General features: G+C 43.3%; 2 long non-coding RNA genes across 2 annotated transcripts; both read left to right on the forward strand.

Moving 5' to 3' along the window:
- The first annotated feature begins 69,630 nt into the window (after positions 1-69,630).
- On the forward strand, positions 69,631-113,771 carry LOC117975974 (uncharacterized). The gene is made up of 3 exons (XR_004666441.3): positions 69,631-69,865; positions 107,090-109,861; positions 111,252-113,771. It is a non-coding gene; the product is annotated as an uncharacterized LOC117975974 (long non-coding RNA).
- Positions 69,872-107,081, forward strand: LOC134729132 (uncharacterized). The gene is made up of 3 exons (XR_010110053.1): positions 69,872-70,097; positions 106,629-106,703; positions 106,882-107,081. It is a non-coding gene; the product is annotated as an uncharacterized LOC134729132 (long non-coding RNA).
- Positions 113,772-126,584: the final 12,813 nt, after the last annotated feature.

The following is a 126,584-nucleotide window of genomic DNA, read 5'->3' on the forward strand; positions in this document are numbered from 1 at the left end:
TTGCATTGGCCAGAGCTAGATCACATGGCCACTTCTCTTTTGAGACAGGGTCTCCCTCTGTCACCCAGGCTGGAGTACGTGGCACAATCTCAGCTCACTCCAACCTCTGCCTCCCGAGTTCAAGCAATTCTCCTGCCTCAGCCTCCTGACTAGTTGGGATTACAGGCGTGTGCCACCAAATCCAGCTAATTTTTTTTTTTTTTTTTGGTAGAGACAGGGTTTCACCATGTTGCTCAGGCTGGTCTGAAACTCCTGACCTCAAATGCTCTGCCCACCTTGGCCTCCCAAAGCATTGGAATTACAGGCGTGAGCCACGATGCCCAGCCCACACGGACACTTCTTTTTTTTTTTTTTTTTTTGAGATGGACTCTTGCTCTGGTGCCCAGGCTGGAGTGCAGTGGTGCGATCTCGGCTCACTGCAAGCTCCGCCTCCCAGGTTCATGCCATTCTCCTACCTCAGCCTCCCGAGTAGCTGGGACTACAGGTGCCTGCCACCATGCCTGGCTAATTTTTTGTATTTTTAGTAGAGACGGGGTTTCACTGTGTTAGTCAGGATGGTCTCGAACTCCTGACCTCGTGATCCAGCTGCCTCGGCCTCCCAAAGTGCTGGGATTACAGGTGTGAGCCACCGCACCAGGCCAACCACTTCTAACTACAAGGGAAGCTGAGATACTAATGTCCAGGAAAGGGAAAGGGATTGCTGCGATGGGACCAGAACCCTCATGATGTGGCCCCTGGAGCTGGACACATGTGCTTCCTCCCTTCTTGGTAGCACTCATCACAGCTGCAATCAGGTCTTTATGTGGACCTGTGGTTGTTCGGTGTTTGTCTCCCATGGACTAGGAGCCCCTTGAGGGCAGGACCTGCTTGTACATTCTCCTCTATGTCCCTAGTCCTGGATCTGGCACACAGAAGGTACTCAGATCACAGATTAACTGAATAAATGAACAAGTGAATGATCTAAAGAAGTCTCCTTCTTGGCCAGGTGCAGTGGCTCACCCTGTAATCCCAGAACTTTGGGAGGCCAAGGTGGGCAGATCACTTGAGGTCAGGAGTTGGAAACCAGCCTGGCCAACATGGTGAAACCTCACCTCTACTAAAAATACAAAAATTAGCTGGGCATGGTGGCGGGCACCTGTAATCCCAGCTACTCAAGGGGCTGAGGCACAAGAATCACTTGAACCCGGGAGGTGGGGGTTGCAGCGAGCTGAGATTGTGCCACTGCACTCCAGCCTGGGCAACAGAGTAAAACTGTGTCTCAGAAAAATAAAGAAGTCCTCTTCTCTTTTGGGCTGACAGATGAAATCTGAAGTCTCTTTGAGCTCCAACATCCTACAGCTGGTTGGCCAGGCTAAAACCACTCTTTATGGAGTGTCTACCATGCACACTAATAAATGTATGTGCTGGGTGCAGTGGCTCATGCCTGTAGTCTCGGAATGATGGCTTGAGGCCAGGAGTTTAAGACCAGCCTGGGCAACATAGCAAGACCCCATTTCTACAAAACAATTTAAAAACTAGCTGGGAGCCAGGTGCGGTGGCTCACACCTATAATCCCAGCACTTCAGGAGGCCGTGGCAAGCAGATCATCTGAGGTCAGCCATTCAAGACCAGCCCGGCTGACATGGTGAAACCCCATCTCTGTTAAAAATACAAAAATTAGCTGAGCGTGGTGGTAGGCACCTGTCGTCCCAGCTACTTGGGAGGCTGAGGCAGGAGAATCGCTTGAATCTGGGATGCAGAGGTTGCAGTGAGCCAGGACTGCGCCATTGCACTCTAGCCTGGACGACAAGAACAAAACTCCATCTCAAAAAAAAAAAAAAAAAAGATTTTTCTTATATGTAGAAAAAATCCAAATCACCTTTCCACAGCCTGCTTTCAGCTAATGACTGAGCACAAATTTTTACAGACACAGACTCAATCCCCATTATTTGTGGATTCTGTATTTGCAAGTTCACCTACTTATTAGAATGTATTTGTAACCTCAAAAATCAATACTCGAGGTGCTTTCAAGGTCATTCACAGACATGTGCAAGTGGCAAAAAATTTCCAGGATCTGAGGGGCATGTTCCCAGCTGAGGTTTCAGAAGATCTCACACTGCCTTCCGATCTCAGCTCTCACGTCGCAAACAAGTATCCTTTTCATGGTCGGCTTAGTGCCAAATTTTTCCTATTTTTGTGCTTTCTGCAGTCGTGTCAATGTTTAGAATGACCCCCATGTGCAGTGAGAGCAAGGCAGGAGTGACTACGTTACAGAGAAAACACATGTGTTAGAGAGGGTTTGTTCAGGCATGCGTTAGTGCTGTTGCCTATGGACACGTATGTGTTTAATTATTTTTCTTTTCTTTTCTTTTCTTTTTTTTTTTTGAGATGGAGTCTCGCTCTGTCGCCCAGGCTGGAGTGCAGTGGCGCGATCTCGGCTCACTGCAAGCTCCATTTCCCGGGTTCACACCATTCTCCTGCCTCAGCCTCCCTGAGTAGCTGGGACTACAGGAGCCTGCCACCATGCCCGGCTAATTTTTTGTATTTTTAGTAGAGACGGGGTTTCACTGTGTTAGTCAGGATGGTCTCGATCTCCTGACCTTGTGATCTGCCCACCTTGGCCTCCCAAAGTGCTGGGATTACAGGCGTGAGCCACTGCGCCTTGCCTATTTTTCTTTTTGACAGAGTCTCACTCTGTCGCCAGGCTGGAATGCAGCAGCACAATCTCGGCTCACTGCAACCTCCGCCTCCCGGGTTCAAGCGATTATCATGCCTCTGCCTCCCAAGTAGCTGGGATTACAGGCATGCGCCACCACTCCCAGCTAATTTTTGTATTTTTAGTAGAGATGAGGTTTCACTGTGTTGGCCAGGCTGGTCTCAAACTCCTGAGCTCAAGCCATCTGCCCACCTCAGCCTCCCAAAATACTAGGATTACAGGCATGAGCCACTGCACCCAGCCAACATGTTCGATGTTAATGAATCACTTATATATTAAATAAAGTGTCTACAGAGAAACACATAAAACCAGGTTAGGTATTGATTGGTTGATGAAAATGTGACCAGAGGCTTGTAAGAACTTAACCTGTATTTCTCCCTAGAAGCAATGGCTCCAGATCTGCTAATTCAGTGTTTGCAGGGAGTTTACCACTAATAAGCATCCACTATGTGTAATGCATGTCATCTACCATTCCCATTACTCAGGTGAGAAACAGGCTTGGAAGACTTCCATGGCTTTCCAAGGTCACAAGGCTAGCTGTCCTCTGACACAGGACTTGAGCCCGAATCTGAGAATGATAGTTCCACAGCTCCTGCCCCAGAGTCCTGGCATCCGGAAGCACTGGTGGTGGGGTTGCTGCTTAACAGCTCTGCCGGGCTGCCTGCCCCACTCTCCAAACACCTGCGCGGCTGTAAGGAGCCTCGTCCGTCCCCTGACCTGGCCACTGAACAGGTGCAGGCAGAAGGCAGGGACATGGGTAGAGGGGCAGGCAGGCATGAGATAAGACCACCTTATCCAAGACCATCTGCTAGAGATACAGGGGCAGAAAAGAGCCCAGCAGGTTTCCGGCCACCCTGTTGCTGATTACAGAGGGTGAGCCATCGTCAAGGGAGGCACAGAGAGGCTGGGTCTGAACCCTACCCTGCACCTGCAAGCTGTGACCTCAAGCAAGTCCCTGGATGCCCCAGTCTCTGTTAACTTATCTGTGAGACTGGTGCTAACTCCAACTCTTTTTTTTTTTTTTTTTTTTTGAGATGGAGTCTCACTCTGTCGCCCAGGGTGGAGTGCAGTGGCGCAATCTTGGCTCACTGCAACCTCTGCCTCTGGGATTCAAGTGATTCTCCTGCCTCAGCCTCCCGAGTAGCTGGGATTACAGGTGCCCGCCACCATGCCCAGCTAATTTTTGTATTTTTAGTAGTGACAGGGTTTCACCATGTTGGCCAGGATGGTCTTGATCTCTTGACCTCGTGATCCACCCGCCTTGGCCTCCCAAAGTGCTGGGATTACAGGCGTGAGCCACTGCGCCCAGCCTAACTCCACCTCTTAGAAGAGCCGAGAGGCACACCTGAGACAGTTCATCTTGAATTTTGGTGGTTGAGCAGGCACAGGGATTTACCTGAGCCCATGAGCAACCTCTGTGAGAGACGTGAGCCTCATCGCCCCCATCCATTTCACAGATCAGGAAGCCGGGGCTCAGCACTGGTGCCCACAATGAGCCAGGCCCTCACCACTGCCCTGCACCTTCCTCCTGGACTGTCATGTGAGCACAGGGTGGGGGTGAGACAGTGCAGTACCCAGACCCCTGGAGGACAAGGAGGAAGACCAGAGGGGGCCCTGGTCTCTGTCACAACCCCCCCTCTATTGCCAGTTTCTCACTAAAGTGAAGATACACAGGACTAGGCACAGCCTTGGGTCTGTTCATTCTGCAGATTCTACAAATGTTCATCCATCACCCGCTATGGACCAAGCACTAGGTTGAACCAAGTGACACACAGATGCTGGTGCCCAAAAGGTCACAGTACAACATGACTCAGAAAGAGCCACATGTGGGGGCTTGTGAGGCCAAATGTGAACACGTCTTCAAGGAACACAGAGCACTGTCGCCGTTTCACCTGCAGAACCAGCACAGTCCGAAGGGCCATCGGGGTCCCAAAGTCACACAGTAGAGGGCAAATTAGGGGAACCCGGGTGTGGAGGAAGGCATCTTCTAGAAGAGGGGTCAGCAAATTATAGCCCACAGGCCAAATCTAGCTGCTCTTTGATTTTTTTTTTTTTTTTTTTTTTTTTTTTTTTTGTTGAGACAGAGTCTCCCTCTATCACCCAGGCTGGAATGCAGTGGCGCAATCTCCACTCACTGCAAGCTCCGCCTCCTGGGTTCACGCCATTCTTCTGCCTCAGCCTCCCAAGTAGCTGGGACTACAGGCACCCACCACCATGCCTGGCTAATTTTTTGTATTTTTAGTAGAGATGGGGTTTCACTGTGTTAGCCAGGATGGTCTTGATTTCCTGATCTCGTGATCCACCCACCTCGGCCTCCCAAAGTGCTGGGATTACAGGCGTGAGCCACCGCGGCTGGCCTGATTTTGTAAATAAAGTTTTATTGGCACACAGCCATACCCCCTCATTTACGTATTGCATATGGCTGCCTTCCAGCTACAACTGCAGCCTTAAGAGTTGTCATGGCCCACGAGGCTTAAAATATTTACTATGTGGCCCTTTATGGAGAAAGTGTGCCCACACCTGTTCTGGAAGGTCAGTTGCATGAGGTTAGAACTTCGTCAGTTTCATGGTCTGCCATCTCCCGAGCACCCGTCACAGTGCACAGTCCAGAGCAGATGCTTATAAAGTGATGGGAGGCTGCTTGTGTCACATTCTAATTCTGTGACCATGAGCTAGTTAAGTACTTATTGGAAAATGCATCTTCCGATCAAGTAGGAAGGCGTCCAGCCCCACCTCCAGCCCTTGACAACACAATGGAGAATAAGGAGGTGCAGCCCTGGACCCCCTTCTGGTCTCCTGGCCCGCGGGTAGCTCATCTCCTACCCTGCCCTTGGTGTCCTGGGGCTGCCCTGCAAGCCTAGCCAGGCCTGTGAATCATCAGGACTGACTCACTGTCTAAAAATACATATTGTCTCATGTTGGCGGGTGCTGCTTTGATCACTGTTTGCACTCAATCTAGTTTTTTCTGCTTGACTTTGAGGTCTTCAGGGGCAAGGTCTGGGTTTTCGCCACTCTGAGTCCCCAGGGCCAGGTTCCTGCTGCAGCCTGGAGCCAGAAAGGAATCTGGGAGGAAGAGGTTGTGTGTTGGGGCCAGCAGACTAGGGGACAGATTCTGCCCTGCCACTCATTTGCTGTGCAACCCTCAGCAAAGCACCCAACCTCTCTGAGCCCTAGCTTCCCCATCTGTGAAGTGGGGATCACAAGGCCCATCCTGCAAGGTGGTTTCCAGGGTGAAAGTAGAAAAGGAGGCCTGTTCCTACAGCCTGTGTATCTTGGGAGGCACTGCTCATCATCTGTGATCCTTTTCTACCTGATTACAGGAAAGGGGAGTGATCTGCTCACTGACCCCTGGCTGGGCTTTTCTCTGCCAGTGAAATCATCTGAAATTGTCCAAGGAAATCAGGAACCTGAGCCGACGCCGAGTCACCGAGCTTGGTGCCAAGCACTGGGGGAACTCCGGTTACAGAAAAAAGTGGAATCCACAGGCCCCAGGCTGAACATGGAACTAATTTGGGAGGCAATGAGAAGGAGCAGAACATAAGGTGGAGCCTGGGAGGCAGGTCTGCCCCGAGCCAGGATGCCGTCCAAGTGGGGTATCTGGGGCCCCTTGAAATTTTCGAGGTCCTGCTTCTGAAGTGGGGAGCCCAGGACATGATGGAGACCCACTTCGGGATCTCTGAGTCTGGCTGTGCAGAGACTCAGGGCATGGGCCTGGGGTCGGAGCAACTGCAATCACATCCTGACTTGCCCCCTCGATGCTGTGTGACCCGGGGCCTGTCACTTCACTTCTCTGAGCCTCAGCTGCCGCATCTGTGAATGTACGATCTAGGGATCCCTCGCTCAGAGGGCTGCTTCAAAGAAGGCTCAGTACCATGCCAGGCACGTAAGCCACTCTCAGGAAATCAGACATGTCGAGACATGACATGGGGGTGGGGGGCAGCATTGGAGGAGCAAAGACCAGTAACATCTCCCTCATTCATCTGTTCGTTCAGCAGACACTTACAGAACATGCAACCTACGACAGACTGGGGAACACAGGAGGGAACAAGACAGACCTAGCCCCACCCAAAAGGAAACAAATAGTGTGTACCTAATTGCAATCATCCTATGAAGGATAAGAACAGGGTGCTTGGATAAAAAAAATAACTGGGGTGGGCCAGGCGTGGTGGCTCATGCCTGTAATCCCAGCACTTTGGGAGGCCGAGGTGGGCCGATCACCTGAGGTCAGGAGTTTGAGACCAGCCTGGCCAACATGGCAAAACCCCATCTCTACTAAAAGATACAAAAATTAGCCAGGCATGGTGGTGGGCACCTGTAGTCTCAGCTACTGGGGAGGCCAAGGTGGGAGGATCGCTTGAACCCGGGAGGTGGAGGTTGCAGTGAGCTGAGACCGTGCCACTGCACTCCAGCCTGGGCGACAGAGTGAGACTCTGTCTCAAAAAAAAAAAAAAAGAAAAGAAAAGAAAGAAAAAGTAAAAGTAAAGAGACAATGCACCCAAAATTTTGACGGATGGTAGGATAGAGGGATGGATGTGCGATCACTCAAATTTAGTAAAATGTTAGTGAGTTGATGTTGCTGTTTCAAAATTTTCATAATAAAATGTTGGGGGAAAGTAACAAAACCAAGAAGAAAAAGAGGTAGATACAAATTCTTTAATGGCTCTCTTTTCCTACAGAACAGTGTCCAGGTGCTTAGCTGGGCAGCCACCCCACAAATCCTTGCCTCACGCCCCAAACTCACTCTAAGTGTGTAGCCCTGGGCGCACCCTCAAACCTCTCTGAGGCTGCAGTCCTGGTTTCGTAGGAAGTGAGAGGCCCTCCTCCAGGAGAGGCGAGGCTGAGATGCACACAGCTGTTTTCAGAGCAGCAAGGCCACTTCAGCAACACCCAGAACTTAGGGAGGACCTGGTCAACCAGTCTTACTGGGGCCTGGGAGACTCCGCACTGACACAAACTCCCTTCCTGTTTGCACTGGGGACGTTCAGTCCCTTGGATGATCCATTCACTGGTCCAATAGATATTTTCTGTGTGCCAGGCCCTGCACGGGGCACTGCAGTGTGAAGTCTCTCAGGTTCTTCCCTTTAAAGAACACCCCCAAGACACAGACAGATCCAATCCAGTGAGACACACACTCCGAGGGAGCCGATTCCAGCACCACAGCACAAATCGTGCAAATTCCAGCCTGGATAGACGCCAAGCCGCACGGCCAGGCCTCAGACTGACTCCCGCCTCAGTCCGGAACCTCAGCACAGGAAGGACCCTCGTGTTGGGATGTCCAGGCCCTGCCCCAGCCCTGTGGCCCCTGCCCCTCCTCAATGAACTAACTTGAGCTCCTCGCCCTCTGGGGACAGAAGCCCCCCAGTGAGTCTGCTGCAGTCACAACAAAAGGTAATGGGGGCCAGGCGTGGTGGTTCACGCCTGTAATCCCAGCACTTAGAGGTTGAGGTGGGCATATCACTTGAGGTCAGGAGTTTGAGACCAGCCTAGCCAACATGGTGAAACCCCATCTCTACTAAAAGTACAAAAATTAGCCGGCAGCGGTGGCATGCACCTGTAATCCCAGCTACTCAGAGGCAGGAGAATCACCTGGACCCGGGAGGCGGAGGTTGCAGTGAACCGAGATCACACCACTGCACTCCAGCCTGGGTGAGAGAGGGAGACTCCGTCTCTAAAAAAAGCAATGGGGTTGTGGTGTCCACTTGGGAAGAGCTGGGGAGGCAAAGGGAATAGGAGTGATCTACTCCCCTGCCAGCCAGGCTGAGGCTGTGATCCAGCACAGAGGACCGGAGTCAGGACAGCTTAGAGGGGCCCACCCAGTTTAGAGATCACGTTCTCCAATTCGGCCAGAATTATACATACGTCCTCCTCAAGCGAGGCATGGGCCCAGAAATTATGCTTAGGGTCTCCTTCCAGCTTCACGACAGCCTCAGGAGGTAGATGCTATCATGACCCCCACTTTGTAGGCGGGGAAACTAAAGTTCAGAGAAGTCTCATAACTTGCCCAAGGTCACACAGAGCCAGCCATGGCCACTGCCTCTACTTAAACAAGAGCAACAACAATCATGACAGCTGGAGTCACTTTACATGCATTATCTCATTTGACCAGAAGTAGGAAAACTTCTTGTCTCCATTTTACAGAGCAGAAAACTCAAGTTCAGAGGGACTCAATAACTTGCCTGAAACAACTGAATGGGAAGATGGCAGAGCCAGCCTACAACAAACAGGATAACAATAAGAATGGCAGCTATATTCATTCTGTATTGCTGCTCCAACAAGCTTCCACGAACTTAGTGACTTAAAATAAGATACATTTATTCTCTTACCGTTCTGGAGGTCCGACGTCTAAAATCAAGGTGTCAGCAGAGCTTGTTTCCTCCAGGGCGTTCTGAGGGAGAATCTGAGTCCTTATCTTTTCCCGATTCTACAGGCCCGCCGCAAAGCAGGTGCCTCCACCTTCAAAGTATGCATTCCACCCTCTGCTTCCAGCCTCACATCTCACATTTCTTCTTGCCCTGCCCACCATCTCTTATAAGGACCATTGTGGCCAGGTGTGGTGACTCATGCCTGTAATCCCAGCACTTTGAGAGGCCAAGGCCACCTGAGGTCAGGAGTTCGAGACCAGCCTGGGCAACATGGGGAAACCCCCATCTCTACTAAAAATACAAAAAGTAGCTGGGCATGGTGGTGCACACCTGTAATTCCAGCTACTCAGGAGGCTGAGGCAGGAGAATCGCTTGAACCCAGAAGGCAGAGGTTGCAGTGAGCCGAGATCGAGCCTGCACTCCAGTCTGGGCAACAGAGTGAGACGCTATCTCAAAAAAAAAAAAAAAAAAGACCCTTGTGATTGCATCATTGGGCCCCTCGGGGATAATCCAGGTGAATTCCTTCATCTCAGGAGACTTAATTTGATCACACCTGCAAAGCCCCTTTTACAATGTAAATTAGCACTTTCACAGGTTCTGGGGATTAGGATATGGACCTCTTTGGGGGACCATGAGTCCATCCACCACATTAGCTAATATTCATGGAGCTCTTGCTAAGTGTCAGGCCCTGTGCTGAGCATTCTGCATCATTTTAGACCTGCACATCTCATACTTTTTAAAATGTTTTATTTACATAAATTTATGGGGTACAAATACAATTTCATTACATGCATAGATTGTGTAATAGTCAGGTCAGGGCTTTTAGGATCTCCATCATCCCGATAACATACATTGTACCCATTCAGTGATTTCTTTTAGTTGTTGTTGCTTGCTGCTGTGTTTTTTTGAGACAGAGTCTGGCTCTGTCACCAGGCTGGAGTGCAGGCTCAATCTCGGCTGACTGCAACCTCCACCTCCCGGGTTCAAGCTATTCTGCCTCAGCCTCCTGCGTAGTTGGGATTACAGGTGCCCGCCACCACGCCCGGCTAATTTTTGTACTTTTAGTAGAGACGGGGTTTTGCCATGTTGGCCAGGCTGGTCTCGAACTCCTGACCTCAGGTGATCCACCTGCCTCAGCCTCCCGAAGTGCTGGGATTACAGGCGTGGGCCACCGTGCCCAGCCTATTTTTGTTTTTTTAAACAGGTTCTCATTTTGTCACCTAGGATGAAGTACAGTGGTGCAATCATGGCTCACTGCAGTCTCTATCTCCCAGGCTCAAACGATCCTCCCATCTCAGCTTCCTGAGTAGCAGGGACTACAGGTGCGTGCCACCATGCCCAGCTAATATTTTGCATTTTTTGTAGAGATGGGGTCTTGCCATGTTGCCCAGGCTGGTCTTGAACTACTGGGCTCAAGTGATCCTCCTGCTTTGGCCTCCCAAAGTGCTAAGATTACAGGTGTGAGCCACCTCACCTGGCAGCCATTAAACTATTTCTCATGGTTCACAGTGGTGGATGAACTGCCAGAATTTACATTCACTCTCCTGAATCTCCATTGTTTATTATTCCACTCTCTGTGGAGCCATGTGTATGCATTTTTTAGCACCCACTTGGGAGTGAGAACATGCAATATTTGTCTTTCTGTATCTGGCTTATTTCACTTAAGATAATGACCTCCAGTTCCGTGCATGTTGCTACAAAAACATCTCACACTTTAATGTACACACAGATCACCTGGGGGTCTTGCTAAAATACAGATTCTGGTTCAGTAGGTCTGGATTTCTAACAAATGTCCAGGTGATACTGAGCTATTGGTCCAGAGACCACTCTTTTTTATTTTATTTTAATTTTATTATTTTTGAGACAGTGTTTCACTCTTGTTGCCCAGGCTGGAGTGCAGTGGCGCGATCTCGGCTTACTGCAACCTCCACCTCCCGGGTTCAAGCGATTCTCCTGCCTCAGCCTCCCAAGTAGCTGGGATTACAGGTGCCCATAACCATGACGGCTAATTTTTGTATTTTTAGTAGAGACAGGGTTTCCCCATGTTGGCCAGGGCGGTCTTGAACTCCTGACGTCAGGTGATCCACCCACCTTGGCCTCCCAAAGTGCTGGGATTACAGGCGTGAGCCACCGCGCCCAACCCCCAATTTTTTTTTTCATAAAATAAAAATCAAAATGCAAAAATCATTGTTAGTTTAACGTCCATGCAAAAATAGACGGTCAACCAGATCTGGCCTGTGAGCCACAGGATGCAGACCCTTGTTCTACAATGCCAGTTCCAGGAGGGCATGTCTGCCTGTCTGTCTGATGATGTTTCCTGAAGTATCACTTGCGTCTAAAACAGTGCCTGGCATCTAGTAGCTGCTCAAAAAATATTTGCTGAATGAAAGCGCAATTCCTCTTGTTTAATTCTTACAACTGCTTTACCAAGGGGTTACATATATGAATATTGTGTTACAGAGGAAGAAATGATGAGAGTAATGGGAAAACAGGCATAGAGATGGCATGTTGCAGCCTGTGCAGCCGGTCTCCTAGAGGAAGCAAAAGCACTGTGATCCTCCTCAGCAGTTCGAGAACCTCCTCCCCAACAGATCCCCCGGTCCCCAGGCGGCTCGAGGCTTCCCGACCCTGAAGCTGGAGACCCCACCCCCAGGCAGTCCGAGGCCCCGCCCCTGAAGCATGAGGCCCCGCCCCCAAACAACCTGAGGCCCCACCCCCAGGCGGCTGGGGCCCCGCCCCTGCAGCCCGAGGCCTCGTCCCCAGTGGGCTCGAGTCCTCGCTGGACCAAGCGCCACAGAACTGGGTGCGTCCCCAGCACAGCAGGTCCGGGACCCCTCACGCCATCCACATCTCGGGCCAGGCCTCGCGGCGCTCTCAGTGGCAATAAAAAGCAGCAATACATTCCTACGTTTGTTGGAAGCAGCAAACAGCCCCGCCCAGCCAGCTTGGGCAACCAGGCCTCACTCCACAGGGCGGGGCGCAGGTCAGGGGACACTGGCGAGGATGTTTCCAAAGCCCCGCAGGTCAGGGCCTGGCACGCAGATCCCCTTCAGGGGCCAGTCTGGTAACATAGACATGTGAAACGGGTGGAGTTGAAACCACAGGCGCCAAATGGCCGCTACTGCCACAGGCAGTGACACCTGTCCAGTTTCGGGGCTTTTTAAAGCCCTCTGTGGCGGAGACAAGGCATCAGAGAGACCCACGTGGCTGAAAGCTTGTTGGTTTCACAGAGGGCGCCTCCCACTTCATGGGCTTTGCTCATGCCGTCCCTTCGGCCTGGGATGTTCTTCTTGCAAAACCATTCTTAGTTCCTAATCCCTGCAAAAACACTCGGCCAACGAGATCTGGGCCGTGAGCTGCATGTGCAGACCCCTGTCGGCCCCATTAGCTAACTCTTTCTCTGACTTCAAGTCTCAGAGAATTCTTCCCCAACACAGGCACCCTGCACCTCCCTTGTCCCAGGGCAATTTCACATTTGTTTGCTTACTTGATCAGTGTCTGTCTACCCTTGTATTCCTTTCCCAGGGCTACAGTAACCAATTATCATAAAGCTTAAAACCACAGAATGTATTGTCTCACAGTTGTGGGGAACAGAAGTCCAAAACCAAGGTGTTGGCAGGGTTGGCTCCTTCTGGAGGTTCGTGGGGAGAATCGGATCCATGCCCGTCTCCTGGTTGATGGTGGCTCCTTGGCTGGTGGCAGCATCACTGCAATCTCTGCCTTTCTCATCACACAGCGCTCTCCCTGTATGCATCCGTGTGCCAGGGTCCCTCTTCGTATAAGAACCCCAGTCGTACCACATATGGGGCCCATCCTAAAACAGTATGACTTCATCTTATCTTGACAACATCTGCAAAGACTCCATTTCCAAATAAGGTCATATTTGCAGGTTCCAGGTGGATGTGAATTTTGGGAGGACACTGTGTAACCCAGGAGAGCCCCTGTGTGTGGGGGGTCCGCTTACACTGTGCCTGGAAGGTAGGGGCCCCCATTGCTGAAACCCTTCACTCGCTTGCCACCAGTCCCCTGGCCTGATCTCTGCTGGGGTGAGAGGGTGACTGTGAACAAGACGGGGAGGAGAAATGGTCCAGGAGTGCACTGACCAGGGCAGGAGCTGGTGGTGAGGGCACAGTGGGTACTCGATGTCTCAGTCTGTGTGGCTTCCTTTCCTCCACTGCTTGATGGCAGGGCCCGGAGTTTCTTCTGAAGCTTTGCTCCTCCCCACCTCCTGGTTCACGGGGTTTGGGTAGAGATGATGCCATTCCTAGGTCTGGAGATGGCCGTGTGTCCCAGGCCTGGCCAATCAAACAATGCTTCTACCTGACACAGTGACCAGTTCAGGACTGGACAGATGACCCAGTCATTGCCAACGGAGTCTCGTTCTGTTGCCCAGGCAGGAGTGCAGTGGTTTGATCTCGGCTCACTGCAACTTCTGCCTGCCAGGTTCAAGTGATTCTTCTGCCTCAGCCTTGCAAGTAGCTGGCATTACAGGCATGTGCCACCACGCCCAGCTAATTTTCATGGTTTTTTTTTTTTTTTTTTTTTTTAGTAGAGACAGGGTTTCACTGTGTTGGCCAGGCTGGTCTCGAACTCCTGACCTCGAGTGATCCACCCACCTCAGCCACCCAAACTGCTAGGATTACAAGTGTGAGCCACCAAGGCCAGCCTCAACTTGGGCTTCTGATGGAACTTATCCTTAAGTAGCTGAGCCCTTGGCTATATGCCTCTTGTCCTGGGCAGCCACCTTGCCACTATGAGGAGGGAACCAATGCTCGAATGTAACCCCTGCAGAGAAAACTGAAACCAACAGCCAGGAGAGGGACTCCCGATGCCACATGTGGGTGCCTTGATCCAGCCGTTCCTGAAGCCACACCTATGCTTACACTTTTTGGTTACATGGCCCAGTGAGTACCCTTTTTGCTTAAGCCAGTTTGAGTTGGTTTTCCGTCGGAGATAACAGAGTGAAGTGATATGTAATGTGAAAGCCACATTGGATCCCAGGACTGTTACGCAAACTGAGGTTTGGTGTGGCTGGGCCACTTTCATTGAGGTCACAGCTCTGACTTGGCAGCAGGCACTGAACTACACAAAGCAGGGTTCCTGTTTAATAGGAGATAAGGAACAATTACAGTGTCAAGAGGTGAGGCCAATTTGAGCATTTCAGTCCCCAAGCATACCCAGGAGGGCTAGACTCAAGAAGAGAAACTTCGGCATGGCTCTAGATGCCGGAGAGAAGGGTTTGGGGTGAGGTGGGGAGATGGAAGTGGATGTGCTGATTTGGGTACCGTCCCCAAGCCTGAGAAGGAGCCCGGGACTTGGCAGAGTCCCAAGAAAAGACAGGGGGTGTGAGGGCCCTTGGTACTAAGAACGGAGCCAGGTAAGGTGGCTCATGCCTGTAATCCCAGCACTTTGGGAGGCTGAGGCAGAAGAATCTCTTGAGGCCAGGAGTTTGAGACCAGCCTGGGCAACATAGCAAGACTCTGTCTTTACAGAAAATTAAAAATTTAAAAATTTAAAAATTAGCCAGGTGTGATGGTGCACACTTGTAGTCCCAGCTACTCAGGAGGCTGAGGTGGGAGGATTGCTTGTGCCCACAAGTTTGAGGTTGCAGTGAGCTATGAGATTGAACCACTGCACTCTGGCCTGAGCAACACAGCCAGACTCTGTCTCTATAAAAAAAAAAAAAAATGCTAAGAATAAGGCTCTTTCTGGCTGCTAGGAAGGGCCCCGGTCCCTAAGCTTGGCTCATGAGCAATGGAGCTGCCACCTTTGAGGGCTCCTGGAGCTTGGAGTCAGGGCACAGAGCAGGCCCAGTGTGAATTTGAGCCTGGAGGGCCTTTCCACACATACCTGACCCAGTATGCTCCTGAGACCTTCTCCCAGCTCTGGGGAGCAACGGCAGGGAGCCCTGGTATTAAATAATTGTGGCTAGGTCCAAGCATGGTGGCTCATGCCTGTAATCCTAGCACTTTGGGAGGCTGAGGCAGGTGGATCGCTTGAGGCCAGGAGTTCAAGACCAGCCTGGACAACGTGATGAAACTCCATCTCTACTAAAAATACACAAATTAGATGTGGTGGTGCACAGCTGTAATCCCAGCTACTCGGGAGGCTGAGACAGGAGAATTGCTTGAACCCAGGAGGCAGAGGTTGCAGTGAGCCGAGATCACGCCACTGCACTCCAGCCTGGACGCCAGAACAAGACTCCATCTCAAAAATAAATAAATAAGTAAATAAAATAAATGATTGTGGTTCACAACACATTCCATTTAATTTAGAAAAAAATAATGTACTATGGCTTAAAAAAAAAAACAGAGTCTTGTTCTGTTGCTCAGGCTGGAGTGCAGTAGTGTAATCATAGCTCACCACAGCCTTGAACTTCTAGGCTCAAGCAATCTTCCTGCCTCAGCCTCCCAAGTAGCTGGGACTATATGTGCACACCAACACACACTGCCATTTTTTTTTTGGTAGAGATGGGGTCTTGCTGTGTTGCCCAGGCTGGTCAGGGGCTCCTCAAGCAACCCTCCTGCCTTGGCCTTCCAAAGTACTGGTATTATAGACATGAGCCACTGCGCCTGACTAGATTGTAATGTTTTCACAACCCATGTTTGTGGAGTGAAACTTATGTGTGTGATTAATGCTCAGGGATTCCACCAGGAAGGCTGGGGGCCACTCCGCTGACAGCCTCTGGAAACCCCACCCCTAGACTGTCCTCAGCTATTCAAGTGCATCTCTTAACCCCTGCAAAGCACTTAGAGCAATGCCTTGTGTGTAGTAAGGTGGCATAAGAGCCTGCTCTTACTGTTGCTGTTTTCATTCCATCTAGCACTTTACAAGCTTCAGGCAAGAAGTCCTAGATTCATGAAACACCAGCATGTCCTCCTGGGAAGAAAAGGCTCTTGGAGAGCCGAGCTTATGACAGAAAAGAGACATCAACAAATTCTTCTCCTAATATTGCTTGATTGATTGATTGATTGAGACAGGGTCTCACTCTGTTGCCCAGGCTGGAGTGCAGTGGTAAGATCACAGCTCCCTGTAGCCTCAACTTTTCAGGCTCAAGCAATCCTCCTGCTTCAGCCTCCTGAGTAGCTGGAAACACAGACACCTACCACAATGCCTGGCTAATTTTAAAATGTCTTGTAGAGATGAGGTCTCAACATGTTGCCCAGGCTGGTCTCAAACTCCTGAGTTCAAGCAGTCTGCCCATCTTAGCCTTCCAAAGCGCTGGCACTACAGGTGTGAGCCGCGGCACCTGGCCTCCTTCTAATGTTTAAAGAGAAAAATATAAAGACGCATCGGTGAGTCCCAGGACGCTTCCCATCACTAACCGCTCTCTCCTTGGGCCACTGACTTGCTGTCCAAACAGTGCACCACGGTCATGATTCATGCGCTTTAGCCATATCCAATGGCTACCCAGCTCCTCCTGCAGTCTCGAAGCTGAGGCCTTCCCTTAGGAAGGGAAGGGACCCCTCTTTAGGGGTCCAGATTTTCCCTCCAGCTTCATAGCAAATCCCATTAACTACCCACAAATGAGAGCAAGCCCACCCTCCCCTCCCACCTGGATTCCCCCATCCAGCGTGAGACACCTGTCCACCCAAGTCCCTGCTAGCTTCCGGTTGAGATTGACTCTCCCATTCAGAAAGCGCAAGAGAAGAGGATATTGATGTCTCCCTGCAAACACATGATCGCCATGGAGACGGAGATGGGCATGCCTGGAGAGCAATGGGGCTGGAGACCCGGCTGAGGGAGGGGAAGCCATCCCGAAATGAATCCTGGAGTGGGTTGGGACCCTGTGTGGATACACTGTGACTGATTGCTTGTGCGCATTCAGCTTCAGCTCCAGGGTTACAAGGCCACCAGATGAGGTCTGGAAAGGTGAGTGCTGGGTCGTTGCCATGGGTCACAATACCCAAATAGTAATGTTTCCTGTGGTGGACACTACCTGAAAGGACCCTGATGTTAGTAAACAGGCCATTCACTATGTCTTCTGAGCATATCAAATTCCTAATAGAGAATATAATGGCAGAGTACCATGTTAAGAAAAGCAATCACAGGCCAGGTGCGGTGGCTCACACCTGTAATCCCCACCCTTTGGGAGGCCGAGGTGGGAGAAGCGCTTGAGGCCAGAAGTTTGAGACCAGCCTGGGCAACATAGCAAGACCCCCATCTCTACAAAAATTTAAAAATTAGCTAGGTGTGATGGTGTGCACCTGTGGTCCCAGCTACTTGGGAGGCTGAGGCAGGAGGATAGCTTGAGTCCAGAAGGTTGAAGCTGCAGTAAGCCATGATCGCGCCATGGCACTCTATCCTGGGTGACAGAGCAGGACACTATCTCAAAAAAAAAGAAAAAGAAAAACATCTAAGTACCAGTTCCGTAACTCTATTGCTAAGCTCAATGGTTATTAAATGCTTATCACAAAGATGCAAGCTGGACACATATCCAGCTCCTGGCTGCTTCAAAACTACTCCAGCTTTTTTTTTTTTTTTTTTTTTTTTTGAGACGGAGTCATGCTCTGTCGCCCAGACTGGAGTGCAGTGGCACGATCTCGGCTCACCGCAACCTCTGCCTCCTGGGTTCAAGCAATTCTCCTGCCTCAACCTCCCGAATAGCTGGGATTACAGGTGTGCGCCACCACACCTGGCTAATTTTTTTTTGTTTGTAATTTTAGTAGAGACAGGGTTTTGCCACATTGGCCAGGCTGGTCTCAAACTCCTGACCTCAAATGATCCACCTGCCTTGGCCTCCCAAAGTGCTGGGATTACAGGTGTTAGCCACTGTGCCTGGTCCTGCTCTTTATCCGAATAAAAAGATTCATGGCCTCCTTCACACTCTTCCACATCCAAAGCACCCCCCACACACTCACAGATGAACTCACATACACACGCACACACACGGTGTTGTCTACTCAGTGTGTTCTCCCAAAAAGAGAGGTGTTCAAACTCCGTGTGCCTCATTTTGCTGTGACAACTTTCTTTTACTTTTTATTTTTTTATTTGGATGCAGGGTCTCATTCTGTGGTCCAGGCTGGAATTCAGTGGAGTGATCTCAGATCACTGCAACCTCGAACCCCTGGGCTCAACTAATCTTCCCACCTGGGCCTCCCAAGTAGCTGGAACTACAGGCACATGCCCACGTGCCTGGCTAATTTTTAAAATTTTTAGTAAAGATGAGGTCTTGCCATGTTGCCCAGGCTGGTCTCAAACTCCTAGGCTCAAACGATCACCCCACCTCAGCCTCCCAAAGTGCTGGGATTACAGGCATGAGCAACCATGCCCGCCCTGTAGTGACAATTTTCTAAACTCAATGCTCAGTCCTCCACAGCCCTCCAGTTCTTGCTGAACTTTTTTTTTTTAATAGAGACAGGATCTCCCTGTGTTGCCCAGGTTGAAGTACAGTGGCCATTCACAAGCACAATCACCATGCTCTACAGCCTCGAACTACTGGCCTCAAGTGATCCTCCTGCCTCAGCCTCCCGAGCAACTGGGATTACAGGTGTGCGCCACCATGCCTGGCTACACTGGACTTTTTAAGTTAGGTACTCACAGGGACATTAGCAATGAATCAACTTCACAAAGCTTCCTCATGGGTAGAGTTCCTCTGCATTTTACAGTTAGGACCCAGGTCAACTTCTGCAACTTCATGCTAAAAATTTATCAATGTCAATTTTTTAAATGTGCAAAAATATGTTAACAGCATTAAACAAGAAGATAGGACAGCACCTACGCATCCCTTTTCCCCATACGCACTGATTTTAATGAAATTGCTGCTGTTTATGAAATACACATGACTGGTAAATTTTTTTTTTTTTGAGACAGCGTCTTGCTCTGTTGCCCAGGCTGGAGTGCAGTGGCACCATCTCAGTTTACTGTAACCTCCATCTCCCGGGTTCAAGTCATCTTCCCCTCTCAGCCTCCCGAGTAGATGAGATTACAGGCATGCACCACCACACCCGGCTAATGTTTGGTAGAGACAGGGTTTCTCCACGTTGGCCAGGCTGGTCTCGAACTTCTGACCTCAGGTGATCCACCCGCCTTGGCCTCCCAAAGTGCTGGGATTACAGGTGTGAGCCACTGCACCCGGCCACTGGTAAAGATTTTAAATATTGCAGTTGAGCCTTCTGTGAATGTTTTTGTTTTGTTTTGTTTTCTTTTTCTTTTCTTTTCTTTTCTTTTTTTTTTGAGACAGAGTCTCTCTCTGTTGCCCAGGCTGAAGTGCAATGGCATGATCTCAGCTCACTGCAACCTCCGCCTCCCGGGTTCAAGTGATTCTCCTGCCTCAGCTTCCTGAGTAGCTGGGATTACAGGCGCCTGCCACCATGCCCGGCTAATTTTTGTAGTTTTAGTAGAGATGGGGTTTCACCATGCTGGCCAGGCTGGTCTCGAACTCCCGACCTCAGGCAATCCACCCACCTTGGCCTCTCAAAGTGTTGGGATGACAGGAGTGAGCCACTGTGCCCGGCCGCCTTCTGTGAATATTTTATTAAGTTCCCATATATCCCAGTTCACTAGCGGAAATAAGCAGCAGGGAGACTGGCACATTATATCTCCCATTATTAGATTAATACTTTAAAAAAATCTTAGGACTTTCATTAATTATTTTTTCTGCCCAAAACATTCATTTTCACTGAAAGGCTTTGGTCTCAATCTATTCTGAAAAACTGGGGTTTCTTTGTATGTGAACTGATTCAGGAGTTCGCATTCTTCCAGGGTGACATAAATCCTGCACCCTTGGGGAAGGGCAATAATATAGATTGCATTCTTGCCTTCGGTAGGTGGACACATTATCCTGGGACCCCAGGGAGCACTTTCTAGACTTTTCTCCCAGTTATATCCACGAGGGACAGGCTCGTGACTGCAAGGACTTCAGCTCCCTGCCAAGCCAAAGACACAAGAGCAGGGGCCCCCTAAAGCCTAAAGGGAAACCAGAAGGTTTCCCTTTATGACGCTCATTCACTCAAAAAGCACCGCATGTCCCATAAACCTGACCTCAACTCCTCTCAGGGAGAAAAAACTGGGTTGAACTAGTGCACATTTATTTTTTTCTATAGGAAACTTTATAGCTTTTTTTTTTTTTTTTTTTTTTTTGAGACGGGGTCTCGCTCTGCGGTCCAGGCTGGAGTGCAGTGGCCCAATCTCAGCTCACTGCAGCCTCTGCCTCCCAGGTTCAAGCCATTCTCCCACCTCAGCTGGGAGTAGCTGGGATTACAGGTGCGTGCCACCATGCCCGGCTAATTTTTTTGTATTTTCAGTAGACAGGGTTTCGCCATGTTGGCCAGGCTGGTCTTGAACTCCTAACCTCAAGCGATCCACCCGCCTCAGCCTCCCAAAGTGCTTGTATAGGAAACTTTGTAAAATGCTGCATACACCAGCCTCTGCCTGAGCATTAGCAGTTTGGAGAGAGGGAGGAACACAGAGCTACGTCATCTCTCCAGAGGGGCCAAGTCCCACCCCTGCTCGTTGCTTTGTGACTTTGTGCAAGTGTCTGGGTTCACAATGGTGAGTGGGGGAACTGAATTAGAAGGGCTCTAGCCCTTTTCCCTCTGAAATCTTACCATTCTGTGAACCCTCCTGCTGGGCTTGGGGATCTTTATTTTTGAAGAAGTAGTGACTGTAACGCCCGGTGCGGTGGCTCACGCCTGTAATCCCAGCACTTTGGGAGGCCGAGGTGGGCGGATCACGTGAGGTCAGGAGTTCGAGATCAGCCTGGCCAACATGGTGAAACCCCGTCTCTCCTACAAACCCGAAAATTAGCCAGGCATGGTGGCAGGCACCTGTAACCCCAGCTACTCAGGAGGCTGAGGCAGAAGAATCACTTGAACCCGGTTGTAGTGAGCCGAGATCGTGCCATTGCATTCTTGCCTGGGCAACAGAGCAAGACTCCTTCTCAAAAGAAAAAAAAAAGAGAAAGAAAAAAAGAAGAAAAAGAAGTAGTAATTGTACTAATTGGCTGGAGGGCATGGGGAATCTGAACTGTCAAAGGGGAGAAGTCAGGAAAACTGAATGTTAGACACAGCCCACCTTGTCTCCTAGAGGAGCTTGGCGAAAAGCTTGGGAAGCAGACACTAGATAGTGGCCCTTCACTAAAAACCACATCTCCGGCCAGGAGTGGTGGCTCACACCTGTAATCCCAGCACTTTGGGAGGCCGAGGCAGGCAAATCACCTGGGGTTGGGAGTTCGAGACCAGCCTGACCAAAATGGGGAAACCCCGTCTCTACTAAAAATACAATAATAATAATAATAATAATAATAATAAAATAATAATAATTAAAAAACCATGTCTCCTTAGTCACTTCCTGGGTGCTGGCAAACTGGATATGGGTACATTACAGATTTACCTCATTCCATCCTCACAACAGCCCTTTGGAGTAGGTATGAGTGGTGTTATTGGCCGGGTGCAGGTCTGTCCTGGCCGCGTGCAGTAAATCAGTCACTGTGACTATGACGTGGGTTTTGCAAAAGAGAAAGGATTTATTTGCAAGGCCACCAAGCAAGGTGGTAGAACAGCTCTCACATCCTGCTTCCTGAAGATAAGGCTTAGGGATATTTATGGGTTAGGGAAACACGGTGGTGTAAGGCATGGGGAAAGGTGATTGGCAGTAGGGAAAAATTAATTGATAGGTTTGTTCCACACAAGCGTAGTAGTCAGGGTTTGTGGCATTTCACAGGACATGTGTACAGAAAGTGGTGGCATTAGCATGATCTGAGGGTGGGATCTTTGGCCCTCTGACATCAAAAGTCCACTTCTTGGGCATTTGGGCAGGCCCATTGAAGAATTGGTGGTCCCAACCTGATTGAACTGGATGGGAGCTGGCCTAAGTTCCTGAAAAACAACGGAAGCAAACATTACCATAGTGACCTGTGAATGTGATCTCTAAAGAAGCTAGTGAAGGGTACATTTCAGCATTTAACGCCACGGTATTCAGCTACCACAGCCTTCAGCTATGACTGTCTTCAGCTTCATAGGAAAAGAAGAAAAAGGACAGGCATGGTGGCTCGTGCCTGTAATCCCAGTTTTTTGGGAGGCCAAGGTGGGAGGATCGCTTGAGCCCAGTTTAAGACCAGCCTGGGTAACATAGTGAGACCTTGTCTCTATTATAATAAAAAAAATTGACACAGCAGGCAAGGAAGGAAGGAGGAAGGGAAGGGAGGGAGGGAAGGGGGAAGGAAGGAAGGAAGGAAAGAAGGAAGGAGAAGGAAGGGAGGAAGGAAGGAGAAAGAGAGAAAGCAAGAGAAAGAAGATAAAGAAAAAAGGAGAAAAAAGAAAAATTAACAAAACAAGCAAGTGACCAAAGCAAGCGGGGCAGCCAGACCTGATCAAATTAACCCCTCAGTTTTGGTGACAGTGACTATTCATTGCTTCCCTGTCTCCAGCCTTCCCTTCCTTCTTAGTAACAGAATCCTAGAAATGTGTCTAGCTGGAAAACTATTGTATTAGTTAGCTATTGCTGTGTAACAAATGAGCACAACACTTAGCTCCTGAAATCGAAACAAAAAAGTTTGGCATCTCATGTTTTCAGTGAGTCCTCTGGCTCAGGTCTCTTGTGAGATCGCACTGAGATTTCTGCAAGGGCTGCCGTCATCTGAAGGTTAATCTGGGGAAGGATCTTCTTCCCAAGCTCACTCATGATAAGACTGTTGCACTAAGGGCCTCAGGTCCTTGCTAGCTGTTGACCAGAGGCATCAGTTTCTCTTTTTTTTCTTTTTCTTTTTTTTTTTTGAGACAGATTCCTTCTCTGTCACACCACGACACTGGCTAATTGTTGTATTTTTAGTAGAGACGGGGTTTCATCATGTTGGCCAGGCTGGTCTCAAACTCCTAACCTCAAGTGATCCACCCACCTCAGCCTCCCAAAGTGCTGGGATTACAGGCGTGAGTCACTTTGCCTGGCAGAGGCATCAGTTTCTTGCCATGTGGGCCTTTCCAGAGAGCACCTCCCTACCTGGTGACTGGTTTTCCTCAGAGCAAGACAGGATGCCCAAGACAGAACTGCCATCTCTTTGAAACCTAATCTCAGAAGGGACATCCCATCACTTTTACCATAGATGTTGATATGGTTTAGCTGTGTCCCCACCCAAATCTCAACTTGAATGATATCTCTCAGAATTCCCCCATGTTGTGGGAGGGACCTGGGGGGAGGTAACTGAATCATGGGGGCCGGTCTTTCCCGTGTTATTCTTGTGATAGTGAATAAGTCTCATGAGATCTGATGGGTTTATCAGGGGTTTCCGCTTTTGCGTCTTCCTCATTTTTCTCTTGGGGCCACCATGAAAGAAGCGCCTTTTGCCTCCCGCTGTGATTCTGAGGCCTCTCCAGCCATATGGAACTGTAAGTCCAATAAAATCCCTTTTTCTTCCCAGTCTCGGGTATGTCTTTATCAGCCGCATGAAAATAGACTAACGCAGATGTTATTGCAGCTAGACATGATTATGTGACTAAATTCTATTCTTCTAGCCATAGTCTATTGGTTAGAAGAAAGTTACTGGGTCCAGCCACACTCAAAGCAAGTGGGAATACAAATACAAATACAAATTTCCCCTCTTCCTCACAAGGGGGAAAATGCTGGAATAAAGGGATTAATGGGGACTTTTGGGGAGTGGAGAAGGGGCTTTTTTTTCCCTTGAGACAGAATCTCACTCTGTCACCCAGGCTAGCATGCAGTGGCGTGATCATAGCTTACTGTAGCCTTGAACTCCTGGACTCAAGTGATCCTCCCACCTCAGCCTCCCAAGTATCTGGGACTACAGGTATGCACCACCATGCTCAGCTAATTTTGAAATTTTTTGTAGTGACAGGGTCTCACTATGTTGCCCAGGCTTGTCTGGAACTCCTGGGCTCAAGTAATCCTCCTGCCTTGGCCTCCCAAAGTGTGAGCCACTGCACCCAGTGATATTGGAGGCATTTTTGAGGCTACCTACCACAGCTACCTTTCCCAGATGTTCTTGCAGATAGGCATGGCCAAATTTTTTTTTTATTTTTTTTTAGAGACAGGGTCTCACTCTGTCACTGAGGCTGGAGTGTAGTGGTGCAATCACAGCTCACTGCAGCCTCAACCTTCTGGGCTCAAGTGTTCCTTCCACCTCAGCCTCCCAAGTAGCTGGAATTACAGGCCTGTGCCACCACGCCCGGATAATTTTTATTTTTTTGTAGATAGTATGCCACTATGTTACCCAGGCTGGTCTTGAACTTGTGGCCTCAAGTGATCTGCCCACCCCATTTCAGCTACTGTATTCAGACCTCTGTTACTCTCAGTTGAACCTAATTGTAAATATTGCAGTATTACTGTCCCCCCTCCATTGTACAGAAGAAAGTCAAAGTTCCAGCCAGGTGTGGTGGCTTGTGCCTGTAATCCTAGCACTTTGAGAGGCTGAGGCGGGTGGATCATTTGAGATCAGGAGTTCGAGACCAGCCTGACCAACATGGCAAAACCCTGTTTCTACTAAAAATACAAAAATTAGCTGGGCATGGTGGTACACGCCTGTAGTCCCAGCTACTCTAGAGGCTGAGGCACGAGAACTGCTTGAATCTAGGAGGCAGAGGTTGCAATGAGCTGAGATTGCACCATTGCACTCCAGACTGGGCGACAGAGCAAGACTCCATCTCAAAAAAAAAAAAAAAAGGAAAAGAAAAGAAAGAAAAGAAAACCGAGGTTCCTAGGTACATAAGACTTACCCAAGGTCAGAAGCAAGTAAGTGGTTGAGGCTGAGCTTGACTTCCAATTAGTTTCACTACAAACCACGTCTTTCCTGCAATGCTTCTATTTTTTTTTTCTTTTTTGAGACGGCCTCTTCCAATGCTTCTAGAGAGAGATCCATGGGGGTGGTGGTGTCAACCAGAGCTCCTGCCTTATCTTTTAGACAATTTTCACTATGTGAAGTCAAACGGGAGACAGGAGTGCTATGTGACAGCAGCCTGGCAAAGCAGTCCCTTTGCTAAGGCAGGGAGGTTTTATGACTGGTTTTATTTATCAGGCTGCCTGCCTGTCCTGTGGGGACACTCAGCAAGGGAACACTGTGGACTGGGAAATTGTTGGTTTGGGAAATGTTCCCAATTTCAGCATAAGCGATAGGGAAGGCTGGACCTAAAGGGCAAAAAGTCGGAATAACAGCGTGTCTGGGAAGGATCTGGGCTGTGTCTGAACTGGGGCAGTGCTGTTGTAGACTGAAGACTTGGCAGGGCAAGGCCAGTAGCAATGCCCTTCTAGAGGAGGGACAGGGAGATTGAAAAGCCCCAACTCATGAGGCCATCTCCTTCTGGAGAAGATCTTAATCAGATCCCCACGGGAGGATGATGGAAGTTTCTTGTTGAGATGGGTCATCCCCTAACCACGGAACTCCAATTCAGTCCCTGGGACCTAACAGACAAGCTCACCTTCCACTGGGGGTGAAGCGATGCTTGTCACCTCAACTTCTCTGCAGCTTTTTTCCTGTTTAAAAACTTGCTTCTTTCATTCATTCACCCTAACCTACAGCAGTCCCTTGAGACAGGAAAATTAACCTAGTTAATGCACTCACCTGGATGAAAGAAGAACATCAGCTCATCAATTTGCTGTAAGTTAATGAATGCCTCTCAAAGATCCAAAAAGGCTTTTGCAGATTAAGCTGGATGTTTCTGTTTCACTCTTTGCACTGGTCTATGATGACTATGCACCAGCAGCCTCTTTTTTCACAGACTGCAGGGTCTTTTCTGTAGCCAAATATTCCCTGTAATCATTTGGGCTTTTATGGTGGCAGGTGTCAGAAATGTAACTCAAACTAGGGTAAGCAAAAGTGGGAGAAGATGTATGGATTTATGGAACAGGAAGGGATGGGGTGGATCTAGCACTGGGCACATATGGAGTCTTCCACAGCTGCTGTCCATATGCTCCCTCAAACTGGGTTGTCCTCCTTCCCTCCTCCTGCAAATGGGTTCCCAGTGTGGACTGGAAGATGGCGGCCAACAAGCCCAAATCCTGTTCTTCCAGCATAGTGGCTACAACAGGCAAGAGGATCTTCCCCATGATTGAGCCATCTGGGTCACGTGCTCATCCCAGGGCAAGGGAGCTCTCTGATCAACTGGCCTGGGTCCTGTGCCCACCTCCTACAGACGGGAGGGCGGGGTGCTGTGAATGGCAGGCTCCACCAGAATTCATTATTAGAGAAGATCAGCTCAAAGAAATGGGGTGCTTCCAGAAAACAGCAGCTCATTTCTACTTCAGTCCAACATTGCACAGAGGTGGATGAAGGTTTCTCTGTGCATGTTTGCAAAACCAAGTCCCCAGCAGTTGTAGAAGGATTTCCCAATGCAGAGCCACTCGTGAATCTGGTGTGGGAATCCTTCCCATCCTTCTTGCCCATCCTGTCTTCTGTCTTCCTGGCCCTCTCCCCTCACTTTCCTATCTGCTTCTCTTTTTTCCTTTCTTTTTTCTTTTCTTTTCCTTTCCTTTTCTTTTCATCTTTCTTTCCTTCCTTTTGTCATTCTTTCTTCCTTTCCTTCCTTCCTTCCTTTCTCCTTCCTTCCTTCTCTCTTTCTCCTTCTTTCCTTTCTTCCTTCCTTCCCTCTCTCTTTCTACTTTCTTCCTTTTTTTTTCTTTGTTTTGAGTCAGGATCTTGCTTTGTCACCCAGGCTGGAGCGCAGTGACACAATCATAGCTAGCTGCAGCCTCAACCTCCTGGGCTCAAGCAATTCTCCCTCCTCACCCTCCTGAGTAGCTGGGACCATAGGCACACATCACCCGGCTAATTCCTATCGGCTTTTCTGGGGATGAGGATCTTAACCGCTAGCTAATAAAGTTCCTGGGACAGACCCTGCTATTCTCCCTCCAGAACATACCCAGGGGTGAGCTTTCTCTGTCGCAGGAGTTGCCTCTCTGGTCCTTGCCTCAGCCCTCTGACAGCTCCCCTCGCTGCACTCTGAAGACAGAAGAGCTGCTAGTAAGCTGGGCTGCCAATTCCAGATAACATTTGACCTTTCAACCTGAGCAGGCTGAGTGGCGGCTGAGTGCAGAGCCACAGCTGGATGTTGACAGTTCTTCGCCACCAAGAGGGAAAGACAGAGAAACGCAGACCCATCTTCTGTGGGCGGAAGGGGCAGTCGGATCTGGTCAGTTTGAACCTCCCAGTGCAGGCTGGGGAGACACTGGATGGGTAAGCACTTTATGATTTTGTTTCCAAACTGCTTGGGCCATAAAATAAAACTCCTGCTTGTCAAGGAGTTCTAGGTTCACATCCATGACCCTGCACATCGTGTCTGTTCACAGCAACCTCAGCGTGGCCAGGAGTCTGGGACAGGAAAATGTGCTGGGGTTACCTGATGACCATCCAGAGGCCTCCAGGCTTGGCTCCACCATGACGGTAGGAAGTTGATCAATATCTTGATCAATATCTGTGGCTGGGTATTCCTGCTCTCTCCCTGCTGTGGAGGCCAGGGTGCTGCTCCTAAGACAGTAGAAGTTTGTGCCTTAGAAGAGGGGTGCCCAAGTCCAGGGCTGTGGACCAGTAAGCATTCCGTGGCCTGTTGGGAACCGGCCCCATAGCAGGAGGTGAGCGGCGGGTGAGTGAGCATTACTACCTGAGCCCCGCCTCCTGTCAGATCAGTGTGGCATTACATTCCCATAGGAGCACAAACCCTATTGTGGACTGCAGGTGCAACGGATGTAGGTTGGGCACCTCTTATGAGAATCTAACACCTGATGATCTGAGGTGGAACAGTTTCATCCTGAAACCATCCCCTCCCACACCCACCCCCACCATCCCAATCATGGAAAATTGTCTTCTACAAAACTGGTCCTTGGTGCCAAAAAGATGTGGACCGCTGGCTTAGAGAGAAGCCAAATGAGCCCTCCTAACATACAGAGGCCATTGTATTGTGTTCCAGAATTAGGATGGCCTCAGGAGTCCATCTTGTCCCATTTCTTTCTACCTTCATCCTTCCTTCCCTCCCTTCTTTCCTTCCTTACTTCCAAGCCAAGGTCTCGCTATGTTGCCCAGGCTGGTCTCCAACTCCTGCCCTGAAGCAATCCTCCCTCCTCACTCAGCCTCCCAAGTAGCTGGTACTACAGGCACATGCCACTGTGCTTGGCTTTTTTTTTTTTTTTTTTTTTTGAGACGGAGTCTCACTCTGTCACCCAGGCTGGAGTGCAATGGCATGATCTTGGCTTACTGAACCTCCTGGGTTCAAGCGATTTTCCTGCCTCAGCCTACTGAGTAGCTGGGGTTACAGGTGCCTGCCACCACGCCTGGCTAATTTTTGTATTTTTAGTAGAGACGGGGTTTCACCATGTTGGTCAGGCTGGTCTCAAATTCCTGACCTCGTAATCCACACGCCTCGGCTTCCCAAAGTGTTGGGATTACAGGTGTGAGCCACCGTGCCCAGCCATGCTTGGCTAATTTTTAAATTTTTAGTAGAGATGGGGGTCTTGCTATGTCACTCAGGCTGGTCTCAAACTCCTGGGCTCAAGCAATCTTCCCGTCTTGGCTTCCCAAAGTGCTGGGATTATAGGCGTGAGCCACTGCACCTGGCTTCATTGTCTTCTTTCATGATGGTGTCCCAAACCCCTGTTATGCTGTCAGCCTGGTAGTCTAAAGATGGGTCCCCAGACCCCCTTGGCCACCTTTCTTAGGGGTCCTGTCTGTGATGACCATCACAGTCAAGGCCATCATTTTCTGTCTAGCCACCCTCCCTTCTGCTGCACATGGTGCCCTATTTTCTTAGTCATCTCACTCATTTGGGGCCAAAGGACCTAGTGATGGGGAGTGGGCCCTCAATGCCGTGTGTCACCTCCTGGGTCTGTTTGTGTCCAGGTGCTTATTTGAAACCTTCCTTTGCCCTGTGTTTCCACTGGCCCATTTTTGAGTTAAGTCATGGATACATTCATAAGTTCTGGTTTTTTGTTTTCTTAAGAGATGGGGTTCTCACTCTGTCACTCAGGCTGGAGTACACTGACACAATCATAGCTCACTGCAGCCTCGACCTCCCAGGCTCAAGCAATCCTCCTGCCTCAGCCTCCCAAGTAGCTGAGACTACAGGCATGTGCCACCACACCCAGATAATTTTTGTATTTTTTGGATACAGACAGGGTCTCGCCATGTTGTCCAGGCTGCTCCCAAACTCCTGGCCTCAAGTGATCCTCCTGCCTCAGCCTCCCAAAGTGTTGGGACTACAGGTGTGAGCCACTCCACCTGGCCAAGAGTTTCTTTTTAAAAAAAATGTTTACCTTTTTTTCTCCCTGTTTTTGGTTCTGGAGTCCAGGGGCAAGCAGAAGAGAGGGGGCAGATCCTTCTAAGTCCCAGTGCAAGCTCTCTTCCCCATGGAGGGGAATTGCTCCCAGAATTGAGCTGCTTCTCAGCACATTGGCCTATTTTTGCAGGAGAGCTGGGGGCCCCGTGCCAAGGTTTCTTACCACAAATAGAACTCCTGGAAGGGCCCACTGGTTTCCTCTGGGCGTTCAGACACCTCTTCACATTTCCTTTGGCTTTCCTGCCGTATCCCCAAAAGGAAATATTTAGAGGCTCTTCTGTTGTATTGCCATTGCGGGTACTTTCTGAGGCTCTCCAGAGGGACTCCTCCTGGGTGGGCAGTAAGCCGAGCCTCATTCCTCAGCTCTGGCCCCTGGCACGCCTCTCCGACATGCCCAGGAAGCTGAGCCGGAGGCCCCTGGGGTAGCCAGAAGGCCCGTCTGAATTCCACATGGTGGGCTCATCCCCCTGAAACCCACATGGTGGGCTCATCCCCCTGAAACAGTAAAACAGACAAACCACCAGTGCCCACTGTCAGCATCCCTGTCCCTCAGACTCCTTGGGCTTTTAAGTGCCTCTGGACCCCACCTGTCATTCAGGACAGGATTTGGGAGTTGGGTGTGTGTCACCCTAAGAGCCATGGGCACAGTGATACACAACCAAGACCCCTACAATGGGACGTCTACAAGTCTCAGTGCTCACGGCACAATTCCTAAGAGTCAAATTACAACAGGTTGGGGAAAAAAGACAAGACCACCTCACCAGCTTGATGGGAACTGTCAACCAGGCAAGAGCCACATGTGCCCAAGACTGGCTTTGATGTGTCAGGGTCCAAGTTTAGAAGGGGCAGGGGAAAGCCGTGCCTCACAGCACTCAATACAGAGCTTCAGAAGATTCCAGAACACCAGCACATCCAATCATTTGCAGGCCTCCCACCTTATGTAAGTGTCTCAACTCTCTTTCTCTCTCTCAGCTTGTGTGGCCGTTAAAGCTCCGTCTCTGGCAGATGGACTGGGTTTGAGTTTCAGTTCTGCCACTTAATAGCTGTGGGACATTGGGTTGTTTCTAAACTGCTCTGAGGGCTGGGTGTGGCGGCTCACGTCTGTAATCCCAGCACTTTTGGAGGCTGAGGTGGGCAGATCACAAGGTCAGGAGTTTGAGACCAGCCTGGCTAACATTGTGAAACCTTGTCTCTACTAAAAATACAAAATTAAGCCAGGGGTGGTGGTGGACACCTGTAATCCCAGCTACTTGGGAGGCTGAGGCAAGATAATTGCTTGAACCCAGGAGGCAGAGATGGCAGTGAGCCAAGATCGCACCACTGCACTCCAGCCTGGGCAACAGAGCAAGACTCCGTCTTGGAAAAAAAATTTAAAAAAAAAAAAAACTGCTCTAAGCCTTCATTTCCCCTCCCGAGGGAACAACAGGGATATTAATAATAACGTGCCTAGGCCATCATAGGCCTCGGTATGAAGAACAACGGTTTGTGAGGGCTAGGCTCCTTAACATGAGGGACAGAGGGACATTTTCCATGTGGTCAAATCATCCAAACTAAAGACACTATTGAGTTAAGAGGCGCCAACTCATCATGTGAACGAGAGATGGAAGTGACGTTTCCCTTGGACTTGCTCCCAGCGGGCACACATTTGGTTATAAACAAGGGTGGTACATTTCCCCTTTCAGTTGAGGTAGCTTTCTGCAGACCAGCAGCTCCCAAACTTGCACAGGCACCAGAATCACCTGGAGGGCTTGTTTCCAGACAGCCGGGCCCTGGCCCTGGAGCTCCTGACTCAGTAGGACTGAAGTGGGGCCCAAGAATGCGCATTTCTAGCAAGGTCTCAGGTGAGGCTGATGCTGCTCCACTGGGGCCACATGCTGAGAACAAGGAGTTTCAAAGCCCAGCCAGCAGGTTCCATGTCTGTTTCTTCCTGGAGGTGAAACCCCTTGTCGCTGTGGGCCCCCATATCCCCCTTGTACTTGAAATGTTTAAGACCGGGCGCGGTGACTCACACCTGTCATCCCAGGTGTACCATAAACCCACCTATCTACCCACTACCTAGATTTGGTAATTATTATTTTCTGTATTTGTTTCATCTCACTCTGTGAGGTTAAAGATAAGTTAGACATTAGACATGTCACTCCTAAGCACAATTAACAAATTTCAGTATCATCTAATAGCCTGTCCACATTCTAATATTCTCAGTTGTCCCAATATATAAAAACATATTTCACCATGCACAGTGGCTCACACCTGTAATCTCAACACTTTGGGAGGCCAAGGTGGAAGGATCACTCAGGGCCAGGAGTTTAAGACCAGCCTGGGCAATATGGCGTGACCCTGTCTCTATGAAAATTTAAAAAATTAGGCCGGGTGCGGTGGCTCATACCTGTAATCCCAGCACTTTGGGAGGCCGAGGCGGGTGGATCACAAGGTCAGGAGTTCAAGACTAGCCTGGCCAAGATGGTGAAACCCCGTCTCTACTAAAAATAACAAAAAATTAGCAGGCATGGTGGTGGGCACCTGTAATCCTAGCCACTCGGAAGGCTCAGGCAGGAGAATGGTTTGAATCTGGGAGGCAGAGCTTGCAATGAGCCAAGATCGTGCCACTGCACTCCAGCCTGGGGGACAGAGGGAGAATCTGTCTCAAAAAAAAACAAAAATTAAAATTAAAAATAAAAATAAAAAATAAAAAATTAGCTGGGCATGGTGGCATGCACCTGTGGTCCCAGATATTTGGGAGGTTGAGAAGGGAGGATTGCTGGAGCCTGGGAGTTCGAGGCTGCAGTGAGCTATGATTGTGCCCCTGCACTGCAGCCTGGGTAACAGAGCGAGATCTCATCTCTTAAAAAAAAAAAAAAAAAAAAAAAAGGCCGGGCACAGTGGCTCACGCCTGTAATCCCAGTACTTCAGGAGGCTGAGGCGGGTGGATCACCTGAGGTCACAAGTTTGAGACTAGCCTGGCCAACATCCTGTCTCTACTAAAGATACAAAAATTAACTGGGTGTGGTGGCATGCGACTGTAATCCCAGCTACTAGGGAGGCTGAGGCAGGAGAATCGCTTGAGCCTGGGAGGCGGAGGTTGCAGTGAGCCAAGATTGCGCCATTGCACTCCAGCCTGGGTGACAAGAGCGAGAATCCATCTCAAAAAAAAGAAAAAAAAAGAAATGATTGGCTGGCTTGGGAGGTGGGTGTTTTAAATGCTGCATTGCAGGATCTGTAGTCCTCTGGCTGATGAGTAAATTGGAAAACAGTTTGGCCACATGTATCAAGAGCCTTTGAAATGTTTCTGCTTCCTGGTGCTGTAATCCCCCTTCCTGGAAGCTATCTCTTAAGAATAATCTAAGAGATGGACAAAGTGTGATGTCTGCCTGTGGCAGGCAGAAAGGGGAAGTTGCAGGTATGTGTGTAACTCTATTTCTAGAGCTACAGACAGAGAGAGTGGGAAGAGGGGGGATTCTGGCCCCATCCAGGTGCACTGACTCCAGAAGGATCCATGCTCTGCATAGATGAGCCGGGTTTATGAAGGGATCCCAGCCACCCTCAGTTGCTGGGCACCTCCACCTCCTTCTATCTTTATCTCCCTACCCTGTGATGTCCTTCATCTGGATGACGGTATCAAATCGTGGTTAGGCACATGGGCGTTGCAGTCAGACATCCTGGGGCTTGAATTCCAGCTCTGCCACTGACCCTGACCTCCAGTGCAGGTTACTGAACCCGCCTGAGCCTCAGTTTACCTTCAAATGGGGATAATCATGCCTAAACGTCAAGAGTACAAAACGCTTCCCATAGAGTGAGCTCCAATACACAGTTCCCTACTGCTATCAGAAAAAAACATACAGTGGCATAGAGAAGAAAACTCACTTTCAGAAAGCAAGGATGACACACCAGAGGGCAAGTCTGTTTTAAAATGGAAAGTTCTTGAGAGCAGGGGGTGTGTGTTTTCCAGGAGGCGGCTGTGGGTGCTTCCCAGTGTCAGTAAACAATGGCAGGAATCCGGGAAAATGCCTCGGTGAGCACTTACTACCTGTGGGTGCTTTCTGTTCTCCCCCTGGTTTAGTCCCATCTAGTCCCACAGCTGGGGAAACCGAGGCTGGGAGCTGGGACAGCATCCTCGGGCTCACACAGCTGGTGAGCAGCACAGCAAGCTCCGAGCTCAGATCTGAGCAATCACCCAGCCCAGATGCTGATCAGTGTGGCCCCGCTGCCTCTAATGCGTGGTTTCCTCAACACTGTTACTGATGAAAACTCTTTCAGGGTGCCACTAGCCAAAGTAGGAATGAGCAAATGGAAAAGGGAGACAATGAGGGTTCTGAGGCTCTGCGAGGTGGGTGCTCCCATCACACCACCCAATCAGGATGCGAAGCACTTGCTGATTCACACACACGCAGACAATGGGGAATTCTGAAGCCTTGTAAAAACAGCAGAAACACCCGACAGACCCTCCATTTTTTCCTAGTTAGCCCCAGCCTCCAAAACTAGGGCAAAAGCCTAAGCTTTGCTGAGTCACAATCATTTATCAAGGTAATTTGTAGGCACAGCACTCGAGATGCTATGCAATTTTTACCCCATTCAACAAATGCAGGACAACCTGCCGGGGAAGATTAGTCCTTCCTAAGTAACAAGAAGGACTCTAAATTCTCAGATTTTGGGTTATTAGGAATAAGAAGAGACTGCGCAAACTAGACCACAGTGCGCAGAGAGGAGATGTGTAAGGAGACTTAAGTTTCCTCCCTACCGACAGCCGCAACTAGGGAACCACATTCAATCTAACTGGGTGTTTTTGGCATTCGGGCTGTTGCCTGCCCACCAAGGCCTGCCAGGAACCAAGAATCCACCGCCCAGGCTTAGACACCTGCAAGGGCACTTGGGTGGAAGAATCCTGTCCCCCCACCCTTCCTCCTGCAGGAAGAGGACGGCAGCAAAAGGTGGGTAACTGGTTCTCTGGTTGTTATTGGAAATATGGGAAGACGTGTCCACGGAAAAGTTGCACGGGCCTGGCACAGGTGCCTAAGGCTTCGCTTTGCTCGAGTCCACGCTTGCACACACAGGCGAGGCTCCCTGGCTTCAAGTTTCTGATTTAGCATTTTCCTATGTTTTCAAGCTTAAAAAATATCACCGTGAGGGTTCACTCTTTTCTTATGAAACATACTTAAGTTCCCCACCTCACCCCTAAAACAGAAAAAAAAAAGGTGCTTCTTTGTTGTCCGTTTTTGACAAGAATCATCTGTCTAAACCTTTATTTTTGGAAAACTTTTTTTTTTTTTTTTTTTTTTTTGGTCACCTAGGCTGGAATGCAGTGGTACGATCTTGGCTCACTGCAACCTCCGCCTCCCGGGTTCAAGTGATTCTCCTGCCTCAGCCTCCCAAGTAGCTGGGATTACAGGCATGCGCCACCACGCCTGGCTAATTTTTGTGTTTTTAGTAGAGACGGGGATTTGCTATGTTGGCCAGGATGGTCTCGAACTCCTGACCTTAAGAGATCTGCCCGCCTCGGCCTCCCAAAGTGCTGAGATTACAGACATGAGCCAGTCTAAAAGATTTCCATTTAAAATGACCCTCAACTTGAACGTGTAGCATTTTCACCAGGCCCAGTCAGCATCAAGCTTTCTCAAGTTCAAGTTCACGGCACGACTAGAAAAAGCAGGCAGCTGAAGACAAACAGAACTGCTGTTTGCAGGGATCAGGCAACTTGGAAGAGAGGATGGCTCACAACCAGGGGAAACATGAACTGGCCTTCAGGTGTCCTATTTCCCCTCCTCGGCAAAAATCAGATGCATTGATTTACTCCATGAATCATTTTGGGGAAAAAGATTTCAGCTGAACTCATGAGATTTTTAAACAAGTAGTGAAAAAGATTGAACTATTTTTAATACTCACTGGTTTCCCAGGTCTGGAGAGGGTGGCTTTGCCTCACCTCAGCAGTAACCAAGTGTCATAGCATTTTCTTTTCAACGTCAAGAGGAGTGTTGCAAAATAGTCCAAGTGGGAACACACAGGAACCGTGAGACTCTCTCGGTGCTGCTGTTCAGTAATAATGATGCACGCTTTAAAAACACACACACTCGGCCAGGCATGGTGGCTCATGCCTGTAATCCCAGCACTTTGGGAGGCCAAGGCTGGTGGATCATGAGGTCAGGAGTTCGAGACCATCCTGGCCAATACAGCAAAACCCCGTCTTTACTAAAAAGGACAAAAATTAGCTGGGCATGGAGGCGGACACCTGTAATCCCAGCTCCTTGGGAGGTTGAGGCAGGAGAATTGCTTGAACTCGGGAAGTGGAGGTTGCAGTGAGCTGAGATCATGCCACTGCACTCCAGCCTAGGGAACAGAGCGAGACTGCATCTCAAAAAACAAAACAAAACAAAACAAAACAAAATTAGCTGGGTGTAGTGGCATGTGACTATAACTCCAGGACAATAACTGGAGTTATAGTCCAAGTAGCTGGACTATAACTCCAGCTACTTGGGAGGATGAAGTGGGAGGATCACTTGAGCCTGGGAGGCGGAGGCTGCAGTGAGCTGAGATTGTGCCACTACACTCCAGCCTGGGTGAACCACGGATGTAATGTTTCCACACATATAATGTATAACGATTACATAAGGGTAATTAGCATATCCATCACCTCATTCCATTCTATATGTAATTACAATATGACTCTGTCTCAAAATAAATAAATAAATAAAAAACTCACATTCACGAATGTAAACTAGTATAGCCACTATGGAGAACAGCATGGAGGCTCCTCAAAACACTACAAATAGCACATCATATGATCCAGGCCAGGCGTGATGGCTCACGCCTATAATCCCGCACTTCTGGAGGGAGGCTGAGGCGGGCAGATCACTTGAGCCCAGGAGTTCGAGACCAGCCTGAGCAACATGGTGAAACTCCATCTCTACAAAAACAAAGCACAAGAAACTAGCCAGGTGTGGTGGCATATGCCTGTGGCCCCAGCTACTCTGGAAGCTGAGGTTGGAAGGTTGCTTTAGCCTTGGAGGTCAAGGCTGCAGTGAACTTAGATCACGCCACTGCACTCCAGCCTGGGCAACAAAGCGAGACCCTGTCTCAAAAAACAAACAAACAAAAAATTACTATTACTATTGGCTAAGGGCAGTGGGTCACTCCTGCAATCCCAGCATTTTGGGAGGCTGAGGTGGGAGGATCACTTGAGCCCAGGAGTTCGAGACCAGCCTGGCCAACATGGCGAAACCCCATCTCTACTAAAAATTCAAAAAACTAGCTGGGCATGGTCATGCATGCCTGTAATCCCAGCTATTCGGGAGGCTGAGGCAGGAGAATTGCTTGAACCCGGGAGCTAGAGGTTGCAGTGAGCTAAGATTGGGGCGCTGCACGCCAGCCTGGGTGACAGAGCGAAACTCTGTCCAAAAAAAAGAAAAGAAACATTACTATGTACTCCATGAGCATGTACAATTATTATTTGTCAATGAAAATAAATAAAATGAAACACACACACCCCCTCAAGATCCATGCTTATAATTAGGTAAACAGAATTTTGACCAAAGCAGCACAACAATTAAACAAAAAGGTCTTCACCACAGATGGTTCTGGAATAACTAGACAACCATATGGAATGAGGGAATCTCAACTCTAGTGTCGTACCATCCATAAAAAGTTAATTCAAGATAGATCATAGATTTAAACATAAATGCTAAAACTAGAAAGCTCGAAGGAAACATGGATGAATATAACTTGGGGGTTTCTTAGGCAGGACATAGAAAAAGTCTATAAAACAGACTTCATCCTAATTAAAAACTTCTGCCCAGTAAAAGATACTGTTAAGAAAATAAGCAAGCCAGCTGGGCACAGTGGCTCAAGCCTGTAATCCCAGCACTTTGAGAGGCCGAGGTGGGTGGATCACGAGGTCAGGAGATCGAGACCATCCTGGCTAACACAGTGAAACCCTGTCTCTACTAAAGATACAAAAAATTAGCCAGGCGTGATGGCGGACGCCTGTAGTCCCAGCTACTCATGAGACTGAGGCAGAAGAATGGCGTGAACCCAGGAGGGAGAGCTTGCAGTGAGCCGAGATCGCGTCACTGCACTCCACCTTGGGGTGACAGTGTAAGACTCCGTCTCAAAAAAAAAAAGAAAAAGAAAATAAGCAAGCCATACATTGGGACTAAATATTTGCAAAACAACTATCTGACAAAGGACTGATGTCCAAAATATGTAATCAACTTACTGCTACAACTTTTTTTTTGGTTTGATTTTGAGAGAGTCTTGCTCTGGCTGGAGTGCAGTGGCGTGATCTCAGCTCACTGCCACCTCCGCCTCCCAGGTTCAAGTGATTTTCCTGCCTCAGCCTCCCAAGTAGCTGGGATTACAGGCGCAGGTGCCTGCCACCATGCCCAGCTAATTTTTGTATTTTTAGTAGAAACGGGGTTTCATCGTGTTGCCCAGGCTAGTCTCGAACTCCTGACCTCAAGTGATCCTCTCACCTCAGCCTCCCAAAGTGCTGGGATTACAGGCGTGACCCACCATGCCTGGCCAACTTCTACAACTTAATGAAGCGACCAACAATCTGATGAAATATGGGCAAGATAATTGAACAGCTAACTCACAAATGAAGATATACCTGTGGCCAGTAAGTACATCATTAGGAGTCATCAGATAAATGACAACAAAAACTGCAAAGAGATATACTATACGCCCATCAAAATGGCTCAATTAAAGTCTGACACCACCAAATGTTGCTAAGGAAGGGAGATACTAGAACTCTCATACATTGTTGGTGACAGCATAAATTACATGATCACTTTGGAAAAAGATCTGGCAGTTTCTAAATAGACCACCTATCCCATGACCCAACAGTTCCACTCCTTGGCATTTACTCCCCCAAATTGAAGATTTTGTTCTCAAAGACTTGTACAAGACTGTTCACAGCAGCTTTATTCATAATGGCCCCAAACTGGAAATAGCCTAGGTGTTCATCAGTTGAATAAATAAGCAGCGGTAGAGCCATACTCAGAAATAGAGAGGAAGGAACTACTGATACCTACAAAACATTGATGAATCTCAAAAACGTTATGTAGGCTGGGCACTGTGGCTCACACCTGTCATCCCAGCACTTTGGGAGGCTGATGTGGGAGGACTGCTCAAGGCCAGGAGTTCGAGGCTGCAGTGAGCTATGATCACGCCACTGCACTCCAGCCTGGGCAACAGAGTGAGACTGTCTCTAAACAAAAAAAAAAAAAGAAAGAAAGAAAGAAAGAAAAGATAAATTGAGGAATGAAAGGATATGTAATAAAGCAAATACAGTCACATGTCACTTAATGATGGGGATACTTTCTGAGAAATGTGTCATTAGGTGATTTAAAAAAATTTAATATTCCCAAACGTGGATAGAAGGAGTTTTATTTTATTATTTTTAGAGAGAGGATCTCACTCTGTCCCCAGGCTGGAGTGCAGTGGTGTGATCATAGCTCACTGCAGACTTGAACTCAGTCCTCCTGCATTGGCCTCCCAAAACACTGGGATCACAGGTGTGAGCCACCATGCCCAGCCTGCAATGTTACCATTGTATGAACATCATAGTGTCCTTACCCAAACCTAGATAGTATAGCCTATTGCTCCTGGGCTACAAACCTTTACAACATGTTACTGTATGGAATACTGTAGGCAACTGTAACCCAATGGTATTTGTGTATCTAAACATAGAAAAACTATAATAAAAATACAGTATAAAAAATAAAAATGATACATTTGTGTAGAGCACTTACCATGAATGGAGCTTGCAGGGCTGGAAGGTGTTCTGGTGAGTGATAGAGAGTGAATGTGAAGGCCTGGGACTCACGGTAACTCTGAATTTAGAAAAAATTTTCCTTTCAAGAAGAAAATGACCTTAGCTTACTGTAACTTCTTTACTTAATAAACTTCTAATTTTTTTTCAACTATTTGACCCCTTTGTAACAACACTTAGCTTAAAACACAGATACACTGGAGCTGATAGGAATTTCCCAGCTCTAAGATCATCTAATGGGACCTCCATTGTTGACGGCAAGGCATGACTGTATAACAAAATGGTAATGATGACCTAGGTGGTGTATGCTTGAAAATCTTCATAATAAAATCTCAAGGGGAAAACTGGAGAAATACACTGTTATGAAAATGGACAGAGCCACAGCGCTTGGTCTCCAGCCCAGCTCCAAAATCAAAGGACTACAGAACTATTTGCAGGGAAACACGGAAGTTCCCACTCTGACACCTGCCTCCAGATCTGGCTACCATATTCAAGAAGCCCCCAGACCATAGCCTTGTTGTCATAATATGCCCCTGGGCCTCGGTATCAAAAGGCCAGAAGTACCATCCTAGGATTTTATGCCCAAAAGATATGTCAAGAAAGCCCGGTGTATGTGTGTGGAGGAGGAAGTGGGTTAGCCCAGCTCACCTGTTTTGTTTTTGACAGGTCTTGCTCTGACACCCAGGCTGGAAGCACAGTGGTGCAATCACAGCTCACTGCAGCTTCAACCTCCTAGGCTCAAGCAATCCTCCTGCTTCAGCCTCCTGAGTAGCTGGGACAACAGACGAACACCACCACACCCGGCCAATTTTTAAATTTTCTGTAGAGACAGGGTTTCGTCATGTTGCCCAGGCTGGTCTTGAACTCCTGGCTCAAGGGATCCACCTGCCTCCACCTCCCAAAGTGGCAGGATTGCAGGCGTGAACCACAGCTCACTTGTTTTAAGTCATTTGATGCAGCAGAGAAAATAAAGTTCTGGGCATGTATGAAAGCTCCTCTGGGTGTTTAATTCTAAGCCACATTCCAGTGTCTATGTCTGCTCCCACTGATAGAAGCAAATGCAGTAAGGGTTACAGATCAAAACCATGATTTTTAAATATAACTACAATTTACTGTGTACTTGCGTGTCCTGGGCATTGTATGTAATTTCATTTAATCCTCACAACTACCCTGTGAAGTTGTTTATTTTCCTTTTATTTTTGAGACAGATTCTTGCTCTGTCGCCCAGGCTGGAGTGCAGCAGCACAATCTCAGCTCACTGCAACCTCCACCTCCCAGGTTCAAGCGATTCTCCTGTGGTCCCGAGTAGCTGGGACCACAGGCATGCGCCACCATGCCCGGCTAATTTTTGTATTTTTTGTAGAGATGGGACCTCCCTATGTCGCCCAGGCTGGTCTCGAACTCCTGGGTTCATGTGATCCTCCTGTCTTGGCCTCCTGATGTGTTGGGATTATAGACCTGAGACACTGTGCTGGGCCCCCTCTTTTTCTTTCAAAAAGAAGGGTCAGACTCTCCTCATTTCTCCCTGTGAGTGCTGCTGACTCGGCAGTCCGGCAGCCCTCTCTACACACTCCTGCATACACCCTCCTTTACTGTCTGTCTCCATCCCACCTTCACACTTTCCACTGAGCCGTGGGTGCTGACTACTCTAGGAGGGGTGGGCAGTCCTTCCAGCCAAGCCTGGGTTTCTAACTTTGTGGCTACAAAACTCCAGAAGTTAACATGCTTAAAAAAAGAGAAGTTGTTTTTTTTTTTTAACATGCTTAAAGAGAAGTTAACATGCTTAAAAAAAAAAAAAGAAATTTTTTTTCTTTCTTTTTCTTTTTTTTTAAAGAGACAGGGTCTCACTGTGTTGTCCATGCTGGTCTTGAACTTCTGGGCTCAAGTGATCCTCCCATCTCAGCTTACAGGTGTAACAGAGGCTCTTGATTGGGGAAATTGTCTTACAAATCGGAATCTGCATTAACACCCTGGGATTCCAGCGTGAGTGCTAAGGGTCCTCATTCCTCCCACCCTCCTACAAGGCCACTTACCACCAGGGCTCAGCTCTGCACTGAGGAGCTGACCCATCGTGGCAGGTACAGCAGTTAGGGGTAAAAAGAAAAAGAAAAAAATCCATGAACATCAGCCTTAGTGGCTTAGCAGATTTTTTAAGAGTGTGAAATTTATCTGTGTATTACTAGAGAGTGAAAACATCATTCACTTATTTAAAAAAAGAGAGGAGAAAACCAGAGTCCTATGAAAATGTCTTTAATTTTCATCTTTTGGAAATACATTTTTCATTTTTATTTCCACCATACAAAAATGTGAAATATCTAACAATGATCTATCTGAAGCGGGTGGAGTGAAGCGGCGCCATGAGTGTTTGTCGTTGCTGTGATCTGTTTCAACAGAGAATGGGCTGGGACGTGTAGATTTGCACGATTTCACACACACACACACACACACAAACACACGTACGCACACACGCTGCCGTACCCCGAGACCGCCATCCAAACAGACTCTGGAAAGTGAACACAGCGCCACGCATAAGAACAGAAGTTAACCTTTTTACTCGTACATCCCCCATCAGAAACTCACGTCTTAGGAGAAAGGAACTCTACATAAATATGCCCAAAGGCCAGGGCATACGGGAAGCCCCCTCATGGGTGGGCGTGAGTGGACACCTTCCTGATGGAAGGACAAGCGTGAGAGCGTCATGTTTTCAGGCAGCTATGGTGGGAAGCAGGGAGGCACAACCGATTTCTCCACTGGGAGACTAACCGAGGGCTGCAACCGCCTCAAAATCTCAGCGTGAGAAGATGCACAGGCAGGAGAGTACACCCCCAAATTCATGATCACGGCAGCCGGAACGTCAGCTCTTTTTGCAGATTTCACAGCCGACACTCCCCATCAGGCAGGTTCTTAAGCACACTGGGTCATGACAGGAAAGGCCTCACACGAGCAACATGGAGTTCACTGGTTAAGCACGTACACATTCATGACAGCCTACAACCCTGATGAGTGTCAACATCAACAGGCAGTTAGATTAAAAAGGGAAAAAAACACAGCCACAAAAATAAAACCTGTCTTTTTTCCCCCCAGGAGACAACTTGGTTTCCAACCCCTCCCATACCACATTTGATTAAGTTAAATACAGTATGGCTTCCAAATGTGCCACCCGGCTCTTGCTCACAGAGACAGCACCAGCGGTTTGCTGCCCTCAGGTCTTGGTTACCATGTGTCGGGAACTTCAAAGAGTGTGGCAGGGCTGTTCGTCGAGATGCTTCCTGGTGGGAAAGAATGAAACAATGTGAACAGCAGGACGGCACCTTGAGGAGAGCATGACATGACCAGCAGAGAGACAGAGGGCCTGTGATGGCTGCAGACGGGGCCAGCGTCTGGCTAAACAGCTGTACTGGAAAGAGTCCACAGACGGGTCTTGTCTAGGGAGGGCAGTGCCCAGCATGGGAAGGTGAAACCACAGAAACATCACGGGGGGGCGGAGGAAGCACCTCCCTGCCTCCAGCATCTATCTATTTATTTCACAGGAGTTAAACTGTAGCCATGCACAGTATTCCTCACTGAGCACCATGCTGGATTCTTTGCTGGCAATACAGTGGGCATTTAACTCACATAATCTTCATTAAAAGCGCACCAAGGTGGTTAACACTACCCCGTTTTACAGATGCAAGAACAGATTGCGAGAAGTGGGGTAATATGACCAGATGCACAGAGCTAGCAAGTGGCTGAGATGGGGTCTGAATCCTCCCACAGCACCAAGATCCCTGCCAAAGTCCCCGGAAACTGAGTTTCTCTGTGCTGTGCTGTGGCTCTGCCCAGGTGAGAAATCTCAGGTGGGCAGCTGTAGGGCAGAGGGAAGCCAACCAGTGGGGGTTCCAATATCTCAACAGGGGCAAAAGAAGGTTGCAGCTTTTTCCAGCTTCGGCGAAGCTGGCTGGGTTCCTCTTCTTGGATTGAAAAGGTCTCTTCAGTGACAAAGTTTCACCCCAGTGTCAGAAGCCCTTCATTTTTATTCATTCCACTTTCTACAATAGAAGCAGCCGCGGCCAGCAACTGAGCCGGGACTGGACTTCAATGAATGTGAGGGAAGTCAGGAAAGAGCATGTTCATAATGGAAAGTGTGGCCCGACCAGGCGTCAGCTGCACAAGTGGTGCCATGCATTAAGTCATAAAGTAGGGCTGGCGGGGAAGACTGGCAGTCTCTCTTCTAGCTGCTAACACCAAGATTTTAGAAAGGGAGAGAAGTCTTTGATGATACCTCCAATGGCAAATAACTTTTAAATATGGAGGGGGTGCAGTGTCTTACAAACTAGGGAATCATATCACTGAGTTCAGAGTGGTTATCATCAGTAACAGGGATGCCTAAAGATAACGAAGTCTAAACACAAGAAAAAAACACGAGAGAATTTCAGCTAACATGAGAATTTCCACTTCTGATCATTAACTGTGATAAGATCCAAGGAGTTAGGATGAGGAGACTGGGAAAGGGTAACCGGAATCTTTCTGCCCTGGGTCTCATCGCTCTGAACAGACACGTTCTGGGACTCCCAGTAAAGATGGTGAGACCACTCCGGAGTAGTGAAGATGGGCAGGAGATGATCCACTGAAAAGGACTCATGGGGTCCAGTGAAGTACTGCAAGGGGCCTGTGATAACCTGCAGCTAGCCTGGCCTTCCCAGTCACACACTGATACAATAAACACCTAACTGGATGAAAAGAAACATCCATTAAGGCCACTTTTATAATTCACATATGAAAGAAATATTGCAGTAGCCAATTAGCCATTCTAAAGGTAAAAGCTACAATGCCAAATGTGGGGAACTAAAGTAAATTAAATCCAGCTCAGAAGAAAAAGGAAGATAAATTGCTAAAAGCAACTGCACTGCAATACTTGTCATCTGCACCTGCCAATCTGCACCTGCCATTAGTTGGGGTGTGTGTGTGAGTGCACAGTGAGCCATCAGACACACAGGAAGTGGTTCCATGAAGAGCTAACAGGAAATAATGGCATAAGCAAAAAGTTCTGGAGTAAGGCAAGTCAAGTTGAACCATTTTACTAGCTGGATGACCTTGAACAGATCTCACTGCTTCGTCTAAGATGGACCTAATACTATTTTATGCTGTATAGGACTTCTGTGATACAGCAAAGTTGCTGGGTAAGTTTTCAATGAATGCTAGGTCTCTTCCCCTTATCAATAAGCTGACCCAACATGGAACATGGCTGTTCCCCAGGAAGCCAACAGTCTATAATCAAAAAGATGCTAGTTTTCACTGTCTACCTGTGCAGCTGCTGAGCGAGAATGATGTGTACAGAGGGGCCAGAATCGTAGAAGCCATCTACAGGAGACCCAGACCAGAGGGGAAATGAAGGCCACTAACAGTGTTCTTTCCAGCATCTTCCAGAAAAGGAGAGCTGTAGATCAACAAAGGGCCAATCTCAAAACTGGCGGATAAGAAGGTATGGTTTTTAAAAAGCAGCAGCTATGGTCAGCTTTCCACATAACTCATTTTCACAACCCTGTTTTACTGGAGTGTAAGGAATCATTTAGGAACAACTTTTCTTTTTAAACAGATACTTGGCTGTTTGTGGTGGCTCATGCCTGTAATCCCAGTACTTTAGGAGGCTGATGAGGGAAGGCTTGAGCCCAGGAGTTTGAGACCAGCCTGGGCAACACAGGGAGACCCTGCCTCTACAAAAAATTTAAAAATTTGCCAGGTGTGGTGGCACACACCTGTGGTCCCAGCTACCTAGGAGGCTGAGGCAGGAGGATCACTTGAGCCCAGGATATCAAGGCTGCAGTGAGCTGTGATAGTGCTACTGCATTCCAGCCTGGGTGGGTGACAGAGTGAAACTGTCTCAAAAAAAATAAAAAAAATAAAAAAGAGGGAGGGAGGGAAGGAAGGAGGGAGGGAAGGAAAGAAGAGAGGGAGGGAGGGAGGGAGATACTTAAGAACACCTGCTTCTTGCTACAGTGGACCTTAATCCATAGCTTGCATTATATACAAAGATTAACTTGAATTGTACATTTTAATTGTAAAACCTAAAACTGTAAAACTTCTGGAAGAAAACATAGAAGAAAATATTTGCAACTTAGAGTTATGCAAAGATTTTTTAGACATGACACCAAAGGCAAAATCCAAGGGGAAAAATCTGATAAACTGGACTTCATCAAAATTTAAAACTTCCACTCTTCAAAAGACACTGTTAAAATAATGAAAAGAGGCTGGCTGCAGTGGCTCACGCCTGTAATCCCAGCACTTTGGGAGGCTGAGGCCAGTGGATCATGAGGTCAGGTGTTCGAGACCAGCCTGGCCAACATGGTGAAACCCATCTCTACTAAAAAAGTACAAAAATAAGCTGGGCATGGTGGCAGGCACCTGTAATCCCAGCTACTCAGGAGGCTGAGGCAGGAGAATCGCTTGAACCCGGGAGGCGGAGGTTGCAGTGAGCCGAGATCGTGCCACTGCACTCCAGCCTGGGCGACAAAGCAAGACTCTGTCTCAAAAACAACAACAACAACAACAAACCACCACCACCAACAACAACAAAATGAAAAGAAAAACCAATCTAGAAGAATATATTTGTAAAATGCTTAAAAGGACTTATATCCAGAATCTATAAAGAACTCTCAAAATGCAGTCAGAAAATAAACAACCCTAGACAAAAGGGAAAAAATGAAAAGATATTTCGCCAAATAAGAAATCCGGATGGCAAAAAAACACAGGAAAAGATGCTTATTAGTCATTAGGGAAATAAAAACCAAAGCCACAATGAGATACCACTACATACCCATTAGAACTGCTGAACAAGCAAGCAAAAGAGGTGTGTATCAATATCAACTACTGGTGAAGGTGCAGAGTGAGCTGTAGCCTTGTATACTGCTGGGGGGAATCCAAAATGGTGATGCCACTTTGGAAAAGAGTCTATCAATTTCTTATGAAGTTAAATATACAGTTACCATATAACCCAGCAATCCCACTCCTGGATATTTACCCAAAGAAAATGAAAACTTAATTCATACAAAAACCTGTAAACAAATATTTATAGCAGCTTGATTCTTGATTGCCAAAAACTGGCAACAACCTAAATGTCCTTCCCCTGGGTGATGGATAAATAGTGATACCTGCATACAGTGGAATACCACTTAGCAGTAAAACGGAGTGAACTGAGGATACACGCACCACCACAAATCACAAATGCATCATGCTAAATGAAAGAAGTTAAATGGAAGGCTCAAAAGGCTAACTATCACATGATTCCAGGTATATGACATTCTGGAAAAGACAAAATCGCAGGGACAGAAAGAAGACCAATGGCTGCTGGGATCTGTGTGGGGGTTGGGGGAAGGATCAACTCCAAAGGGGCATGAGGGAAATTTCTGGAGTGATGGAGTTCTATATCTTGATCATAGTGGTGGTTATATGACTGTACACAGATGTCAAAACTTATCAAATTGCATACCTGAAAGTGATGACCTTCATTGGGTACAATTATATCTTATTGAAGTTGACCTGGCAAAAGATATTAAAAACAATGTTTTAAAAGAAAACCAACAAAATTTTAATATGAAATACTATGCTTATAGTTAAGATTATTTGGCCAAGAGTTTCTAAAGGGGGAAAAGGCAGGATACAGGCTGCATACAGGGTATGAGGTTGGCCGCAGAGCAAGAATGCTTGTTACCACAGCATCGAGTCGGGGGCTGGGGGGCTTAATTGTCTTCTATTTTTCTGCATTTTCCAAATTCTCATGCTGAGTATGTTATTTTTATTAACCGAAACAACAAAAAATTAAAAGATGGGGAACACAAAAGGTGAATATTTCTGCTTTTCTCCCCTTTACCTAACTGGAGTTGAAATGGAGAAACTTCAAGGGGTAAGGCATTGCTTTTTCCAGGTGAATCCCAAATGGAATCTAAGAAGCTGCACAGGATACTGGAAGCTTCCCATTGTATCCTTTTCCACAGAGTGGACATCTGTACACAGGAAGGTCCCTTGGGAAGCTGCACACAAGTTTCTAACTACGAAACGCTCAAGGGGGTACGCCCTGGGGCCAGTTTCCCACACTAAGAAGGTGAGCCCCCTCCCTGCAAGGCTGATGACATCCCGGAGTTGCCAGGAGGGACAGGGAGGGCACAAATGCGCACCGAGTGCTCTGCCTCTGCCTCACTGCACAGCAGCCCACACCTCCTCCGCCACGTTCACTGCAAACCACACTTGAACCTAGTAATTAAAAGGCTCCTTGGGAGGTCGCTGGGCTGCCTCAGCCTGGTCTCTCAGGTGACCGACAGCAGCAGCTGTAGATCTTGTTTCTGACTTTAAGGAGACCAGTAACAGCATGAGGAGACTGCTGCTCTAAGTAGGTTCTAAATTTTTATACTGTAACCCTCAGGGTTTCAGCTTGAAAAGTTCAGCAGGTTAGTCAAGACTCCAATAAAACTCCAGGTTCTTTGGCAAACACTTAAAAGGCCTAACGTGTTGTTTTAAATGTTAGGGGAAAAAAGACTTTGAACAATGTCTCTATTTACAGGACAAAAAATAACCAGGAGTAGTCAATGTATCTCCTTTGGGCATGCCTCTGTAAACACCGTCTAACCAAGGTGCTGACCTGCTGCTGGGGAGCAGCCAGCAGTATTTTCAGAATGGTCAGCCCGGGCAGCGTCACACCATCCATGCAGCCCTGAGATTCTCCAGAGAAGTGACGGGGTGGGCAGCATTTCTCCAGGCCCCAGGAACACATCAACAAGAACAAGTATGTGACAGAAATCCTTCAATTAAACATGACCTGGGGAAACAGCCACACTTCCTAAACACATTTTATTCCAGCATTAATGGCATGCAGAATAGTTTTCCTTTGCGTACCAACCGAGTATGTACCTAGAGCTGCTCGGATGGAAAGTGGCTGGCACTACCAATCAACACAGTCACATCAACAGAAAAGGAGGGGACTTACGCTGTACATTCACCTCCTGAAAATAGGATCGAAACAACCACACTTAAGAGAAAAATATTTGCTGAGTACATAGTGTATACATAAACTAGAAGCCCTGAAGGAGAGTGGTTACTTGGCTTTCCCTCCCTCCCTCCCTCCTCTCTCTTTCTTTATTTCTTGAGACGGAGTCTTGGAGTCTTGCTCTGTCACCCAGGCTGGAGTGCAGTGGCGCCATCTGGGCTCACTGCAACCCCAGCCTCCCGGGCTCAAGCGAGTCTCCTGCCTCAGCCTCCCAAGTAGCTGGGAGTACCACCATTCCCAGCTAATTTTTGTATTTTTAGTAGAGACAGGGTTTTGCCATGTTGGCCAAGCTGGTCTCGAACTCCTGACCCAAGGTGGTGGACTAACAGGCGTGAGCCACCATGCCCAGCCCGCTTGGATTTCTATCGAATGACTTTATCACATGAAAGTCTAGATTGGTAATTGTTTCTGATCTAGAACAGCTGCAAGAAACACTCAACTGTGTAATGAATCCTTCATTTCCTCTAAAGTCTGGATGAGTTTCCCATCCTCCCACATGTCAGTTAGATACTTTTAAGTCTGCAACTCTAAGCCTCAGTTTCCTCTGTACAACTGGGAAAGAGTATCTGCACCTTACTGCATGCTTAAAAGGTCTAGACAAGACAATAAAGGATGTTCCTAGCACGCTGTCTAATAGTATAAACCCAATAAATAGTCCTTTCTTCTACTATTTATGTCACTTTTTGTTATCTGGGATTGGGTCTAGTACTTAATTCTTAGTGTATCTTCGATATCAAAATGTATACAATGAGTTCACGTGCTTGGGTCAAGAAAAAAATTAAAAGAAAAAGAACAGATACAAAGAGATCACATTTTTATTTTTTCAGACGGAGTTTCGCTCTTGTAACCCAGGCTGGAGTGCAATGGCATGATCTCAGCTTACTGCAACCTCCACCTCCCTGGTTCAAGTGATTCTCCTGCCTCAGCCTCCCGAGTAGCTGGGATTACAGGTGTGCACCACCATGCCAGGCTAATTTTTGTATTTTTAGTAGAGACGGGGTTTTGCCATGTTGGCCAGGCTGGTCTTGGACTCTTGACCTCAGGTAATCTGCCCGCCTCGCCCTCCAGAAGTGCTGGGATTATAGGCGTGAGCCACTGTAGCCGGCGAGATTAAATTTTTAAAAATTTGTTTTGTGTGGTATTTGTTGAGCACCAGTTGTTCTGGGATTGCTACAACATAGGATATTCCAGCATCCTAATTTTTGCTACTTCCTCCTTGGAGAACAGAAAATACCCACAGGTAGTGCCCTGTCTTTTATATCTTTCATGCCCTCACTGCCAATGCTGGGCCCCCAAGCCCCCGAGGATCTGTTGAGTACCGGCTGAGATGCTTTTCTCAGTACCGGAGCTCAGACCCCATGCCTCAGCACTGTTTTGGGTTGGACAGACTTTGTCGCGCCGTGCCTAGCACTCTAACACAGTTCCCGCCACCACCCGAACCAGACCCTCGTGGCTCCTGGCACACTCTAAATACTTCTGAGAGTTTAATGCAGACCCTCAACAGGGCTTGACTTTGTACTCTCACTCATTATGGGACCTTATTAAAGTAAATGAGCAAGCCAAATTGGTTGATTCCACAGGTTCTGCACCTGATACCCTGACTTACATCATGCTGATACTAATAGGATTAAACACTGAAAACAAACCAGGTGGAAAGGATCCATTAAGTTTCCACCTGGCACCGTCAGGGGTCTTGCTCGATGAATGGTGCTTCAGAAGAAAGCTCGATTCACTCAAGTTCTCTGATTGAATTAAAAGTTGTCAAGATGTCTCTTCCTCTCTCTCTCTCTTTGTTTTTTTTTTTTTTTGGCAGCACTGACAAAGAAGTACAAAATCTACAATTTTCTTTTAGCTCAAATCTTGTGGCAGTGACAGCTTTACTGTCAATGGGAGGAAAAAACCCTTATTTTAATTACAGTATTATAAATTCAAAACCCTAAATAACTTATAGAAAGTTTTCACTTAAAACGATGAAAGCTAGAAAAGGAACGAATCTATTAATGCAGTCTATTATTAGTTATTTTAATTTTAATATTTTTCAGATTATGCTGATCTAGAGGGGAAAAACGAAAAGCTTGTCCCTGAAAAGTAATAAACTAAAAAATCCAGAAGAGACAGATATGAAGGACAGGAATACAAGTGGGGAAACCCCCCTGCCCCTCTAAATCCTGCTCGGTACGATCTCTAGAAATCATGCTGACATTCATTATTTTAACATTTGTGGAGCACATGAAACATGACAGTGGTAATAAAGGTATGAAATTTGAAGACTAAGGATGCTACAGATTAAAAACTTCTCCAATACTTTTTCTTTCTTTTTTTTCTTGAGACAAGGTCTTGCTGTGTCCCCCAGGTTGGAGTGCAGTGATGGAATCATAGCTCACTGCAGTCAAAACTCCAGGGCTCAAGCGATCCTCCCGATTCAGCCTCCTAAGTACCTGGGACTACAGGCCCGTGCAGCTAATATTTAAAAACAAATTTTTTTTTTTTGGTAGAGAAAAGGTTTCACTATATTGCCCAGGCTGGTCTTAAACTCCTGGGCTCAAGCCATCCTCCTGCTTCAGCTTCCCAGAGTGGTGGGACTATAGTTGTGAGCTACCATGCCTGGCCCCCTCCAACAGTTAATTCAGGGAAAGGAGAGGAGGCCCTGCTTTTTTTGATATGATATAGATGCAGGCAGAAATATCTAAATAGGGTTATAATCACCCCAAATCTTGTTTTCAACTATCATAAATTACCACAAAAATTTTGTTCCATGTGAAAAAAGATTACCTAAAGAATGAATAAGTAACTTGGAAATTTAAGAAAATGGACAGACACTCATTCACACACGTACGTAGAGGAGGTGCATTGCAGTAGAAGAATTTCTTTTCTAGATTAATGGTTGTAAATGTCCCCAATCAAATATTAGTTAATAAGGCAACATTGTCTTTGAAAAATAATTTGAGAAATGACAATAATTTTGTTTCTGCTACTAATTTTTACCTCTGATTGCTAAATGATCTAACAACTACCCCCTGTTCTCTTTGTGTTTGTTTTCTAGTGTAAATTTGGTAGACTTAATTATGGGTGATAATAGTAGCATTTTTGAGGGATGACAACCTTGTGCATTTCAATGCATAATTATGAAAGCACTCTTGACAAATGAATTGATCACCTACACAAAATAGGCATGGGCGTAAACGCAGGTCAATCAAATGGAAGATCAATCATGTTAAGCAATATTTTCCAATAGTTCTTTTGAGAAATATTCAGAGAAACAACAAGGAAAGTAAGTTTTAAATAATATTGGAGATGCTATATTTAAAAACATACTAAGTACATTTTTTGTTTGTTTTTAACTGCAAGATTTCTTAATGCAATCAACAGACCAATGTGCAATGAATTTCTTGGAGGCAACTGTATAGTTCACTGTTGAATGTATTTGGCAATGAGACATTTTTGCAGTTATCTTCTGGGACTAGGATAATGTGGGATGGACTCAGAAAATCTGAATTTAAGAGTATACAGCTCTGATGAACCACATTATTTATAACTTCTAGCTGGTTTAAGATCTGTCTTTCTAGGGAAAAAATGAATTTTAGATGACTTGTACACTACATGTAGAATGGCCCATTGTAAAAGTTTAAAAACCTTCCCTTATCCTCTTTTTCCCAAAAGCATATCTAATTCTTTTGCCTTGAGAATGAATAATGGTTTTTCATCACTTCAAACATGATTGAATAACCTACGAAGACCCAAATACAGTGGAAAAGACAGAAGAGAGTCCCAATTCATTGGTTATTGATTATAGCTCTGCTGATTCTGTGCCATCCCATCTTGGTCATTTTTATGGGTTCTAACATATTCCATCTGTTGAGCACCTATCTCTCTGCGTCTTTGAACTGATGAACTGGTACTGAACACGTGGACTCTAATTAGTTCTTTTACAGTTTCCTGGAGTATGCTCTTACCTGTTTATTTGAAATCTCATGGCCTCTTGACAGCTCTTTGCTATCTATGTTGTTACACATAATTCAAAGATAGAGAAAACACAGTGAACATTTAGATCAACTAACTCACACTACAAAAGAGGAAATACAACACATTACTTCTTATCTACTCCTGCCTATGTGACTTTGCAATGCAATAATGATGCTTTGAAACCTCACTGATTTCTACAGAGTCTCCAGACCTAAATTCTCCAAAGTGATACCTTCAAACTACTGCTTAGGACATGGCCTGTCCCTGGAGGAGAGTGAGGTGCCCCTCCAATCCCCACCACTCACATAGAAACGTTTATGGGAATAGGACTAAGCTAAAAATTTCATGAGGCAATAAACTATTTCTGAGCCATGCTAGCATTGTTTCACATCTCTGTATTCCAAGACTTAGCTTTGCAGCTGTTGCCTAACACAGAGAAAGCCCTCAGTATCTTTGTGTTAGAGGAATAATCATAAATATAGATAAATGAAAGCAACGACTAGAGTAAATTATATAATCAGAGCCAATTGTCAACAATACAAACTGTATACCTTGAAGGACATGGTCTAAAATTTATTTTTTTAAGGTAGAAAAAGGATTATCTTCTTTACTATATTTCCAAAAAGCATGATTAAACCCTCATCAATTTCTGTACCTGTGAATTGCTTTGGCGTTATACTTACACAGCATCAGATATTTTATACTCTGGATAATTAGTGGACAGTTTTGCAGCTTTGATTTGATATACCATCAGTATTCAAGTTACTTTAACCACTACCGAAATATTTTAAATCCACTGCCATTTAATCATAGTAATTATCCTGTCTGCAGAAGTTTCCAGTGACAGAGAACTACCCTGTGACTGACAACCAATGATGAATAGTTTTTTTTTTGGCACTTAAGTTTGGCTAACAAGTAAATGAGGATTCTTCACATTTCTTTGCTTTGCCTTGCCAAGTGTAAAAACTGTAAGTCCTCTAGCTGACATTTGACTTGGTGAAACTATAATTGTCTCATTGGTTGTGGCTCTGTTAGAGGAAAAAAAAATTATTATATATATATAATCAACTGTGAGCTCAGATGAATTTCTCAGCTATATTGCTTACTTTTGTTGGTCACAGAATTAACAGGAAAATTTATTTTTCTCTTTAATCTCCCTTAGAATATAATAATTGAATTCATTTCCCACCATAAAACTCTCATCTCCTGCTTTGCTTTTTTATAAAGAGAAACTTTAGCACAAAATACATATGGCCCAAAGACATGTTGAAACATATACTGAATATATCTACAAAATTTTAAATACATTGTTACGTTGGGGGAATCAGGCTAAACTAGCATTTAATATGTCACTATGATGGTATATTAGTTGCTGTTTTTTTCTTCAACATAAAGCATGCAATTTAGGATTATATGTTAATTGAAAAGTTAAAAAATGAATATTACTGTATATTAGAACCTGGTGTGTTTGTATGATTTAGTAGGTCATATGGGCATGCCAGGGTATAAACTAGGTGATATGTAAAGTGTCTTACAGCCATATAGGTACTTTTCAGGTCATGTAGAGGGAGCCCCGCAACACCTTCTGCAAAAAAGTTTCCCATATGTTCATTTAATTTGCATAGATTTCACTGTATGCCTGTCTGCCAAAAGGAAAGATAATGGGATAGGGATGATGTAAACGATGATGGTTAAAGCCCCAGTTAAAGTATTAACTGTGGTCCAATTTTAAGCGTGATCTAATAATCCCCTATGAGGTACCTACTATTATCTCCATAAACAAAATAAATCTAGGTGACTAAACAAGTAAACTCAAGTCACAAAACATATTTTTCCTTAAAGAGTAAAAAAAAAAAAAAATGCATGTTTCAATTAAATAACTATCTTTTTTTCTCGCTTCTATAATATGCTTCTCCCTGCACAGATCTCCCCCTTCACCCTACATAATGCTTGAAAGGTAACTCTTGGTTCAGTCAGTACTCAATCCTTTAAATGTTAATCCGACTGGGCCGGTGCACCTAAATAATTAATAAATGTCCTAAACCCCGTGAGTCTATCTAATTCCTTAAAAATTCCGCTGCAGGATTGCAGGTGTGAGCCAGCGCGCCCCGCCTAATTTATTAATCAGAGAGGAATAGATCGGCCTGGCATGGTGGCTCACGCTTGTGATCCAGGGACTTTGGATGGCAGAGCACTGGGGATCATTTGAGCCTAGGAGATCCAGACAGGCCTGGGCAACATGGTGAAACTCGGTCTCTCTCTCTCTCTTTTTTTTTTTTTTTTTTGAGGCGGAGTTTCACTCCAGGCTGGAGTGCAGTGGCGCGGTCTCCGCTCCCTGCGGCCTCCGCCTCTTGGGTTTGGGTGGTTCCCCTGCCTCAGCCTCCCGAGTGGCTGAGATTGCAGGTGGCAGGTGTGAGCCGCCATGCCCGGCTAATTTTCTTTTCTGTTTTTTTTCTTTCTTTCTTTCTTTTTTCTTTCTTTTTTTTTTTTTTTTTTTTGGTACACACAGGGTTTCTCCCTGTTGGTCAGGCTAGTCTCAAACTCAGGACCTCAGGTTATCCGCCCGCCTCGGCTTCCAGGGGTGCTGGGATTGCAGGCGTGAGCCAGTGCACAAGGCACAGTTGATTAATCAGAAAGGAATAGATCGGCCTGGTCTGGTGGTTCACGCTTGTGATCCCAGGAGATCGGACGGCCGAGCGCGGGGGATCGCTTGAGCCTAGGAGTTCGTTCCATACTTGCCTGGGCAACATGGTGAAACCCGATCACTTTTTGTTTGTTTTGAAGCGGAGATTGGCTCTTGTTGCCCAGGCTGGAGTGCAGTGGTGAGGTCTTGGCTCAACGGGCCTCCGCCTCCCGGGTTTGGGTGGTTCTCCTGCCACAGCCTCCCGAGTGGCTGGCATTGCACGCGTGAGCCACCATGCCCAGCTCATTTTGTTTTTCGTTTGTTTTGTTTTTGTTGTTGGAGATGGGGTTTCTCCATGTTCATAAGGCTGGTGTCAAACTCCCGAGCTCAGATTATCTGCCCGCCTCGGCGTCTGGAGGTGCTGGGATTGCAGGCCTGAGCCAGCGCGCAAGGCCCAATTTATTAATCACAAAGGAATAGCGAGGGGGATCGCTTGAGCCTAGGAGTTCCAGACAGGCCTGGGCAACATGGTGAAACCCGGTCTCGCTTTTTTGTTTTGTTTTTGTTTGTTTGTTTGTTTGAGGTGGAGTTTCGCTCTTGTTGCCCAGGCTGGAGTGCAGTGGCAGGATCTCGGCCCCCCGCAGCCTCGACCACCCGGGTTTGGGTGGTTCTTCTGCCTCAGCCTCCTGAGTGGCTGGGATTGCAGGCGTGAGCCACCAGGCCCGGCTACTTTTGTATTTTGTTTTTTTTTTTTGGTAGAGATGGGGTTTCTCCATGTTGGTCAGGCTGGCCTCAATCTGACCTCAGGTTATCCGCCCGCCTCGGCCTCCCTGGGTGTTAGGATCGCAGGCGTGAGCCACCGCGCCCGGCCGAATTTTTAATCAGACAGGAATAGATCGGCCTGGTGTCATGGCTCACGCTTGTGATCCCAGGACTTTGGACGGCTGAGCGCTGCGAATCGCTTGATCCTAGGAGATCCAAACCAGCCTGGGCAACAAGGTGAAACCTGTTTTTTTTGTTTTTTGTTTTTTGTTTTTAGGCAGAGTTTCCCTCTTGTTGCCCAGGCTGGAGTGCAGTGGCTCGGTCTCGGCTCGCCGGGCCTCCGCCTCCCAGGTTTGGGTGATTCTCCTGCTTCAGCCTCCTGAGTGGCTGGGATTGCAGGCGTGAGCCACCATGCCCGGCTACTTTATTTATTTATTTTGGTAGAGACGGGGTTTCTCCATGTTGGTCGGGCTGGTCTCCAGCTCCGGGCGGATCACAAGGTCAGGAGATCGAGGCCATCCTGGCTAACACGGTGGAACCCCATCTCTACTAAAAAAAAAAAAAAAAAAAAAAAATTAGCCAGGCGTGGTGGCGGGCGTCTGTAGTCCCAGCTACTCAGGAGGCTGAGGCAGGAGAATGGCGTGAACCCGGGAGGCGGAGCTTGCAGTGAGCCGAGATCGCGCCACTGCACTCCAGCCTGGGCGACAGAGCGAGATTCCGTCTCACGCCTGTAATCCCAGCACTTTGGGAGGCCGAGACAGGCGGATCACGAGGTCAGGAAACCGAGACCATCCTGGCTAACACGGTGAAACCCCGTCTCTACTAAAAATTAAAAAAAAAAAAAAAAATTAGCCGGGCGTGGTAGCGGGCGCCTGTAGTCCCAGCTACTCGGGAGGCGGAGGCAGGAGAATGGCGTGAACTCGGGAGGCGGAGCTTGCAGTGAGCCGAGATCGCGCCACTGCACTCCAGCCTGGGTGACAGAGCGAGACTCCGTCTCAAAAAAAAAAATAAAATAAAATAAAATAAAATAAAATAAAAAATAAAATAAAATAAAAAATAAAAAACACCTGACACTTCACAAGCACTCAAGAAGTGGTAGCCATTTATTTAAAAAAAGAAAACGAAAAAGATTTGGAATCAGTTATATAAGTTGAAGTCATTGTTTTTTAAGCAATATCTTTACATTTTAGGCACTATTAATCATTCATTTATCCTTTGAGTTCTCTCTCATCTTCCGCTTTTTGATGGTTACATTATTATTGTCACACGCAATTTATAGCATTGCATTCTGTTCTGTACCTGTTATTCTAAAATTGTTTTGCTTTAATTCCAAATTTAAACTCATTCTGAATTCACCCTTATCCTTTTATCATAACTTCTTTAATCCTTGGTAGAGATAAAGGTTTCTATTTCTTTCTTTGGCTGTCACTTAAAAAAATGACATTAGGGTACATTGCCTTCCTTTTTGGTTCCTATGGGTGATTTTTTTTTCTAGTTTCAATATTTTTGTTTTGATTATTTTTGTTTCAGTATTATAAAATTCTACTTGTCAGATGTCTTTGCTTGCAGATTACAGAAAATCGACTTAAGCCAAGTAAGGCATCTTACTTTCTTATGCAAAGGGAAACATTAAGGGGGCATTCTAGCTTCAGGGATGGCTGGATCCAGGAGAGTAAATGTCACTAGGACTGTGTCTCTCCATGTCTGGGCTCCATTGGTATTATTCTGAGGTACCTTCTATACTTGTGGTGACAATGATGTCTACCAGCATCACAGGTTTCCATTGTCATCACAGGCAGAGTAACAGACAACATGGGTTGCAGGACATATTTGGTCTCAGAATTAAAATCTTTTCATTGCATTTGAGAAATACAATGTTAGACATATAACTATGCAATTTTCTAGAATTGGCTATTAGTTATACATGGCCCTTTCCTCCCTATTGTGGTCCCATTTTGAATCTTTCAATCTTATTCCAATTCATTATTTCTCATCTAGTTGACATGGATGGGAAATTGATCAGCTGCAAACCATTTCCTTGGGAGAGAGAAAGATATGATTATTTTATAAAAATATGCCAAATTTTCTTGATGATCTAACATCATGCTTACCTGACAGAAGGGCAGGGGGAAAGAGCTGGTACTCACCTTGACACCTGTCTGTACCCGATGAGGGGCAGCCTGACTGTGGGTGAATATCGTGCCGAGGGCTGAAGTAGTTTTTATTTTAATCATTTACAAAGAAAAAGCTTCCCAAAGAAATCAGAGATGTTTCTCAGGTGCTAGGTCTACAGTCATGCTTCTGATCTGTTCAGCACCCATAAAAGGTGCCACAGGCTCCACTGCAAAGCAATGTGTAAGTTTTGGATTATGTGAGACCCTGAATGCAAATGGGGAACTCAGAGGATGGTGGAAAGCCAGTTCCATGTTGGCAGGAAAGTATTCTAGTGTTTTCCCCTCTAGATCTCCAACATGTTTATAGCACATAATAAGCACTAAATAGATATATATTAACTGATTTTGAGTAACCAGGTCATATGTAGAACAGTTAAACATAGACATAGAGGTAAAAGGAAAAAAATAAAAAGCCTGGGTGCGGAGGCTCATGCCTGTAATCCCAGCACTTTGGGAGGCCGAGGTGGGAGGATTGCTTGAGACCAAGAGTTTGAGACCAGCCTAGGTAACATAGTGAAAAAATTAGCCAGGTGTGGTAGCACATGCCTGTAGTCCCAGTTACTTGGGAAGCTGAGGTGTGAGGATCATTTGAGCCAAGGAAGTCAAGGCTGCAGTGAGCCGTGATCTTACCACTGTACTCCAGTCTGGGCAATAGAGCGAGACTTTGTCTCAAAAAAAAAAAAAACAAAACAAAAAGTAAAATTAAAAAATTTGACCTGACTAGCTAGCTACTTACTAAATTTAATCCTTGCACCCTGAAAAGACTTAGTACATGTTCCTTTATACCATTAACTGATATTCAATTAACTTGTAATAACTATCTTAATAATTCTACAGCAGCAATTTGAGTCTCCTTAAAAATTGTCAAGCATTTTCTTTTGTTAGTCTGTTCTGGGGTAATGAGTCACAAGTAGTAATTACTGGGTGGGAATTCATTTTTTTTCTTTTTTCTTTTTAAATACAATGTTAAGCATGTTGTATTAATATTAAATAATTCTAAAGAGTGTTTCAATAATTTGGAAGTTATTAATGATTGGTGGATGAAAAGATTTTATCCAGTTGTCCAAGCATATGGCAAAAGAAAACTGGCTTAAGTTGTTGAATTTCTGTTTTCATTTTCCATTGAATTACTGTTTAAAAATGGAACTGGAGAACATGTAATTACTCCAATGGAATGATTATGGGACATCAAAAAACTTGTTGCCCTAGGTGGTTAAGTGCATGACTAAGAGACAACAATGGGGTGGACAAGGTGAACCTTGTTCAGTAGTGATCTCAATTGCATTTTGGTTCTGTAAAGCGCAAATAGGTTAACTGAATACCAAAGAGTAGTGAACTGCCTATGATTTGCATCTTTATATGATGGTTAAGAATTCAAGAAATTGGAATATAGTATTTATAACACTCTATGACCATGACCACAATGTCCCATCAATTTCCTAGACTTCTGAGTGTAGGAAAACAGAAAAGGCCATATTCTCAACTTATGTAATTGATAACTACTAATTTTCTAACAATTTTCCAATGATTGCTTGCTATAAAAATGTAAAATGGAGCCAGAAGCTTTAGCATATATTATTCACACTGTAATTTTGGTTTATTTCCTTCTAGACTTTTTTCCATATTTTTTAGAGCAGTTGTAATCATGTTGTACATATAATCTACCCTTATTTTTTAAAACCTACTGTTATAAATGTTACTTATGTTTAAAATAGCAAAAAAAAAAAAAACTACCTTGAAGATATTGGTTATAAAGATGATATAATTTATTTTATAATTTCCATATGGCTGGCTATCTAGATTATCTATTTTTTATTTTTGCAATGAGACAGATATTGCTGTGCATTGATTTTTTGCACACATTTTTTTCCAGGATTTTGCCTGTTTTCTTAGAAGAACATTCTACAAGGAAAATTAATGGGTTGAAATTTATAAACCTATTCATAATGACTCTTGAAGCAAATATTATTCAGGATCTTTTTTTTTTTTTTTTTTTTTTTTGAGACAGTCTCACTCTGTTGCCCAGGCTGGAGTGCAGTGGCATGATCATGGCTAACGGCAACCTTTGCCTCCCTGGGCTCAGGTGATTCTCACACCTCAGTTTCCTGAGTAGCTGTGACTACAGGTGTGTACCACTATGCTTTGCTAATTTTTGCATTTTTAGTAGGGACAAAGTTTTGCCATGTTGCCCAGGCTGGTCTTGAACTCCTGGCCTTAAGAGATCTGCTTACTTCAGCCTCCCAAAGTGCTAGGATTAAAGGCATGAGCCACCGCACTTTGCCAGACCTATTTGTTTTCAAGTGACATTAACTAGCTTAAAAATAAAGGGAAAATTTATTAGAAGCAACCAATTATATCTTATGTAACAGGAGAAAGAGAAAGTGCATCTAGATGTCTAGAATCAGAGACTGAAGTCCACCAGAACTTTCTCTGACTCTAATTTCTTTACAAGGCTCAGCAGTCAGCCTCATTTCATTCATTTGCTGGCCGGAATTACTGCTCTAGAATTGAAGTAGTTTTTCCACACCTGGCGCCTCAGCTGGAATGTCTACAATGTCTGTGGGCTTGCCAGATCTCTCTCTCCATGTTTTCTCTCATCATTCTGTAGCCCAACTCAAGATTCTTTACATATTAGTTGTCTTCTAAAAGTGCAAAACATGGGAGATGCAAGATCTCTTAAGTCACACAACACCACTTCAACTCTGTTGCATTTGTCAAAGCAAGTCACAGGCTAGGCCAGATTCAAGGAGATGGGGAATGGGCTTCACCATCTGATGGGAGGAGTGGCATGGATGATGGTTACTTTTATGTGTCAACTTGACTGGACCACAAGGCGCCCAGATATTTGTCTCTGCATGATTCTGGGTATGTCTATGAGGGGTTTCTGGATGAGATTAACATTTGAATCGGTAGATCACGTAAAATGAGTTGTCCTCTCTAATTTGTGTGGAGCTCCTCCACTCAGTTGAAGGCCTGAACAGAACAAAGAAGCTGAGGTCAAGAGAGAACTCCTCCTGAACTGTGGGGTCAGGAAAGGCTGGGGTGCCATGGAAATTAGCTTCAAAGGTTTTTCAAAGTTTATTGCTTGGTGTAGGTAATAGGGTCGATTCTCTGTAGAAGGACTTTTTCTTCTCTATATTCCTTCAACATAGTACGTTTTCCCCTGGTCTGGAGCAGGATGCTTTCTTAGTTTATGATGCAATGACTTCACAGTGGATGTCTGCTTTATTTCTTTTTGAAATTCCATGAACTTTGAAATGAGTTCTTTTTACTTTGAGTTCTTCATATACATGTAAACAAAATGTTTTACTAAATCCAAACAACCAGAGCTTTAAATTTTGAATAACTGTGAGAAAATTGAGTACTTGAGATTCAAAGAAAAACACAGGCAAAGTCTCTGACATCATTCCCCATCCCAAAGCTAACTTTGATGGTAAGTCATTAAACCGAGATTCTCTCAGGACCTGGGGCAGAAAACTGCACTAGGATGTTTTTTGTTTGGTTCAGGTTGGGTAACATTGGCATGTGATAGAAGTTATCTTTTGAATTAGCTCAAGAATAAGAGGTTCACTTTTATGAGCAGGGAGTTTCAGTATGGTTTGTGTCATGAATAATCCTGCCTGACATGGACCATGACCCTTGAACATTCTGAAATGCAGGAAAATTCTAAGTCTTCATAAGATAAACAAGGAGCAGCATCTTGTTACTTTTTCTTTCCAATTTAAAGTATTATACTTCGGACTCTATGTTATACATAGAATTTTAAATGTGGGTTTATATTTAGACTTGAATATGGTAGAAAACAAGGCTTGATATGTTCTGCTTCATAATGACACATCTATATCTATCTATCTATCTCTCTCTATATATTTTGTAATACACTTTTTATTTTGGAAAAATCTGGGGTTTACAGAAAAGTTCTAAAGATAGCACAGACAGTCCCTGTATAATTCTCTTGCAGCTTTGCTTTCCCTTCATGTTATCAGTTCACATTACTGTGGTGTATTTGTCAAAACTGAGTAACCACCATTGGTGCGTTACTAGTAGCTAAACTCCAGCCTATATTTAAGTTTCACTAGTTTTTTCCTAATGTCTTTTTCTATCCCAGGATCCTAACCAGGATACCACGTTGCATTTAGTTGTCACATCTCCTTTGGTCTGTGACAGTTTCTCAGTCTTTTTTTTTTTTTTTTGAGCTGGAGTCTCACTCTGTCACCCAGGCTGGGGTGCAGTGTTGGAATCTTGGCTCACTGCAACCTCTGTCCCCCGGATTCAAGTGATTCTCCTGCTTCAGCCTCCTGAGTAGCTGGGATTATAGGCATGCACCACTACACCTGGTTAATTTTTGTAATTTTTTTCTGTTATTGTTTTTTAGTAGATACAGGGTTTCATGATTTTGGCTAGGCTGCTCTTGAACTCCTGACCTCAGGTGATCCACCTGCCTTGGCCTTCCAAAGTGCTGGGATTACAGGCGTGAGCCAGCACACCCAGCCTCTCAGTCTTTTCTTGTGTTTCATCATCTTGAAAGTTTTGAGAGTATTGGACAAGTGTGGTATAGACTATTCTTCAATTTTGGCTTGTCTGATGTTTTTCTTAGGATTAGATTCAGGTTACGGGTTTCGGGGTAGAGTAACACAGGGGCAAAACACCATTCTCATCACATCTTATCAGAGTTACATGACATACACGTGATTTATCACTAGCGATGTTGTCCTTGATCATTTGGGTAAGATCATGCTTACCAGCTGTGTACACTGTAAAGTTACTATGTTTCACTTTCTTTGAAGTGAGTCAGTATGTCCTGCCCACACTCAAGGGAGTGGGAGGGATGGAACTTTACCCCTTGCTTATTTGGAATGCAAAATAATATTTTGGTAATGTTTTCAATTTCAGTGGACCTGTATTTTTTGTGTTTGAAGACAGGAAATAAATAAAGTCCTGGTACAAGCTCTTCCTTTTTGTTTCTGTTCTGAGTAAAGAGCTTGTGTCCAATGCCTTGCTGACTCTCTTGAATATTTTGTCTAAAACACCCAACAATGTTGACCTATGCAGGATTATGATGGAGGTAAGTAGAAAGAGGTTTGCATATTATTTTGAATGTATTTTCATCTTCAGATGAAGTAAAGATGAATCCTGTACTAGTTTGTTCTCACACTGCTATAAAGAAATACCTGAGACTGGGTAATTCATAAAGAAAAGAGGTTTAATTGGATCATGGTTCTGCAGGCTGTATAGGAAGCACAATGCTGGAATCTGCTCAGGTTCTGGGAAGGCCTCAGGAAACTTACAGTCATGGCAGAAGGTGAAGGAGAAGCAGGCTTGTCTTACATGGCTGGGGCAGGAGGAAGAGAGATGGGGGAGGTGCCACACACCATTAAAAAAACAGATCTTGTGATAATTCACTATCACCACAACAGCACCCAGTGGGATGGTGCTCAAGTATGAGAAACCACTCCCATGACCCAATCACCTCCCACCAGGCCCCACCTCCAACACCAGGGATTACAATTGAACATGAGATTTGGGTGGTGACACAGACTCAAACCATATCAAATTCTAAATATGGAAATGTAATAAACTCATTGATTTATTTTTTATTTTTGAGACGGTGTCTCACTCTGTTGTCCAGGCTGGAGTGCAGTGGTGCAATCTCGGCTCATTGCAACCTCCACCTCCTGAGTTCAAGCGATTCTCCTGCCTCAGCCTCCTGAGTAGCTGGGATTACAGGTATGCACCTGGCTAAATTTTGTATTTTAGTAGAGACAGGGTTTCACCCTGTTGGTCAGGCTGGTCTCAAACTCCTGACCTTGTGATCCAGCTGCCTCGGCCTCCCAAAGTGCTGGGATTACAGGCGTGAACCACAGTGCCCGGCCAACTCATTGATTTTAAACCAAAGTTAGGGTTTGACAAACTCCATCTAGCCACACAGTTCTCTGTCTCAGTTTTAGCTTTGTCTTCCTATGCATGCTCAGTGATCAGCTGGCAAACAGGTTCCTAGCTGGATGAGCATTCTTGCCTCCTCCCTCAGACCTTAGCATGGACACCCAGGTAGATATTAGGGGTTGAATTGTGTCCTTTCTCCCCCAAATTCATATGTTGAAGCCCTAAACCCCTGTACTTCAAAATGTGACCTTATGTGGAAATTGGGTCTTTGCAGGTTAGTTAAGATGAGGCCATTAAGGTGGACTCTAGTCCTAGGTGACTGTTGTCCTTAACAAAAGGGGCTATTTGGTGACATAGATTGGGCGCACAGGAAGAACCTCATGTGAGGATGAAGGGAGAGATTAGGATGATACTTCTGTAAGGCAGGAGAATCGTTTGAACCCAGCATCAGATGTTTGGCAAGAGACGTTGAGCAGGTTCTGTCTCACAGCCCTCAGAAGGATCCAACCCTGCCAGTACCTTGATCTTGGACCTCTATTCTCCAGGACTGTAAGACAATACATTTCTGTTGTTTAGGCCACCCAGTTTGTGGTACATTGTTACAGCATCACTAGGATCAGATAATGGAAGTTGAACTGAGCAACCCAGCTTTTGTGACCCCAAACATGGTTGGTGGTAGGGCTTTATCTTGGTCACAGGCTCTAGAAGAATCTGCACTTGTCATTTACTATAAGCCCTTCACAACTGGACTCTTCTACTCAATGCTTATTCAAGATTTTTTTCAGGTGCTGATCTTATTGAAATTTGTAGTATTAATATTTTAGAACTGTACATAATGTATTTACCTTCCAAAATTTCCTTCAATGCCTGACAGCTTTCTATCTACTGACCCAATTGTGATGACAAACCAATGCTGGCTTTGGTAGTCAAATTCCTGACCACATGCTAATGGTTGACTCATTCAGTTTTTTGCCTGCAGATTTAGTCTCAACGAAATGAGCCACACTTTTTTTCTTACAAAGCAGCATTACCTTCTGGGGAGAATGAAATGTGGTTTTTCTTTGACAGATAAGTGGGAAAACCATCTGTGCATTTCCCGTCTGAATCAAGCTTAAGCCCCTCCCCTAGTCATCCAGGGCTGCATTAACCATGGACTACCGGTGCCCCGCAAGGGGAGGCTGTGGATGTGGATAACTCCACACAGCTGTGCCTGGAGGCTGACGGACTATGGCAGATATTTCTCCACTTTATTCAGGGACCAGAATATGTTCACTTTGCATGGAGGAACTGATTAATTAAGTGATGGACTGGAGAACAAAGAGGTAGCGGTTGATTATATTCATTAGAGGAAATAGAAAATTAACTCCTTAATTAAGGTATTATATTGTCATACTTCAATATCACATATTCTGCACTTCCTTAAAAGAGTTCAGTGTATTTCTTTTGTATGCCTGGTAATAACCTCAGGAAGCAGGACTGACTGAATATCATGATGTCTATTTAGCATTTAAAGGAACTGAAACGTGGAAACGTACACGTCTCTTTCCCCCCTACTATAAAGTTTAATTCAAATGCAATTGCAACCAACATTTCACTAGGAAGGTGGCTTGGACATTTGAATAGACAAATGGATATTTGGCACTTCTGTCCATTTTTCAACAAACTGTTGTCAAGTACAATTTTGGTAGCTTGAGGGTTGCAGAAGGTGCAACAGGTGGCTGCACCTCAGCTCTTCCTTCTCTAAAGGAAGAAATGCAAGACTGGGAAGATTGTTCTCTAACTGTGGCAGGTAAACATGGTCTGGTCCCAAAGTGAGTTGAGATCACTGGGGAATGGACTCTGTGCCCATGATTATAGAATTGAGATTACCAGTTGGGAAATTAGAGGCAACTTTCAGGTTTGTATAGCATATAGTTTGCTGAATCCAATTCCTATCTATCCTATATATTAGGATTTTCATTTTTAGAGCAAAAATTTGAGTTCATCCCTCAAAATGCCTATTTCATCTCTTTTTGGAGGTAATGTATTTTTAGGGAAGTGCTGCCAGCTCCAATTTCTACAACTGTCAATTCCTTATCTGCTATTTGGAAATCACTGCAGAGCCTGTATCATCGGAGGCAGTTTTGGGGCCATCTCCCATTCCCAGAATGGCATCAAACCTTAAATTGGAAGGTATCGAGGGAGGCGAAGAAAGTATTTCCAGCAGTGAAGTGAACTAGGATTAAACAACTCCCCAACAAAACAAAAACTGAAAAAATGAGAACTGGGACCTAAATACCTCAAGGTGGTGAAATTGTCACTTATCAGAGCAGAACCAAACAACACAGCCTTCGGCTAGAGCCAGCCTGAGAGCTGAAAGACCAGAAGTGAAGGGAAGGAAGCTTGGAGAAGGGGAGCAGAAACAGAATAAAATAAGTCAAAATAAAATAAAAGCAGCCTAGCCTAGTGGAAAGGTACAAGTGTGGTGGCTGATTGGCTGCAGATGGAGACTGTAATTTTCTTAGGCTATCAGTGACTAGCAGGCAGTGACAGGGAAGAGGGGGTGTCAGGTCTGAGGAGAAGAAAACCGGAACTATTTTGCTGTGTAGAAAGTCACCATGCTACACGTCATGGCCCACGAAGGGCTGATTATATTACAGCATAAAGAAATAGTGGCTCAGAATTATGATCTTCAGCTATCAAGAAAACTTTGAATCATGTTTGTGTATTTTACTAAGGAAGGAAAATAAGTTTATAATATATGACATGTTTCATTTGAAAGTGAGAGTTTGAGTTAAAAGGTTAAATTCAGTGATCTGGAAAAGTGTTACGTAGAGTCACGTATCCCTTGAAATATTGGGAAATTGATGTGGAAGTTATGCTGCGCCTCACCCTTGAGATGAAAAGATTGAAAATTAGATTTCACAGAACAAAAATCATTGCTGGGGGCAGTTTGTGAGACAACAATGTTGAAGAATAAAAGGAGTAAAAATAAAGATGAACACACACACACACAGATACACATACACACAATCACACGCTGACAGAGACATATGCCAACTCACATATACACTCACACTCATACACACAAACATACACTCTCATATTCACACATACACTCACTCACTCACACACGATCAATGCCCTCCGGATTCACTTTATTCTTTTCCCTCCCTTGCCTTTTTCTAGAAAGAGCTGTATTTGCTGTTTCAGGATTGCTAATGTGAAATTTACCCAGGTGGAAGGACCAGGAGGAGAGAAGTGTTTGCTGAATGAAAATTTGTAGCAGAATGTGGGCTATTCTCTCCCTTCTGTGTCGTCAAGTGACTTCTTTCTCCCCCACTCCCCATTTCAAGTTGGCCTTAGGCACACATTTCTAGGGCTTTCTGTGCTCATGTATTATTGACAGGTAATCCCTTTCTCCATTCCCACGGGGCGCCGAATGAGTCCTGCGGTGAGCTAGCACTTTAGCAAGGGGAAGTTGGGAGTAAGAGTCTGTTATTTCATCATCCCAGCAAGCAGAACAACTAACTGCCTCCCTACCTGTTTGTGTATTAACTAAATGGACACCAACAAAATGTCATTAGGATGGGAAGTCCGGGATCTTGCAGTTTCAAGCCATTTCATCTCTAGCCCCTTCAGAAGAGAGATTGCTGGGCCCCAGGAGATGGTTTTGAAGGAGGAGGGTCGGTTGAAAAAGATCAAGGCCACTGCAGTGGGGCTGGGTGGAGATCACCTCGGCGATCCCTGGAATGCATTATTTGTCTTTTCACTTTCAAAATACAGGGTTCTAAGGCACACGTCTGTGAGGAAAGAAAAATAGAGCGTTCTGAGCTACGTGAGGTATGAGAAATTTATCAGGCCCAGAGAGATAGAAGTATGGAACTTCAATCATTCCCTCCCCACCCTGCACCCCTGCCTGGGGGTAATGTTTTAAAGGCATTTTGTTCCAGATTAGCTGCCTAACACATTATCTTCTTGTTGCTGGAATTTGCAATACAAAGAACAATGTATAACCAATCAACAGCTTATGTTATTTTAACATAATTTATTGGTAAACAACTCAGGAACTGCTTTCTTCTTTTTCCGTTAAAAATCCACTTGAATACTCTCCAGGGCGGCAATCCTCAAGCTTGGCCCAAATCAACTCTCTACTTATGTTAATTTTGGCTCAGCTTCTTCCTTTTAGTTGACAGCTGAGATGCCCAGAACATTGAAGGGACAGGTAAACATTTCGACAGTGAACAGATAAGAATTAGAATGTCTTGAGTTTAGAGAGAGCTTTGTGTTTGCTCTCTGACATTTGTTTACTGTGTGTGAGGCTTTTACAAGTGAATCCCAGGGTGGGATAATAATAGCCGTGGGGCACCAGCTGCCGGCTAGGCTTTGGGTGCCGAAGAATTTGTGGACATTTTACAGGCTAATAGATTTTTTTTTTTTTTAAACTGCAGGAGTTCTGTGGGAATTCCTCTGCAAATTTTAAAATAAGTTGTAGGAGTAGGAAAGTGAGACTTTCTCTTTCTCTCTCTCTCTCTTATATTTTTCCAAAGAGCGAAAATGAGCCAAATTTAGAGCTAGTTTTGAAAGCATTTTCTCACTTTGCCTTAGGAACGAAGAGTGGGGAAAATCAAGTGTCATCAGCACCAGCTCTTTGAATGCGGGTGAGAGGAAACACAAAGCCCCGGCTTATTTCAATTGAGCAAGACAATGCAAGAGATTTAGAGATTTTAGGTCGTAAAGGACCCGTGAGCTCCTTTGTTCCAAAGTTTGTCCTATTGCCATTGAGGCATCTGTTTTCCAGTGACTATAACCCCTGTTTCCTGAATCAGGGCTGCCCGCTCGGGTGGGTCATAGAGAGAAGGCATCGTGGGCCAAACTGTGGGTGTTGGGAGCCACATGGTGGGTTAAGAGGAAGATGAGGAGGAAGAGCTTAAATTGGGCTCAGGGATCAGAGCAGGCAGAGGGGTTTCCAGGGAAGTTAAGACGCAGGGCAGAAATACCATTCAAAGAGTCAACATTGTAACCCTGGAGGTGGGGACAGATTCTTCCAAGGTTATCTCAGGACTAATCTCTCATTCCACTTTCAGACTTACAACTAGGAAAAATGTGTTCTTTTCCCTTTGAGCTAAGGTGGGCTATCAGCTTAGCATACCTGCCCTCGTTTCATCCTTTCTTGCAGGTCCACTCCAGGACCTGCCAAGATTGCTGTGAAAGACTCAAAATAGGACCCTCTGAGCCAGTTTTCCAATTCTCTTTCCCAGAATTCTGGGGTGTGCCTGGAGGGAGAGAGGGAAGCTGAATCTTCTCCATCCTGCCTTTCAGGTTTCCTGTCTCAGGATTCCTGGTAACATTTCCTTTGGGAAAAAGAAGGGAGTTCTGTCAATTAACAAAATATTTGAAAAATCACTCATCCACTCTCTTCTCCTCATTTTACAAATGAGGAAACTGAGATCAAAATAGGTTAATAGACTGACCCAGGATTCTGCCATTAATAGCACAGATTGAGTTACAGCTCAATTTTTCAACCACCGGGGCACTGGTGATGATTTTAAAGAACTAAGATAAGGAGAAGAAGACTAAGTGTTAAATGCACTAGCTGCATTTCTATTTTAAACTACTATAATATAGTAATTCTAAAAGACCTGTTTTGCTGGTTTGCTTCTTTTATGAAAGCAGAATCAAACTCAGATTTCTTGCTTTAAATAATTCAGTTGATGACTGAAATTTAACCAAGTGGTGAGTTTCTTCACATTTTTCAGAACAGCCCTTAAGAAACAAAAATAATTATGTTTGTTGACTTAAAAAATTTACAGGAATACTTACTTTTTCCCACTTTCTCCCTTTTTCCCAACTTGAAAGCTTAACCTCATTTGATCATCTTCCATTCAACTTTCAAACATTGTCCATACTGTTGTGTAGTAACCATGCAGTGTTCTTCTTCAGTAGGGGATAAAATGCAACCACTATCTAGGGGTGAATAAAAATATCTAACGGTATTAGCAAACCAGTATAAAGTGTACAGTAGAAAAAATTTAAACTTGGAATTATGTCCTCTTTTCCAGTTTCTCTGGTGTTAATATTTTCTGGAAAACATCCTCAAGGCTTGTCCTAGCTACCATCTTCCTGACATTGTCCCAGGTGTTGCAGTTACTAATGTGAGCAAGACATCCTCCTGGCCTTAGCGAGTGTACCCAGGAGTTATATAAAGGATATTCTGGGAGCCGGAAGAAGGAGCGAATAAAGCAGACTGCACAGATGGAACATGGAAAGGCTTTTAACAGAAATGAATACTTTCAGACCAGTTTTGAAGGACTGAGTAGGAGTAAACTAAAAGAGAAAAAGCAGGACAAAAGAAGCACTACTTTGGAAGCTCAAAGCCGCACTGGAAACACAGTCTTTCAGGATGTCTGAAAGGGGCAAGTCTGTTTGTGTGGGGTAAGAAATGCGGGGAGACAAACGGACAGTGGACAGATTGCAGAGAGCTCTGTGTGCTGAGAGGAGGGTGCAGACCAGATTTTTAAATTGAGAATGCAACAGTGAAGGATTTCAAGCTTGGAGTGAGAGGGGAGACTACGAGCCTGCAGTGATAAGGCAAAGCTGAAGATTTCAGAGCCAAGGCCACACCCTACAGTTGCCATGGAATGGGGTGGCACAGTGGGCTTTGGAGGTAAAGTCTGCAGTTGAGAAGTTCAAGGGTAGTAAGTACTTAATGCCAGGTCAATCATCCCTTTTAAGACACAGATATCATCTGCAGCGTTTTCAGGAACAGTGATAGAGAAGAAAAGCAGGCAGCTACTAGATATTCAAATCTTCCACAAATGTCAGGGAGAGAGTCAGGCAGTTGGTAGAAGAGACCTGTAAAGCTGGGTACCATAAGCCTCAACACAGGTGTTTTTATTTCAAGGCTGGGGAGCTGTGCTTTGGAAAAGCAATGAGGAGGTAACAGGAAGTCTCTTCTTCTAAATCCTGTGTTCATGGAGGAGGGTGGGTTTTCTCCTCTTGAGAGGGAGTTACATACAAGTTTAAGGGAAAAGAGTCTGAAGTTTCCACCTAAATGATTCTGAAAGAATCAGGTAAGTAGTTGCTTAGAAATATTGCTAAATGTTGCATAAAGAGATACAGCTCTTCTATGGAGTAACAGATCCTGGCTACTCAATAGCTTTTTGCATTTTTTTCCTGGGCTATGGAGATATTTGCAGCTTTCCATTACGTGTTAATATCTCTCATCTTACCCCTGAAAGTTTATTTCTATCAATTTGCCTTCAAGTGAACTGCAGTTTCGTATTTGTGATTTTATTTTTACCAAAATGAAATGGCTTATTTTATCAAAAAATACTATTGAAAAAATACTATTTTACCAAGAATATTATTGTGTGCTAGATGCTGGAGGCATAAAAGGGAACAAGTTAGGAACTGTTGCTTTTCATGGACAGTTGGTGTGGAGTTTTAGTAAGACTTTTGAACACTTAAATTTATATCTTTCTTTTAAGAACCAATAAAAAAAGAGCAACTCTTTATAACAGCATTATATTACATCATCTTCAAAGATCAATATGTGTACAACATTTAAATAAATCAATATCTAGGTGTGATCATTAATCCTTAATCATGATGAACCATTGCTTAATCTAACCTGTGTTTACTTTTATTTCTGTTATAATTTGTTGACATTTTAGAAGTATAGTTCTTGTTCTCCAAGAAATATGGCACTCAAAGTCCCTGAAATTACTTGCCAAGTCATTGGGCTTTTGTCTCATGTATTTCTTAGGTCTTTGAAACAACTAGAGATTTATCTTTACCCATCTTCTGGTTTCATCTTTTTGAGTCTTTTTTTTTCTTACAATGGTCTGTAGTCAATTTAGGCAAATCTCTGTGTGAGTATTATGTGTGAGTATTATATATCTCTATGCCTCTTGGCAGAGGTGAATAACTTTTCCTTTTTATAAGAGGAATATAATTTTCCTCATTCCCAGTAGACATTAAGCTTATTAGCTACTTAACTTTTTGGTAATTTGCATTCATTTTCTCTATAGCAACAAAACATCTGAATTGGAAGGAGAAAAAATTAGTTTACACCCAAAATTACTTTTATAAAAGGTTATATATTTCCTCTAACAATTATTTAAAAAGCAAACACTGAAAAATAGTGTAATAAGTCACAAAAATAAAACTAAAAATGGCTTTAATCACAGGTGTAGTCAAACCCCAGTGATTGTTACAAAACCTGTTAAGACTCATATGACTAAAACTGTGATTACTACATAGTTTTATTATTTTTAAGCACATGCGTAAAGTTTAAGGAACATTTAAGAGTAATTGTTACTAGCAAATTATTTCTAAAGTCATCTTAAAATGCCTTATTTTTAAATTTATTTGAAAAGGGTAGAAATCTCTGTTCATGTTTACTTTGTTCCACTCTGCTAAAAGGGCATAAGTGTCCCAATTGTTTTATGAGCAAAACATATGTGTGACTGTGTGCATACAAGTATAGACATGAATTCACACACAATTCCATTAATAACAAGGGATATCCTTGATGGGTACTGTTAGCTGAATATCAAGCAGTTGAATCATTTCATTTTCTTCCTGGAAAAGTTATTTTTCAAGGATTGGTAAATGATTGCCCTCGCACCTCAGGGCAACCATGTTACCAATGAGATCTAAGGAGAATTCCACTTAGGGGCTTCTAGGAAAGGTGTTTCTTTCTGTGGAAAGGGTCAGGTGCAGAAAGACAGCTCCCTGGTTCAGCCCCTTGCCCTATTTTCCTGCCATGAATGCAATTCTGCCAGAGAATGATTGTGGCTCTGTGGCAGCTATCTTGGTCTAGCCCATAAGGCAGTAAGCCTAAGGGAAAAAAAAATTCATCGCATATCTTGGATGATAGAAGATAGAGAAATGATACAAAGGTTGAAGGGAGAATAAGAAGAAGCCTACATCTCTGATAACATCAGTTTGTTACTGCACCAAATCTGGAACCACTTACCTAGAGTTTCACTGTGTGAGATAATTAAAAGTTAACTGTGCTGACGCCCCTATTGGCAGCTGAATGCTAACTGATACATTACCACATTTTCTGACTCATTCCTGATGTCACGTTTGATTAGTAAGTATAGCAGATATCCAAACCCAGGTTTTTGGATGCAAAGTCCAGGGTTTTCCTGGCCTTGCTGTCTCCCCATATTGTCACAATCTGGGAAATAAATCCACATACTGTGAAGTAATAACATACACTGCTTATTTTGAACAATTTCCCTACTCTGATTTAAAGCCCTGTTTCTCTCTTCACCCTCTGGACTTACTCTACTCATGATTTGTCCCACAAATTCTGGCTGTGAATATCTTTTTATAATCACTTGTGACTGAATGTCCATTTGCTGTATTATGACTTTGCGCACGTTACCAGACATCACCTTATATTTCCTCATCTTTATAAGAGGATAATTTCTATTAACCTCTTCACATATTTCATACTCTTGTTGGGTGGGGAGGAGCTCATGGGGTGGGGCTTAATTCATTATCAACATTTGGCTTTTTAAATTATTTTTGTTTATTTATTTTTTGTGACAGAGTTTTGCTCTTGTTGCCCAGGTTGGAGTGCAATGGTGCAGTCTCGGCTCACTGCAACTTTTGCCTCCCAAGTTCATGCCATTCTCTTGCCTCAGCCTCCTGAATAGCTGAGATTACAGGAGTGCACCACCGCATCTGGGTAATTTTGTATTTTTAGTAGAGATGGGGTTTCACCATGTTGGCCAGGCTGGTCTCGAACTCCTGACCTCAGGTGATCCACCTGCCTTGGCCTCCCAAAGTGCCAGGATTATAGGCGTGAGCCACTGCAACTGGCCATTTGGCTTTTTTAAACTAGTGGATGTTCCATAGGTGTTCACATGTTTTTGTGTGTTGTAAACATTTAATAACGACTACTAATAAGAACACAGATGAGTTTGCAAAGCTTGTGAAATTGCCCGGCTGATGGAAATTTGGCTTGTAAGCATTCATGCGGGAGAGAAGGTAGAGATTGAAGGAGCTCACGATTGCCTGCCAAAGTTGTCTGCATCTCAGTTGGAGAGGATTCGAAGCTTACTTTGAACCTTTAACTAAGAAACTTTTTAATATAAAAGTAAAGTATATATGAATTTAGCATTTGAATTTCGGTTTTTTTTTTTTTAAATTTACCATCTACTATATGACATATGTGTAGAAATTACATACTGAGTCAAGGCCCATAATGAGCTATTACATTTCCACTTGGCATTATTTGTAAAGAAATGGGTGTGTTCAATATTTTTCTTCAATCTCTTTCGAGATATGAAGTGTTAAAGATCTATATGTAGATGTTTGCCATGTGTGTGACTGAAATCTAATTATAGAGTTATTTGTGTACTCAAAGAAACTACAGTTTCTCCAGTCAGAGCTTATGACCAAACTGGGCACTACAATGGGCTCCTTAAGAATGCTGCATTAGGCCGGGTGCCGTGGCTCATGCCTGTAATCAAGCACTTTGGGAGGCCGAGGCAGGTGGATCATGAGGTCAGGAGATGGAGACCATCCTGGCTAACATGCTGAAACCCCGTCTCTACTAAAAAATACAAGAAATTAGCCAGGTTTGGTGGTGGGCGCCTGTAGTCCCAGCTACTTGGAAGGCTGAGGCAGGAGAATGGCGTGAACCTGGGAGGCAGAGCTTGCAGTGAGCCGAGATCACGCCACTGCACTCCAGCCTGGGCAACAGAGTGAGACCCCATCTCAAAAAAAAAAATAAATAAAAAATAAAAAAAAAGAATGCTGCATTAGGAAACCCGAGAAAGCCCTCTGAGTACACTGTAAAACTGAGTTATAAGGAAGCAAGAGTAGGGATTTGCAAAGATACTGATTAGGGGAAAAATGATCCTAGGCCAGTGGGACCTCAAGTCTCAGTCAATGAAATGTATCCATATATTTAAAGAAAAATATGTGTCCAACAGATGGGGGATTGAGAAGCCAGAAAAGCGTAAGAAATCACAGAAGAGCTTTTTGCTGTTAAACCAAGACTTGTCTGAAGAAGATGATGCTCGGAACCAGGGTAGATTTCCAAGGGGAGGCATATTATTATTGTTGTTATTATTATTAGCTTCTAGTATATGTTGGTTGTTTTCTACATCAGATGCTACATATTTTATGTATCATGTAACTTATTCCTCATAAAAACTCATGAATGTAGGCACTACTATTTACTTTATAAATGAGGATATTAACGTGGAAGGAGATCAAGTTTCTTATCTAGGAGCCTAGAGCTAGTAAGTGGCAGTGTTGGTATTTGAACTTAGCCTTGAGAGCCTGTACATATAACCACAATTATGAGAACTTACAAGGACAAAAGAGAATTTTCTCCTCGATTTTGCAAAGAGGATCAGAATTTGTGACTAACCCAATAGTATGTGTCGGAATTAAGACAATAATTCAGGTCTTCTGAATCTTAGTTTGATGTATTTCTAGTATACCTGAATTCTTCTCCACAGGCAAGTCATTAAAGATAGGCCAGTAAAGAGTAGATTGCCTTCAGAGTTGGGGCAGCAATGGAGAATGGTATTCTCTGGAAGAAAGTCACTATGCATAGTTCACACTTAAGGAGTGGAGAGTTATTCTCCACCTTCTTGAGGGAAGATTATATATTGGAATTCTTCTGCACTGGAGATTTGTCTATTTTTCTCCATTTATTTATTTTTTCAGTCACTTATTTATATCAGTATGGACTCATGGGTATTCATGTTATGTTTTGAGTTATAATCCAAAAGATTTTATTTATCTTTGTGCCCAAATTGTGCCAGCATTAGCCATTGGGAGCATGTTCTGTTGGCCCCTTTGTCTTCTTGACATGCCCGTAATTGTGGGTTTTTTTTTCTTAGCACTTATGAAAAGAACTTTTAGTTTCAGGGGTACATGAGCAGGTTGGCTCTATAGATAAGTTGCATGTCTTGGGGGGTTGGTGTACATATTATTTCAGCCCCAGGTTATAAGCATGTACCCAGTAGGTAGTTTTTTGATCCTCACCCTCCTCCCACCCTCCACCCTCAAGCAGGCCCTGGTGTCTGTTGTTCCCTTCTTTGTGTCCATGTGTACTCAATGTTTAGCTGTCACTTGTACTTGAGAGCATGCAGTGTTTGGTTTTCTGTTCCTGTGCTAGTTCGCTTAAAATAATCGCTTCCAGCCCCATCCATGTTGCTACAAAGGACATGATCTTGTTCTTCTTTCATGCCTGTGTCGTATTCCACAGTGTACATGTACTGCATTTTCTTTATCCAGTATACTATTGATGGGCATTTAGGTTGATTCTATGATTTTGCTATTGTGACTAGTACTTAGCACTTCTTTGTTTTCTGGCATTATAGGATGCCCTAGGTGTTCCTGCTTCAGTCTTAGAGCTAGCCATTTCTCCAAGGTGCCCTGGTTCCTTTGACTGAAGAATGGCAATAGAAACCAAGGTTGAGGTACTAGGTGTGAATCTTATTTTAAATAGTAATTAATACTCGAAAGTGAAGACAGTTGTTGCCCTTGGTGGGGTGGTGGTGACAGGAAGATGTCCCCAAGAGGCTTCAAGGGTATCTGATCTGTTTCTTGATCTCAGTCTTGGTTGCCTGGGCTTCTTCATTCAGTGAAATTCATCAAGGATACACTTAGGCTACCTGTACTTTCCTGCCTTCATGTTGTATTTCAATAAATACTTGTTTATTTAGAAAATAAAGAAAAACAAAACAAAACAAAAACTAACTGTTAACTCTTAACTGAGTATCAAATAAACATGCTCTGGATTTCAAATCCCTGGGTTTAAAGACTTTCCAGCTTTATAGCTTTTGGCTGCTTACCTAACTTTTCCATCCCTCCATTTGTAAAATAAGGATAGCAGTATTATCTGCCTCAGGTTTATAAAATAGGGATAGCAGTATTATGTGCCTCAGCATTAAATATCTCCACACACTCCCTCCTCTGGACATGTATATATGTGTGTACTTATACACATACAGTCACTTATCATTATTTATAGATTCCATATTTGCAATTTTGCCTACTTGCTAATATTTATTTCAAACCTCCAAATTAATCAGTCAATTCTTATGGCATTTTTGTGATCATTTGTGGATACGCACAACGTAGCAAAACATTTGAGAACTGCCTGACGCCCATTTCCCAGTGAGCTCAAATAACTATATGTTCTGCCTTCTTGTTTCAGCTCTCATGCTGTAAACAAGGGCCCTTTTCTCTCTCCATATATAATGCCACGTTTTCACATTTCTGTGCTTTTTGTGGGTGATTTTGATGTCTAAAATGCACCCCCCCACTGCAATGTGCAATGCTCATATCTTGTCGAGTGTTCCTAAAGGCAAGAAGTCTATGATGGAGTCCTTATGGAGAAAATATGTGTATCAGAGAAATGTCATTCAGACATGAGTTACAGTGCTGTTGAGCTTAATGTTAGTGAATCAACATTATACATTAAATAAGAAACACAACTAAAATAAAATCAATTATGAATTGATTGATTAATCAAAATGTTGTGACCAGATGCTCCTAGGAACCTAATTGTGTATTTCCCAAAGGAGCAGTAGTTCAATATTTGCTAATTTAGTGTTTGTTGCAACTTTACGGAACATAAAAACTACAAATAATGAGAATCAGTTGTATATATGTGTATATACATACATATCTACATATAAAAATATCTGTGTATGTCTGTCTACCAATATGAGAACAGTGCCTATTAGTATATTATTAATATAATAAGCCCTTAACAAATGTGTTTAGCTATTATTATCTAGGTATCTGAGTAGAATTGCTCTGCAATCCACAGTCACTCCTGAGAAAGATAATGACGTTTTTTGGCTCTCAGTAAAACGTCTTTGTGGTATGGAAGGAACAGCAATAAAGGAAGCACAGCCCTTACTCTTATGGAATTTACATTGCAAAATAACTCAGTACAGACTCAGTGTTTTTTGTACTATCTAGAGATCATAAGGAAAAAGTGGGAGTATGATGAAAGAAAGTTCAAAGTGAAGTCACTATATTAGCTTAAAATAGACAAGCATACAGATGAGCAATGTGTAAGAGGTTTTTGTAATGACTTGTCTATATCCTGAAACTTAGTAGCCTATGGATAGATGCCTTGAGATTTACATAAACAATGAGAAACCTGCCTGATGTAGGAAATGAACACACGTTCTAGCTTTCAAGTCAATTAGCGAGATATTCGTATTTCCTTTCTAGGTTACGAAGCAAATCTGTTCCGATGTGATGCCAACTAAGTACATGATCTGATTGTTCCAGTTATCCTGTGCCAAAAAGAAGCAAAAAATGGGCTTTCCACGGATTATTGAACACGGTGTCAGTGTGCCTGAGAAACAAGCCTCTATTAAAAGCTTTCTAGGCAATTTGAATCAGGTTGCTGAGCTTTGAAAAACTTTCTACAGCCAAGTGTAGGAGACCCAAGAAGTTGGAGAACATACACGCTCTGAGCTATTTCAAAAAATACAGCACTTAAGCCAATTGAGCTGTAGTCAGGGCAACACAGGCATGAATAACATGAAGGTAGATTTTAGTAGAAGAGAAGAACAGGCAAGGGATGCAGTCATGTGCATTTGAAACACAGGACAAACATAAGCCCTTTTTATCTCAATAAAGTAAGCGCAGTTTGGGGGCATTCTCCGGGGTGAGATAATTCGTTGGAATTTAGATGAGGCCCAGAATGATCCATTGGATATCAAATCCACACATAAGCCTCTGCTAGAATTGTGCCAGAGTAAGGGCAATCCTCGAATTCCTCCAGGCAGTCCTACCACACCACCCAGATGTCTGGTTTCTAGGTGAATGAATTGAAGAAAGATCAAGAAATATATGGTGGGTAAGAGGTAGGAGAGAAAGCCTGTGTAAATTAAATCAGATCTCCTCATACATAAACCTACTCAATTACTTCTAAAGCCTCCTTTTATTTCTAACATACAATAATTGAGTTAAAGAAATATAATATTCTTGTTTCAGGAATAGGAATTATTTTCTCAGGCAAAGAATGAAAGGTAAAAAGTACTACAGTGTGCCTACGTCATGTGCTGCTAATTCTATTTTCTTCTTGAGGTGCTGAATTGTTCGTTTTCCTGGGAAAGCTCTAGGGCAGAGCTAGCAAAATATCAAGAGAGCAGATATGCATGTAGAGCCATGAGGCGCCTTGCTCAGCTCTCCCTTCAAGAGAACTTGCTTCAAGGTGGGAGGCTGGGGAACACCGTCCACCTGCTCTGTCTTCAAATGCACTGGGGCATTCATGCAGAGGCTACGTTTTCCCGGGGCTGCTCCCAGCCTGTGACTGAGCAAGGCAGAAGTGCTAGCATCATGCCATTCCTGCAGAAGGTGGGTTTCCTCTAATGGGTAAACTTGGCTCCAGGGTTCGCCATCAGCATGGACATAACACACGCAGAGCTTGCCAGAGGCTGAGGCCCCTCCTACCACATCCTGCAATTTTGTCTCTTCTGTCACAGGTGTCAGAACTGCTCTCAGTCCAAGGATCGTCCCCCACATATTCCTCCTCCTCTCCCCTTTATCCTTCCCAGGTCCCCCACCCCAAACTCTCAAATCTACTTCCATCTTCAAATCTGCTTCTTGGAGATTATGAACAAAAGAGGATTTGCATTTGATAAGATCCCAAAGAGAGAGGAAGGGGATAATCCATATAATTCTGACACTGGTCACCAGGCGCTTTTTTGTTTTCTTTTGACTGAACACCTGATGGAGCTGTTAGAATTAAGTCACATATGAGGTGACACAGACTGGCTTCCCCTTTTGGGGCAGTGCCTGGGAGGGACAGATGACTCATCATATTGTGGACGGGGGAGTGGAAGATCCTGGCTCCATCTTGGAACATAGGCTAATTAGGGGTGAGAAGGAATAGACAGGTCCACACAAACAACCTCCCCCACCTCCAAGTTTCTCAACTGAGATTGAGGTGAGAAATCAGCTCAGCAGAGACAGACAAAGGTTGTGTGCTCAATTCATGCCAGTTCACTTTGCACTTTCCATTCAGGTTTCAGGGTTTACTTCTGGGACTCCTCATGTCTTTCAGGGTTGTCCTGAATGTTCATTTGTCCAGGATCCTTGGAGGGAAAAAATGGGGGACTGTGCCTGGTTTCGTATCTCTCAAATGGAATATCAGAGCTTCAGACTGTTCTCTTGTTTGCAGCTGAGAAAGTGTCAGTGCTAAAAGCAAACGGAGGTGGGGCAGAGGGACCATGGATAGTACCCAAATGTGAGTCACACCTACACCATCAGCTTTAGAATCTGTGAACTAGAAATCTCAGAAAATAATCATAAAATTATACTGGCTTTTCTGCCCTGTAGAAGGACTGTAGAGACAGATTCTTGCAGAAATCTTGCCTTGCTCCCACCCAGCCCACAACTTTTCTCGCCACAAGGAAAGCACTGGTTAAGGAGGTGATTCAGAGGTAGGTTCCCCAGGTGCGTACATCGATGAGTGACCTCTCCTCTGCAACAGGGAAATACTTTCATCATTCAGGAAGGAATACTGAGTTAGGAGGCAGAAGCTCTGGGTCCTGCTTTTAACGCTTGCACAAACTTACTGTGTAGCTTTGAGCAAGGCATCCAGCCTCTCGCTCTCAGTGTCCTGTGCAGCCAAACCGATTGATCTATGAGGCAATGTGTGGCCCAGCTCTGCCGTTCACTATATTACCATGTATTCTCCTAATAAAAAACTGGCACACGGAATGTAACAATGCGATTGCATATTTGACATTGGGGTTGTCCTTATAAGTCTAGGTAGCCATCTTTGCAGCACTGGCTCTTTCAAAAGAAAACTATTTTCATAAGTATTTCATTTGGAAATCCCCATTTATCTGGAAGACTTAGTAAAGCATCTTCTGTAGACACAGAAGCACATTATCGCCTGCTTACTTCAGAGTTAGGTTACCAGGCATGTTCATAAAAAAATAACAAAGCATATTACTTTAGTCAAACTTTACAGAGAGGATAGATTGCCTACAAAGAGGTTATTGTAATATAGCTCATAATTTTTTCAGGAGTATGCTAAATATATATATATAAATATGTGTGTGTTTATGTGTATATATACACACACACACATATATATAAACACATATATATGTTTATACATATACACATACACACATTTATATATTTACTAATGTATTTAACTTCTCCAAAACATTAGCTACCAAACAGAATATTAGATTAAAATATTTTAAATTAAAAAGTTATTTAGAGAAAAATAATAGAACTCTCATATATCTCAAATAGCTTATGTTGACCTCTTCCCTGAACTCTAAACATTAAACTTTATTAAGAGGAAAATAGTGCATATGCGGGACAAGCATGAGAAAGCGACTCAGGAGTACGGAGTAAACAGAGCAGGCTCATTGTTCAAGTTCAATGAGTGTAATTATCTGATAGCCATTTGTAGTTCCTATAAAATACCCTTTCCCCCCCGTATTTGTTGCTGCCAGTATTTAAAGACAGGTCTAATCTTTTCTGCTTTTAATCCCTTTGTCAACCATCAGCAGCCAGTGGAAAAAAAAAGGAAAAAGAAAAAAAAAGAAAAAGCAAACAGAATCACTTCGGTTTGGCCTTCATGTTATCCTGTCCCCAATTGCACTGAGAGGGGACAGATGGGTGACCAGCTGTCGTGACACAGGACCAGGGTCACGGGGTCCCCGCACACAAAGCAGCGAACGCCGCTGGGTCCTCAAGCTGCCTCTGCCTCTGAACAGCCTCGTTGGGAGCGAGGCTCTCTCAGGCCGGCATCACTCACGCTCACCAGTGAGGCTCTGAATGTTTTGTCTCAAGCCAGGAATGTTAAAGGCTCTGGTTCTCTGCAGCCAGTTAGAAACCCTTTCACCATTGTTTGCTTCCATGCATGCCCTGTTCAGCAGCCACTCTGTGAAGAGGAAACCTCAGTAACAGGAGGGGGAAGGACGCTGCCATGGATGCCTTTCTACCCTCCAGGGCGGTGACGTAAGAAGGACTTGATAAATTGTAATATTCCTTTGGAGGAGTACCCCTTTAAGAGAATGAAGAGGCCCACCTTCAGGAATAAAACCGCCTTGCAAAAATTGTAACAGAAAATTATGAAAGTGGCAGAGGCCTGACCTAATCGATGCCATCTTGCTTCTAACCTCCAAGCTGCCCTAGTTCATTCCTGGGCGAAGGCTGAACTAACCTTGGGAGAAACTTAGGTTTTTTTTTTTTTTTGAGACGGAGTCTCGCTCCATCGCCCAGGCTGGAGTGCGGTGTGCGATTTCGGCTCACTGCAAGCTCCGCCTGCCGGGTTCACACCATTCTCCTGCCTCAGCCTCCCGAGTAGCTTGGGGCTACAGGCACCCGCCACCATGCCTGGCTAATTTTTTGTATTTTTAATAGAGACCGGGTTTCACCATGTTAGCCAGGATGGTCTTGATCTCCTGGCCTCATGATCCGCCTGCCTCGGCCTCCCAAAGCGCTGGGATTACAGGTGTGAGCTACCACGCCAGGCCTTTTAAAAAAAAATTTAAGTTCTAGGGTACATGTGCACAACGTGCAGGTTTGTTACACAGGTATACATGTGCCATGTTGGTTTGCTGTACCCATTAACTCGTCATTTACATTAGGTATTTCTTCTAATGCTATCCCTCCCCCAACCCCCCACCCTATGACAGGCCCCAGTATGTGATGTTCCCCACCCTGTGTCCAAGTGTTCTCATTGTTCAATTCCCATCTATGAGTGAGAATATGTGGTGTTTGGTTTTCTGTCCTTGTGATAGTTTGCTCAGAATGATGGTTTCCAGCTTCATTCTAGCCCCTGCAAAGGACATGAACTCATCATTTTTTATGGCTGCATAGTATTCCATGGTGTATATGTGTCACATTTTCTTAATCCAGTCTATCATTGTTGGACATTTGGGTTGGTTCCAAGTCTTTGCTATTGTGAATAGTGCTGCAATAAACATACGTGTGCATGTGTCTTTATAGTAGCATGATTTATAATCCTTTGCGTATATACCCAGTAATGGGATGGCTGGGTCAAATGGTATTTCTAGTTCTAGATCCTTGAGGAATCGCCACACTGTCTTCCACAATGGTTGGACTAGTTTACAGTCCCACCAACAGTGTAAAAGTGTTCCTATTTCTTCACATCCTCTCTAGCATGTGTTGTTTCCTCACTTTTTAATGATCGCCATTCTAACTGGTGTGAAGTGGTATATCATTGCGGTTTTGATTTGCATTTCTCTGATGACCAGTGATGATGAGCATTTTTTCATGTGTCTATTGGCTACATAAATGTCTTCTTCTGAGAAGTGTCTATTCATATCCTTTGCCCACTTTTTGATGGGGTTGTTTGTTTTTTTCTTGTAAATTTGTTTAAGTTCTTTGTAGTTCTGCATATTAGCCCTTTGTCAGATGGGTAGATTGCAAAAATTTTTTCCCATTCTGTAGGTCACCTATTCACTCTGATGGTAGTTTCTTTGGCTGTGCAGAAGCTCTTTAGTTTAATTAGATCCCATTTGTGTATTTTGGCTTTTGTTGCCATTGCTTTTGGTGTTTTAGTCATGAAGTCCTTGCACATGCCTATGTCCTGAATGGTATTGCCTAAGTTTTCTTCTAGGGTTTTTATGGTTTTACGTCTAACATTTAAGTCTTTAATCCATCTTGAATTAATTTTTGTATAAGGTGTAAGGAAGGGATCCAGTTTCAGCTTTCTACATATGGCTAACCAGTTTTCCCAGCACCATTTACTAAATAGGGAATCCTTTCCCCATTTCTTGTTTTTCTCAGGTTTGTCAAAGATCAGATGGTTGTAGATGTGTGGTGTTATTTCTGAGGGCTCTGTTCTGTTCCATTGGTCTATGTCTCTATTTTGGTACCAGTACCATGCTGTTTTGGTTGCTGTAGCCTTGTAGTATAGTTTGAAGTCAGGTAGCATGATGCCTCCAGCTTTGTTCTTTTTGCTTAGGATTGTCTTGGCAATGTGGGCTCTTTTTTGGTTCCATATGAACTTTAAAATAGTTTTTTTTCCAATTCTGTGAAGAAAGTAATTGGTAGCTTGATGGGGATGGCATTGAATCTATACATTATCTTGGATAGTATGGCCATTTTCATGATACTGATTCTTCCTATCCATGAGCATGGAATGTTCTTCCGTTTGTTTGTGTCCTCCTTTATTTCGTTGAACAGTGGTTTATAGTTCTTCTTGAAGAGGTCCTTCAGATCCCTTGTAAGTTGAATTCCTAGGTATTTTATGGGAGAAACTTAGTTTTTAGTTTAACTTTGAAACAAAGATGATAACAGCCCTTTCCCAAAACAAGCCGCCTTCTTGCCTGGGGGCTAGACTCACTATGTAGGACTAACAAATTAGCCACAAGATTAGAAATTATGGTTTAGGAGTCATGCAACTAAACATGCAGCCAAACAAATTCAGAGTGATTTGAGTAATCATAAAACTCTGGTCTCCTGTATAGCCGGCTCCGCATGAATTCGACTCTTTCTCTATTGCAATTCTTGTCTGGATAAATAGACTCTGGGCAGTGGGCAAGGAGAACCTGCTGGGTGGTTACAGGAGTACGTAGCAACAATGTGTACCCTTTTCTTTACAATTCAAGACAATTTATCAATCCCACTTTACAAATTAGTTGAATACAGGACTCTCTTAACTGCTTATTCCAGTGGTTTTCAAAGTGTAGTCTCTGCACATTTATACACTGTTGGTGGGAATGCAAATGAGTCCAGCCCCTGTGGAAAGCAGTTTGAAGATTTCTCAGAGAACTAAAAATAGAACTACCATTCTACCCAGCAATTTTATTGCTGGGTATATACCAAAATGAAAATAAATCTTTCTACCAAAAGACACCTAGACTCATATGTTTATTACAGCAGTATTCACACTAGCAAAGACATGGAATCAACCCAGGTGCCCGTCAATGGTCGATTGGATAAAGAAAATGTAGTACATATACACCATGGAATACTATGCAGCCATAAACAATGAGATCATGACTTTGCCACAATATGGATACAGCTGGAAGCCATTATCCTAAGTGAATTAACTCAGAAACAGAAAACCAAATACCAAACGTTCTCACTAATAAGTGGGAGCTAAACATTGGGTACACATGGACACAAACGCGGGAACAATCAACACTGGGGGGTCAGGCACAGTGGCTCATGCCTGTAATCCCAGCACTTTGGGAGCCCAAGGCAGGTGGATCACTTGGAGTTAGGTGATTGAGACCAGGCTGACCAACATGGTGAAACCCCATCTCTACTAAAAATATAAAAATTAGCAGGGAGTGGTGGCACGCATCTGTAGTTCCAGCTACTTGGGAGGCTGAGACAGGAGAATTGCTTGAACTCAGAAGGCAGAAGTTGTAGTGAGCCAAGATCGTGCCACTGCACTCCAGCCTGGGCAACAGAGTGAGACTCCATCTCAAAAATAAATAAACAAACAAACAAACAAATAAACACATAAACAAACACTGGGGATTCCAAAAGTGGGGAGGGTGCCAGTGGGGCAAGGGTCAGAAAACAACCTATTGGGTACTATGCTCACTACTTGTGTGACAGGATCATTAAAAGACCAAACCTCAGCATCATGCAATACACACATATAACAAACCTGCACATGTACTCCCTGACTCTAAAATAAAACAAAACAAAAAACAAAACCAAAGTCTTGTCCCTGGACCAGTAACATCAGCAATATCTGGAAGCTTGCTAGAAATGTGAATTCTCTGCTGCACTAAGACCTCCTGAATGGAAGACTTTGGGGCGATGCCCAGAAATCTGTATTTTACCAGGCCTTCCAGATGAATCCATGTATGCTGAAGTTTTTACTATTTTGAGATTTTTGCTGATGGTTTTATAACAATATTGGTACTTTCAAATTCATATTATCAACACTCATATTTTCATATTCATATTTGTAAAATATTTCATCCTACACATGAGAAAACACACCTAAGATAAAGCGAGTGGCTTAAAATCACCCAGCCAGTGGGTGAGAAGCCAAAATCTTCCAGTCTGGGATGTTTTTCATTCCATTACGTTGAAATGCAGAATTAATGTTTCCTTTACCTAGGCATTAAAGGAGAGAATAGGGTTAAGCTCACCCAGGGAAGGTCACCTGGCTGGCTAGAGGGGTGGGCCCCACCTTGGGAAATTTACTGTCGATAGCAGCCCCACAGTCTTAGAGATCGATATTGTCTGAAATCCAAAAGGAGAATCCAACCCTTTCCCAAACAGAGGGATATTAACCAGGCCCAGGTCCATCAGTGCCAGCCTCTCTCAGCAGCTCATCCCCACTCGATGCCCAGAAAGCCAATTCATCATGGGAATTCTGTTTTTTTCCTGCAAAAGATCAGGCGAAAATGAGTGTATGTATGTGTGTGTGCGTGTGTGTGTGCATTTAGTTACATTACTAAAATGTTAATCAAAATGAAGTTAAAAATGGCCTGATTGGTCCCCCTGATAATTGGGCCATTTTGAGGAGCAGAGGAGAGAATGCAGAAAATAGCTCTTTGTAAACTAAATAAAGGCAAGCAGCAGTATTATTATCATTTACCTGTAGACATTCAAGGTGTTTTAAGTTTTTTTGACTAAATTTTACTAGATTTATGGTACATACCCTTCAGAATTCAAGAAGGCTTTCAGCATTTGGTGTTCAGAGTTCAGATCTTTTAGACTGTCCTAGAGAATGAACTTGTTAACAGAAAGTTACATCCACACACATTCACTCTTGAATATGTGCTATGGAGTGTCTACCAAGAAATCCTGTTGGTTTAGTCGTGGCTGCAACAGCCCGGTTTCGGGATAAAGGGAGCCTCTGCAGAGAGCAAGGGTGCTCAGATCCAGAGTCCCCAACTCTGTTCTCTGTCACAGCTGTGGTTCTCCAAGAACTTGCATTGGACAACTTCCTTCCCTTCCCAGTCTGGCAAGTCCTACCTGGGTTCATTTCTTCCTCATTCCTGGTGTCCAGAGCACTTTGAGTATTTTGTGATGATGATGATTATTTTTCTTGTTCAGGGAAAATTTCCCTTTCTGCCCATAATACTATTATTTTTGGGCCACTTGTCTAGACGCTGCCACTATTCCCACCCATTCCTTACCCACCCATTCCCTCTCCAGTCCCTGCACACTGAGGACATCCCACTCTCCTGACACCAGCTTTCCTTGGTTAGGAGTCACACATTTGGGTTTTCATCTTCATTATTTTTTTACTCTTCCCAAAGTCTTTTTTATGTGCAGAAAGATGTATAAAATTTAGAAAAGATCAATTGTCTACTTTTATTTTGAACCAACTAGTATTTAGCTTATGAAAGTTGGGAATTCAAAACTCCAGTTGTTTTTGAATCTTTAAAGCTCAGTTTACAAACTTTCTTGTTTTTTTTTTTTTTTTTTTTTTGAGATGGAGTTTCACTCTTTTTGCCCAGGATGGAGTGCAATGGCGCGATCTCAGCTCACTGCAACCTCCATCTCCCAGGTTCAAGTGATTCTCCTGCCTCAGCCTCCCGAGTAGCTGGGATTACAGGCATGCACCACCACGCCTGGCTAATTTTGTATTTTTAGTAGAGGCGTGGTTTTTCCATATTGGTCAGGCTGGTCTTGAACTCTCCAGCTCAGGTGATCCGCCCAACTCGGCCTCCCAAAGTGCTGGGATTACAGGCGTGAGCCACTGAACCCGGCCCACAGACTTTCCTATTCTATTCTATTCTATTCTATTCTATTCTATTCTATTTAGCAGATTTTCACAATAATTTCTAAAGGGCCTGGGAATAATGTTGGTTCCATTTACAGACCTAGATAAATCCCATTTCATCCTGGTATATTACTGTAGTAAATAAGCATTTATACATTTTATAGTTTTTACTTTAATTTTGTTATCTGCCTTAACAAATAAAACTTTCCCTCATCCGAAATAACTATTATAAATATAAAAATATGCTTTATAAGGAAAGCCTTAATTATCTTTGATATTCTAGTATAATGCCCAGACTTAGTATGATTTTATCTTAAGACCTGAAGTTTAAGTCAATGACTCAAACATACATTTTAAATGAACATTAAAATGTTGTCACTTCAACAGGCCAAATCATTCCAAGTACTTTGAAATGTTTGATTTGAGAAGTTTGTCATGAGAAGCACACTAAATGCATATAGATTCCATTTCAATATAATGATGGCCAATGTTTATTGAGCACCTTTTTTTGTGCCAGGCATTCTTCTACATTGTTATTATTATTATTATTTGAGACAGGGTCTCACTCCATCACCCAGGCTGGAGTGCAGTGGTGTGATCTCGGCTCACTGCAACCTCCGCCTCCTGGATTCCAGCGATCCTCCTGCCTCAGCCTCCCGAGTAGCTGGCACTACAGGCACATGCCACCACACCCAGCGAATTTTTTTGTATTTTTTTGTAGAGATGTTTCACCATGTTGTCCAGGTTGGTCTCAAACCTCTGGACTCAAGCAATCTGCCTGCTTTGGCCTACCAAAGTGCTGGGATTATAGGCATAAATACATTTTTTTTAATGAAAAATTTTTAAGGAAAATTTTAATGGTGGGATCTTGCTATGTTTCTCAGGCTGAACTCAAAATCTTGGGCTCAAGTGATCCCTCTATCTCAGTCCTATGAGTAGCTGAGACTACAGGCGCACACCACTACATCTGGCCTCTCGATTCTGTTTTAACACAAATAATATGCCAAGATCTTCAGGCTCTTAAAATTTTATTTGGTAATGCTATATTTTCCCAAGGTTAAAAGATGCTTCCCAATTTATGGAAGATAGTAGGCTCCTTCCCTGTTAATTCAGGTTACTTAAGACTGGGAGTCTTGTGAATGATCACAATGGGATACATGGAGCCCCGTGTTACAGCTGTCATTTCATGGACTTTGAAATGTAATAAGGGTGGGCCTCTTTGGTCCCGTAGCCCATTCCTCTGGCTTGATGTTTCATACACATAGCTCCCCAATTCTTCTCTTTATTCACAGAAATCTGCAGATTTTATCCAGGTTGATCACCTGATAGAACTCAATAATTTTTTTTGTTTTGTAAGAGTTGTAAATATATTTTTCCTTGACTTCTTAAGACCATTGTACCATCTAAAGACAATTGATGGAATCTCAAGATATTTAAAAGTATAGTTTTTATTAAGTGGTAAAGATTTTTTTTCTTGATGTGATTCTGCATTCTTTCATGGTCTTAAGACCTTACAACTCTGATGAATATTTAAGATGATATTCAGTTGAATTTTGGATAGCTTACTTGGCTTTCTCTGACTTGCTGTTACAATTTATGAGGCCATTCTAATAACAGATACACATATGCAAACATTTATGCACAATGGAGAAAATTTGAGCTCACAGGCCTACTTTCCACTTTTTCTCCTCAAGAAGTGTAACTTTGGTTGGAATAGAAAGAGAGGAATTGAATCTTCTTTTATTCCCTTGTGGATTATGTTGGAGAAGTAAATCAATATTAAGAACTGTATGTAAGAAAAAGGAAATTCCAAAATTTGCAATGGAGTATATTAGTATATTGGTAAGGGATAGCATAATTTTAGCCATTTCCAACTCATCTTTCTTTCAACATTCATTATCAAATATTTACTGAGCCCCTACTACGGGTCAAGTATGGTTCCAGGTGATTTGAGATATACAAGTGAACCAAATGAACAAAGACAGATGATAAACAATCACCATAATACAATGGTAATTTCTATAATATCCCAGAAGAGAAAAAATGCTGTGGCAATAGGGAAGAGTGGAGTAGGGTAGTGGGGGAAAAAGAAAAGCAGTGGTTACCATATAAATAGGGAGGTCTGGGAAGGCCTCACTGAAATGGGATAATTTGAGCAAAGATTTGAAGAAGTGAAGGGAATTGGCTATGCAGATATGTAGAGGAGAGATTTCTAGGTAGAGAGGAGCTGCAGCCAAGGCATCATTGAGGGCAGCAAGAAGCCATTATGCCGGATCAGGAATGAGAAGGAGAGCTCTAATGGGGACAATTCAAGGAGGGCCTGGTGGCCTTTATGGGTGTTGGCTCTTCCTCAGAGGGAACTAGTGAACCATTGCAGGGTATTGGGAAGAGCGCTGACATGATCTGACTTATGTTTTCAGAGGGTCATGTGTTTGGAATAGACATTTGAGGAATGTCTATTCCATGTAATTGCATGGCATCACAAAGAGTCTATGACCTAAGTGAGGGAGAATGGCTTGAGCCAGTATGGAAGCAGAAGAAGGAGTGAGCAGTGGTTAGGTCCGAGGTAGCCTTTGAAGGTAGAGCTAAGAGAATTTTTGACTTTGGATGTGTGATATGGTGTGTTTTATTTATAAAATAAACATAGTTTGGTGGAAATTTTCTAACTCAGTCTATTGAAGGAATTTCCAGAACTAAGCCAGATTTTTCAGCTTTTGAATGAAAGGGTCAAATTGCAGTGCATGCAATTTTACGCTTTACTCATTTACAACTTATTTTATTCATGGCTGTGAATGGCACAGACTTTATGATATGTAACCCAGAAACAGTTTCAAAGACCCCAACAAAACCTACTCGTATTCCACATTGAGATAATCATTTAAATTGAAGAGAAGCACATTCTTTGTGCTCTTTGGAAGCAGCTCAGCCCTTAATGATTGTGACTCAAACAGAGGCAACACAGTTTTCATTTGAACATGTTATTCAGATACAGCAATGATATAAAAGAATATTGAGCTGGAGGTAATTTTTAAGCATTTTTTTTGATAAGAAGGATATCTGCTTACCATTTAAAGAGACGCAACTTGTTACAGAAATATATAATAGAGAAAGGGAGAATCTCCTGTAATCTTGCCCAAGAGTTTGTTGAAGATGCTGAAGGGAGAAGAGACGGCTGGGCTGGAATGTGTCTACCTGCAGACGTTTCGAAACCCCTCTGAAGTTTAATCATGGGAGTTGTTGGGATTGCCCTGGCCACACACAGACTGTAATTAGTTTGAGCTTCGGCTTTGATGTGTTGGCCCAGGCTGATGCATTTCTGAGTGCCCAGGAGAAGCACAGCAACTCAGCCCCCGCTAGGTGCGGGATGTCCGGCAAGCCCCAGAAAGGTTCTGTTCCGTCCGGTGCAGGCAGCGCAGTGAGGCTCATTCTGACTGCTGCTGGCTCTTCTCAGGCCCACCGCCTCTCTGCCCCTGACCGGGAGGATTTGATGCCCTTCAAAATGTAGAGCCTATTGATCTGTTTTCTAGGCAACGAATGCTGAAGCCATGTCCACTAATGTGGCTGCAGAAGGTTAAATATGGATTTGGCAAGAATTATGAGCTGCCCACGAATGTTTTAGAGATGGTCTGAAATGCAGACATAGAGAAAGAGGCAGCTCAGTGGCGGGTTTTGTGGGCACGTGTGCATCTCCTGAGGTGAAAGTTATGTCCTTTGTGTTTAATTGGCTTTGCAGTATCCTGGATCTTCATTATACAATACCCATACCTGAAAAATTAGTAAAAATGGGAGGAACACAGGCAATGTCAAAGACAAAAAAAAAAATTCTCTTTACACATGTCTTACACATTTTTGATATTATGCATGTATTAATCAGTCACCCTGTCATTCTCCCATTGCACTCGAGAAGGTAGAGTATTGAGAGAGAGAGAAAGAATATAAAATCTTCTGTAGAAGGCAGACTTTTAACATATGGGGACAAAGAAAACAAGAATTTAGCAATATGTTACTAAGTGACAGATTTAGAAAGTTCTTTGTCATTTGATCTTCAGGCTTTTTTCTCCTCTTGCTTTTTATACAAAGCGTGGGTAATAAAAATAGTTCTGTTGGTTTTCATTTCGAGTCTGGTTTCACGTCTGTCTTTTATGTGGTGGTAGCTGTAGTATGCTTGAATTCATAGAAAATACCTCAGGGAATGCTTACATCTACTCTTAGGATATTTTCTAGATTTTTGTTTAATAAAATGTATGTACATATGGCCTGATTCATATTAAAGTGGATTTTTGCTGAACATTTCAGCCTCGGAAAACCTAGGTATGAATCTTGACTGTAATATCTCCCAGCCATGTAACCAGTAATAATATTACATCGCCTCTCTCAGGTCACATTTTTTATGTGTAAAATGCTGATAATTGCATGTCACTCACATGACATTTCACAGGGTTGCTTGGTGTGTTACAAGAAAAATATATGAGGTAGTAAATTGCAGATGATAAAGCCCACTAAAGACTAGTTATTAATATTGAAATATTCCTACCTTTATTTGAATATTACCATTAAGAGAACCTGTTTGAGAAAAAGTCCTAAAACGGAGTTTAAAGCTCTCCTTGAGTAAAAGAGATGTGGAAATGATGGGATGGTTCAGCCTTCTGGATTTAGGTATTAGCCCTGGAGACAAACTAAAAAGGGAGGGGAAATTTTTCTAAACAGGTTTATGGATAAGTAGATACCTCAGAGACATGTCTTTGATTTTTCAGATTGCTGTAATTGATTTATTGTGCCTGTGTGAAGTTTGTGTGCAAATGTGATATTAACCCATAATTATATTCTAAAAGTGTGAATTATGTAGGCAATTAAATGTTATGAGACTGAAAGGTGATGCTATCCCAGAGGTATGGTTTTGTAGGATCAGATTTCCATTGTGTGTGTTGCTTTCCAGAATTAAAAACAGCACCCTACTCCCTCACCAGCTCCACTGTAAAAGTAACATGGGTCTGCGTGATTTAGAAAAATTTCTCTTCTGCTGGTTGTAGGGTGGAGCTTAAAAAGAAAATTGAAACTCTGCTTGTCTCGATGATCATATCTAAAAGCATATGATGTGCCACCAGATACAGGAACAAGAAGTTCTGCTGGTTTTTCTCTGGCTTTTTTCAGAGGGTGAGGTAGAGATAATATTCTTTCATCTTCTGTGCAGTTCTAAGGGCATTGTGGATTCTCAAAAATTACTAAACTACCCATGACAGTTTCAGATCTATGGCATGGAAGAGTCTCTGGATGGTTTAATAGATTTCATCAGTTATTTGCTTCCTGAATGAATATTCAGGTTTTGTCAAGTTCAGGAGAACAGAGCACTTTAATAATCAGGAGAGTGAGAAAGCATATTTATGTTGTGGATGAATGACGATGACTGCAGATGTAGCAAGTAGAACCAAATCAAAAAGTCATTAAAAATGCTAGTTGATGCTAATTGATTTAATGTGTTGGAATATCCGAGAGTTCAAAAGTAGCTTCGAATAAGCTGCTTTGTGGTTGTAACCCAGTTTCATCACTTACCAGATGGGAAACTTTGGGAAGGTTGCTTAGTCCCTCTGAGCCTCAATCTCCTCATCTGCAAAATGAGGGTAGAGCTATTGTGAGCTTTCCATAAATTATTACATTTAAGGTACCTGAAAGTATACCTAGAACATCACACCCACTCATTAATGCCAGCTATTAGTTAAATATTTTAGCAAAATAATTTAAGCAAGGAAATCTCTTCATATACTGAAATTCCTTGTAAAGCCAGAATAAAAACAATGTGTTCAAATTCTTTTGTTGGCTTTTTTTTTTTTTTTTGACAGCACCTTGGTGACCTTGCTTTGTCACCCAGGCTGGAGTGCAGTTGTGTGAGCTCACTGCAGCCTTGAACTACTGGGCTGAAGTGATCTTCCCACTTTAGCCTCCTGAGTAGCTGGGATTACAGGCATGCACCACCATGCTTGGCTAATTTTTATTTTCCTATTTTTAGTAGAGATGAGGTCTTACTATGTCACCCAGGCTGCTCTTGAGCTCCTGAGCTCAAAGAATCCTCCCATCTTGGCCTCCCAAAGTGCTGGGATTACAGGAGCCCCCGTGTCCAGCTGTCTGTTGGCATTTGTATTATGACATTTGTCACAGTTGTTATGTTAATAGAATTGCTGAGAAAAAAGGGTATTGTGCTAGGTGAACCCAGGCTTCACTTTTCCTGCACCCCAGCCCTCACTGTGACGTAAAGAGGGACACTGACATGTAACAATAAGAGAAAGTACTGATGTGTAACAACTGGGCTTGAAATGTTCCTTATACATAGCGTAAGATAGGCATGCAGCAAATTCCCATTAGCCAATTCATTTTCAAAACAACCTCTGCTATTGTTTTCCCAGTTTCATATACAACATATATAGCATCTGGCCAATAACCATATCCCAAGAGTCTCTCTATCTACATGGAACTGACTCCTTCTCCATCCTATCAGACATACCTCTTTCTTTCATTTTTTTCTGTTTCCTCCTTTCCCTCTCACAGTTTTACTGTACTATTTGTTTTCTTCAATTTTTTGTTCTTTTTCCCTGTCATATCTGAGGTTTTCCAAAAAAAGCTGTAGACATCCTCTACTACCTATTAAGTGACAGAAATACAGAAATTAGGCTCTCCTTAGCAGAGTATGCTTTACTCAATAAAGGAAGGATAGCATAATTTGGCCCTTCTAAATGTTAAAGTCACTGCACATATCTTTTGTTTGAATTAATCATGGTTTCCAGTCATTGTTGAAGTGAGGGTTAACTTATTTATTTCTGTAATTCTTCCTGCCTGCATATGAATACAGCAAATGGTAACTTGATCCAAGCCAAAGACTCCAAAAAAAGGAAGTAGTGGTGGGTTGTGCTTCTGTTGCTCTGGGGTTATACATTTCTTAGTGCTCTTTGGAAAAATAAATGGAGATACCAATAGGCATAATTATCACAAAGCGAAGGAGGGAAAGAACAATGAAACTGACATGAGAAGAATTGCACATAGGTTGGCACTTCCGAATGTGGAAGTGTTGCTGCCAGGGAGGAACAGAACATACCGCTTTGGGCTGAGCTCTAATCCTGCAGAACAGGAGACCCGGCGAGGAAGGGGAAGAAAACGTGGGTGTGGCACAAAAGAAGCAGAAAGAAAATGAAGCAGTTTCCAAGGAACAGGTGACTAGGGCTCACCTAGTTGTGAATACAGATCAGCCTCTTCCGAGTTTTGTTTTACTATTGAATAAATTACAGTGACTCCTTAGACACTGCCACAGAACCTTCTTGTCTTGATGAATTGTCCTTCTTCTTAGCTTGCAGTAATGGGATTGTATATTTCCTTCTCTAGCTAGACTGGCAGCCTATCCCCCATGTGCTATTCCTCAAGTTGTGCAATTGCACAGCCATATTTTCTTCTTTGTTCAAAGGGTGTGCATGAGGCCTTGGAGACTTCACTGTTTTGAGCTGAAGTCAGTCTCTCTTACTCTGGTCTCAAGTTTCAGTGGGTATCTGCCTGTGTTCCAGAAACATTTTCTGGTTGTAATTTTTCTACTTTCTACAATGCTTAAAAGTCAATGGGAATTGATCAAGATGTAAGAAAAACTCAGAGTTGTCTTTGGAGTAGCTTCACGCTTTGTGATGCCCTTCTTAGAGTTAGGACATTGAGAACATGTCTACCCTACCTCTTTAGGGCCCACAATAGGATATGTGGGACTCTGGGCAAGTATTTTTTTTTGTGGGTCTCCCATTTATACAAGCAATTCCTTTGAAAAATGCTTTGCAAAATTTTAAACATATACAAGGTTTAGTGATTGACTACTGAAGATTTAGAATGATGGGTAAAGAGGTACTGATGTTTCTGTTTATTGTCCAGACTACTTGATAATTCTTTGCAGCATCCTGACACCACCTCTTTCCTTCTGGATCCAGGAATCATCTCTTCAAATTAGTTATTGTCAAATGTGTTGTTCCTGAGTAATTCATATCTCCCACTGTGAGAAAAGGGTAGCAATCTTGTTATTATTCAAGACCTATAGCTTGTCAGAACCTGTCTGTGTTGAGACATTCTGACTCTTCTTGCCTCTAAAGTCCCCAGTGCTATTTGTTTCATGCTGGCTACATCATTATTCATGATTCTGTACCATCCATCCTGCTGCCTGTGAATACTGGCTTCTGATGGCTTTTTCAGAGGTCGTGCCGGTGCTTCTTTGAAGGCGACCACAAATGCACAGAGTATGCAGGAAAATGTGCACAGTCATTTATTTTATGGTCAGGTAAATTTACCCTTTGGAACTTTGTGGTATAAATATAGAATAACACATTTTCCAACCATGTCTTCTCTTGAACCCTTGAGGCTGTAATCACAGCACTCCTAAAATGTGATCTCTTTTCATGTTGACTGCACCCCTGGTTTCCTCACACTGTTTCCAGTGGTGGAGCAAGAAGAGTGATCCCATTTATGCAAGGAATCCCTGACCCTTATCTGGCTTAGCTTAACCTGGGAGGGCACAGTCATCACATCAGCTGGAGGAAAGAATGAACATGGATTGGAAGAGCCTGCTGGTGTCGCAGAACAACAATCTGGAAAGCCCTTGGAGGAGGTGGGTGAAGCCACCTTCGAGCACTGTGGTGCAGCCTGCAGAGGGATGGGGGATGGCCCTGCGTTTCAGCAGCAGGGGGTCCACAGCATAAACCTTGCCTGCCACCGCAGGTGCTGCAGAGCAAAGACAGCACCATAGTAGCAGCAAGAGGGATAACTGAGGAGGCAGGGAACCTCACATGCAGCTTGAACCCAAGAGCTGGTTGATGGCTGTTGGGAGCCCAGAGTCCTGAACTCATCCTGTGACCAAGTGAGTGAGAATCATTCAAAATCAGGATGTCAGCACCATTCTGGCAGCCCAATCGCACACCATCCCATGACAGCAATCCTGTGCCAGTCAGCAGAATCAATCCACTCACTAGGCTGCTTTTCTGGAACTGGAGGTCAGCCCCAGGGCCCCAGGATGACCTTGCAGGCACGAGATCTGGAGTTCTTTGGAACGTCAAGCCCAACCCGTGCATAAGAAAGTGGGTTGGAAAGAACTCTAAAGGGGAGAAAGGGGGACTGGGTACAAGCAAATCCCCATTTGGGCTCAGGAAACCTGCCCAGACCACACTACCAGCTCCAGCCAGGCCCAGGAACCAGAGGGTTGGGGGTGGGGGGTCTCAGAAACTATCATGAAAGACCTTTTCATGGGCCCCTGAATCATGAGGACTGAGGGAGGAGCCCAGCTCACCTGGGTCTGAAGTGAGCCCTGCCGTTTGTTTCTTTCTGCAACAAAAAGGAGTGGAAAGGATAAAACAGAGGGTAGGCATGGAAGAGATGATGTCAAGTGTGAACCGCTCTTGGAAGCCTGAGTCCTGATAAGGGCTGTCCACGGGTTGGCCCCTATTCAAGGGCTAAAAGTTTTCCATCAAATAATTTAACTAATATATAAACAGTCACAGCAGCAGCAACAGCAGCAACAAACACTTTTATAATGAAGCTCTACCAATTCTGCACTGGAGGGAGAAAATGTAAGAAAGGACATTATTTGGTCAATGGACAAAACTAGAATATGATTGTTAAATTAGAAAAAATTATTGTATCAATGCAAATATATGAAGTTGATAAGCGTATGGTGGTTGTAGAAAAGAATATGCCATTGGATACACTGAAGTATTTAGGGGTAAAAAACAATGTTCAGAAAAAAAGTATCTATTTATCTGTCTATCAATCGTCTGTCAACCTACCAATCTATTGATCTATTGACCATCTATCATCTATTGCAAATGACAGAGCAAATGGGAGTAAACTATTAACAGCAGCAAAATCTGGGTAAAGGCTAAATGGATGGATGATCTTTGTACTATTTTTATTTTTGCAACTTTTTGTAATGTTAAAAATTATTTCCAAATAGAAAGTTAAAAAGGTTATCCCAACACAATGTATCACTTCTGGTAAAATTAGTTATAGCAATGTTTTCTTTCCTTCCCTTCCCCCATCTTCCCCTTCCCATCCCCCACCCCCTTTCCTTTCTTCCTCTTTCCATTTTCCCTTGGCATCATATAAATGAATACAGTTAGGAAACTTCTGGCGTACTGGCATATTCCACAGATTAAAATAATTTAAAATTAAAGAATTAAAGGGAAGTATTGGCTAGATCCAGGATGGGCGAGATGGCAACAGAGTTGCAAACAGAGGCAAGAGGATCCAGAACTTGACTTTGTGTTTCTGTAGCTAATAGGAAAGTTGTATAGAGAACTTGAGTAAAAGAATCACAATAGGCTGGGCACAGTGGCTCACACATGTAATCTCAGCACTTTGGGAGGCCGAGCTGGGCGGATCATCTGAGGTCAGGGGTTTGAGACCAGCCTGACTAACATGGTGAAACTTCATCTCTACTAAAAATACGAAATTAGTCAGGTGTGGTGGCGTGCGGCTTCCCTTCCCTTCCCCCTTCCCCCTCTCCTCCCCTCCCCTCCCCTCCTCTTCCCTTCCCTTTCCTTCTTCCTCCCTTCCTTTCCCTTCCCTTTCTTTTTCTTTCTTTCCTTTCTGGCTCTATTGCCCAGGCTGGAGTACTGTGGTGCAGTCTCAGCTCTCCGCAACCTCTGCCTCCCTGGCTCAAGCAATTCTCCTGCCTCAGCCTCCTGAGTAGCTGGGACTACAGGCACGCACCGTCATGCCTGGGTTCTTTTTGTGTGCATTTTTAGTAGAGATGGGGTCTCACCATGTTGTCCAGGCTGGTCTCGAACTTGTGAGCTCAAGTGATCTGCCCACCTGGGCCTCCCAAAGTGCTGGAATTATAGGTGTGAGCCACTGGGCCAGCCTAGAATGTCCATATTTCTAATCTAATGGTTGCCAGGGGCATCACAGCATGCCATAGTGGTTAGTAATGTGGGCTCTGGGAAAAAAAGATTTTGAGTTTAAGCTAAGCTTTTGCATTTCCCACCTGGGTGATCTTGGACAGATGGCTTCATTTTATCATGTCTCAGCTTCCTCATCTATAAATGGCACCTGAAAGGAATATCTTCACCTGAAGGTACCAGAAAGTATGACTTACAGTAGCTTAAACAAAGAGAAACCCAAAGAGCAGGTGCTGCTGATCAATAGTGTGAGAGAAATGAGGTTTTTTGTCTCTGCCATACTTTGTGTGCGATTCTACTTTTCATACAAAAAGAAGGGAAAAGAGGCATAGGAGAATTTTTGCTGTCTGCCTTTTTATCAGAAAATCAAAGCTTTTCTCAAATTTCCAATAAGCAGAAACTCACTTATGGGCCTGATTGTATCTCCTGACCACCTTTGCTTGAATTTGGGAGAGAAAGGAGATTATAGATAGGGCTTAAGTCAGACAATCAAGAGTGTGGGTTATTGTGTGTTACAGGGTTCTGAATATTAAATGAGCCAACGGCTGTAATGTTCTTAGAAAAATTCACAAGTGCTCAATTGTTAGCTTGTTATCATTATTGGTAATACTAATAGAAGTGGAATTTTTATGTACATATTGAAAATATCATCAGAAATAATTTTGATAAGACCCGTGGAAACAGGGGAAAAAGGATGAAGTCAACAGCTCCCTCCTTAGTTTCACCCTTGGAGAAGGCTTAGAAGGAAGTGAAGCATTGATGTGTAAACCACCTACATGCTTGCAAACACCTGTGATTGACCCTCTCCGTAGGCCAGGTAGGATTGTGGGACCTGCTTCTATAGAGAAGGGCTTGTAGATTTCGAAGAGGATGCTGAGATCCCAGAGTAGCACAAGTGGCTGCACTTATTCACTTATTTTGATTATAATAATATATGTGGTCATCAGTTTCTCCCTGATTTTCCATGTGGTTGGGCTATATTTATTTTGTTGGGGTTGGCTCAAAGTAGACACAACAATCTTTGCCTTGAACATTTTCGGTGAGCCATGTTACTCCTCCTGGAAGTAGGGGTGCTTTGTCTGTCCACTGGGGCTCCATGTACCCAAGTACACCCACATTTTATTGGTGGCTGTTTTCCAAGTTGCTAGCTTGGCGCTTTTCAAAATGTGCTGAATGGCCGTTTGGAACTTGTCTCTGCTGACTCCACTGGGCTCGGTTTCAAATCTCTCCTAATCCACTAATGAACTTTTATTAAAGTGGGAGAGAGAGGTTGAATCAGTCTTTGGCCGCATTATTAAAATAAAGTAGGAGCAGTGAAATGATCAAAACAGAACGATAACAAAGGAAAGCTCAGTCTCTCCACCACTCTCTATTCAGTTCTTTAAAGCTGATATTTTTGGGGAAGAAATGCCAATATTATTAGATTAGTTTTCAGTAGTCTTTAATTTTGTTTTATTTTAACTTTAATTTTGTTTTATTTTTCAGGGAGGAGACTGTCATTCACCAGCAAACCCCTGCTCCCTCACTTTTTCTTTTTTGTAATTGGAAGTTCAGGTTGAACTGCTCTGTAGTTATTCACCCACTTCTGCTGGTCAAAGGCCCATAAGGATTTAAATGACTAAATAGGCCATAAAATGCCAACCTTTTAGACGTCTAAAAAGTGTCTTCTGGATCAAACAGTCATCACTAACCACCCTTAGATTCCTCTGCCACCCACTTTGCTCCCTGTGTCTGGGACACCCTGAGTCCACGGTGACTCTGTGCCAAAGTATAAAGAAACCACCATGTACCTTTTCAAAAATGTCCACTTGTCCTTAAAGTCATGAATCAAGGAAGAGATGGCTTCCAGATATGCAACTGGACTTCCGACAGCCATCATCCTCTAAAATTTCCCTGTGTTTTGACTGAAGTTATCCACCCACTTCTGCTGGTTCCTGGCTCACATAAACATTGAGCAAGTAACTTTCCATTAGACCCAGAGGATAGACTAGGATAGAGTTCCGAGTGTCTGAAAATTCCTGGTCCCCAACAAAGCTGTGTTCTGCTCAATAATTTATTTCGTAAGAAGTTATAATAAGTCTAGTCATTAAATCAAAAGAGAAAAACCTTAATGAAGTATAATATTGCTTGGTACTTGTTTTTGTCAGTTCCATTTCTTCATTAACTTTTTGATTGGGAAAATAAAGATCATTACACAAATCTATTCTCAAATTTAGCCATGGATGATTTGATTTCTCTTTCTGTCTCTTCTGTGCCTGTGCATACACACACACACACACACACACTCAGAGAACAGAGTTGTCTCTTTCTCTCTCTATATATATATACAGAGCATATATATGTGTGTATATATATATGTATATGTGTGTATGTGTATATATATGTATATATATAGAGAGAGAGACAGAAAGATAGAGAGAAAGATGCTCCTCAACTTATGATGTGTTATGTTCTGATAAACCCATGGTAAGCTGAAAATATTCCAAGTCAAAAATGCATTGAATGCACCTAACCTTTCAAAAACCATAGCTTAGCCTAGTCCACTGTAAATGTGCTTAGACACTTAACATGTAAATGTGGAATACTTACATCAGTTTACAGTTGGAGAAAATCATCTATCACAGTCTATTTCATTATAAAGTGTTGAATATTTCATGTAGTTTATTGAATTCTGTACTGAACATGAAAAACAGAATGGTTGTATGGCTACTTGAAGTACAGGTTCTACTGAATGTGTTTCACTTTCACACCATTGTAAAGTTGAAACCATCATAAGTTAGGGACCATTTGTGTATATACCTATATGAGATATATGTAAGTAAGATATATATGTAAACAACATATATGTAAATGAGATCTATAAAAACATATAAATAACACATAGATCTCCTTGTTGAATCCTACTGTGTACAAGACATAATTTTTTATGCTGGGATTCAGCAGTGAAGAAAAGGGAGGAAAGCTCTTGGCTTCACAGAGCTCACACTCTGGTGAGGGAGAAAACAAATATACAGAATATAAGAAGGTGAGGGCTGGGCATAGAGGCTCATGCCTGTAATTCCAACACTTTGGGAAGCTGAAGTGGAGGGATTACTTGAGGTCAGGAGTTCAAGGCCAGCCTGGCCAACATGGTGAAACCTCGTCTCTACTAAAAATACAAAAATTAGCCAGTTGTGGTGGTACATGCCTGTAATCTCAGCTGCTTGGGAGGCTGAGGCATGAGAATCGCTTGAAATCAGGAGGTGAAAGCTGCAGGGAGGTGAGATCGCTCCACTGCATTCCAGGCTGGGTGACAGAACAAGACTCCATCTCAAAGAAAAAAAAAAAGAAGGGGGTAAGTACCGTATGCAAAAGAAGAGCCAGGTGGGGGACAAGAGTGTTCAAGAGTTGTCATTTACACATTTAGATGATATGGTCAGAGAGGCCTCCCTGAAAAGGTAATGTCTGAGCAGAGACTTACGGGAGAAGAGAGAACAGGGTGAGAAGATCTCTGGGGGAGGAGTAGAAAGTGCAAAGACACAGAGGTGGCGATGAGCCCCATCTGGTTGGGACAGAGTGAAAAAGGGGTTCAGCTGGAGGGGCCTGAGAGGTGAGGGTGGCAGAACGTGTGGAGGTGTAAGCTCAGCAGATGGTGGACACCCTGGAGGCCATTGTGAGGCTCTGGTTCTCCCTCTGTGTGATTTCAAGATCCATTGCATGGTTGCAGCTGAGAAGTGAACAAGCCTTATGACCTGGTTTCTCTTGAAGAGGATCTTTCTGGTAGGTGCCTTGAGAAAAACATAGGAGGGATTGGGAGGATGTAGAAAGTCCTATTTGTAAGGGTTTGCGATCTGGGTATATGTCCACTGAGCCGTGAACTTACCGTCTCAAGTTCTGTATTCTAGTTGGGACTGTTCTGCTAACTGCTGGAGGGTATTGGCACAATCACTTAATGTTTTATTCAGAAGGGAAATAGAAGTGAACACTTAGTATTTAAGTTTGAGCCAGTTTCTTCTTAATCCCTATGATCTGTAGCCTGCTAGGATCCTCAAGTTTGTTTTTCTTTTTTTCCAACACCAGAGCATGTGTCTTTGCTTGCCCCACCTCTGTCCTCATAGTTTCTTTACTAACAGCTCTGACTTCCCTTCCCAACCTCTCTTAGTACATGCGGAAGATGAGAACAGTGGACAACGGCTTTGCTAAGCCCTGAATTGTTCCGAAGTTTGAAGTTGTAACCCATGAGCTACCTCTTTTACAAAAACAGTCAAAACTGGATGTTAGAAATATTTTGGAGGTTAAAGGAAGAGTGACTTGAACCTCCCTACCACTGAACTGTTTAATATTCTAGAATTTATGTTACACAGTAAAAGATAGACAACTCTGTCTGCAGTTCTGGGACTGGGATATGCCTGTGCATACACGCATCTGCTCTGTTTTGGTTTCACTTCACTTTAGTTATTTGATTTGGTGTCTGCAAAACCCTGTGTGCACATTTTTATGATCCTTGGGACAATTTACTGCCAACCTTGCTTGAACTCTAAAATATGCCTCCAGTTTCGGAAAACCACAAATTATTTACCAAGGAGGCAAGGAAATGGAGGTCACTGGGCTCATTTCTTACATAATTTTCAACTTCCTTTCTGAGGCCTGACATCTCCCGGCAGTCACAGTGATGTCTTCCTTAGATGGATTCAATAATGGGGAAGAACAGATGAAAAGTGGTGAAAGTTGCTAACTGCTGTGTTCCTCTGCTTGCTTTTCATGCTGTGTGCCAGGAATCAAAGCTGGAGGAGCGGAAGGTAGATATAAAGTAACCCTGTTTCCTAGGTTATTGTGTTTATAAAGTGTTAAATAGGAAATGCGAAAAAAAAAACCCTCTGCTTTGTGGGAAACAAGGTTATTTAAGGTACGAAAACAACAGTATTAAGCTAAAACAATAGAATAAATAATCACTAAAACGAAAGTACAGAACAGGTATGGAAAGTCAATCTTTGAAACATCAGCTGTTGTCAGTTTCTTTCAAGATAATTCAAGGGTGACTAACATATAACTAGCAGATACATTCAACATACAAGAGAAAAAGAGTGAGGATAAAGGGTGGCAATAAAATAAATAGGGGAATAAGTGATGACCATAGATCAAATGGAAAGGACAAGGAAGGAGGAAAAGATAGCTCCTATGTGTCTAGCTTGGAAAGATAATGACTCAATTGAGTGAATAGGGGAGACACATTGAGGGTTTGAAAGCCAGGAACTCAGGAATTTTTGTTTATTTTTATTTTTATTTTTGAGACGGAGTGTAGTTCTGTCGCCAGGCTGGAGTTCAGCGGCCTGATCTCGGCTCACTGCAACCTGCGCCTCCCGGGTACAAGCGATTCTCCTGCCTCAGCCTCCTGAGTAGCTGGGATTACAGGCATGCTCCCCCACATCCAGCTAATTTTTGTATTTTTAGTAGAGATGGGATTTCACCTTGTTGGCCAGGATGATCTCGATCTCCTGACCTCGTGATCCACCCACCTCAGCCTCCCAAAGTGCTGGGATTATAGGCTTGAGCCACTGCGCCGAGCTGGACCTCAGGAATTTTTAAAGACATGGCAACATTCTTGTTGTATGGGTTTACTTATGACAGATGGGTACATAGGTCTGTCCAAAGGGGCTAGGACACTTTGTTACATTTGAGGAATTTTTTTCTGCTAAATTCTCTTTTCCCTTTCTTCCAAGGAGGCAGGGTAAGGAGAGGTACCAGGTGCTGGTGGATTGTTTACCTTGGAGATTCCCACCTTACGGAGGAAATAGCTGGTAGAGTCAGCAGAGACCTCTTCTGGTGGGCCTCAGGGTTGTGAGTTGAGCACTTGGAGCAGGGAAATATTGGATGTTTTCATGACATCAGTAGGATTTAATTCAATCAATGAATAGGACCCAGAAATAAATTAGCTGAGACGGGTGGGGGAAGAGGGGCAGAATCCCAACTGTGCTTAGTTATAATTTGAGATGTAGAATAAAGAGTGCTCCAGGAAGCACGGCTCCAAGCAAATGATGAGTTTTTGAATCCCTTCATGTTTATGATTTCATTTTTTTTCCCTTCATGCTTATGATTTTAATTATCTCTGTTTCCCAAAGTGATTAGCGGAAACAGTTTAAGACGAAATGAATATATGTGCTGGAAGGGTAGGCAAAAGTAGGGTGACATCCCACTTCATAGTCAGGCTTGTGGGTGGGGAGGGGATGGTGCAAGTGAAGAGCGAGAGGGCTTGCTAGTGTCTGAGAGGAGGAAGAAGACGAGGAACACGAGCTCAGTTCCTGAAGAAAGAAATCGATGGGAATTCAGGCTGATTCCACTGGGATCTGCAACACTTCAGACAAATCCAGAAGCTGGCAGCTAGAATGAATGTTTATTTCTCAATGGAATGAAAAAAGAACTGAGATGGAGCTGAAGATATTGTACTGTCTAAAATTATTTACCTTACGGGCATTCAGGCTAATGAATGAGTTCATTTCCACATCCATGTGTGATCTATGTGAAGTTCATTTCATATCTGCAATGCTCTCTGTAAGAAATGTAGTCTAATGCCTGGTACTATTAAGGGCTCAGTAAATATTATTTTCTTACTTCTGATTCTACCCACAATTATACCTGATTCTCTATTATTCTGGTATGTGAGCAATCTCAATCAAGCTTTCTACAGTGTATATCTTACTTTCAACATACAAAGTGTATATCTTACTTTCAGCATACAAAGTGTATATCTTACTTTCAACATACAAAGTATGTCGTACAGTGTATATCTTACTTTCAACATACAAAGTAAGAGTTAAGGCCAGGTGCGGTGGCTCACGCCTGTAATCTCAGCACTTTGGGAGGCCAAGGCGGGTGGATCACCTGAGGTCAGGAGTTCGAGACCAGCCTGACCAACGTGGTGAAACCCCGTCTCTAGTAAAAATGCAAAAATTGTCTGGGCATGGTGGCACATGCCTGTAATCCCAGCTACTCAGGAGGCTGAAGCTTGAACCCAGGAGGCAGAGGTTTCAGTGAGCCGAGATGGTGCCATTGTACTCTAGCCTGGACAACAAGAGCGAAACTTCGTCTCAAAAACAACAAAACAAAACAAAACAAAACAAAAGAAAGTAAGAGTTAAGATGTAAAGTTCTAAGCTCCATTTCTTTTGAATTATTTTCTCAATGTTCCAATTAACTCATACTTGTCAGGCATAAAGTTTCTCCTTAAAATTGGTTTTATTTATCTCAGTTATGAGACAATTAGAAACAAATGGTTTCTATTTGTTTTGAAAAGCAGCTACAACCTTCAAATGATAAACGCAATTTATCTTTCATCTGTTCCTTGTTTTGACTTTGTTGAAATGAATTTCCTTTTTAAACTAGCGATATTCAAATAATTTGTGAAATATTTTATTTAGGTTTAAAATAAGGACTGTGGCACATTGATCATCTAGGCTATTAGAAACAGCAAGTCTTTCATCTTCAGCAGTTTAGTTGTAAAATGCCTAGCTATCCTGAGTTGGCTGAGATTCTTGAATGTAAAGATTGCTAGCTTTAAGAGTTTTGGGAAATTCTTGACTATGTTTTCTTTACATATTTGTCTCTCCCTATTCTTTCTTTTTTCTTTAGTAACTCCAATAATAGGAATAAAGGGGTTTGCACTATGATTTGCATGTGACTGATATGTGTATTCTTTTGTGTTCTCTGTGCTCTAGTCAAATACTTCATGTTGATCTGTCTTTGGGATCACTGAGCCAATCTTCAGCTATACTGTTCAACTCATCTGATGAGGTCTTCATTTCAAGTATTGTATTTTTCAGTCTTAGAGCGATTACTTTTTACAGATTTTGATTCAATGATTGAACCCCACATCTTTTCATCACTTTCATTCATATTGTCTTTCAATCTCTTTACTATATTGATCATTGTATCAAAATGTAATTTTAAGATGCTAAATAAAATATCATTTTCTTTCTTTGCATCTGCTTATGTTGTTTGTATGTTTCACCTGGTAATTGATCACAATCTCTTGCCTCTTTTTATGTTAGTAATATGTGACCATATGCCAGATATTGTGGACAAAGCACATGTCAAAGCTCTGTATGATGCTACTTCGACCAGATAGGAATCTGTGTTTTCTCTGTGGGGCAGATAAGGTGAGGAGGTGATCACCCCAATCCAAGAGGCTGAACTAGGTCAAGACTGGGTTGACATTTTAGTAAAATCCTCTCCACTTCTAGCTATGTTTTTATTCCTCAGGCCTGTCTCTTCCACACTGTTGACTGACAGCTCTGAAAGAAAGTGGAAGTTTCAGGCTGTGTAGTATCCTGCTGTATGCTCCATCCAAATTTGATGAGCATCTTGGGGAGACCAGCCACCTTCTGAGCAGACTCCTTTCCTCCAGTGGAACTTTTCCTCCCAATTATTATGGGACTTCTGAAGATTTTAACTTACTTTGCAGAAACTGCTAACCTTTTACTCAGCCTCAATTTAGCAAGGGTACTATGAGGAAAATTGGCAAGGCATTTGGGGATACTTTTGTTTCCAAATTGTTGTGGTTGCTTCTATGAATGCCACAAGCTTTGCTGGCTTCTCTTTCCTTCCTACAGTGCTTCTGCATGAACCAGATCTGATCTATGTTTCAAATCAGCAAACATCCCAAGAAAGAAAATAGCCTGTGAAAGGTAGCTAATCTTGGCAAAACACTCTGCTCTCTGGAATTTTTGTTCTTTTAATTCTTTTTGTTTCCATAATTCACTGATCTCTTTATACGGATTTTTTTGCAATTAATTTGTCGTTTTTAGTTAGTCTAACAGGATTGTATTCTCCTGCAACTAACGGCATTCTATTTATAACCACAAGTCCCCTTAGGGTCAACTTTTAAGAAGCCTTGGGCAGCTATGTCCTTCCAACCAAACAGTCCATAAGATCTTCCCCTATTTTTTCCAGAAGCTTCAGATGAGACTATCACAAAGAAAAGTATGGACATATGTGACAAATAGAGATTACAAATTAAATTCTTACTGTCCAACATGAAAAACTTGACTGTCCTTTTTTTCTGTGTGTCCAGATATACAGGGAGTCCACGGAGCCTCCCCTGCAAGCATCAGTACAGAAGTCGATGATAATCTGGATGCAAGCCCAGGAGTGTGGAGTCCACTGACTCAGAAGACCTGCATCTAAGGAATTGGCTGTTCTTATCCTTAAGAATGATGACTGTGTTTCCAATTCCAGTAGACCCTTTGATGCGTTCTGAATAAATATTCCTTTTGGAATTGAACTTCTAGAGCCCTTAACTTTGGCCCACTCTAGTTTTCTGTCTGTTTTTTTTTTTTTAATTTTTTTTTGTAAAGATAAGGTCTTGCTTTGTTGCCCAGGCTGGTCTTGAATTCCTGGACTCAAGCAATCCACCTGCCTTGGCCTCCCAAAGTGCTGGGATTATAGGTGTGAACCATTGTGTCCGATCGCTCTCTGGTTCTTCTAATATCATGATCCCAACTCTGTTCTTTATGTAAATTTCCCTGATCACATGGTTGCATCTTGGCATTTCAAAATCCTTAACAGACTTTGTTTTGTTTGAATTTTACAATGAACTTACATGACTAGGCATGGTCCCCAGTTCAGTTTTATAGACAAGGATTCTGTAGGTCAAGAAGTGAAACACAACCAATAACAGCAGGTGACAGGATTTAAACCTGGGTCACTTTACTTATTTTTTTCTACTCTATCATTATGTGAATCTATCCTACCTCTGCAATGACAGATGGCCCTAGAGCAAGAACACTTCCTTACATCTGGTATACAGTCAAAAAGTAAAAATTCCACACAAATAAATATGGAAAGAATTTTTACCTGCTCCTATAGCTTCCTTTCAGGGACCTGGCACCCACAAATGTTGGGTAACAGAAAGAGGACTTATGTAACTTAACTCAAAGCAGAAAAGTTACAGAGACTGTCTTAGCATAATAGAGCATGGAGTGGTCATGCTTGGATGTGCAAACTGTCTGATAGCCTTGCACATGGCTTGACCCCGAATTACACTAGTGGGGCAAGTTGCCTGGGGCAAAGCAAACTTATTGGACCCAAAGCTCTCATTTGAGAATTTTGTTGCCTAAAAGTTATAAAATATCAGCAATTTCATATGGTTCAGCCTAATATTTTATCACTCTTCCTTTTTCTATTCTAAAACAATAATTTTTAATAATGTAAGCTATACACATACATGCTTTAAACATACAACACCCTGACTATCATACAGTGGATATTTCAAGAAGTAAATGTTCAGCATGTCTTCACCCCCACTTGAAGACATAATGTATGTATTAGGCTGTTCTGGCATTGCTATAAAGAAATACCTGAGACTGTGTAATTTATAAGAAAAGAGCTTTAATTGGCTCACGGTTCTGCAGGCTGTACAGGAAACATATTGGGTCTACTTCTGTGGAGGCTTCAGGGAACTTTGACTCATGGTGGAAGGTGAAATGGGAGCAGGCACCTCATGTGACTGAAGCAGGAGCAAGAAAGAGAGAGGGAGCGAGGTGCCACACACTCTTAAACAACCAGAACTCTCTCTTGAGAATTCACTCACTGTCTTGCCGTCAGCACCAAAGGGATGGTCCTAAACCATTCATGAGAAATCCTCCTCCATGATCCAATCACCTCTCACCAGGCCCTACCCCCAACACTGGGATTACAATTCAACCTGAGATTTGGGCCTGGACACAGATCCAAACCCTATCAATATATTAGCCAGACACTTGCAGCTGTATGAAGAATACCCTGGTTACCCAGCTACAAATGCAGAAGTTATTGATAAGGAAGGGGGGCAGGGAAGTGCTGGGAGGAGAAAGGCAGGTCTCTGGCAAGGGCTTCACCCCGGTGCCTGTGCCCACAGACCTAGGTAAGGGCAGGCACTCCTGCCTTTGCGCCCAAATGTTGCATTTCCCAAGACCACCCTGGCCCACCACGCCCCCATCCTGTGCCTATAAAAACCCCGAAACACTAGTGGGCACTCACACAAGCGGCTGGACGTCCAGAGGACGTCAACAAGAGCACGCCGACAGGCAGACCCTGGCAGGCCATCGACTGGCGGAAGGACATGGAGTTTGGCTGCGTGGTTGGAGGAGAGCCAGGCCGCTAGGTGGCCTGACTCCAGGAAAATACACCTTCCCACTCCATCTCTCTTCTGTCTCCCCTGTCTGCTCACAGCTACTTCCTCTCAATAAAACCTTGAACTCATTCTCCAAGCCCACGTGTGATCTGATTCTTCCGGTACACCAAGGCAAGGACCCTGGGATACAGAAAGTCCTCTGTCCTTGAGATAAGCCAGGGGGTCTAATTGAGCTGACTAACACAAGTCGCCTACAGATGGCAAAACTAAAAGAGCACCCTGTAACACACGTGTGCCCACTGGGGCTTCAGCTGTAAACATTCACCCCTAGACACTGCTCTTGGGTTGGAGCCCCACAACCCAGCCGTCCGCATGCTCCCCTAGAGGTTTTAGCAGTGGGGCACGGAAGAAGCGAGCCACTCCTCCTGTTGCACACCCTGCGGGTGGCGCAAGGGAACGTTTCCTGTTTCATCATCAGGGATATTGTATCGGTGTCTTAAATAACACTAGCATTTTGACATATTTGGAGCTGCTACTGGGCCAGCTCTGTTTCCAGGCCTGCCTTTCAATCTTTTCCTTGCTTCTGGCATGAGTTACCATCTCTTTTAAGAAATTGGTTATGCATTTGAAAATACACGTAGCTATACATACTTTAAACATATCATTTAGCAAGGATGCTCCTTATCGGACCGTCTTTCACGTTGCTGGGAACAGAGAACACGACAGTTCCAGGTGAGCGAAATAGTGTGATCTCATACATGATGAAAGCTGAGCAGGCAACAGCTTTTCCATAAGCAAGCATTTCAAAATGTATTTGTAGAAAGGCAGTAAAAGAATAAGATGCAAATCAAGCTATTTTTAAACCATCGTTTTCAGGGCCGAGGAAGAAATTATGAGAATGAATTAAAAAAAAAAGATTATAAGGTCTTTAATGGTGTTTTTAGTTGAAGTAATTTAGAGATGATTAGGTATTGCTATTTTTTATTCAATTCTTTAGAACAAAAGCTTACAGAAATAGAAAGCTTTGCCATTTCTTTTCCCCACAACTTTAAAAAGTAAAGAGTGAGTGTTGGGTCACAATAACCTTCTTTTTTAGTCTCCTTTTTGTGCAAATTCATCCACCATCAAATTACATTGTACTCCTTCCTCCTCTGTGACTACCTGTGGAAGAATGTTTATGTAAATAAACCCAAAGGCCTGTCTTTTTGTCTGTTGCTCTGAGTAAATGGTGCAAAATAGATGCCTTAGTCTGGTGATTTGATTTAATACAAATGGATCTTGTTAGAACACTTCTTTACACCTGAGATATTGGGAGATTTACTTGTAACCTTCCTTGCTACGTGAACAGCAGTAGTATTTGCTGTTTCTAAGATGTGTTGTAGTTTGAAAGATTTTGTTTGTATCATGCCAAAGTGACTGCATTAAGAAGTTCCTAGTTGACTGATTAAAACAAAACAAAACAAAACTCCTTTAATCATTCAGCTGTTTGACCTATGCTAGTGTATAGGTGCTATACACAATTATATATTTTGATGCTTTCTGTTTTATTATGTGGCAGTGTGTAGTCCCAGTATTTATGCTAATTATATCGTTCTTTGGAATCCAGTTTTTCTTTTTGTAAATTTGGATTAAAATCTATCATGGCTCCTTTCAAAGAAAGCACTAAATGTAAATGGAGGGTTCTTTGATACCATTAGAGGGATGGGACTGAGATCTCAAAGAAATAGGCTGCACTGGCTCTGGGGTGAATGGGTCCTATGACTTGTAGGGCTTCAGAGTAGGACACACAACTCTGGGGCTAAAGCTCAGGACATTGGCCATGCAGTTGAACATTTCTGCCCGTTCTTTCCTGGTCCTGCCCTGTGCAATTTCCAGCTTCTGTAAATACATATTGAAGGTATGTATACATAGCAAAGGTGTGCCAAAGTGTACAGTTGCTCAGATTATTTGCACACCTTGGTTTGGCCCTGGCCAGTTGAAGGAGTCATGAGGAAATACCTTGCTGCGATGACTTCTGTCATTCATTTCTCTGTGTATATTGGTACTAATTGATTTTTTTTGGCAGAGTTTAAAGTACTTTTGAACTTTTCCCCTTTCTTCTCTCCTCTGCTTCTTTTTCCAGACTGTTTCCAAGATTGGATGAAGAGATTCAATTGACAATGCTGTGAAGAGAGGGATTTGGAGCATGTTGGGGGAGGTAGTGTTGACTTCCTTGTGCAATCTAGGATTGAGTGGGGGATGCAGTTGGAAGGCAAGAGAAGTAAGACTCCTCCATCTTCCTGGTCCAGAGAAATTATGCTGGATCCCCCTACCCTTAATGAGAAAGGGGGTGTTTGTGTTTCCAGCATCTTTGAGATCTGATTGCTAATGTAGCTACCTTTAAAGAATTCTGCTATTTACAATAAAAGTGAGATCTCCCTCCTCCATCCTGTGTTACACAGCTGGGGATTGCACCATTGTTCCTGGCACCTTGGCATTGCAGGAGCCTGCCTTTGACTTTCTTTCCTCTCCGCACATCTTCTATTCCTGCTGCTTCTCTTTTCAGAAAGTGCTGAGCTTCTAGGCTAGTGTCCCTCCCAATGGATGAATATTCAGCAGAGAATGGAGAGCTTTCTACCGTAAGAATCAGGATGTGGCTGTTTATAAAGTTATTGCATTTTTTTGAAGAGTGGCTGCAATTAGTTTTGGTGTTAGGCAGCAAAAACCCCAAAATGTTCTTTTTGATTTCGTGTTGCTTGCATAATACAGATACCCATTTACTGGAAGAAATCTTCACGGGTAAGTGTATGAGTGTGTATGCATAAGTGTGTGTGTGTGTGTGTGTGTGTGTGTGACTCCACATATATTCCTAGAGTGCCTTCTATATGCCAGGCATGGTGTTAGTTGACATATGTAATTGAGAGTAAAACAGTCATGATCTCTGCTCTTAACCAATTTACAATCTAGGATAAAACAGACCTTCCATGTTCAAATCCACAATGACATTAATTGCAATATGATCATTGTTGTGTTTGAATAATAGCTAAGAAAAGCACAAAGAACTTACAAGGTGGCTTAACAGAAGAACTTCATCTAGCTTAGAAGTCTGGATAGCCCCTTTCTAAGAAAGCGGTATGAGTAAGGATGAATAGGAATAGGCCAGATAAAATACGAAGCCAGGAGTTGGAGGTGGACACGGGGCAGGGAGGTGACATTGTACTGATGGAGAGATGTGGAGAGCTGAGGAGGCTGATGAATGTAGAGAAAGTTGAAGTGTCACTGGATTGCAGTTCTTGATAGGTAGAAGTGTTGTATGAGGGGACAAAAACAAGGCCATTGGAAAGGGAAGTTGAAGATGGTGGTGGTGGTGTTTGTGAAGGTATTTATATTATTGCAGAATTATCTGAAGTGCAGTTTCCAGTGTTCACCAAATTCATGGTGTGACTGTGGAAGTTGGTGCTTGAGGTGAATGATGACAACTATCAGTGGGTATCAGGGTAAGGAACTGCTGGGCGAGGTGTTGATGGTGCATCCAAGTGATGTTAAATCTGCTTAGCATGGTGGTAGGGTTGGGTGAAAAGGAGACTATGAGTTGAGTGCTAAATTCTTTAAGGAGTGACCAAATGATTAAGTGAGGACTGGAGGGAGAAGAAGATCTTATTGTCAACTACTCAAAGGAGCAACTTACAAAAGAGAGTGCAGTCATTCGTCTGCAAGTGGCATTGGGTAGTCAGGAGGACGTTGCCTTGGTTCTGATACTGAGATATTTGGAGTTTGATGGAAAATATATCCCAGCCCCTGCTTGAGAGGAGAAGCAGTATCCTTAGGGGACAGTGGGTTTCAGTGAAGTCGAGAAACTGTGGTGTGTGTGTGTGTGTGTGTGTGATAACTTTGAGATAATGATGGGTTAGAAACATGTAGATTAAGGTAAGAAGAGACTACCCTCAGGCATTCATCTAAACTTTGAATTTCTTCTAGAAACCTCCTCTCAAGTCACAGTCAAGTGATCCAGCAATTGCAAAATCACTCTCTTCTAATGTGTACCATTTCACTTGGTAGCTCTTTCTGTTCAATAAATGATACTCTATATAATAGACACTCAAACATTCTAGTATTTTCTATGCAAATGTGTAGAAAAAAGTGTTTGGGGGTATGAAGTCAGGGTAGGTAGGCTGAAAGATTATTTTATTTATTTATATTTGTTCCTGTAGTGCTCATGTGATTTAAAATACAAAAATTAGACATATATGTTGGAAAAGTGCATCAAAACCTGAAAAATTAATTTACAAACATTTTATGATATGGTTGGAGTTACGAATGTAACTTGTCTGAAGATGCTTCCTGATCATTGTGCTTCATTTTCTTCTTATTTGTACTGTAAACATTGTACAGTTTTTATTTGACAGATGAACATTAGCACTGAAGAAGCAAATTGAATAAAATATAGGCATTTAAGTTAATTTAAAATGTAAGTTTTATTTTATTTTTGGATGGGGTCTTGACTGCATCCTGAAAACATAGCTGGTCTTTTTATTACCTTAGTGTAAGCTGTGTAGTCAAAAGAATAGTGGGAATGGTCACTGTGTGTGAGTATTGTTCCCGAGGTAAATTCTGTCCTAGGCAACTACTAACCAAAGGATCTTTCAGAAATACTCTCCCAAACCACTGCCCACTGGATAGCAAACACAGTATCTATTTTAGAGGAAATTATTGCATTAGATTAAAATAGTTAAATTGTCTTAACATGCCAGGATCTTATCTTTTAATGAAAACATTTTTTATTAACTTTTTTTAAAGGAGGACAACTGCTCTTCAGATTTCTCCCATGAGAACTGGAGATTAAACTTTGATTTTCCTCCTTTTATCCTCCCCGACAGAAGCTGTATATTTTGAGGATAACCACTTGGTTAAAAGCAAAATAGCCCTAAATAAACACACATACCTCAAAATGAATGAGCATTTCGGGTATAGTCTTAGATTTCACAGTGTCAAACTGACTGGGTTGAGAAAGCCACCAGAATTTCATAGCTCAAAGTTCAGGTTTTATACAGGATTTATATGTCCTGTAGAATATTTTGTTTGTTGCAGTTTGAAATGATAGTATCTTCTTCTCTAGGAAACTAATGTTTAACAGATAAGTGCAACCAGATTGCTAACAGGAGCTGCAGGAAAAAATTTCACCATTTTGAATGGGGTTTGTGTTTACCAGTACACAAAATGTATGCCTGTATTATCCATTATGTGAAAATATCCATAATTGTTAGAAAGATAAAACCCATGTTTGCCAGGAAAAATCAATTTTTTCCATATCTCTCTTTGTGCCCTGTGGTTTTACAATTTCCTTTTCATTTTTAATGGTGTTTTCTGTTTAAAAAAGCTTATTTGAAAAAATTAAACAAAAATTGTATACATTTCTTGTGTACAATGTAATATTTTAAAATATGCATATATTTGGAATGGCTAAATGTAGCTAATTTTCATATGCATATTTATGATTTTTGTGGTGAGGACACTTAAAATCTACTCTCTTAGAAATTTTCCAGAATACAATACTGTACATTGTTATTAACTGTAGTCACCATATTGCACAATAGAACTCTTGAACTTACTACTCCTGTCCAGTTGAAATTTTGTATACTTTGACAAACATCTCTCCAACCTCCACCTCTCTCCCCACCAGTTCCTTGTAACCGCCATTCTACTTTCTGCTTCCGAGAGTTCAACTTCGTTAGATTCCACATGTGATATTTGTCTTTCTGTGCCTGGCTTATTTCACTTAACATAATGTCCTCCAAGTTCACCCATGTTTCACAAATGACAGCGTTTCCTTTTTAAGGCTGAATAGTATTCCATTGTGCATATATATCACATTTCCTTTATCCATCCCTCCATTGTTGGACATTTAGGCTGATTCCATCTTTTGGCTATTATGAATAATGCTGCAATGAATATGGGAGTGCAGATATCTCTTTGACACATGGATTTCCTTTCCATTGGACATATGTGGTATGCTCAGAGATGAGATTGGTGGATCATATGGTAGTTCTTTTCAAATTTTTTTAAAGAATCTCCATATGGGTTTCCATAATGGATGCACCAGTTTATATTCCCATGTGCATTGTTTTCTGACATTGATAAAGCTGTAGATCTATTCATTTCACAAACCTTTATTGTGTGCTTACTACACATCAGCATAATGGGAGGTGCAGTTGATACAAATAAAAGGCACGGTCTTCCTCAGAAGCAGAAATTATAACTATTTATTAAACAAAGATGGCAGAGGTGGGCAACTGACCACATGTGAGAAGAGTAACAAGGAGAGTGGAATCTAGGATGATGTATATTTTGGCTTGGGCTATTGAGCTGATGGGGAATATATATTTTTTGAAGTGGAATATACTGTCACCTTATTTCTAAGTAGGGTCAAGTTGGAAGCCAAATAAAACTTTCCAATATTGGTTCTTCTAGCACGTTAATAAAATGTACTTTGTGATTATGAGCAGCTGGTTTGAAGATTGATTCATTTCTACTCCTGTTACCTTGATAAATAAGAAATAAATTTCATGGACAAGAACTCATCATTTGAAATAGATGGTAACAGTTGGATTGTCGTTGATTACATGAGGTGATTTACAAGAAGGTCGAGCACATGCATGTAGTGTGCTAATCCTTGCCACGTCAGTTTTCTGTTAATTAATACAAACGTTGTTGTGTAGTTTTTGGTATTCTGACTCAAATTGAGAAAATGTATACACTTTTATATACATGTATTAATGTAAAACTTGGACCTGGAAAAGCAGAGGTTTCTAATAAATTAGCCAACATTTTCTTTGAAGAATTCTTGGTACCTTGAAGTACTTTCTCTAATGATTGAATTGTTATTGTTGGAGACCAATTCTCCACAGACTTTTTGTATTTCTGTATCTCTTGTGAGTGAGCGACTAACTGTCCTTCATTCTGAACTATCTTTTCAGGGACATTTGTGTTGTGAACAGTCTTGGAACATAGAGCCAGTGTCTCTCTCTGGAGCAAAGGCCAGGCATGCTCACTGCCCATTATAAAGGATTCAGATTCCCTAAATTCAATATTCCTCTTCTATAGCACAATCACTGAACATGTAGGTACCATCTGGTTCTCTTTGCATCACATTGCAAAAATGGAGGCCTGGTTAACTGGTACAAAAAAATGCTAATACTTTTGCTACTGCTATTGTCGTGAGTACCAAACTATTCTTTGTCTGTGACCCAGGAGTCTAGTGTCTTCTACCAGCATTCATGAAACTTTTGTCAGGCTAACTTGTTAGTTTGCAAGAAGGGTGAACTCTCAGACCCTTCGCGGTTTTTGTTTTTGTTTGTTTGTTTTGTTTTGTTTTGTTTTTTGAGATGGAGTATCGCTCTGTCACCCAGGCTGGAGTGCAGTGGTGTGATCTCAGCTCACTGCAACCTCTGCCTCCTGGGTTCAAGCTATTCTCCTGCCTCAGCCTCTCGAGTAGCTGGGACTATAGGCGTGTGTGACCACGCCCGGCTAATTTTTTGTATTTTTAGTAGAGACGGGGTTTCACCGTGTTAGCCAGGATGGTCTCGATCTCCTGACCTCGTGATCCACCCGCCTCGGCCTCCCAAAGTGCTGGGATTACAGGCATGAGCCATGGTGCCCGGCCTCCTTCGCAGTTTTTGATGGTTAATGCACTTTAGTGTCTTATCTTCCAATCCGTAGACTCTATTCTACCATAAAATAGGAAACATTCCAACTTTTCCAGCATTGAGAGGATGGAACTCTAAGTTGTAGATTGACATGGTTTGGCTGTGTCCCCACCGAAATCTCAACTTGAATTGTAGCTTCCAGAATTCCCACGTGTTGTAGGAGGGACTTAGGGGGAGGTAAATGGATCATGGGGACTGGTCTTTCCTGTGCTATTCTTGTGACAGTGAATACGTCTCACGAGATCTGATGGGTTTATGAGGGTTTTCTGCTTTTGTTTCTTCCTCATTTTTCTCTTGCTGCCACCATGTAAGATGTGTTTTTCGCCTCCTGCCATGATTCTGAGGCCTCCCCAGCCATGTGGAACTGTGAGTCCAATTAAACCTCTTTTTCTTCCCAGTCTCGGGTATGTCTTCATCAGCAGCGTGAAAACAGACTGATACATAGATGAAATAACAAAAAGTCAAAAACTACTACATCTGCTTGTCCTTGTGATTGCAAATGAATATGGTGCCTATGATACCTCACATTTATTACATGTCACGATTTTTGAAACCTCTCACTGAGAAATATTGGAGTGTAAGTGTACATTTAAAGCAATGGCTTTTGTGAAATGTGAATATTTACTACCACTCATAGTTCATTTATTTTCAGTGCATTTAACTTTTATCTAAGCACCACAAAGAAGTGTTTTGCTTTCTTATTGTAATAAGTTTATTGAGGTGTAATTTATGTGTAATAGGTTGCATCCAGTGTACAGTTTGATGAATATTGACCATTTAACATGCCTGTAAGATCACCATCACCATCAAGACACAAAACACTTCCATCACCCCCAAAGGCTTACTTGTACCCTTTGACTAAATGGATTTCGATAATGTGTGTAAGCCCTTGATAATGAGCAATTTGGGAATAATTTCTACTGAGGAGTTTTTGCTAGTTTCTTATTTTATTTACTTTTTTAATTATCATAAGCATTAATATTTTTTTTTCCTTGGTTATTTGCTTTGATTTCTGTTTTCCTTTTAAGGGTCCTCTTTTTGGTATTTCCTTCTCTTTCATATCTGTTGGAGCAGAAATACCAAATAATATTTTCATGAGCTTACATAAATGAGATAAATAGAATAAATTTGAAAAAACATCAAGATTAAGTTGCCTCAAAGGAAAAAAAAGTCACACAAAAAGAAGGTGGGAATTAATGTACTTGAGTATGGAAATTGATTAAGCAATAAAACTATGATGACATTTATTTTTGTAATTCAGTTATGAATCATGCTTAAATGTGTACTTTATTCACTTTAATTATGGTGTTTGATTTTAAAGTTTTTCTTTCTCTCAATTATTGATACATTTTCTAGGGAAGTCTTTCTCAAGTATTTGTTTTCATGTGACTTTTTATAATCATGGCTCTCAAAATCTAAGGATGGATTTTGGACAGCCCACTTCTCTCAGCAGTGTAAAATGAGTCACATGGGTCACATTTGTCTTGAGTCCCTTCAAAGACTGGAATGTGAGTAGAAATCGCAGAGCAACTTTCCCACGGCACTAATTGCATGTGAAGGACAAGACACTTCCATATTGTAATACCAAATATAAAATAGTGCAAAAAAAATCATTGGTTAGAACTGTTCCATTTGTCATACACCTTCCAATTTATAAAACAAGAATTTTTCTCTCTTCTCCCACCCTGTTGGAGGATCAGCTTTATTTTTCAAAATTTGGATGGAAATCAGTCTTCAGTCTGCTCTATCTGAAAAGAGAAAAATGCTTGCAACAGTTTGAAACACTATAAATCGGAATACTTGAAGTCAGTTATCTAGGATTTTTATATCACTCCTCTTCCAAACTCCCGCTTCTCACTGATGAGGGTTTCTTTCTTACTTTGAGGGGAAGAATACACAGCAACTGTAAAAATGTAAAATAAAGTGAGTTCATCTGATTAGTCTGCAATCTCTCTTTTCGTTTGCATCTGGAAATTCTCAAGTAGACACATAGAAACTTGCAGCAAGCACGCTTTCTTCCTGTGTGTTTGTCTGCACCTTCCATGTCATTTTCCAGCCATGCTTGTCTTTTGTTAGGAATTAGATGGTCAGAATGAGAATAATTTAAAACATTTTTAAAAAACTTTATTTTTTAAGGACACTTTTAGGTTCATAGCAAAATTGACAGAAAAAAACAGAGATTTCCCATATATCCCTCCTGTCCCCCTCACCTGGCCTCCTCCATTATCAACACCTCTGGCCAGAGTGGTACCCTTGTTACAATCCATGAGCCTATACTGACACATGATTATCACCCAAAGCCCAGAGTTTACTTTAGGGTTCCCTTAGAGTTGTATATCCTAGGGGTTTAGACAAATATGTAATGACATGTACACAGAAAAATAAAAATTTTAGGTCAACATCTCACCTTTCCTGTTCAGTATTAAATATGAAGCAATTGTTGTGCCTTTTCCAAAAATAGTCTGCCACAAGGAGCAATAAGTAATCAGAATTTAAGGGGAAGGAAAACGGAAAATCAAGAGGCCTGCTTTACATGAACACACGCACATTTTATAACTTCTATTATACTTTAGAATGTTATTCTACTGGATTCTGGATTTCTAGATATCACACGAAAGTTTAACTGTAATTAGGAAGTACTTAGCCCAGGGTGTGGCAGGGTAGTCTGGGCTCTGTTTAGAATTGGGTCAACTTGCGATGCATCAAACACTCAGAGCGAGTATTTTTTTTTGGAATCATCCACCTGAACAGGGAAATTTTCTAATTTGCACTAAAGTGCAGTACCTGCTCTCAGAACATGAGGAATTGAAGACAATCACACTCCCCCTCCTTTGCAGCAAAAGCATTTTTCACACCGGAGATCTCTGTGGAATTGTGCCTAGTTGGTATTATCTATGCAGGTTATAAGTATGAGATGTTTTGATCCAAGAAAAAAAAGCATTTTTTGCCTCTTTCTTGTTTTTGTTTGCTTGCTTATTTTTATTTGTTTGTTTTCACTACTGTACCAGTCCAAGGAATCACTGGCCAAAAAGGAGGACAAAGTCATAATTGGGAAATAAAGGAGGCTGGTGGGAACTGGAAAGACCTGAATAAGTGGTTCATCAAACTGAGAAAACTGAGAAAGCAAAGCTCAGGGAAAGCAAAGCTCACTACTGAGAAAGCAAGGTTCACTACTGAGAAATTGTAGTAAGGGTGGGAATGGGGTTGAAAGAAATGCAACTCTATTGTAGACAAGAGAAAGGCCAGTTCAGGCACTAACTCATAAAGGCAGTGCATCTGCCCTGGTTTTCCTTTCATGAACAGCTAAAATACTAGGTGGCATTGGACATGGCAAAAGCACATAATAGGATGAGGAGGTTGGTTTTGAAATTTGGACTAGGTCAAGATTTCTGGCTCATAGAAGTTAGTTGATCGTGGAGCAGTCAATGTGCACAATGGGTGTCAGCAGCTAAGGCAGGCAATGGGGAAGTCAGGCAACGGATCAGAAACCCGGAGGAGAGGTATGGAGAACCCAGAGTCTAGACCTATAGTCTGGGAAGAAAAGATCAGTAAGCCTGGTCAAAGATTCCAGGAAGGAAAGATTTGGATATCAGCACAGGTGCTGAGTTGTGGCGTGTCAAGTACAAGAATGAAGCTTGATTCCAAGCTCAGTGCCACAGGATCTTCTCTTTTCTGTGTATGCACAGAACTGTGTGCAATTTCGACAAGGCCTGAGCATGCGGTTTGCAGAAAGTAAGTTCTGCCTGATCTAAGTGTGGTGTTTGAACAAATGGAGAGAAGTAAATTTCTGATGCATAATTCAAACTGGAATATATTTATAATTATAAAGGAAAACCAGAGGGGCATTGTCAAAGTGGATGGTTATGCTCAGGTAAGAAAAAGGCATACTCCTCCTCAAAGTATCATTTCTTTACATAAAAGCCTAGAAATATTTTCTCATTCATTTATTCATTAGTTCATTTATACATTCACCAAATATTTATTAAATGTCTACTACATGTCGATATGTTTAACATCTTGCAAATTCACTTTAATTAATAACTTTCATTATTTGTCTGTTTCAATTTTCAATAATGAAGTCCATCTCTCTAATAATGTTAGCAATTAAAAATGGAGCCACTGTTGAGGCAAGTTCAAGCTCTGGGGAATTATGAAATTTACCAGAAAACATTGATGACAATGGAGAGAAACAGGATAAAATTATAAGAGCCTGAGGTGATGGTTTATAACAAAAATATTGATTTGAGAATGAATTAACTGAACCACTTAGCTACGATAAGAGTGAGGTTGGACATCCATAATGGGAGTCATGATTGATTGTATGGTCATATAGAAGTTGGTCAAAATCCCCAAACTGGATGAAGAAATCAATTTGGTGGCTTCCTTTACATTTATTATTTGAAATAATTTTAGCAGGAAATAGTAGACTAAAAAATGTAATGGCATTTTTTTTTCTGGGCTCTGGCTCAAGTGGTTTGCCAGAAATAAAGTCTAAAAGGCTCTCCTTACTGTTATATTTGTGACTTGCGTGTATGAGCCAGTTATTGTATTCTCCTGAAAGAATGGCTGTTTTTATTTAGTTCTGATTTTACCACAATGTGTGTGTGTTAGTGTGCATGAAAACACAGCATAGGATGTGTTGGGGTTGCAAAGAATAAACCTAGAACTGAGGCATGCTCCTCTATAAGCAAAGACTATTTTGAGTAGCAAATTATTTTAAACTACAAATTCTACCCAGGTGGTACTGTAGTATTTTTCTTGGCCAAACTAAACGTGAATTATTCATCAGATAAAAATTCTATTGAAAGGAGATAAGGTAGGGATTTGGAAAGAGAAGTGTTGCTTATTTTTGTTTTGTTCTGGTAAACATGAGGGACTTTGGACAGCAAATGGGCAAGATAATGATATTGGCCATAGAAAGAACCATAAAGAAGAGGGAAGGGAAGTGGAAGGTTTCAGAAGGGAAGTGAGAGGATTCATGTTTGCCTTGGAACTGAAGTGCCGCTACACACCGACTCTTCTTCCCAAGTTAAATTATAAGGAGAATTTGTATTTATACATTTAGATGTCCTTCAATTTAATCCTTTATACCAGAACCATGTTAATTCAGCCCAGTCTTTTTCTGATGGGTTACTCCCTATCTTCTCCTCCATTTGGTGGGAAGAGAAGAGGAACAGACAAGAGGAAAAACAAACTAAAAATAAAAGTACTATGAGAAATTTATGGCTGGGCGTGGTGGCTCACACTTTAATCCCAGCATTTTGGGGGGCCAAGGTGGATGGAACACTTGAGTCCAGGAGTTTGAGATTAACATAGACAACATGGCAAAACCTCATCACTACAAAAAATACTAAACATTAGCCAGGTGTGGTGGTACACGTCTATCGTCCCACCTACTTGGGAGGGTGAGGTGGGAGGATCACTTTAGCCCAAGAAAGTTGAGGCTGCAGTGAGCTGTGGTCACACCACTGGACTCCAGCCTGGGTGACAAAGTGAGAACCTGTCTCAAAACAAACAAAAAAAGAAAATTCATGGCTGGGCTTGGTAGGTCATGCCTATAATCTTAGCACTTTGGGAGGCCAAGGTGGGTGGATCACCTGAGGTCAGGAGTTTGAAACCAGCCTGCCCAACATGATGAAACCCCGTTCTGCTAAAAATAGAAAAATTAGTCAGGCATGATGGCCTGTAGTCCCAGCTACTCAGGAGGATGAAGCAGGAGAATCGCTTGAACCTGGGAGGCATAGGCTGCAGTGAGCCAAGATTGCGCCACTGTACTTCAGCCTCAGCAACAGAACGAGACTCTTTCTCAAAAAAAAAAAAAAAAAAAAGAAATTCATAAGAAATATTTATCTATATTTTCTTTGTTGTTAATGTCCTTAATTGTTCATGAATACATGGATCTTTTCCCGATTTCTAGGACCCAGTGAATGCTAAAGCTATGCTGTCAAGAATGAACTCTGTTGACACAATGGATTCATGTTATATGCCCATTTAAGACATGCAAATTCTACTATAGCTTGACAAGAAATAAGAATTTACATATAGAAAATGACTATGCCTTTCATGTCACCCAGTGAGCGTGTGCTCTGCCATGAGAATGAGATGGGTGATGTAAAGCTGTAATCTCAGCCTCAGTTTCTGGCTGTTATTCACGGCATGAGCATCTGAGTGTGCTGAGATTCTGGTAGTATTATTTAACCAGCCAGCTAATGGACTGGCCAACCAACTGACCTTTAAATACTGACCCTTGGTTGGGCGAGGTGGTTCACTCCTGTAATCCCAGCACTTTGGGAGGCTGAGGTGGGTGGATCACCTGATGTCGGGAGTTTGAGACCAGCCTGACCAATATGGAGAAACCCCGTGTCTACTAAAAATACAAAATTAGCCAAGTGTGGTGGCATATGCCTGTAATCCCAGCTACTTGGGAGACAGAGGCAGGAGAATCACTTGAACCTGGGAGGCAGAGGTTGCGGTGAGCTGAGATCACGCCATTGCACTCCAGCCCGAGCAACAAGAGAGAACTCCATCTCAAAAAAAAAAAAAAAAAGAAAGAAAAAACTGACCCTTCTTTGGTCTTTATTGCCCAAATACCATTTCCTGTGCTCTTTTTTTTTAATTTTTAATTTTTATTTATTTATTTATTTATTTTTGAGACAGAGTCTCAGTCCATTACACAGGCTGGAGTGTGTTGGGGAGATCTCAGCTCACTGCAACCTCCACTTCCTGGGCCCAAGCAATTCTCGCACCTCAGCCTCCTGAGTAGCTGGGATTACAGGCACACACCGCCACACCCAGCAAATTTTTGTATTTGTATTTGTTTATTTTATTTATTTCTTATTTTTTTCTTTATTTCTTCTATTAAGAAATGGGATACATGTGCAGAATGTGCAGGTTTGTTACATAGGTATATGTGTGTCACAGTGGTTTGCTGCACCTATTGACCCATTCTCTAAGTTCCCTCTCCTCACCCCCCACTCCTCAGCAGGCCCTGGTGTGTGTTGTTCCCTTCTCTGTGTCCATGTGTTCTCATTGTTCAACTCCCACTCATAAGTGAGAACATGCAATGTTTGGTTTTCTGTTCCTATGTTAGTTTGCTGAGGATGATGGCTTCCAGCTTCATCCATGTCCCGGCAAAGGACATGATCTTATTATTTTTTATGGGCACATAATATTCCAAGGTGTATAGGTACCACATTTTGTTTACCCAGTCTATCATTGATGGGCATTTGGAGTGGTTCCATGTCTTTGCTATTGTAAATAGTGCTGCAATAAACATATATGGGCATGTGACTTTATAGTAGAATGATTTATACTCCTTTGGGTATATACCCAGTAATGGGATTGCTGGGTCAAATTGCATTTCTGGTTGTAGATCCTTGAGGAATCACCATACTGTCTTCCACAATGGTTGAACTAATTTACATTCCCACCAACAGTGTAAAAGCATTCCTATTTCTCCACAGTCTCACCAGCATCTATTGTTTCCTGACTTTTTGATAATCGCCATTCTGACTGGTGTGACATGGTATCTCATTGTGGTTTTGGTTTGCATTTCTCTGATGATCAGTGATGTTGAGTTTTTTTTCATGTTTCTTGGCCACATAAATGTCTTCTTTTGAGAAGTGTCTGTTCATATCCTTTGCCCACTTTTTGATGGGGTTGTTTTTTTCTTGTAAATTTGTTTACATTTCTTGTAAATTCTGGATATTAGACCTTTGTCAGATGGGTAGATTGCAAAAATTTTCTCCTATTCTGTAGTTTGCCTGTCACTCTGATGATAGTTTCTTTTGTTGTGCAGAAGCTCCTTAGTTTAATTAGATCCAATTTGTCAATTCTGGCTTTTGTTGCAATTGCTTTTGGCATTTTTGTCATGAAGTCTTTGCCCATGCCTATGTCCTGAATGATATTGCCTAGGTTTTCTTCTTGGGTTTTTATGGTTTGGGGTTTTACATTCAAATCTCTAATCCATCTTGAGTTAATTTTTGTATAAGGTGTAAGTAAGGAGTCCAGTTTCAGTTTTCTGCATATGGCTAGCCAGTTTTCCCAGCACCATTTCCTGAATAGGAGATCCTTTCCCCATTGCTTGTTTTTGTCAGGTTTGTCGAACATCAGATGGTTGTAGATATGTAGTGTTATTTCTGAGGTCTCCTTTCTGCTCCATTGGTCTATACATCTGTTTTGGTACAAGTATTATGCTGTTTTGGTTACTGTAGCCTTGTAGTATAGTTTGAGGTCAGGTAGTGTGATGCCTCCAGCTTTGTTCTTTTTGCTTAGGATTGTCTTAGCTATACAGGGTCTTCTTTGATTCCACATGAAATTTAAAATAGTTTTTTTTCTAATTCTGTGAAGAATGTCAATGGTAGTTTGATGGGAATAGCATTGAATCTATAAATTACTTTGGGCAGTATGGCCATTTTAACGATATTGATCCTTCTTATCCATGAGGATGGAATGTTTTTCCATTTGTTTATGTCCTCTCTTACTTTCTTGAGCAGTGGTTTGTAGTTCTCCTTGAAGAAGTCCTTCACATCCCTTGTTAGCTGTATTCCTAGGTATTTTATTCTCTTTGTAGCAATCGCGAATGGGAGTTCATTCATGATTTGGCTCTCTGTGGGCATATTGTTGGTGTAAAGGAATGCTTGTGATTTTTGCACATTGGTTTTGTATCTTGAGACTGCTGAAGTTGCTTATCAGTTTAAGGAGTTTTTGGGCTGAGATGATGGGGTTTTGTAAATATATAATCATGTCATCTGCAAACAGAGACAACTTGATTTCCTCTCTTCCTATTTGAATACCCTTTATTTCTTTCTCTTGCCTGACTGCCCTGGACAGAACTTCCAATACTAGGTGGAATAGGAGTGGTGAAAGAGGTCATCTTTGTCTTGTACTGGTTTTCAAAGGGAATGCTTCCAGTCTTTGCCCATTCAATATGATACTGGCTGTGGGATTGTCATAAATAGCTCTTGTTTTTGAGGCATGTTCCATCAATACCTAGTTTATTGAGAGTTTTTAACATGTAGGGATGTTGAATTTTATCAAAGGCTTTTTCTGCATCTATTGAGATAATCATGCGGTTTTTGTCCTTGGCTCTGTTTATGTGATGGATTATGTTTATTGATTTGTGTATGTTGAGCCAGCCTTGCATCCCAGGGATTAAGCTAACTTGATCATGGTGGATAAATTTTTTGATGTGCTGCTGGATTTGGTTTGCCAGTATTTTATTGAAGATCTTTGGATCATGTTAATCAGGGATATTGGCCTGAAGTTTTCTTTTTTTGTTGTGTCTCTTCCTGGTTTTGGTATCAGGATGATGCTGGCTTCATAAAATGAGTTAGGGAGTAGTTCCTCCTTTTCAATTGTTTGGAATAGTTTCAGAAGGAATGGTACCAGCTCCTCTTTGTATTTCTGGTAGAATTCAGCTGTGAATCCATCTGGTCCTGGGCTTGTTTTGGTGGTAGGCTATTAAATACTGCCTCAATTTCAGAACTTGTTATTTTCTATTCAGGGATTTGACTTCTTCCTGGTTTAGTCTTGGGAGGGTATATGTGTCCAGGAATTTATCCATTTCTTCTGGATTTTCTAGTTTATTTGCACAGAGGTGTTTATAGTACTCTCTGATGGTAGTTTGTATTCTGTGGGGTCAGTGGTGATATCCCCTTCATCATTTTTTATTGTGTCTGTTTGATTCTTCTCTCTCTTCTTCTTTATTAGTCTAGCTAGCAGTCTGTCTATTTTGTTAATTTTTTCAAAAAACCAGCTCCTGAATTCATTGA

The sequence above is a fragment of the Pan paniscus genome, chromosome 16, assembly GCF_029289425.2.
Source record: "Pan paniscus chromosome 16, NHGRI_mPanPan1-v2.0_pri, whole genome shotgun sequence".
NCBI classification, from domain to species: Eukaryota; Metazoa; Chordata; class Mammalia; order Primates; family Hominidae; genus Pan; species Pan paniscus.